Source organism: Pseudophryne corroboree, chromosome 11 (genome assembly GCF_028390025.1).
Source record: "Pseudophryne corroboree isolate aPseCor3 chromosome 11, aPseCor3.hap2, whole genome shotgun sequence".
Lineage (NCBI taxonomy): Eukaryota > Metazoa > Chordata > Amphibia > Anura > Myobatrachidae > Pseudophryne > Pseudophryne corroboree.
This window is the reverse complement of record NC_086454.1, coordinates 41,256,427-41,400,605: the sequence shown is the minus strand read 5'-3', so window position 1 is coordinate 41,400,605 and position 144,179 is coordinate 41,256,427. Positions and strand designations below refer to the sequence as shown.

The 144,179-nt window shown below is 49.2% G+C and overlaps 2 protein-coding genes and 1 long non-coding RNA gene across 6 annotated transcripts in view; all 3 read left to right on the top strand.

Annotated features, from left to right (window-relative positions):
• Positions 1 to 41,710: 41,710 nt before the first annotated feature.
• Positions 41,711 to 81,846, top strand: LOC134968573 (transmembrane protein 9B-like). 2 transcript variants are annotated; one of them, XM_063944063.1, is made up of 5 exons: positions 41,711 to 41,886; positions 53,825 to 53,916; positions 63,771 to 63,879; positions 71,177 to 71,311; positions 80,165 to 81,846. In XM_063944063.1, exons 1-5 carry the CDS (start codon positions 41,797 to 41,799, stop codon positions 80,318 to 80,320), a joined length of 582 nt encoding a protein of 193 aa, XP_063800133.1. In that variant the 5' UTR covers positions 41,711 to 41,796; the 3' UTR covers positions 80,321 to 81,846. The 2 variants fall into 2 exon arrangements, with proteins under 2 accessions (XP_063800133.1, XP_063800132.1); XM_063944062.1 differs by having other exon boundaries at positions 80,162 to 81,846.
• Positions 81,847 to 87,847: 6,001 nt separating this feature from the next.
• Positions 87,848 to 107,789, top strand: LOC134969888 (uncharacterized). The gene is made up of 2 exons (XR_010189548.1): positions 87,848 to 87,937; positions 107,305 to 107,789. It is a non-coding gene; the product is annotated as an uncharacterized LOC134969888 (long non-coding RNA).
• A 28,747-nt stretch (positions 107,790 to 136,536) lies between these two features.
• Positions 136,537 to 144,179, top strand: part of C11H11orf16 (chromosome 11 C11orf16 homolog) — a 39,329-nt gene continuing 31,686 nt past the window's right edge. For 2 of the 3 annotated variants that reach the window (XM_063944055.1, XM_063944057.1), the window contains exon 1: positions 136,537 to 136,629. The gene's annotated coding sequence lies outside the window, so the exon portion shown is untranslated. Of the gene's footprint in view, positions 136,669 to 144,179 lie in introns of all 3 variants that reach the window. The other variant, XM_063944056.1, reaches the window with a different exon arrangement.

The following is a 144,179-nucleotide window of genomic DNA, read 5'->3' as shown; positions in this document are numbered from 1 at the left end:
ATTTTGCACCTCTGTACAATTAGTCTTGTGTCGTCATTGTCACGTCGGCTTCATTTACTATAAAGGATCTGCAATAAGGCGCAGGGCGTCAGACGCCTGGAACAGGGAGCACTCATCCTTCCACGGTGACAGTAACTCCAGATTGGGGCTGGGAAGCTGAGCTGCTGAATGGATGAGGCTCCTACGGCTAAGAGGAACGTGCGTGATGTATTGTACTGGAAGATAATGCTTCTGATCTGGTTATAGCCGCTCTGTGACAGACGTAGTTACCGGTGTCCTTAGTGCAGCGGCAGCAAAAGAAAAATGAGGCCTAATTCATTTACTAGAGAACAAACGTTAATGACACTTGTTCTAAAGAACTGAACAACAAACACACAAGACGGACCGTTTCCCGGGGTAATCGGGGCAGGAAACAGGAAGGAGACAGCTTTCGTAATAAGGGGCTGATTCCACTGTTCACGTAAATGAGTGATTCTTTATAACTGCACTTGCATATAAATCGCTATAAAGTCCGATGTCACATGCGTCCCTCGGTGTCTGCATACACAGAAACAGGACCGATGGCGCCGCACTGACTGGAATGTCCTGGACGTTCCTGCGCAGTGACTGGTAGGTGACTATGCAGACACACAAAGATATTCCATCCGATGGGTGTGTTACAGGAGCGCTGCGGACGAGTTGCATGAGTGGCTGCAAACTCAGACGCTTAATCGTGTACATTGGAGGCCATACTCTGACGGAGATTCTGCACCTAGTGGGGGGGGCAAGTTCCGATGTTGGCTCCGATGGTTGTGAGTGCATACGCACAAAGTGGGCGCCCCATCCCTTGAGAATTGCAATACACGGTAGTACACCATGGAAAGGGATTTTTACTAACATTTGCATTAAGTTGTCAAAATAGACTAAAGTGTTTGCAGTACAGGCGACTCAGAATCAGGCCAGAAGAAGGGCTTTCATGAAACATGAAATTGATATGGTACAGTAGATCTGTGTTTCCTCTTATGTGGTTGATGACCTTTCAACCCTCTATGGTCTAAGAAGGGCCTTTGCCAATGAGCTAAAAATGCTTACACCTGTACTGACTGGCACCAAAACACTATCACATGCCTGCCAACCTTGTTTATATATGGAGGAGGGGTCGCGGGATTATACCCCAGAAAGATACCCAGATGCGAGTCTCCCTGCCTGACCATGAGTGAGTATGGTACGCACCCTTACCTGTGGGAATTCATAACCTGTAAAAGATACCTTTATATGTGGAGTCTCACACAATATACTGTGAGTTGGGTACCGCATTGAAGATATATGCATATGCTGAGGGATATTTGATTGATAGCTCCTATCATTCTGCTGCAAAGAACGTATTACACTATTTTGTTGTGTTTTCCTTTTTTTATTCTTTTATATATGTTGTGATCGCCTATGAGACTACCTGGACGTGAGAACAGCAATTGGAGGGGAACCTTATGAATTACATGATCTCCATGTGGACATTAAGTATTTTATTTTACATATGACTGTGGAACAACACTGAGCGCTATTGCGCCTGGGAATTTTGTGGGTTTTCTGTATTTGTTATTGAGAGTGAAGTAGCTCTCTTTTTTCCTAGTGTGTTTGCGCCTTGGGTGTCTAATCAATTTTTCCTCTGGTTAATGCCTGCCAACTGCCCTGATTGGTGGATCTTAAAAGGGGTGTGGATTATGGGGAGGAGGACGACGATGGACTGGATAGATCAGAAGTGGAACTTTGCCTGCATAATTCGTGCTGCCCATATCGGGCCACTTCTACAAAATTTTACAGGGCCACGTTTAGTTTCCAATCCGCCCCTGGTCTCAGACACAACTGCAGCTAAAGACACAAGTAAGGCAGCACTTGGGTACAACTGATTGTACGCAAGTGTTGCCACAGGCTAGGACCACACATTGCAAAGTGACAGAACAAGCCAACCTAAGTTGGAAAGGGCGCTGTGGGTGTGATTCCAATTTAAAAGTGCAGCGGCTGCCTGGATAGGTCAGTTACACCTATATAGAAAAACCAAACTGAAATACAACAACAATAAGGCTGCGCTTAAAGAGATGAATTGTCTGAATGTCAAAAAATAAAAATGTATTAGATTTAAAATCTGTCCATTGGACAATTAAAAATAAGTATACACTGTGATCAATCGCCTCTAATCACCATTTAAATAACACATGAGCTTGTTCAGAATAAACCATAGGACCCTATGTACTTAGAACCAATTGAATCCTGGGGCTATAGCATAGTCCCTGGGCTGGAGGAATATGTCCCAACGCTGGAGGATTAGCAGTTCCAATAATGAATCATGATTAAGGAAAGTCCTCACCAGTTGTGCGTTTTTAGTGAACAAAAGTCCAGTCCTGTTATGCACACCAGTGCCTGCAGGAATGTACTGGTGTCTGAACTGTTATGCACACCAGTCCCTGCAGGCATGTACTGGTGTTTGAACTGTTATGCACACCAGTGCCTGCAGGAATGTACTGGTGTCTGAACGGATAGGGATGCAAAACAAATGAATTCACAGACAGACTGGGGAATATGACATTACGTACACAGAAGGTGATAGGGTAACAAAATACACACAAAGTGAACAGAGAAGCCCAGAGGCTAAGAAACTGGGTGTCTCCCTGGTATTAGTAATGCTCAGATGGAAAAAGCAAGATGTTGTGTTTTAATACGTAGAGAACCCGAAATGCTGTTGCTAAGGGCAACAGCAAAACCCTAAAGGGTTACCAACGGGTGTGGCAGTAAACTCCTTGGTCAGAGATGGAATGATAGACACAAGGAGAGTCTCCACAATCCTAATCCTCACTTGCAGTGCACTGGTTCAGCTTACTGCCACTAAACTGACACCTGAACACCTTGCACAGTGAGACAGGATTTAGGCAGGCAAATCTGAGAATACAGCCGCAAACTTGCTAAGTTCACAGAGTAGCAAAAGAACCCCAGCAAGTTAAACGACTGACTCCAGTCTTACTGCTAGGTCTGGATTGGCAGAGTGTAGTACCAAATCCCCAGGCCTATTTGCAGTAAGCAACAACAAATACAAAGCTACACAGTACTGGCTAACTTTCAGGAACTGACTAACCAACAAAGATTCAGCAGCATCTGCTTAACCTGAGAAGAGGACTTATATAGCAGGTGCTGTCCACGCCCCACTCAGACCTCACAGACTGTGAGCACAAAAACCAGCACCGGATCCCCTGCCGTGCACAGAGCCTGTAACCACTGCACAGCAAAAGACCCGAACCGGAGTATCAGCTGCGCTCAGGTTACTCTGCTAGCAATTGTCTCCCGGTTGCCTTGACGACGTGGCAGCACAGGGCAGGAGACCCTAACAAGTCCTTAGTTGCGGATGTGGTTCAAGTTCAGCAGTTTGTAGGGTCCACGGTGGTCCAAGATGGGGTGATAAGTTGTAATGAGATGATGAAGAGGACCACACATTGTAGCAAAGCAGGACCCGCTTGGCCGGAAGAGGGCTTTTGTGTTCACTACGGATCCTGTTTCTGTGGGGATGCCGCAGAACAGCATCCGGTCAAGTGACACACGGGATTTCATAGAACACAGTGTGGCACAGCCGCACTGTGTGAACACATACATTGAAATGTATGTGTTCACATTCAAATTCTGCCGTCCTGCCATCCGACCCAACTGCAACATGCTGCTGGTTAGATCCAGCGGCGGCAGGACTGCTGCATATGTGTGGGCGCCTGCATGTGCAGTCTCCTTCCGGCCAAGCGGGGTCCCGATGAATGACCCGCTTGGCCACTATGCGTAGGCCCTAGCCTTACGTGTGTCTTTTACACAATGAGGAGAGGATCCCAACACTCCCTCAGCAGACCCAACCCCCTCATCAGACCACTATCCCCATTAGAGACGTTTCCATAAAGTTTCCGTGCTGGTCTTTCATCCCCATCCGCCCCTGGCAGTGCTAGTAGCAATGGTTGTAAGGGACCTGGCGGTAGGCTTGGTTATCGCCCAAATATGGCTAGCAACCATCGATGGCTTTCTTATGAGGATTTTACCATCAATGGCATTGGTCCGATGGTGCAGAGTTCCATATGTTTATGTCTTTGCACCCAGGCAGCCTCAGTCTTACTTTATCTGCGCAACCATCGATGGTTTTCCGTTTGATCATTGATAATTGTCCCTTCAATAGACAACTGTACTTGGAAGTTTTGTCTCAGATAATGTGGATGTCAGTGGAGTAATCACCAGTGGGCGACGCCAGCTAAGCTTCCTGGTTGTATAGGAAGAACGATTAGTAGCAGGACGATGGAAGTTACATTATCACTTTATAGGTCACAGATGAGATCCCATCTTGAGTACTATGTACAGTTCTGGAGTTGCTGGGCCTGATTCTGAGTCACAAGTAACACAAATGCAGTTCTGGCCGCCCGCTGCAAATGATATGCTATGTGATTTTACGCATCTATCGCCCCATCAGCTGTTAAACCTACCCCATGCAAAGGTACCGGAGATGACACTGATTTTGGCGTCCACTTTGCATACAAACGACTTAGAATATTGAGTACTTCTGACACACCCACAGAACGGTTCTGTTACATGTGAACACCCCGTTACCTCACTGTTGACACCTTGTAACGCCCATTCTGCAGCCGGTGAAAGCAGCAAACAATGTATGCGCACTTTGCTAGAAATTGGGTGAGTCTTAAAGGAGGACAGGAAAAAAAAAACAAAGAGGGCGACTAAAATGGTGCAGATGCTGCATAACACAACTTATCAGGAAAGATGAGAAGGTGGGTGTGGAGGATGCAGGGGACGGGAGGGTTAGGGTTAGTCTGTGGCATTGGAGGGTAGGGTTAGGCAGCAGGAGGGAAGGTTTAAGCACTTGGGAAAGGTTAGTGATACCACTGTAAGTGCCCCAGGATTGACTGGAAGTCAACAGGATGTCATCGTCGGATCCAGAAAACACAACTGAAGCTGCTGGACACTCTGTACCAGGTAAGTCACTACTAGACCACCAGGGAAGCTTTGATGACATTCTAATCATGTAGACAGGGCTGGCTCTATCATTAGGCAGCTTTAGGCGGCTGCCTAGGTGAGCCGTCCTCTGGATGGCGCCACTGAGTTCATCTAGCAAAAAAATGATGTCTCTGTATGCGGCCTCCTCCTTTTACACTGCGCTGGCCGCTGCTGTGGGTCTAATCAGGTGCAGCTGCCGCTATCAGGCTGTACCACATAGTGTATCTCAGCGTTTCCTCCGTGCTGACACCTGTAATCAAGTCATGTGAAGGCACATAGGAGGCGGAGGAACAGTGGTCCCATAGGGGCGCCCCCACAACTGCTCCTCATAACCCTGATGCACCTACTCCAGGCTCTCCAGCAGCAAGCAACAACTGACTACATGTCTGCACCCGCAGCATCGCTGTAATGCTGCTGCCGTCTGTAAGAGGAACCACGCCACAAACAACTAAGTAACGCATGAGGATTTCTGAGAGACCACAGACAGTACAGATCTTACACCTGATGGGTGGTTTGCACTTGTAAACAGCATAATAGGGAAAACACAGGCACTGGGGCACAATGCAGTACATATGGAGGCGGTGCGTCAGTAATGAATTTACAGATGAGGTGATGGAACACAATAAAGAGCAAAGAAATATATGTATGTGCGTGTATATATACAGTGTATATATATATATATATATATATATATATATATATATGGTGTGGGGGGATGAGGTATTAGCAAGCGACCAAGGTGTCTAATCAATAATGAAAAAACCAGGTACTAAAAAATAGTATAATTTAATTTTAAAAATACAAAGCACTAAAAAGGGGTAACATATAAAATAGTACACAGGTTCTCAAACTCGGTCCTCAGGACCCCACACAGTGCTTGTTTTGCAGGTCTCCTCACAGAATCGCAAGTGAAATAATTAGCTCCACCTGTGGACCTTTTAAAATGTGTCTGTGAGTAATTAATACACCTGTGCATTTGCTGGGTTACCTGCAAAACATGCACTGTGTGGGGTCCTGAGGACCGAGTTTGAGAACCTCTGAAATAGTAATATTAAAGTGCAGTCTAGTCAATAAAAATCAGATGAAAAAAAGCTAGGCTAAAAACGTCAAAGGCACACATGTCAAAATTAATAAAATAGTACATAGAAATACAAGAAAAAATCGGGTATATATTGCACAGGATAAAACATAGAAAAAGGGGAGGAGAGGTAGCTTATCTTAAGAGGTTGAGGTAAAATCAGAATAGCACCCAACGCGTTTCGTCCCTCATGGACTTCATCAAGGGGTAGTGTAAGGCTAGAGACAGAACATATTTATACCTCATAACTGGGGGAAGTGCTGTTGACATCACTTCCTGTTTAGTTAATTAGTGCAGTGTTAGAATATATTCAAAGTGCATGTATTTACAGGTAAATGTAAACAAGGTACAATAGAGAACACTACTAATGTTTTCCTAAATCAAAACGAGACATACTGTTGGTAAAAAACATAGAAAACGGGTACGTCCGTCCACTTCCGGTCCGGACTATGTGGCTCAAGACATCCGCTCCACGTCCGCCCCACTTCCGCCCCGCTTCCGGCGGCTTTAAATCAGTTCTGCGCATGCGCCGGTTACGCACAATGCGGTGAGGATGTCCATATGCTGTCATCTTTATAGAGCGGCGGCCATCTTTTTGGTCCGGACCGGAAGTGGACGGACGCCCTAACATTTCTAAGGGAGTGTCCACCAGGTTATGTTCTGTTAATTACTACGGAACGTATTTTTTCCCTTACTGTTGTTTATACCTTAAATACTACATCTGTGGCGCTGCTAGCTTCTCTAGTACATATATATATATATATATATATATATAATGTACTTTCTAACTTTAAAAGTCCTTGAGTGTTGTCCCTTTTCTCTGTATATGTAGAATGATGCAATTGACCCCAGCCTACCTAGTGGCCGCCTGCATCTCCCCTCCGAGAGGTGCGGGTGGTGGGGTTTGCAGGTTAGGGGGCGCTAGGCTGAAGCTTTGCCTAGGGTGCAGAGAGACCTTGCGCCGGCCCTGCATGTAGACATTTCATCTGTGTAGACATGATATGTCGACAAAATAATACCAACTGGTTGGGACACATATATTGCTAATACAGCCCCACCATTGCTCCCAGTACAATGAACAGTCTTTCCAAAGAATTATAAGATGAAACTCATATAAAAGTTACACATGAACTGGAATTTCATAACTGTCTCCCCAGAAAGACCAATGTCCGCTACAAAAAATCATAATGAACATTAGAAATAATAGTTATTATGTAAAATGTGGGGAGGAGTGATTATATAAATCCTCCATACATCACTATACTCTGTCTCTTCTGTCAGATCTCCTGAGCTTTCACCATCAGCAGTTTCTGCATAGTTCAATGACCCCAAAACGCAACTAAGTTCAGCAGGCAGTGTTGTTGTCCCAGTGCGCCAGTGGTAATCAGACCAGGCCATAGCAGTGGTGCTGGTCACTTCTTTTAGGGGGTACAAACATCCAATTCAATAGAATATTGGTGAAGGCCCTGCAAAGGCCATTTAGCACCTTGGTGTGGCCAGCGGGGCTGATCAAGCATAAATGGGGGTTAAAATTTAGCAGAAGCGGGAGGACGGCACCATCCAGTCAGGTTTAGTCATATACAGGAATAAGCAAGTACCCAAATCCAGCTTATCCAGTTACTATACAATAAAAGCAGGACACCTCCATAGAAACATAGATTATGACGGCAGATAAGAACCACTTGGCCCATCTAGTCTGCCCCTTTTTTTATCCTTTATGTAATCTCAACTCGTTTTGAATCTTAGATATTTGTAAGGCGATCCGTATGTCTATCCCAAGCATGTTTAAATTGCTCTATTGTCTTAGGGGGTAATTCAGACCTGATTGCTAGGGTGCGTTTTTTGCATCCCTGCAATCAGGTAGTCGCCACCTACAGGGGGAGGGTAGAGAGAGAGAGGAGTGTGTGTGTGTGTGTGTGTGTGTGTGTGTGTGTGTGTGTGTGTGTGTGTGTGTGTGTGTGTGTGTGTGTGTGTGTGTGTGTGTGTGTGTGTGTGTAGGGTTGCGATCGCTTGTGCTGGAGAGATGCACAAACAGCAGTTTGTGCAGTCTCTACACAGGCCAGGACTTACTCAGCCGCTGCGATGATCGGGGCTGGAGCTGACGTCAGAAATCCTCCCACAAAACGCCGGGTCCCTCCTGCATTTTTCCGGACACTCCCTAGAAACGGTCAGTTGCCACCCACAAACGCCCTCTTCCTGTCAATCTCCTTGCGATCACTGGTGTGTGCGGATTTTTCGCACCATCCCGTTGCTGACCGGCAATCCCCATTGCTGCAGTCCGTCGCGCCTGCGCATTGCGGTGCATACGCATGCGCAGTGCAGACCTGATTGCAGCCTGTGAGAAAACGCACAGCAGCGATCGGGTCTGAATCGGCCCCACGGCCTCTACCCAGTAGCGTAACTGGAGAGAGTGCAAGGCATGCAATTGCTATGGGGCTTGGGCCGAGCAGGGGGCCCGTCTGCCTAGCAAGCAACCGCACTGCACCATTTTGTTTTTTTCTTCTTCATTTTTTATATAACATTGCGCCGTTAACATTGCGGAGGGGGAAATGTCACCGGGACTGTACAGTCAATCACTGTATGCCCGGAGCCGACCTGGAGACCGGAAGGAACTCCGCAGCAGCGCGGATCCTGGTAAGGGGAACCGTTTGGCAGGTCGACTCTACTTAGGTTGACAGTCACTAGATCGACCGCTATTGGTCAATATTGACAAGGTTGACACCTTAAAATGGTCAACACATGACACGGTCGGCATGGCTTTTTTTTTTTTTAAATAGATTTTTAACTTTTGCATACTTTACCATCCACGTGGACTACGATTGGGAATAGTAACCTGTGCCAAGCACAGCGGTAGCGGAGCGAGGCACCTTGACCGCAGTATGGCGAGCGAAGTGAGCCATGCAAGGGGACGTGGTGCACTAATTGGGGTTCCTGGTCATGTAACGGAAAAAATGACACCAAAAACAGTTAAAAAAATCCATGTCAACCTTTTCATGTGTCGACCTGTCCTGCGTCAACCATTTTCATGTGTCGACTATTTGTCCATGTCAACCATGTCAATGTTGACCAATAGTGGTCTACCTAATGACTGTCAACTTTAAAATGGTCGACCATTCATACCGGAACCCCTGGTGAGGTGTGTGAACAGTGTGGCACACAGTCCCGATGATGGTGACCCCCCCCCCCCCCCCTTCCCCCCAGTCCTCTACAGCAGCGGGCACCAGGTGCATGTACGGTCTGATGATACACAGTCCAACTCCCGGGCACACACCTCTCTGCAGCGGCAGGCGGATGTCCTGGTGAATCCCCCCTCCGGGCAGCCCTGGAGGACCACCAGTTGGATAGACCTGCACTAATGTATATTGTGGGCTTCAGAGCAGATTTCCATTCTGTGTGTAAGCCACTGAGACATAGGATAATTACCCTGTATGTGTAAGATTACATAAGAATTTCACCTCCTTATTTATCGTCTGTGTCTGTCAGGAATCAGTGTGAGATGCCGGCGCTTGGGATCCCGGAGGTTGTAATGCCGAATGGGGTGAGTAGGGGGTGTTCTCCCCTAACCCTAGCCCTCCCTTTCCGGAGCCTAACCCTATAGTGCCTGACCCCAACTACCCTGCGGTGTGGCCTAAACCTGACCCCCCTCCCCGCTGCCTAACCCTCTCCGTGGGTGCCTAACCCTAACTCTTCATGCCGCAGCCTAACCCTAACCTCCCCTTCCTCCTCCCCCTCCCCCCCGCCTAACCCTAACCTCCCCCTCCCCCCGCCTATCCCTAACCTCCCCTTCCTCCTACCCCTCCCCCCGCCTAACCCTAACCTCCCCCTCCCCCACGCCTAACCCTAACCTCCCCTTCCTCCTACCCCTCCCCCCGCCTAACCCTAACCTCCCCCTCCCCCCGCCTAACCCTAAACTCTCCGGGGAATCGGCTAAACTAAACTCCCCCCCCCCCCCCCCCCCCTCGCCAAGCCTAAACCTGATGCTGGAGCTATACTTACATAGGTCGGGATGCCAACTGTCAGGATTCTGACGTTGGTTTCCTGACCAATTCGGTGTTCTGACACCGGTACTATGGTGGGTGGCGGGGTTCTGGCATCGTTATTCTGTCGAGCAGGATCCCAACTGTCGGTAAATTAACCGCATCCCATCTAGCATACCCCAGTGAGAGTGAGCTATGGCGCGGTGATTGCAGTGTCTGGGGCTAAAGTGCAATCCTGTCCTCAGGCTGCACGATATGAACGATCTCGTTCATTAATGGAGTCACCAGCGATGAACGATGCGCGGCCCCCGCGCTCGTTCATCGCTGGTGACATGTCGGCTGTGCATGCAGGCCAATATGGACGAGATCGTCCATATTTGCCTGCAAGTCTACGGAGCCGGGTGACGGGGGGAGTGAAGAAACTTCACTCCTCCCGTCACTGCCCCCCCGCCGCCGGGTCGCCCGTCGGCCGTATTGGCTGTCGGGCACCTCGGCGGCACATCGTCTAATGTGTAGGGCCCATTAGGCTCTCTACTTGCACCCTCCAACCCATGGTGTCATACCCTGTACCCTGGTGTCATACCCTGTACTAGGGATGGCCATCGTCCACCGATGATTCAAAATCATCGATGGTTTATGGCCGATGTAGAATACTTTTGCCATCGATGGGGGAGAACCAAATGGTTTCCCTCCATCGATGGAAAGGTATAACCAAATACTTTTTTTTTTTTATGTGGTGCCTGCCTGGACACGGAGAATAGCTCCACCCCCCGACACCCGCTAAGCCCCGCCATTGGTTTTTCATTGGTCCGTGGACCAGCCAGCACCTTTCAGTGGTGGCCATCGAGTGGTGCAAACCATCGATGGTTCACCATAAAGGGTTTGTGTACCATTGATGGCTATCGTCGATGGTATCACCGATGACAACCATCGATGGACACCCCACCAATGTCCATCCCTACCCTGTTCCCTGCTGCCACTCTCTCCTGTATCCTGCTTCCCTACTGCCACCTTGCCCTGTACCCTGCTCCCCCTGCTGCCACTCTGCCCTGCTGCCGCTCTACCCTACACCCTGCTCCCACTGCTGCTGCTTTCCCCTGTCTGCTGTATTATTATTTCCTCTCATATTTTCTGAAGTGTAGTGTTCTCAAGAGAGAGAGAGAGAGAGAGAGAGAGAGAGAGAGAGAGAGAGAGAGGAAAAGAGAGATGGGAGGAATAGGAAGAGAGAGAGAGGAAAAGAGAGATGGGAGGAATAGGAAGAGAGAGAGAGGGAAAGAAAGATGTGAGGAATGGGGAGAGAGAGAGGTGGGAGCAGGGCCGCCATCAAGGAGGTACTGGGGCACAGCTTTCCCAGACCCAGCCTCTCTGACAGAGAAAGAAGGGCCCGGGGCGCTCATGCCTCCATCTGACCGCCGCCGTCTATCCCTGTCCTTCACGGTCCATCCGCACTCCTCCACCCTCTATTGAAAACATCCCTCCTAAAATGGCAGCCGCTTCAGAGGAGACCATTATTAAAGATACTAGAGGAGCGTCTTCTAGTATCTTTAATAACTGTCTCCACTGAGTTGGCAGCCATTTTGGGAGAGACGTTTTCAATAGAACCATGCAGGTGCGAACAGAGGCTAGACCCACAGTAGCGGCCGGGTGGGGAAATCCCCTGACGAGCAGAACCCCTGACAATGAGCAGGTACTGGCAGCATTAATGTGGGGGCATAATATGGTGTGAGGGGCAAAATATGGTGACAGGGACATAACTGTGGGGGCATAATATGGTGTAAGGGCAGTGGCGTAACTACTGCCCCCGCAGTCCTCGCGGTGGCTTGGGGGCGAGGGGCTGCGGGGGGCGCGACTGATTTACAGCAGACTGACATGCGGACGAGCGTCCGCATGTCAGTCTGCTTTCTCCTTCCCTCCGCCACTTGTTGGAGGGACACGGAGGGCACAGCGTGGTGCGTCTCCTGTGTCCCTCCTGCATCATCTCCCGGCGGCCGCGGGTCTAATAGGGGGAAGTGCCGTCCGTGAGCTCTAATTGGCTCACGAACCGGCACTTCCCCCTATTAGACCCCGCGGGCCGCCGGAGATGATGCAGGAGGGACACAGGAGACGCTGTGCCCTCCGTGTCCCTCCAACAAGCGGCAGCAGCGGCGGCGGGCATTATCTGGCACTGTGGGGGAATATCTGGCACTGGGGGGGGGGGATCTGGCACTGGGGGCATATATGGCACTGGGGGGGGGATATCTGGCACTGGGGGAATATCTGGCACTGGGGGGGGGGATATCTGGCACTGGGTGGCATATATGGCACTGGGGGGGGATTATCTGGCACTGGGGTATATCTAGCACTGGGGGGGAATATCTGGCACAGGGGGGGGGATATCTGGCACTGGGGGCATATATAGCACTGGGGGGGAATATCTGGCACTGGGGGAATATCTGGCACTGGGGGGGGATATCTGGCACTGGGGGCATATATGGCACTGGGGGGGGGAATATCTGGCACTGGGGAAATATCTGGCACTGGGGGGGGGGGAATATCTGGCACTGGGGCATATATGGCAGGTGGGGGGATATCTGGCACTGGGGGGGAATATCTGGCACTGGGGGGGGGGATATCTGGCACTGGGGGGGAATATCTGGCACTGGGGGAATATCTGGCACTGGGGGGGGGATATCTGGCACTGGGGGCATATATGGCACTGGGGGGAATATCTGGCACTGGGGAAATATCTGGCACTGGGGGCATATATGGCACTGGGGGGGATATCTGGCACTGGGGGCATATCTGGCACTGGGGGGGAATATATGGCACTGGGGGCATATATGGCACGGGGGGGGAATATCTGGCACTGGGGGGGAATATCTGGCACTGGGGGGCATATGTGGCACTGGGGGGAATATCCGGCACTGGGGGCATATGTGGCACTGGGGGGGAATATATGGCACTGGGGGCATATCTGGCACTGGGGGCATATGTGGCACTGGGGGGGGAATATCTGGCACTGGGGACATATGTGGCACTGGGAGCACAGCCCTAGCAACAAGGACTACCTCCTAGCAACGAGCATGACACCCAGTGCATGAAACACCTGACAACGAGCATGACACCCAGTGCATGAAACACCTGGCAACGAGCATGACACCCAGTGCATGAAACCCCTGGCAACGAGCATGACACCCTGAGCATGAAAACCCCTGGCACCGTGCATGGAACCAAGAGCATGAAACCCCTGGCAACGAGCATGACACCCAGTGCATGAAACCCCTGACAACGAGCAGGTAATTGAAAAGTAATTAGAAGCCTTACTGTAGGACTTAATGTGTAATGGGCATTACGGTGTGTGGCATAATGTATCACGGACATTGCGGTGTGTGTCATAATGTGTCACAGGCATTACGGTGTATGGTATACTATATCGCGGGCATTGTGATATGTGGTATAATGTCTCAGGGTCATTGCAGTGTGGCATAATACATAACGGGCATTGCGGTGTGTGGCATAGGGTATAACGGGCAGGGCATTGCGGTATGTGTCACAGGCATTACGGTGTATGGTATACTATATCACGGGCATTGTGGTATAATGTCTCAAGGTCATTGCAGTGTGTGGCATAATGTGTCACAGGCATTGTATGTGCTATAATGTATCGGGCATTGCAGTGTGTGGCATAATGTATCACGGACATTGCGGTGTGTGTCATAATGTGTCACAGGCATTGTATGTGCTATAATGTATCAGGGGCATTGCAGTGTGTAGCATAATGTATAACGGGCATTGCGATTCCTGTCATAATGTGTCACAGGCATTACAGTGTGTGGCATAATATGTCTGGGGGCATTACGGTGTGTGCATATTGTGTCATGTGCATTATTGTGTGTGGCATAATGTCTAAGGGCCATTGCAGTATGTGGAATAATGTATACTGGGCATTACTATAAGGAGGAAAAATGACAAATAATGTAAGGGGCATGAATCAGGATTATTTTTCTTTCCTGTGGTGGCTAACGTCTGGGCGTGCAGGTTGCAAAACTGGGGTATAAGGTAGTCTTTTCCTGCAATGCCACGCCCCTTTATGAGAAACCACGCCCATTCCAACGAAACCACGCCCCTTTTTGCGGCGGCGCGCGCCTACGGTGCGCGCATATTTATCCCTTTCTTACTCCCAATTATGGGGCATGGGGGGGGGGGGGGGGGGGGGCGCTGAAGAATTTTTTTGGCTTGGGGGAGAAAAATTTCTAGTTACGCCACTGTGTAAGGGGGCATTACACTGGGGACTTAATATGGTGCAAGGGCATAATATGGTCAGGGGCCGGTTCTGGGGCTCTGTGCGCCCCTGGCGGCAATAGGGGGCGTGGTTTCATACAGGGGGCGTGGTCATTTACGCCCTCTGTACTGACTGAAAGTGAATCTCTAGCTTCTTAAAATTGCGAACGATGTATTCGCAATATTGCGAATACAAACTACTTAGCAATTTCAGAGTAGCTTCATACTTACTCAGCATCTGCGATCAGTTCAGTGCTTGTCATTCCTGGGTTTTGACGTCACAAACACACCCAGCGTTCGCCCAGACACTCCCCCGTTTCTCCGGCCACTCCTGCGTTTTTTCCGGGAAACGGTAGCGTTTTTTCCCACACGCCCATAAAACGGCCTGTTTCCGCCGCCAGAAACACCCATTTCCTGTCAATCACACTACGATCGCCGGAGCGATGAAAAAGCCGTGAGTAAAAATACTAACTTCATAGCAAAATTACTTGGCGCAGTCGCAGTGCGGACATTGCGCATGCGCACTAAGCGGAAAATCGCTGCGATGCGATGAAATTTACCGAGGCGAACGACTCGGAATGAGGGCCGATGTGCCGCACCGCACAGTAAAGGACCTCTCCACGAAGGGAAACTAGACGCGTACGCGTCTAGTTTCCCTTCACAGCGGCCAGCGGCAGTGGGTGGCGGGGGGCACAACAGCAGCGGATCTTGCCCTGGTTGCGGCGCACTCCGGATGGCGGCCCTGCGCCCTTCCGGGACGGCAGCGCCCCGGGCAAAGGTCCTGCTTGCCCGTGGCAAGATCCGCTACTGAATATGGTGTTGTTCCATATGTGCATAGTAATTTATTATTATTTAATCTTCATTTATTTATTTACTGTGTATTTTATTTTTTAAGGGGGGGGGGGTCTGCCTATTTTGTCAGTTGTGGGCCCCACAATTTCTGATGGCAGACCTGGATGGGAGGAATAGAACTAGAGAAAATAGGAGGAATAGAAAGAGAGAGGAGAGAGGAATATGAAGAGAGAGAGAAGAGAGAGAAAGAGAGAGCGAGAGAGAGAGAGAGAGAAAGATAGATTAGAGGAATGAGAAGATAAATAAATTAGAGGCATAGGAAGAGAGAGTGAGAGTGATAGGAGGAATAGGAAGAGAGCTAAAGATGGGAGGAATAGGAAGAGAGAGAGAGAGAGAGAGAGAGAGAGAGAGAGAGAGAGAGAGAGAGAGAGAGAGAGAGAGAGAGAGGGAGATGGGAGGAATAGGAAGAGAGAGAGAGAGAGGGAGGAATAGGAAAAGAGAGAGAGAGATTAGAGGAATGAGAAGATAAATAAATTAGAGGCATATGAAGAAGAGAGTGAGAATGATAGGAGGAATAGGAAGAGAGCTGAAGATGGGAGGAATAGGAAGAGAGAGAGAGAGAGAGAGAGAGAGAGATGGGAGGAATAGGAAGAGAGAGAGGAGAGAGATGGGAGGAATAGGAAGAGAGAGAGAGAGAGAGAGAGAGAGAGAGAGAGAGAGAGATGGGAGGAATAGGAAGAGAGAGAGAGAATAGGTGGAATAGGAAGAGAGAGAGAGAGAGAGAGAGAGAGAGAGAGAGAGAGAGAGAGAGAGAGAGAGAGAGATGGGAGGAATAGGAAGAGAGAGAGAGAGAGAGAGAGAGAGAGAGAGATGGGAGGAATAGGAAGAGAGAGAGAGAGATGGAGGAATAGGAAGAGAGAGAGAGAGAGAGATGGGAGGAATAGGAAGAGAGAGAGAGAGAGAGAGAGAGAGAGAGAGAGAGAGAGAGAGAGATGGGAGGAATAGGAAGAGAGAGATAGGTGGAATAGGAAGAGAGAGAGAGAGAGATGGGAGGAATAGGAAGAGAGAGAGAGAGAGATGGGAGGAATAGGAAGAGAGAGAGAGAGAGAGAGATGGGAGGAATAGGAAGAGAGAGAGAGAGAGAGATGGGAGGAATAGGAAGAGAGACGAGAGAGAGAGAGAGAGATGGGAGGAATAGGAAAGAGAGAGAGATAGGTGGAATAGGAAGAGAGAGAGAGAGAGAGACGAGAGAGAGAGATGGGTGGAATAGGACGAGAGAGATTAGTTGAAGAGAGTGAGAGATGGGAGGAAATGGAGGAGAGTGAGGGAGATCAGAGGAATAGAAAGAGAAAGAAGTGGGAGGAATAGAGAGAGATGGGTGGAGAAAGTGTGAGAGATGGGAAGAGAGAGAGAGAGAGAGAGAGATAATTACAGGTGTACACACACACACACACACACACACACACACACACACACACACACACATACAGTACTGTTATCAGTAGTGATGAGCGGGTTCGGTTCCTCGGAATCCCCGAACCCGCCCCGAACTTCACCCTTTTTTTGCACGGGTCCGAGCAGACTCGGATCCTCACGCCTTGCTCGGTTAACCCCGAGCGCGCGCCCGAACGTCATCATCCCCGCTGTCGGATTCTCGCGAGGCTCGGATTCTATCGCGAGACTCGGATTCTATATAAGGAGCCGCGCGTCGCCGCCATTTTCACACGTGCATTGAGATTGATAGGGAGAGGACGTGGCTGGCGTCCTCTCCGTTTAGAAATAGATAGAGTGAGAGTGAGACACTTCATTTACTGAAGCTTAGGAGGAGTAGTACTCAGAGAGTGCAGAATTTTGCTGATAGTAGTAGTAGTTATACTAGTGACTGACCAGTGACCACCAGTGCAGTTTTATCCGTTCTCTGCCTGAAAAAAAAACGATACACAGTGACACAGTCACATACCATATCTGTGCTCAGCCTCAGTGTGCTGCATCATCTCTATGTATAATATCTGACTGTGCTGAGTGCTCACTGCAGTGCTCACACAGCTAATTGTGGGGGAGACTGGGGAGCAGTTATAGCAGGAGTACATATTTTAACAGTGCACACTTTTGCTTGCCAGAGTGCCACTGCCAGTGTGACTGACCAGTGACCACTGACCACCAGTATATTGTGATTGTCTGCCTGAAAAAGTTAAACACTCGTCGTGTGGTGTTTTTAAACTTTTTATTCTATAAACGCATTCTGCTGACAGTGTCCAGCAGGTCCGTCATTATATAATATATACCTGTCCGGCTGCAGTAGTGATATATATTTTTTTTTTTATAATCATTATCATCCAGTCTATATTAGCAGCAGACGCAGTACGGTAGTCCACGGCTGTAGCTACCTCTGTGTCGGCAGTCGCTCGTCCATCCATAATTGTATACCACCTACCCGTGGTGTTTTTTTTTTCTATCTTCTTGATACTAGTAGCTTACTCTTAGGAGTCTGCAGTGCTGAGCTGACAGTGTCCAGCAGGTCCGTCATTATATAATATATACCTGTCCTGCAGTAGTGATATATATATATTTTTTATATCATTATCATCCAGTCTATATTAGCAGCAGACGCAGTACGGTAGTCCACGGCTGTAGCTACCTCTGTGTCGGCAGTCGCTCGTCCATCCATAATTGTATACCACCTACCCGTGGTGTTTTTTTTTTTTCTTCTCTATCTTCTTGATACTAGTAGCTTACTTTAGGAGTCTGCAGTGCTGAGCTGACAGTGTCCAGCAGGTCCCGTCATTATATAATATATACTGTCCGGCTGCAGTAGTGATATATATATATTTTTTATATCATTATCATCCAGTCTATATAGCAGCAGACGCAGTACGGTAGTCCACGGCTGTAGCTACCTCTGTGTCGGCAGTTGCTCGTCCATCCATAATTGTATACCACCTACCCGTGGTGTTTTTTTATTTTTCTATCTTCTTGATACTAGTAGCTTACTTTAGGAGTCTGCGGTGCTGAGCTGACAGTGTCCAGCAGGTCCGTCATTATATAATATATACCTGTCCTGCAGTAGTGATATATATATATTTTTTATATAATTATCATCCAGTCCTATATTAGCAGCAGACGCAGTACGGTAGTCCACGGCTGTAGCTACCCTCTGTGTCGGCAGTCGCTCGTCCATCCATAATTGTATACCACCTACCCGGTGGTGTTTTTTTTTTTCTATCTTCTTGATACTAGTAGCTTACTTTAGGAGTCTGCAGTGCTGAGCTGACAGTGTCCAGCATGTCCGTCATTATATAATATATACCTGTCCTGCAGTAAGTGATATATATATATATTTTTTATATCATTATCATCCAGTCTATATTAGCAGCAGACGCAGTACGGTAGTCCACGGCTGTAGCTACCTCTGTGTCGGCAGTCGCTCGTCATCCATAAGTATACTAGTATCCATCCATCTCCATTGTTTACCTGAGGTGCCTTTTAGTTGTGCCTATTAAAAATATGGAGAACAAAAAATGTTGAGGTTCCAAAAATAGGGAAAGATCAAGATCGACTTCCACCTCGTGCTGAAGCTGCTGCCACTAGTCATGGCCGAGGCGATGAAATGCCATCAACGTCGTCTGCCAAGGCCGATGCCCAATGTCATAGTACAGAGCATGTAAAATCCAAAACACCAAATATCAGTAAAAAAAAGGACTCAAAAATCTAAAATAAAATTGTCGTCGGAGAAGCGTAAACTTGCCAATATGCCATTTACCACACGGAGTGGCAAGGAACGGCTGAGGCCCTGGCCTATGTTCATGGCTAGTGGTTCACCTTCACATTTCATAGAAAAATGAAAAGACTCAAGCTGGCAAAAGCACAGCAAAGAACTGTGCGTTCTTCGAAATCCCAAATCCACAAGGAGAGTCCAATTGTGTCGGTTGCGATGCCTGACCTTCCCAACACTGGACGTGAAGAGCATGCGCCTTCCACCATTTGCACACCCCCCTGCAAGTGCTGGAAGGAGCACCCGCAGTCCAGTTCCTGATAGTCAGATTGAAGATGTCAGTGTTGAAGTACACCAGGATAAGGAGGATATGGGTGTTGCTGGCGCTGGGGGAGGAAATTGACCCAGGAGGATTCTGATGGTGAGGTGGTTTGTTTAAGTCAGACACCACCGGGGGAGACACCTGTTGTCCCGTGGGAGGAATATGGCCATTGACATGCCTGGTGAAAATACAAAAAAAAACATCAGCTCTTCGGGTGTGGAAGTATTTTCAACAGAAAATGCGGACAACAGGTGTCAAGCCGTGTGTTGCCTTTGTCAAGCTTGTCAAGCCGTGTGTTGCCTTTGTCAAGCTGTAATAAGTAGGGGTAAGGACGTTAACCACCTCGGAACATCCTCCCTTATACGTCACCTGCAGCGCATTCATCATAAGTCAGTGACAAGTTCAAAAACTTTGGGCGACAGCGGAAGCAGTCCACTGACCAGTAAATCCCTTCCTCTTGTAACCAAGCTCACGCAAACCACCCCACCAACTCCCTCAGTGTCAATTTCCTCCTTCCCCAGGAATGCCAATAGTCCTGCAGGCCATGACACTGGCAATTCTGACGAGTCCTCTCCTGCCTGGGATTCCTCCGATGCATCCTTGCGTGTAACGCCTACTGCTGCTGGCGCTGCTGTTGTTGCTGCTGGGAGTCCATGGTCATCCCAGAGGGGAAGTCGTAAGACCACTTTTACTACTTCCACCAAGCAATTGACTGTCCAACAGTCCTTTGCGAGGAAGATGAAATATCACAGCAGTCATCCTGCTGCAAAGCGGATAACTGAGGCCTTGGCATCCTGGGCGGTGAGAAACGTGGTTCCGGTATCCATCATTACTGCAGAGCCAACTAGAGACTTGTTGGAGGTACTGTGTCCCCGGTACCAAATACCATCTAGGTTCCATTTCTCTAGGCAGGCGATACCGAAAATGTACACAGACCTCAGAAAAAGACTCACCAGTGTCCTAAAAAATGCAGTTGTACCCAATGTCCACTTAACCACGGACATGTGGACAAGTGGAGCAGGGCAGGCTCAGGACTATATGACTGTGACAGCCCACTGGGTAGATGTATGGACTCCCGCCGCAAGAACAGCAGCGGCGGCACCAGTAGCAGCATCTCTCAAACGCCAACTCTTTCCTAGGCAGGCTACGCTTTGTATCACCGCTTTCCAGAATACGCACACAGCTGAAAACCTCTTACGGCAACTGAGGAAGATCATCGCGGAATGGCTTACCCCAATTGGACTCTCCTGTGGATTTGTGGCATCGGACAACGCCAGCAATATTGTGTGTGCATTAAATCTGGGCAAATTCCAGCACGTCCCATGTTTTGCACATACCTTGAATTTGGTGGTGCAGAATTATTTAAAAAACAACAGGGGCGTGCAAGAGATGCTGTCGGTGGCCAGAAGAATTGCGGGACACTTTCGGCGTACAGGCACCACGTACAGAAGACTGGAGCACCACCAAAAACGCCTGAACCTGCCCTGCCATCATCTGAAGCAAGAAGTGGTAACAAGGTGGAATTCAACCCTCTATATGCTTCAGAGGTTGGAGGAGCAGCAAAAGGCCATTCAAGCCTATACAACTGAGCACGATATAGGAGGTGGAATGCACCTGTCTCAAGCGCAGTGGAGAATGATTTCAACGTTGTGCAAGGTTCTGCTGCCCTTTGAACTTGCCACACGTGAAGTCAGTTCAGACACTGCCAGCCTGAGTCAGGTCATTCCTCTCATCAGGCTTTTGCAAAAGAAGCTGGAGACATTGAAGGAGGAGCTAAGACAGAGCGATTCCGCTAGGCATGTGGGACTTGTGGATGGAGCCCTTAATTCGCTTAACAAGGATTCACGGGTGGTCAATCTGTTGAAATCAGAGCACTACATTTTGGCCACCGTGCTCGATCCTAGATTTAAAACCTACCTTGGATCTCTCTTTCCGGCAGACACAAGTCTGCTGGGGTTCAAAGAACTGCTGGTGAGAAAATTGTCAAGTCAAGCGGAACGCGACATGTCAACATCTCCTCCTTCACATTCTCCCGCAACTGGGGGTGCGAGGAAAAGGCTCAGAATTCCGAGCCCACCCGCTGGCGGTGATGCAGGGCAGTCTGGAGCGACTGCTGATGCTGACATCTGGTCCGGACTGAAGGACCTGACAACGATTACGGACATGTCGTCTACTGTCACTGCATATGATTCTCTCCCCATTGAAAGGATGGTGGAGGATTATATGAGTGACCGCATCCAAGTAGGCACGTCAGACAGTCCGTACTTATACTGGCAGGAAAAATGAGGCAATTTGGAGGCCCTTGCACAAACTGGCTTTATTCTACCTAAGTTGCCCTCCCACAAGTGTGTACTCCGAAAGAGTGTTTAGTGCCGCCGCTCACCTTGTCAGCAATCGGCGTACGAGGTTACATCCAGAAAATGTGGAGAAGATGATGTTCATTAAAATGAATTATAATCAATTCCTCCGTGGAGACATTCACCAGCAGCAATTGCCTCCACAAAGTACACAGGGAGCTGAGATGGTGGATTCCAGTGGGGACGAATTGATAATCTGTGAGGAGGGGGATGTACACGGTGATATATCGGAGGATGATGGTGAGGTGGACATCTTGCCTCTGTAGAGCCAGTTTGTGCAAGGAGAGATTAATTGCTTCTTTTTTGGTGGGGGTCCAAACCAACCCGTCATTTCAGTCACAGTCGTGTGGCAGACCCTGTCACTGAAATGATGGGTTGGTTAAAGTGTGCATGTCCTGTTTATACAACATAAGGGTGGGTGGAAAGGCCCAAGGACAATTCCATCTGGCACCTCTTTTTTCTTTCATTTTTCTTTGCGTCATGTGCTGTTTGGGGAGTGTTTTTTGGAAGGGCCATCCTGCGTGACACTGCAGTGCCACTCCTAGATGGGCCAGGTGTTTGTGTCGGCCACTTGGGTCGCTTATCTTAGTCACACAGCTACCTCATTGCGCCTCTTTTTTTCTTTGCGTCATGTGCTGTTTGGGGAGTGTTTTTTGGAAGGGCCATCCTGCGTGACACTGCAGTGCCACTCCTAGATGGGCCAGGTGTTTGTGTCGGCCACTTGGGTCGCTTATCTTAGTCACACAGCTACCTCATTGCGCCTCTTTTTTTCTTTGCGTCATGTGCTGTTTGGGGAGTAGTTTTTTGAAGGGCCAGCCTGCGTGACACTGCAGTGCCACTCCTAGATGGGCCAGGTGTTTGTGTCGGCCACTAGGGTCGCTTAGCTTACTCACACAGCTACCTCATTGCGCCTCTTTTTTTCTTTGCATCATGTGCTGTTTGGGGAGTAGTTTTTTGAAGGGCCAGCCTGCGTGACACTGCAGTGCCATTCCTAGATGGGCCAGGTGTTTGTGTCGGCCACTTGGGTCGCTTATCTTAGTCACACAGCTACCTCATTGCGCCTTTTTTTTTTCTTTGCGTCATGTGCTGTTTGGGGAGTATTTTTTGGAAGGGACATCCTGCCTGACACTGCAGTGCCACTCCTAGATGGGCCAGGTGTTTGTGTCGGCCACTTGGGTCGCTTATCTTAGTCACACAGCTACCTCATTGCGCCTCTTTTTTTCTTTGCGTCATGTGCTGTTTGGGGAGTAGTTTTTTGAAGGGCCAGCCTGCATGACACTGCAGTGCCACTCCTAGATGGGCCAGGTGTTTGTGTCGGCCTCTTGGGTCGCTTATCTTAGTCACACAGCTACCTCATTGCGCCTTTTTTTTTTCTTTGCGTCATGTGCTGTTTGGGGAGTAGTTTTTTGAAGGGCCAGCCTGCGTGACACTGCAGTGCCACTCCTAGATGGGCCAGGTGTTTGTGTCGGCCACTAGGGTCGCTTAGCTTACTCACACAGCTACCTCATTGCGCCTCTTTTTTTCTTTGCGTCATGTGCTGTTTGGGGAGTATTTTTTGGAAGGGACATCCTGCCTGACACTGCAGTGCCACTCCTAGATGGGCCAGGTGTTTGTGTCGGCCACTTGGGTCGCTGAGCTTAGTCATCCAGCGACCTCGGTGCAAATTTTAGGACTAAAAATAATATTGTGAGGTGTGAGGTGTTCAGAATAGACTGGAAATGAGTGGAATTTATGGTTATTGAGGTTAATAATACTATGGGATCAAAATGACCCCCAAATTCAATGATTTAAGCTGTTTTTTAGGTTTTTTTGGAAAAAAACACCCGAATCCAAAACACACCCGAATCCGACAAAAAAAATTTCCGGTGCTCATCACTAGTTATCAGTCATACATATATGGTGGGCAATAGACGGAAGTTTTGTGAGTAGTGTATTGTCCTCTCCTTCCACAATGTGCATGCGCCACAGCTAGGGTTGCCACCTCATGCATCATCGATTCCTGGAGATCAAAGGAGCGGCGCCGGGGGCCAGAGATGGAAGTCAGCAGCAGTCGGGAATCAGGAGCGGGGATGGTGAGTATTAATTAATTTATTTATTATTGTAAGTGGCACAAACTAGGGGGCACAAACGGGGGCACAACTCTACAGGGGGCACAAACGGGGGCACAACTCTACAGGGAGCACAAACGGGGGCACAACTCTACAGGGGGTATACCTGACCACGCCCCTTTATGAAGTCACGCCCTATTTTCGCCCGGGGCGCCAAAAGTGCTAGAACCGGCCCTGGTGCCATGGTCCCGGGACAAATCGGAGGTGGGGCTCTGGAGGAAGTAACAGTGAAGGGAGGACCCAGTCACAGCAGAAGGAAGAGGGCTAGGCACTCGGGGAGATAAATGGACCGCTGAATCCATCCATCCCACAGGTAGGCAGCAGCATACAGTAACTGCGGGCCGAGCACATTTTTTGATATACGGAGGATGAAATTGTCTTGGTAACTTGACCACTAGCCACTGTCCGGTGACCTGTACTCCCCCCCTGGCATAGGCTGAGACTGGGGCTGGGGGAGGGGCAGTGTGGCAACCTGCATTCACTGTGGGTTTTTTTCTTGCCAACAGCAGCACAGCAGTGGATCGTGTGGGCCTATTTTGATGGGGGGCCTGGAACTGCAGCTCCATCCGCCCCATTGTTAATCTGGCCCTGCACACAGGGGCTGATTGGGAAGTTTCTGGAAGCAGCCCTTAGGGGGGCAGAGTCTGTTGAGGGGCGGGGTCTGGTGGCAGGGCAGGATGCTTTCTTTTCAGAAGTTAGAGCTTTGTCAAAACAGCACCAGCAATCATGAAACAATGACTGCCATCAGTGGTGGGCCCAGGTGCAAAAATATGCATCCCCAACATCGCCTATAATCCAAATAGGAACAGCACACCACAAAACATGGGGCATGGTTTTCTTGAAAAGGGGCGTGTCCGCACAATAGTACTCCCAATTCAAATTACGCAACACAGTAGTGCAGCTTTATTCACATTACATCGCACAGTAGTGCTCCTTATACATGTTACGCAACACAGTAGTGCTTATTATATTATACACTTACGCCATGCTGTATTACTTCTTATACACCTTACGCCATGCCGTATTACTTCTTATACACCTTACGCCATGCCGTATTACTCCTTATACACCTTACACCATGCCGTATTACTCCTTATATGCCTTACGCCATGCCGTATTACTCCTTATATGCCTTACGCCATGCCGTATTACTCCTTATACACCTTACACCATGCCGTATTACTCCTTATATGCCTTACGCCATGCCGTATTACTCCTTATATGCCTTACGCCATGCCGTATTACTCCTTATACACCTTACACCATGCCGTATTACTCCTTATATGCCTTACACCATGCCGTATTACTCCTTATACACCTTATGCCATGCCATATTACTCCTTATACACCTTACGCCACGCCGTATTACTCCTTATACGCCTTACGCCATGCCGTATTACTCCTTACACATGTTATGTCACACAGTGATGTTCCTTATACATGCTACTCCACGCAGTTTTGCTCCTTAAACATGTTACACCACGCAGTAGCGCTCCATATACAGGTTACGCCACACTGAATTGTTCCTTATAGATGTTACGCCACGCTGTATTGTACCTTATACATGTTACGCCACGAAGTAGTGCTCCATATACACGTTACGCCACACAGTATTGCTCCTTATACATGTTACGCCACACAGTATTGCTCCTTATACGTGTTATGCCACACAGTAGTGCTCCTTATACGTGTTATGCCACACAGTAGTGCTCCTTATACGTGTTACACCACACAGTAGTGCTCCTTATACGTGTTATGCCACACAGTAGTGCTCCTTATACGTGTTATGTCACAAAGTTGTGCTCCATATACACGTTACGCCATACAGTATTGCTCCTTATACATGTTACGCCACACAGTATTGCTACTAACACACAGTACAGCAGACACCACAGTTTCTACAAAAAATGTACCACCTTCAGTGTCGCACAATACAAGTATGCGTCAGAAATAGTAATCAAACACTGCGGTTCTAATTTCATACGTTTAGTGGCTGATTTTTTAGCCTTTTTGCTTATCAGTTGTTTCCTGGATGCCAACATTGGTGGTAATTCCAAATTTATAGCAGCAGGATTTTTGATAGCAATTGGGCAAAACCATGTGCACTGCAGGGGAGGCAGATACAACATGTGCAGAGAGAGTTAGATTTGGGTGGGGTGTGTTCAATCTGCAATCTAAATTGCAGTGTAAAAATAAAGCAGCCATTATTTACCCTGCACAGAAACAAAATAACCCACCCAAATCTAACTCTCTCTGCACATGTTATATCTGCCCCCCCTGCAGTGCACATGGTTTTGCCCAACTGCTAAAAAATGTCCTGCTGCGATCATCTTGGAATTACCCCCATTGCTCGATTCTTTGCCTCCAATAATGCATTTAGATCATAACCCCGATTTAAAAAATGAATGACCAATCAGTCAATGTTGATATTAGCCTGGCTGCCACTGCTACAAATGCGTCTAGCCTGTATGAACTGTGACTATGGTAGACCATACTTTAGAGCTTTAGGATGAAAACTGCCTGCCTGCAAAAGTGTGTTCCTATCAGTTGACTTACTGTAGGGCAGTACGGATGGTGTAATGGTTAGCATTACTGCCTCACAGCACTGAGGTCATGGGTTTGATTCCCTAACTGTGTGGAGTTTGTATATTCTCCCTGTACTTGCGTGGGTTTCCTCCGGGTACTCCGGTTTCCTCCCACAATCCAAAAATATACTGATAGGTCAATTGTCTCCCAACAAAATTAACCCTAGTCTGTGTGTACATGTGATAGGGAATATAGAGTGTAAGCTCCACTGGGGCAGGGACTGATATGAATGGGCAAATATTCTCTCTGTAAAGCGCTGCGGAATATGTGTGCGCTATATAAATAACTGGTAATAAATAATAAATAAATAATAAGTAGAGATGAGCGGGTTCGGTTCGCCGAGAACCGAACTCCACGTGTCAAACACGGTTCCAAGCTGTCAAACACGGGTCCGAGCCAGGCTCGGTTATTCCCGCCTGACTCGGAAAACCCGAACGAGGCAAAACATCATCATCCCACTGTCGGATTCTCGCGGGATTCAGATTCTATATAAAGAGCCGCATGTCGCCGCCATTTTCACTCGGGCATTGCAGAGAGTACAGAGAGGACATGGCTACGTTCTCTCAGTATCAGTGCTCATTGTCTTGTGCTGCATCGTGCTGCTCAGTAATACTAGTACAGTGTCTCTCTTGTGCTGCATCTTGCTGCTGTAGGGTGCTGTGGTTGTAGTGTCCTGTGACTGTGCATTGGTCACCATCATTCCAGTCACAGTGGTATCTGGGGGGTGACAATTCCACAGTGATATTGTGCTGCTCACTAATACTAATACTAGTACAGTGTCTTGTGCTGCATCGTGCTGCTCAGTGTCAGTTCTCAGTAGTATCATCAGTGCTCAGTATCACTGCTAAGTAGTATATCATCAGTGCTCAGTATCACTAGTCAGTGCTCAGTGTCTTGTACTCCATCGTGCTGCTCAGTGTCAGTTCTCAGTAGTATCATCAGTGCTCAGTATCACTAGTCAGTGCTCAGTGTCTTGTGCTGCATCGTGCTGCTCAGTGTCAGTTCTCAGTAGTATCATCAGTGCTCAGTATCACTGCTCAGTAGTATCATCAATGCTCAGTATCACTGCTCAGTAGTATCATACCTCCCAACTGTCCCGATTTTCGCGGGACAGTCCCGTTTTTTGGGGACTGTCCCGCTGTCCCACCCGCGGGCCGCAGTGTCCCGCGGTGGGGAGGACAGTTGGGAGGCTCTGTCTGTCGCTGCCCTGCTTAGCAGAGCAGCGGTGAATAGACGCTGTGCGCATGCGCACAGCGTCTATTCTGTGCAGACAGGGGGAGAGGGGGCATGCCAGCGGCTCACAGAGCGCTGGGCATGCCCCCTCAATGACGAAAATGGAGGCGTGGCTCGCGATCGCGGGTCCTCCCGCGAAGCCACGCCCCCTTTTCATATGTCACGCCCCCTTTACGGGAGCCGTCTTTAGAAAGAAGCAAAGTTGGGAGGTATGGTAGTATCATCAGTGCTCAGTATCACTGGTCAGTGCTCAGTGTCTTGTGCTGCATCGTGCTGTTCAGTGTCAGTTCTCAGTAGTATCATCAGTGCTCAGTATCACTGCTCAGTAGTATCATCAGTGCTCAGTATCACTGCTCAGTGCTCAGTGTCTTGTACTGCATCGTACTGCTCAGTATCACTGCTCAGTAGTATCATCAGTGCTCAGTATCACTGGTCAGTAGTATCATCAGTGCTCAGTATCACTAGTCAGTAGTATCATCAGTGCTCAGTATCACTGCTCAGTAGTATCATCAGTGCTCAGTATCACTGGTCAGTGATCAGTGTCTTGTGCTGCATCATGCTGCTCAGTGTCAGTTCTCAGTATCACTGCTCAGTAGTATCATCAGTGCTCAGTATCACTGCTCAGTGGTATCATCAGTGCTCAGTATCACTGCTCAGTAATATCATCAGTGCTCAGTATCACTGGTCAGTGCTCAGTATCTTGTGCTGCATCGTGCTGCTCAGTGTCAGTTCTCAGTATCACTGCTCAGTAGTATCATCAGTGCTCAGTATCACTGCTCAGTAGTATAATCAGTGCTCAGTATCACTGGTCAGTGCTCAGTGTCTTGTGCTGCATCGTGCTGCTCAGTGTCAGTTCTCAGTATCACTGCTCAGTAGTATCATCAGTGCTCAGTATCACTGCTCAGTAGTATCATCAGTGCTCAGTATCACTGCTCAGTGGTATCATCAGTGCTCAGTATCACTGCTCAGTAGTATCATCACTGCTCAGTATCACTGCTCAGTAGTATCATCACTGCTCAGTATCACTGGTCAGTGCTCGGTGTCTTGTGCTGCATCGTGCTGCTCAGTGTCAGTTCTCAGTAGTATCAGTGCTCAGTATCACTGCTCAGTAGTATCAACAGTGCTCAGTATCACTGGTCAGTGCTCAGTGTCTTGTGCTGCATTGTGCTGCTCAGTGTTAGTTCTCAGTATCACTGCTCAGTAGTATCATCATCAGTGCTCAGTATCACTGCTCAGTAGTATCATCAGTGCTTAGTATCACTGGTCAGTGCTCAGTGTCTTGTGCTGCATCTTGCTGATGTAGGGTGGGGTGGTCTTCAGTATGCCGAATGTCGGGATCCCGGCACACAGTATACCGGCGCCGGAATCCCGACACCCGGCATACCGACAGCTATTCTCCCTCGTGGGGGTCCACGACCCCCCTGGGGGGAGAATAAAATAGTGTGGCGAGCGCAGCGAGCCCGCAAGGGGCTCCTTTGCGCTCGCCACGCTGTCAGTATGCCGGCGGTCGGGCTCCCGGCGCCGGTAAGCTGGTCACCGGGAGCCCGAGCGCCGGCATACAATACTACACCAGTAGGGTGCTGTGGTAGTGTCCTGTCACTGTGCATAGGTCATCATCATTCCAGTCACAGTGGAATCTGGTATCTATCTAGTGGTATCAAATTCCAGACATTACTGCCGTCTAATTCCAGATATATTACTGTCATATAATTCCACACATTAAAAAATGGAGAACAAAAATTTGGAGGGTAAAATAGGGAAAGATCAAGATCCACTTCCACCTAGTGCTGAAGCTGCTGCCACTAGTCATGGCAGAGACGATGAAATGCCATCAACATCGTCTGCCAAGGCCGATGCCCAATGTCATAGTAGAGAGCATGTAAAATCCAAAAAGCAAAAGTTCAGTAAAATGACCCAAAAAGATAAATTAAAATCATCTGAGGAGAAGCGTAAACTTGCCAATATGCCATTTTTATGACACGGAGTGGCAAGGAACGGCTGAGGCCCTGGCCTATGTTCATGGCTAGTGGTTCAGCTTCACATGAGGATGGAAGCACTCATCCTCTCGCTAGAAAAATGAAAAGAGTTAAGCTGGCAAAAGCACAGCAAAGAACTGTGCGTTCTACAGTGGCAAATGCAGGATTTGCATGAGGGGGTTTCCAGAACTGGGTGGAGCCAAGCACGGGGGTGGGGACTGAGGTGACCCAGTATATGCTGGGTCCATAAAACTAGTGTATACATATATATACACACACATACATATACACATATACATATACATATACACATAGCATATTAAACATGCATACATATATATATATATATATATATATATATATATATATACATTGTCAAAGTCAAAAATATTACATAGAGAGACCATATAAACTGCACACATATAAGTCGCTATACTTGCAAATATGCGCAGCGAGCACAGCAATATATGGAAACACACGCATTTGCTCGGACATGGCACAGAGATGGATTCGGCACTTGTTTCATACAGTACATGGTTATAATAATGAACAGCACCAGACATCAAGGAGATTTAGAATTGGCTAATGAATTAATGTCATGGATGTGTATCATTCGAACCGAACCAGATAAACACATCATGTTTGGTATTGAAGCAAGCAGAATGAGGTGTGGGTTAGTTTGAGGCCTGTTGTGTTGTTGTGGGACATTGCAGCGGATAGATATGATTATATGTATAAAAGCTAAGATCATATTGTTAGAACAATGGATGCTCAAGACAACCTTTTACTAAGTTTTCAGGGCTGAACCTGATTAGCATATACAAAGAGAATGGTGACTCAATACAAAGGAGAAAGAAAGACCCCTCCCCCAGGTACTGGTCAAACAGGAAGGTAGTGGTCAGGTGTGGCCTCAGAGAACAGATGTAATGTAGCTACACTCACAGACACACACACAGCTACCTGGCACCAAGCAGCATGGCAGCTAAATCCCCAGGACATCTTCCAAACTAAAGGCTAAGTATTGAACTTCACATGGCTAGATAAGGAAACAGACAGATTGCTTTCTGGTTTAAATAGGATATTGTAACTTGGTTGTGTGATTGTTGGGTGTTTGTGGATACTCTGTGAAGTCCGTGATGAATTGGAACAGTATACAATCTGTAGCATAGTATTTGTGGTATTTGTTTGCCTATGGAGATTTAAAATAGATTGTGCTGGTTAGTTATAAAATATATCCTGTTAATCATAAATACCACCATGCAGTTACGTTTGTGTTAATTACATTGTGATCTGGTCTTGTGATGAATATGCTCTGGTTATTGAGATACTGAAGTTGTTTGGGATGTGAAATTATGAGATGGTTCTAGGAAGTTGGATTACATTGTGAAAGGTGATTTAGATGGTTTGGAATTGTAAAATCAGAACATATGCATTGTTTTGAGGCTTGGACATTTTGGAATAAAGTGCCATGTGTTTGGACCTGCAAATCTAAAATGGCTGCTGCTGGATGTCTTCCCCTCCCCCTTTCAGCCATGTGGTGTGGTCTTTGGAATCAAGTGGAGGTTTCTCAAAATGGAGTCTAGCTTCCATCCCATGCTGTATTCAGCATTGACTAACTGCGCAGCGATTGTCTCTCACATGTGTAGTTTTATCTGCAACCATGTTGTCTCTTATTTAATGTTATCATTGTCTTACTGTGAGCCAATTTCTCTCATCTCTCTCCGTCTCTCTCTCTCTCTCTCTCTCTCTCTCTCTCTCTCTCCTCTTTTCTCTTATATCTCTCATAGTATTATAGTATTGTATTGTATTGCATTTAGGTCAGTGTAGTATTGTCTTTTTGTATTTATTGTTTAGTTCTGTGGTTAGGAAGTCTTTGTTATATTGTAGTGTATCATTTGTACGGTTATCCCCTTTTACAAGTATATTAGATATAATACAGTTAATAGGCTTTGGACCCTAAACCAGTATCTGTGTATTTCCTATAGTGTTAAGTGTTCACTTGAGCGTCGGTGACGCTCAAGCAGCTTTGTAATTAGTCAGGTTACACAAGGTTGCACTTACACCCTGTATTCACATTAAGGTATTCTGTGTATTTCATTGTTAAAAGGTTTAGACATAAAGGTATAGCGTTGTGAGCGTCTGCGCTGCTGGTGATCTCCTCGTGGTCTCGAGCGTCTGCTACGCCATAGCGAATCATTACGTTAGTCAACAGCCAATAGCGTGCCTGCCTGTGATCTCTGGGCCGTGAGCGAACGTGACGCTTGAGCGTCTCGCCTACGGCTGAGCGATCGTTACGCAACTAGTGTACCCTTACGGTACTTCTTAAGTAAACAGCGTACAGTGTTCTTAGACCTCATAAAGGGTTGTTTATACGACAAAAGTATTTAGTATTGTCAACATACAGTACACGTATATATGCATGTATATATATCATGTGTGTGTGTTTATATGTATGTATATACATGTGTGTATATATATGTATGCACATGGATATATATGTACTATGATTAAAATGAACTTTTATTAAGCACTTACAAGTTCCACCAGGAAGACAGCAGGCTGCAGATGACGCTAGACAGCCATTAATAATACATATGCAGCTAAAAAAAATAAAATTAAAATAAAAATTATTATTATTTTTTTGGTGGAGGGGGGTTTCTGGGTGCTCGGAACCCCCCCCCCCCCCCCCCTTCCCCGGGTGCGCCACTGTTCTAAATCACAAATCCCCAAGGAGAGTCCAATTTGTGTCGTTGCGATGCCTGACCTTCCCAACACTGGATGGGAAGAGGTGGCTCCTTCCACTATTTGCACGCCCCCTGCAAGTGCTGGAAGGAGCACCCACAGTCCAGTTCCTGATATTCACATTGAAGATGTCACTGTTGAAGTGCACCTAGATGAGGATATGGGTGTTGCTGGCGCTGAGGAGGAAGTTGACAAGGAGGATTCTTATGGTGAAGTTGTTTGTTTAAATCAGGCACCCGGGGAGACTGTTGTTGTCCGTGGGATGAATATGGCCATTGGCATGCCTGGTCAAAATACAAAAAAAATCACCTCTTCGGTGTGGAATTATTTCAACAGAAATAAGGACAACAGGTGTCAAGCCATGTGTTGCCTTTGTCAAGCCGTAATAAGTAGGGGCAAGGACGTTAACCACCTAGGAACAGCCTCCCTTATACGTCACCTGGACCGCATTCATCAGAAGTCAGTGACAAGTTCAAAAACTTTGGGTAACAGCGGAAGCAGTCCACTGACAACTAAATCCCTTCTTCCTCCTGTACACAAGCTCCTGCAAACCACCCCACCAACTCCCTCAATGTCAATTTCCTCCTTCCCCAGGAATGCCAATAGTCCTGCAGGCCATGTCACTGGCAATTCTGACGAGTCCTCTCCTGCCTGGGATTCCTCCGATGCATCCTTGAGTGTAACGCCTACTGCTGCTGGCGCTGCTGTTGTTGCTGCTGGGAGTCGATCGTCATCCCAGAGGGGAAGTCGGAAGACCACTTGTACTACTTCCAGTAAGCAATTGACTATCCAACAGTCCTTTGCGAGGAAGATGAAATATCACAGCAGTCATCCTGTTGCAAAGCAGATAACTGAGGCCTTGACAGCTATGTTGGTGTTAGACGTGCGTCCGGTATCCACCGTTAGTTCACAGGGACTTAGAGAATTTCTTGAGGTAGTGTGTCCTCAGTACCAAATCCCATCTAGGTTCCACTTCAGTAGGCAGGCGATACAGAGAAGAATGTACACAGACGTCAGAAAAAGGGTCCGCAGTGTCCTAAAAAATGCAGTTGTACCCACTGTCCACTTAACCACGGACATGTGGACAAGTGGAGCAGGGCAGACTAAGGACTATATGACTGTGACAGCCCACTGGGTAGATGTATTGCCTCCCGCAGCAACAACAGCGGCTGCACCAGTAGCAGCATCTCGCAAACGCCAACTCGTTCCTAGGCAGGCTATGCTTTGTATCACCGCTTTCCGTAAGAGGCACACCGCTGACAACCTGTTACGGAAACTGAGGGACATCATCGCTCATTGGCTTACCCCACTTAGACTCTCCTGGGGATTTGTGATATCAGACAACGCTACCAATATTGTGCGTGCATTACATGTGGGTAAATTCCAGCACGTCCCGTGTTTTGCACATACAATTAATTTGGTGGTGCAGAATTTTTTGAAAAATGACTGGGGCGTGCAGGAGATGCTGTCGGTAGCCCGAAAAATTGCGGGCCACTTTCGGCATTCAGCCACCGCGTGCCGAAGACTGGAGCACCAGCAAACACGCCTGAACCTACCCTGCCATCACCTCAAGCAAGAGGTGGTAACGAGGTGGAATTCAACCCTCTATATGCTTCAGAGGATGGAGGAGCAGCAAAAGGCCATGTGGGACTTGTGGATGGAGCCCTTCATTCGCTTAACCAGGATTCACGGGTGGTCAATCTGTTGAAATCAGTGCACTACATTTTGGCCACCGTGCTCGATCCTAGGTTTAAAGCCAGACACAAGTCTGCAGATGTTCAAAGACCTGCTGGTGAGACAATTGTCAAGTCAAGCGGAACGTGACCCGTCAACAGCTCCTCCTTAATTTTCTACCGCAACTGGAGCTGCCAGGAAAAGGATAACATTTCCAAACCCACCCGCTGGCGGTGATGCAGGGCAGTCAGGAGCAAGTGCTGACATCTGGTCCGGACTGAAAGACCTGCCAAAGATTACTGACATGTCGTCTACTGTCACTGCATATGATTCTGTCGTCATTAAACGAATGGTGGAGGATTATATGGGTGACAGCATCACTGTAGGCATGTCAGACAGTCCGTATGTATACTGGCAAGAAAAAGAGGCAATTTGGAGGCCCTTGCACAAACTGGCTTTATTTTACCTAAGTTGCCCCCCCTCCAGTGTGTACTCCGAAAGAGTGTTAAGTGCAGCCGGTGACCTTGTCAGCGATCGGCATAGGAGGTTACTTCCACTAAATGTGGAGAAGATGATGTTCATCAAAATGAATTATAAAGTCCTCCGTGGAGACATTTACCAGCAATTGCCTCCAGAAAGTACACAGGGACCTGTGATGGTGGATTCCAGTGGGGACGAATTAATAATCTGTGATGAGGAGGAGGAGGAGGACCTACACCATACTTGCCTACTCTCCCGGAATGGCCGGGAGGCTCCCGAAAATCGGGTGACCCTCCCGGCCCCCCGGAAGAGCAAGCAAGTCTCCCGGAATCAGGGGTCCCCCCCCCCCCGCCCGTCCGCCCACTTAGTGTGTAAAGTGGGCGGTCTGGGCAGTTGATGACGCGATTCTTGCAGAATCGCGTCATCATAGCCACGCCCCCTGCAGTGTAATGCCGGTGATCGCGGCATTACAGAGCGGGGGCGTGGCTTAAAGCTGGCGGCATCGTGACCCTGCCCCGCTCCGCCCTTGCTCCGCCTCCGGACCTCCTCCTCCCCACGTCAAAGCCCTCCCTTGCCCCCTTGCTGAGCCGACCTGGCTGCTCTCTCCCGCAGAGAGCAGCCAGAATGTCGGCAACTCTGCCCTACACCCTGAAAGGGGTGAGGAATCTGAGGGTGAGGATGAGGATGACATCCTGCCTCTGTAGAGCCAGTTTGTGCAAGGAGAGATGAATTGCTTCTTTTTTGGTGGGGTGATTAATTTCTTCTTTTTTTGTGAGGGCCGAAACAAACCAATAATTTCAGCCACAGTCGTGTGGCAGATCCTGTCGTTGAAATGATTGGTTTGTTAAAGTGTGCATGTCCTGTTTATACAACATAAGGGTGGGTGGGAGGGCCCAAGGACAATTCCATCTTGCATCTATTTTTTTTATCTATTATTTGCCTCATGTGCTGTTTGGGGACTATTTTTTCAAGTGCCATCCTGTCTGACACTGCAGTGCCACTCCTAGATGGGCCAGGTGTTTATGCCGCCCACTTGGGTCGCTTAGCTAAGTCATCCAGCGACCTCGGTGCAAATTTTTGAACTAAAAATAATATTGTGAGGTGTTCAGAATAGACTGGAAATGAGTGGAAGTATTGTTACTGAGGTTAATAATACTATAGGATCAAAATTACCCCCAAATTCTATGATTTTAGCTGTTTTTGAGTTTTTTTAAAAATCACCCGAATCCAAAACCCGAAAGGGTGGTTTTGCCAAAATGCGTCCGAATCCAAAACACGACCGCGGACCCGAATCCAAAACACCTGATGGCAATCATACATTACCAGGAAAGTCCAGGAACAGAGCATTTTCTCCCTCATGGAGAGGGTCAGGTAGGCAAGTATGGTGTAGATAGATAGATATTTATATAAACATTTTTGGGGGGTCCCAGAGATATCACTGTACCGGGCCCCAAGATAATTTCTGTTTCTGTTGCGCCCCTGTTGCTGGACCTGGGTACAACAGGGGGCGCAGAGCAAAAAATAAGAATTTACTTACCGATAATTCTATTTCTCGGAGTCCGTAGTGGATGCTGGGGTTCCTGAAAGGACCATGGGGAATAGCGGCTCCGCAGGAGACAGGGCACAAAAAGTAAAGCTTTCCGATCAGGTGGTGTGCACTGGCTCCTCCCCCTATGACCCTCCTCCAAGCCTCAGTTAGGTACTGTGCCCGGACGAGCGTACACAATAAGGGAGGAATTTTGAATCCCGGGTAAGACTCATACCAGCCACACCAATCACACCGTACAACTTGTGATCTAAACCCAGTTAACAGTATGATAACAGAGGAGCCTCTGAAAGATGGCTCCCTACAACAATAACCCGAATTAGTTAACAATAACTATGTACAATTATTGCAGATAATCCGCACTTGGGATGGGCGCCCAGCATCCACTACGGACTCCGAGAAATAGAATTATCGGTAAGTAAATTCTTATTTTCTCTATCGTCCTAGTGGATGCTGGGGTTCCTGAAAGGACCATGGGGATTATACCAAAGCTCCCAAACGGGCGGGAGAGTGCGGATGACTCTGCAGCACCGAATGAGAGAACTCCAGGTCCTCCTTAGCCAGAGTATCAAATTTGTAAAATTTTACAAACGTGTTCTCCCCTGACCACGTAGCTGCTCGGCAAAGTTGTAATGCCGAGACCCCTCGGGCAGCCGCCCAAGATGAGCCCACCTTCCTTGTGGAGTGGGCCCTTACAGATTTAGGCTGTGGCAGGCCTGCCACAGAATGTGCAAGTTGGATTGTGCTACAGATCCAACGAGCAATCGTCTGCTTAGACGCAGGAGCACCCATCTTGTTGGGTGCATACAATATAAACAACGAGTCAGATTTTCTGACTCCAGCTGTCCTTGCAATATATATTTTCAATGCTCTGACAACGTCCAGTAACTTGGAGTCCTCCAAGTCACTTGTAGCCGCAGGCACTACAATAGGCTGGTTCAGATGAAATGCTGACACCACCTTAGGGAGAAAATGCGGACGAGTCCGCAGTTCCGCCCTGTCTGAATGGAAAATCAGATATGGGCTTTTGTAAGATAAAGCTGCCAGTTCTGACACTCTCCTGGCCGAAGCCAGGGCTAGTAGCATGGTCACTTTCCATGTGAGATATTTCAAATCCACATTTTTTAGTGGTTCAAACCAATGAGATTTTAGAAAGTCCAAAACCACATTGAGATCCCACGGTGCCACTGGAGGCACCACAGGAGGCTGTATATGCAGCACTCCCTTAACAAAAGTCTGGACTTCAGGGACTGAAGCCAATTCTTTCTGGAAGAAAATCGACAGGGCCGAAATTTGAACCTTAATAGATCCCAATTTGAGACCCATAGACAATCCTGATTGCAGGAAATGTAGGAATCGACCCAGTTGAAATTCCTCCGTCGGAGCACTCCGATCCTCGCACCACGCAACATATTTTCGCCAAATGCGGTGATAATGTTGCACGGTTACTTCCTTCCTTGCTTTAATCAAAGTAGGAATGACTTCTTCCGGCATGCCTTTTTCCTTTAGGATCCGGCGTTCAACCGCCATGCCGTCAAACGTAGCCGCGGTAAGTCTTGAAACAGACAGGGACCCTGCTGAAGCAAGTCCCTCCTTAGAGGTAGAGGCCACGGATCTTCCGTGATCATCTCTTGAAGTTCCGGGTACCAAGTCCTTCTTGGCCAATCCGGAACCACTAGTATCGTTCTTACGCCTCTTTGCCGTATAATTCTCAATACTTTTGGTATGAGAGGCAGAGGAGGAAACACATACACCGACTGGTACACCCAAGGCGTTACCAGCGCGTCCACAGCTATTGCCTGCGGATTTCTTGACCTGGCGCAATACCTGTCCAGTTTTTTGTTGAGGCGAGACGCCATCATGTCCACCATTGGTCTTTCCCAACGGGTTACCAGCATGTGGAAGACTTCTGGATGAAGTCCCCACTCTCCCGGGTGAAGGTCGTGTCTGCTGAGGAAGTCTGCTTCCCAGTTGTCCACTCCCGGGATGAACACTGCTGACAGTGCTATTACATGATTCTCTGCCCAGCGAAGAATCCTTGCAGCTTCTGCCATTGCACTCCTGCTTCTTGTGCCGCCCTGTCTGTTCACATGGGCGACTGCCGTGATGTTGTCCGACTGGATCAACACCGGTTTTCCCTGAAGCAGAGGTTCTGCCTGGCTTAGAGCATTGTAGATTGCTCTTAGTTCCAGAATGTTTATGTGAAGAGACGTTTCCAGGCTCGTCCACACTCCCTGGAAGTTTCTTCCTTGTGTGACTGCTCCCCAGCCTCTCAGGCTGGCGTCCGTGGTCACCAGGATCCAATCCTGTATGCCGAATCTGCGGCCCTCCAATAGATGAGCACTCTGCAACCACCACAGAAGAGATACCCTTGTCCTTGGAGACAGGGTTATCCGCTGGTGCATCTGAAGATGCGACCCTGACCATTTGTCCAACAGATCCCTCTGGAAAATTCTTGCGTGGAATCTGCCGAATGGAATTGCTTCGTAAGAAGCCACCATTTTTCCCAGGACTCTTGTGCATTGATGTACAGACACCTTTCCTGGTTTTAGGAGGTTCCTGACAAGCTCGGATAACTCCTTGGCTTTTTCCTCCGGGAGAAAAACCTTTTTCTGAACCGTGTCCAGAATCATCCCTAGGAACAGCAGACGAGTTGTCGGCATTAACTGGGATTTTGGAATATTCAGAATCCACCCGTGCTGTTTTAGCACTTCTTGAGACAGTGCTAATCCCATCTCTAGCTGTTCTCTGGACCTTGCCCTTATCAGGAGATCGTCCAAGTATGGGATAATTAATACGCCTTTTCTTCGAAGAAGAATCATCATCTCGGCCATTACCTTTGTAAAGACCCGAGGTGCCGTGGACAATCCGAACGGCAGCGTCTGAAACTGATAGTGACAGTTTTGTACGACGAACCTGAGGTACCCCTGGTGTGAGGGGTAAATTGGAACGTGGAGGTACGCATCCTTGATGTCCAAGGATACCATAAAGTCCCCTTCTTCCAGGTTCGCTATCACTGCTCTGAGTGACTCCATCTTGAACTTGAACTTCTTTATGTACAGGTTCAAGGACTTCAGATTTAGAATAGGTCTTACCGAGCCATCCGGCTTCGGTACCACAAATAGAGTGGAATAATACCCCTTTCCTTGTTGTAGAAGAGGTACCTTGACTATCACCTGCTGAGAGTACAGCTTGTGAATGGCTTCCAAGACCGTCTCCCTTTCGGAGGGGGACGTTGGTAAAGCAGACTTCAGGAAACGGCGAGGTGGATCTGTCTCTAGTTCCAACCTGTATCCCTGAGATATTATCTGCAGGATCCAGGGATCTACCTGCGAGTGAGCCCACTGCGCGCTGAAATTCTTGAGACGACCGCCCACCGCCCCCGAGTCCGCTTGAGAAGCCCCAGCGTCATGCTGAGGCTTTTGTAGAAGCGGGGGAGGGCTTCTGTTCCTGGGAAGGAGCTGCCTGTTGCTGTCTCTTCCCCCTTCCTCTGCCTCGTGGCAGATATGAATATCCCTTTGCTCTCTTGTTTTTAAAGGAACGAAAGGGCTGCGGTTGAAAAGTCGGTGTCTTTTTCTGTTGGGGAGTAACTTGAGGTAAAAAGGTGGATTTCCCGGCTGTAGCCGTGGCCACCAAATCTGATAGACCGACTCCAAATAACTCCTCCCCTTTATACGGCAAAACTTCCATATGCCGTTTTGAGTCCGCATCGCCTGACCACTGTCGCGTCCATAAACTTCTTCTGGCCGAAATGGACATAGCACTTACCCGTGATGCCAGTGTGCAGATATCCCTCTGTGCATCACGCATATAAAGAAATGCATCCTTTATTTGCTCTAAAGACAGTAAAACATTGTCCCTATCCAGGGTATCAATATTTTCAATCAGGGACTCTGACCAAGCTACTCCAGCACTGCACATCCAGGCTGTCGCTATAGCTGGTCGTAGTATAACACCTGTATGTGTGTATATACTTTTTTGGATATTTTCCATCCTCCTATCTGCTGGATCTTTAAGTGCGGCCGTCTCAGGAGAGGGTAACGCCACTTGTTTAGATAAGCGTGTGAGCGCCTTGTCCACCCTAGGAGGTGTTTCCCAGCGCGCCCTAACCTCTGGCGGGAAAGGGTATAAAGCCAATAACTTCTTTGAAATTAGCATCTTTTTATCGGGGGCAACCCACGCTTCATCACACACCTCATTTAGTTCTTCTGACTCAGGAAAAACTATAGGTAGTTTTTTCACACCCCACATAATACCCTGTTTAGTGGTACCTGTAGTATCAGCTAAATGTAACGCCTCCTTCATTGCCAAAATCATATAACGTGTGGCCCTACTGGAAAATACCGTTGATTCGTCACCGTCGCCACTGGAATCAGTGCCTGTGTCTGGGTCTGTGTCGACCGACTGAGGCAAAGGGCGTTTTACAGCCCCTGACGGTGTTTGAGGCGCCTGGACAGGCACTAATTGATTGTCCGGCCGTCTCATGTCGTCAAACGACTGCTTTAGCGTGTTGACACTATCCCGTAATTCCATAAATAAAGGCATCCATTCTGGTGTCGACCCCCTAGGAGGTGACATCCCCATATTTGGCAATTGCTCCGCCTCCACACCAATATCGTCCTCATACATGTCGACACACACGTACCGACACACAGCAGACACACAGGGAATGCTCTTAACGAAGACAGGACCCCGCTAGCCCTTTGGGGAGACAGAGGGAGAGTTTGCCAGCACACACCAAAGCGCTATATATGACAGGGATAGCCTTATAATAAGTGCTCCCTGTATAGCTGCTTTTATAATATAATTTTTGCCACTATTTTGCCCCCCCTCTCTTGTTTTACCCTGTTTCTGTAGTGCAGTGCAGGGGAGAGACCTGGGAGCCGTCCTGACCAGCGGAGCTGTGTAAGGAAAATAGCGCTGTGTGCTGAGGAGATAGGCCCCGCCCCTTTTTCGGCGGGCTCGTCTCCCGCTCTTTAGTGGATTCTGGCAGGGGTTAAATATCTCCATATAGCCCCCGGAGGCTATATGTGAGGTATTTTTTAGCCAAATAGGTTTTCATTTGCCTCCCAGGGCGCTCCCCTCCCAGCGCCCTGCACCCTCAGTGACTGCCGTGTGAAGTGTGCTGAGAGGAAAATGGCGCACAGCTGCAGTGCTGTGCGCTACCTTTAGAAGACTGAGGAGTCTTCTGCCGCCGATTCTGGACCTCTTCTTGTTTCAGCATCTGCAAGGGGGCCGGCGGCGAGGCTCCGGTGACCATCCAGGCTGTACCTGTGATCGTCCCTCTGGAGCTGATGTCCAGTAGCCAAGAAGCCAATCCATCCTGCACGCAGGTGAGTTCACTTCTTCTCCCCTAAGTCCCTCGTTGCAGTGATCCTGTTGCCAGCAGGACTCACTGTAAAATAAAAAACCTAAGCTAAACTTTTCTAAGCAGCTCTTTAGGAGAGCCACCTAGATTGCACCCTTCTCGGCCGGGCACAAAAATCTAACTGAGGCTTGGAGGAGGGTCATAGGGGGAGGAGCCAGTGCACACCACCTGATCGGAAAGCTTTACTTTTTGTGCCCTGTCTCCTGCGGAGCCGCTATTCCCCATGGTCCTTTCAGGAACCCCAGCATCCACTAGGACGATAGAGAAATAGGGACTACGGCAGGGACAGAGCCACTCATGCAGGAGCTTCTGGGCCCAGGACAGCGATCTGGGCAGAGGTGTGTTTATGTGCAGAGTAATATTAGGCATTTATCACATGCCTCTGCAGAGTATGTATTAGCATGATTGCAGAGTCGCAGCCTGGCCAGCAGGGGGCGTGTATGGTAATTCAGTCCCTGTGGTGGAACTTATGTACGTTTGGTCAGGTTGCGAGGGAAGGAGATGCGGGTTGCACATGTTCCCGGAAGTGGGGCAGTGTTAGTTGTAGAATCAGCTGACAGCACAGCAGGGTCGGTGTTATCATGATGGCCGCTCTCCGGGGTTTGGGGGTCCCGGGATATGCGGCGGTGATTTACCTGCTGCTCGCATCAGTGCTGGCCTTGGATGAACAGGTGAGCTCCCTCCCTGTATATATTATAGTGTCAATACTGTTCCTACTTACCATATATACAGTGATGAGTACAGGGCCCCCTCCCTATTTATACTGTGGTCAGTACTGCGCCCCTCCCCATAAATAGTTAGTGACAGCACTGAGCCCCCTCTTACCTTATGCACTGTGATCAGTACTGAGCCCCTCCCTATATATACAGTGACCAGCACTGAGCCCCCTCCCTATATATACAGTGACCAGCACTGTGCCCCCTCCTCATATATACAGTGACCAGCACTGTGCCCCCTCCCCATATATACAGTGACAGCACTGAGCCCCCTCCCCATATATACAGTGACAGCACTGAGCCCCCTCCCCATATATACAGTGACCAGCACTGAGCCCCCTCCCCATATATACAGTGACCAGCACTGAGCCCCCTCCCCATATATAGAGTTACAGCACAGTGACCAGCACTGAGTCCCCTCCCCATATATACAGTGACCAGCACTGAGTCCCCTCCCCATATATACAGTGACCAGCACTGAGTCCCCTCCCCATATATACAGTGACCAGCACTGAGTCCCCTCCCCATATATACAGTGACCAGCACTGAGTCCCCTCCCCATATATACAGTGACCAGCACTGAGCCCCCTCCTCATATATACAGTGACCAGCACTGAGTCCCCTCCCCATATATACAGTGACCAGCACTGAGTCCCCTCTCCATATATACAGTGACCAGCACTGAGTCCCCTCTCCATATATACAGTGACCAGCACTGAGCCCCCTCCCCATATATACAGTGACCAGCACTGAGCCCCCTCCTCATATATACAGTGACCAGCACTGAGCCCCCTCCCTATATATAGTTAGTGACAGCACTGAGCCCCCTCCCCATATATACAGTGACCGGCACTGAGCCCCCTCCCCATATATACAGTGACCGGCACTGAGCCCCCTCCCCATATATACAGTGATCAGTACTAAGCCTCTTCCCCATATATACTGTGATCAGTGGTGGGCCCCCTCCTCATATATACAGTGACCAGCACTGAGCCCCCTCCCCATATATACTGTGATCAGCACTGAGCCCCCTCCCCATATATACAGTGACCGGCACTGAGCCCCCTCCCCATATATACAGTGACTGGCACTGAGCCCCCTCCCCATATATACAGTGATCAGTACTGAGCCCCCTCCCCATATATACAGTGACCAGCACTGAGCCCCCTCCTCATATATACAGTGACCAGCACTGAGCCCCCTCCCATATATACTGTGATCAGCACTGAGCCCCCTCCCCATATATACAGTGACAGCACTGAGCCCCCTCCCCATATATAGTGACAGCACTGAGCCCCCTCCCCATATATACAGTGACAGCACTGAGCCCCCTCCCCATACATAAAGTGATCAGTACTGGGCCCCCTCCTCATATATACAGTGACCAGCACTGAGCCCCCTCCCCATATATACAGTGACCAGCACTGAGCCCCCTCCCCATATATACAGTGACCAGCACTGAGCCCCCTCCCCATATATACAGTGACCAGCACTGAGCCCCCTCTCTATATATACAGTGACAGCACTGAGCCCCCTCCCCATATATACAGTGACCAGCACTGAGCCCCCTGCCCATATATACAGTGACCGGCACTGAGCCCCCTCCCCATATATACAGTGATCAGTACTAAGCCCCCTCCCCATATATACAGTGATCAGCACTGTGCCCCCTCCCCATATATACAGTGATCAGTACTAAGCCCCCTCCCCATATATACAGTGACAGCACAGTGACCAGCACTGAGCCCCCTCCCCATATATACAGTGACCAGCACTGAGCCCCCTCCCCATATATACAGTGACCAGCACTGAGCCCCCTCCCCATATATACAGTGACCAGCACTGTGCCCCCTCCCCATATATACAGTGACCAGCACTGTGCCCCCTCCCCATATTTACAGTGACCAGCACTGAGCTCCCCCCATATATACAGTGATCAGTTCTGAGCCCCCTCCCCACATATACAGTGACCAGCGCTGAGTTCCCACCCTATATATACAGTGGTGGCACTGAGCCCCCTCCCCATATATACAGTGACCAGCACTGAGCCCCTTCCCCATATATACAGTGACCGGTACTGAGCCCCCTTACCATATATATAATGATGAACACTGGGCCCCCTCCCAATACTTACAGTGACAGCATAGTGACCAGCACTGAGCCCCCTCCCCATATATACAGTGACCGGCACTGAGCCCCCTCCCCATATATACAGTGACCAGCACTGAGCCCCCTCCCCATATATACAGTGACCAGCACTGAGCCCCCTCCCCATATATACAGTGACTGGCACTGAGCCCCCTCCCCATATATACAGTGACCAGCACTGAGCCCCCTCCCAATATATACAGTGACTAGCACTGAGCCCCTTCCCCATATATACAGTGACCGGCACTGAGCCCCCTCCCCATATATACAGTGACCAGCACTGAGCCCCCTCCCCATATATACAGTGACCAGCACTGTGCCCCCTCCCCATATATACAGTGACCAGCACTGAGCCTCCTCCCCATATATACAGTGATCAGTACTGAGCCCCCTCCCCATATATACAGTGATCAGTACTGAGCCCCCTCCCCATATATACAGTGATCAGTACTGAGCCCCCTCCCCATATATACAGTGACCAGCGCAGAGCCCCCTCCCCATATATACAGTGGCGGCACTGTTCTCACTTACTATATATACAATGATGAGCACTGAGCCCCCTCCCCATATATACAGTGACAGCATAGTGACCAGCACTGAGCACCTCCCCATATATACAGTGACCAGCACTAAGCCCCCTCCCCATATATACAGTGACCAGCACTGAGCCCCCTCCCCATATATACAGTGACCAGCACTGAGCCCCCTCCCCATATATACAGTGACCAGCACTGAGCCCCCTCCCCATATATACAGTGACCAGCACTGTGCCCCCTCCCCATATATACAGTGACCAGCACTGAGCCTCCTCCCCATATATACAGTGACCAGCACTGAGCCCCCTCCCCATATATACAGTGACCAGCACTGAGCCCCCTCCCCATATACACCGTGACCAGCACTGAGCCCCCTCCCCATATATACAGTGACCAGCACTGAGCCCCCTCCCCATATATACAGTGACCAGCACTGAGCCCCCTCCCCATATATACAGTGACCAGCACTGAGCCCCCTCCCCATATATACAGTGACCAGCACTGAGCCCCCTCCCCATATATACAGTGACCAGCACTGAGCCCCCTCCCCATATATACAGTGACCAGCACTGAGCCCCCTCCCCATATATACAGTGACCAGCACTGAGCCCCCTCCCCATATATACAGTGACCAGCACTGAGCCCCCTCCCCATATATACAGTGACCAGCACTGAGCCCCCTCCCCATATATACAGTGACCAGCACTGAGCCCCCTCCCCATATATACTGTGACCAGCACTGAGCCCCCTCCCCATATATACAGTGACCAGCACTGAGCCCCCTCCCCATATATACAGTGACCAGCACTGAGCCCCCTCCCCATATATACAGTGACCAGCACTGAGCCCCCTCCCCATATACACAGTGACCAGCACTGAGCCCCCTCCCCATATACACAGTGACCAGCACTGAGCCCCCTCCCCATATATACAGTGACCAGCACTGAGCCCCCTCCCCATATATACAGTGACCAGCACTGAGCCCCCTCCCCATATATACAGTGACCAGCACTGAGCCCCCTCCCCATATATACAGTGACCAGCACTGAGCCCCCTCCCCATATATACAGTGACCAGCACTGAGCCCCCTCCCCATATATACAGTGACCAGCACTGAGCCCCCTCCCCATATATACAGTGACCAGCACTGAGTCCCCTCCCCATATATACAGTGACCAGCACTGAGCCCCCTCCCCATATATACAGTGACCAGCACTGAGCCCCCTCCCCATATATACAGTGACCAGCACTGAGCCCCCACCCCATATACACAGTGACCAGCACTGAGCCCCCTCCCCATATATACAGTGACCAGCACTGAGCCCCCTCCCCATATACACAGTGACCAGCACTGAGCCCCCTCCCCATATATACAGTGACCAGCACTGAGCCCCCTCCCCATATATACAGTGGCGGCACTGTTCTCACTTACCATATATACAATGATGAGCACTGAGCCCCCTCCTCATATAGACAGTGACAGCACTGCGCTCCCTCCCCATGTGTACAGTGATCAGTACTGAGCCCCACCCATATGCACAGTGATTAGCACGGAGTGTGTGTATTTATATATATATAATATACTAGGTGCTTCATCGCGCCCTACGGGCGCTCTTCACACCGTCGCAAGGGGCTACGCCCCCTTAACCCTTGCATGCCTTTCTGGGGTTTAATATTTGTATTATATAGAGTATTACCTGCATTCCTTTGTTAGTGGTTAAATATTGCACAATGAAAGGGCGTGCGATGGTGAAGGAGGCGCAGCCCCTTGCGACGGCGTGAACAGCACCTGCAGGGCACGATGTACAGAATGTAGCGGGTGCGGGGGGGACTGCGGATGGTGTCTGTAGATGCTGCGGGTGGAGGGGAGGCAGAAGTGGGGGTGGGGGTGGGGCCCGGATGGGGAAGGTTCGGGAGGTGCTGCGCGTGGGGGAGGGGCAGAGGAGTGGGGGATGCAGATGGGGGAGGGGTCCGGAGGCACTGCAGGTGGGGGAGGGGCAGGGGTGCCACGGGTGGGAGAGGGGCAGGTGTGGGGATGTTGTGGATGGGTGAAGGGTTCCGGAGGTGCTGTGGGATGGGAAGGGACGGGAGTGCCAGGGGTGGGGTAGGGGACCGCAGGCACCATGGGTAGGGTAGGGGCAGGTACGGGTGTTGCGGCGGATGGGAAAGGAGGTCCGGAGGTGCTGCAGGTGGTGGAGGGGCAGGTGCGTGGGGTGCCATTGGTCGGGGAGGGGTGGGTGAGGGGGGGACCGCTGATGGAGGAGGGTGTCTGCAGATGCTGCGGGTGGAGGGGGGCAGGTGTGGGGGGAGACATATAAGGGGGGTGAATGGTGGAAGGGGCCTGGAGGTGCTGTGGGTGGTGAAGGGGTGGAGGAGTGGGAGCCACGGGTGGTGTAGGGGGTCTGGAGGCACAGCATGTGGGGGAGGGGTGGAGTGCCGCATGTGGTGGAGGGGAAGGTGCGGAGGTGTGGTGCATTGGGGAGAGGTCTGGAGGCGCTGCGGGTACTGTACATGCCATAAAAGGTAGTTGGAGGGTATGCAGTAACAGGGCCAGGACAGGGGTGACAGGGTCAGTACAGGGTTGATGGGGCCAGGACAGGGGTGACAGGGTCAGAACAGGGGTGACGGTGCCAGGACAGGGGTGACGGTGCCAGGACAGGGGTGACGGTGCCAGGACAGGGGTGACGGGGCCAGGACAGGGGTGACGGGGCCAGGACAGGGGTGACGGGGCCAGGACAGAAATTATAGGGACAGGATAGGGGTGACAGGGCCAGGGTAGGGGCGGCAGGACCAGGACAGGGGTGACGGGGCCAGTATAGGGTTCACAGGGCAAACACAGGGGTGACAGGGCCAGGATAGGGGTAACAGGGCCAGCATAAGGGTGACAGGGCCAGGATAAGGGTGAAAGGGCCAGGATAAGGGTGGCAGGGCAAGGCCAGGGGTGACAGGGACATGACAGAACACAGGGCACGGGAGAGATTGGTATTAGGGACAAAACAGTGGTGACAGACAGATGTGTCTTACCGGAGTCACGGCTGCTGGCTGCTGCTGTTCCACTCCAACCTGTTGGGATCTGCTGCTGCTGGAGACTTGGCATGGCTGACTCTCTCAGGCTGGAGTCCTGCTTCCTCTGCCCGTCCGCATCCCTCCCCCCCCTCCTCAGTCACACACCGCAGACCTCGCGCAGCTGCCGGGCACTGTGGTAAGGTGAGACTGGAAATGACTGGTTAGCCCCCAGGAGATGCTGCGGCTGGAGGGAGGAGTGGGTCATAGCATGCACGTGGCGCGGACCTCACGGCTTCCGGGCACTGTGGTAAGGGGAGGCTGGGAGTGACTGGTTAGCTCCCAGGAGACGCTGCGGCTGGAGGGAGGAGTGGGTCAGAGCCTGCAAGCAGCTCGGATTTCTGCAGCGCTACCCGCCAGCTAAAGTGTGTGAATGAGCTGGGCGCACTCCACTGCGGGTGGTAGCGCTGCAGCTAGCGGTGGGGTTGCCGGGGCTGGAGATAACAGAGGCAGTATGGAACCTGCACAGCGGCAGGTGCCCCACTAAACTGCAGCTAAGAAGCGTGGAGTGTGCCAGAAAGTGACGCTCCTCCGCACCAGAGAGACCCTGCTGAGTATGCCGATGTGGGGGGTCAAGCACACAGTGAGCCGGTGCCCGTCTGTCTGTATGACATACCCCTCACACACCCCCATACCTCCCAAATGTCCCGATTTTCGCGGGACAGTCCCATTTTTTGGGGTCTGTCCCGCTGTCCCACCCCGCGGGTCGCAGTGTCCGGCGGTGGGGGGGCAGTTGGAAAGCTCCTGTACTCGCTGTTCTGCTTAGCAGAGCAGCGGTGAATAGTGGAGACAGAGGGAGAGGGGGCATCAGGGGGTACGGATTAATGGGGGGGTTCCAGCAGCAGAGCCGGATTAAGGTGGGGGGGGGGGGGCAGGGGATACGTACCGTTGGCCCCACAGTTTTAGGGTGCCCCCCGGCTGGAGTAGCTCTGTCCCAGCTCAGAAGCTCCCTCCCCCGTCCTGCCAGCAACAGCGGCAGCATTGTGCTACAGTCAGCACACGCTGCTGCATATAGGCAGGTCTGTGGTGTTGCAGGGAGGCAGCAGTCTCCCTGCTTTCTTCTGCCTGTGCGGGTGTGTAGGGGGGAGCGACCACCTCCTCTGGATTTAGCCCTAGCTGAAGGGCCAAAATCCCATTTAAAAAAGAAAAATAAAAATCGGAATTTGCATAAGGGGGCGTGGCCGCGCGGGCCGCGATTAGGCCACGCCCCCAACCCCCCAGCAGGCACATCAATGAGTTGGGGCTCCCCTGTATCAAGTGCCCTGGGCCCCCCGGACTCATAATCAGCCCCTGGGAGCATGCCAGCAGCTCACAGAGCGCTGGGCATGCTCCCTCACTGACGAAAACGGGGACCCTCCAGTGAAGCCACGCCCCCTTTTCGCCGAGTGTGTTTCCCTCCTTCTGCCTGAAGAAAGCTCCTGCAGAAAGCTGGGAGGTATGCACCCCTGCCTGTGACATGCCCAATGCCCATGCTATCTGCTTCTGCTCCTAGTCTCCTGTAGATTTGGCCAGATCTCTGTGACTCATTTGACTAACTCCGCCCAGTGTTGTGACTCCGCCCAGCGTTAGCAAATGAATCACAAGGTCACAGAATAGGGCTATTATATAGGAGATATCCTCCGTCGCGGGCCCCCTCCTCTCCGGCAACGCCAGAGTCTACTGCACATGCGCAGGTCTCCGGGAACATGGCACCCGCGTCTTGTCCCTGGGGACATCTCCAGTGCGCATGCGCAAATCACTCAGAGCAGCGGCCATTTTCCGAGTGATTTCTGTCCGTAGAGCAGGGCTGCCAGTGGCAAGTATAATATGTGTGTGTGGTGTGGGCCCCTGGACATCGTACACACTGCACCATTATAGAAACTCCTATGTGTGTGTGTAGGTAGGTAGGTAGACTGATGAGGAATTCCCATTTCTTTTTCATCCACTAGGGGTCACTGGAGTACTCTTGGGATATGGACGGGCTTCCGCAGGAAACAGCACTGAATATTTAAATTTAGTAACACTCCACCCCTCCATATCCCTGGTCACTACCCAGTGTTTTTTCTGTGCTGAACGAGGTAGCAGCTACTGAAGTTTCGGCTATTGAAGATATTTTATTTTTCTTTATTTTTTCTACAAGGCACATCCCTTTCCCCCTTCCAAAAGGCAGGGTCAGGGATAGTGCAGCTGCTGATAGCAGCACGTGCGTGTCGGGCCTCTCTGAAAGAGCTCCCTCACAAGCACACACATCCTGCTGAACTGGCTGGCCGGCGCTTGTTGAAGAAGCCCCGTCGGAGCCTCAGGACAGACTGCAGGTATGTGAGAACGGGGCGGACAGCTTTCGCTGCCGTCCCGAGGAGGGGAGACTGTGTAAAAAGGCGCTTGTGTTCGGTATAGCGGCGGCGGCAGCAGGTCTCCCGCCGAGTGAACAGCTGATAATCTGGCCGCCGGGTCTCCGCGGGTAATCTGGCCGCCGGGTCTCCGTTCCAGCACTTGAACACACGGCCGCCACTACATCTCCCTGCTTCAGGCTGCCGCTTCTGTCAATGATCCAGCGCCGCTTGTATCGCTGGGGGTCCTAAGCTATCAGCCCGATGCCCGGCCCGCACTGCACACTAAGCAGCTGCGAAGGGGGTAGAGGGGGGACAGCAGCAGATCTTTACAGCGTCTCATGCATTTATAGAATGTGTACTGTGAATGTTAAGCACATTTTATATATAGAAATATATAATGAGGCTTTTGCTGGCAGATAGACTGTAATAATTGAGACTGTAATAATATCAGTATGATTTTGTGATTATATGTTTAAGCACATTTTATATATAAAATATATAATGAGGCTTTTGCTGGCAAGGAGACTGTGTATAACATCAGTGATATGTTTAAGCACATTTTATATATATAATATATAATGAGGCTTTTGCTGGCAGGGAGACTGTTTATAATATCAGTATGGAACTGTGATTATATGTTTAAATAGCAGCCATTAACCATGCTTCCTGTGGCAGCCATTAACCATGCTTCCTGTGGCGGCCATTAATCATGCTTCCTGTGTCTCCCTCTGTGATTCCAGAAGGTTCCTGTCTTACATCTCTACACCACCGGAAGGCGCAGGGGTGTTAGTGGGAATTTGGGATCACATTTCGTAGTACTGGCCACGTGTACTGCACTTGGTCAGATTTATATACAGAGACACCTTATTGCTATTTTACTGAGTCGTGCAGGTGTCTGTGTTTTGTGTATTGTATTGTCTGTCGCCATAATGAGTAAGGCACCAGCGAAAACTAAAAAGATTAATTGCAAAATATGTGATGATAGCTCACCTCAGATCCCTGGGAGTGACAATAATTCCGTATTTAGACGATCTGCTCATCAAAGCTCCGTCTCAACAGATACTTACCCAACATGCGCTGCTAACATACAATGTACTGGTTCACCACGGTTGGATTGTAAATTTCAAGAAATCACATCTAATTCCGTCTCAACGCCTTCAGTTCCTAGGTATGATTCTCGATACGGTCAATCAAAGAATTTACCTACCACAACAGAAAGTACAAATGCTACGCCATCTAGTACAATTAGTACTCAAGCCACGCACAGTGTCGGTACACTTGTGCATTCGCCTGTTAGGCACAATGGTGGCAGCTTTCGAGGCGCTTCAGTTCGGAAGATTTCACTCTCGTCCATTTCAGCTGAACGTACTTGCCCAGTGGTCGGGCTCGTATCTGCAGATTCACCACAGGGTGAGGTTGTCACCAATAGCAAGAGTATCTCTGCTATGGTGGCTCAAGGAACACAATTTAACCGCAGGAAGACGGTTCGGAGTTTGCAATTGGATAATTCTAACTACGGACGCCAGTCTCAGAGGTTGGGGAGCGGTAATTCAAAATTGTCAGCTCCAGGGTCTCTGGGCGGATCACGAGAAATTGCTGTCTATAAATGTTCTAGAACTCCGCGCAATCTTCAATGCGCTACGACAAGCAGTGCACATGATTCGCTCTCAGCCTGTCCAAGTGCAGTCGGACAATGCGACGGCGGTCGCATACATCAACAAACAAGGAGGAACGAGAAGCCGCATGGCAATGCGGGAAGTAGCTCGAATCCTCAATTGGGCGGAATGCCACCAGGTGATATTGTCGGCTGTGTTCATTCCGGGAGTGGACAACTGGGAAGCGGATTATCTCAGTCGTCGGGATTTTCACCCAGGCGAATGGTCATTAAATCCAGAAGTGTTTCACATGTTGGTTCAGCGATGGGGTTATCCTCAGGTGGACCTGATGGCATCTCGACACAATCATCAAACGCTCCAGTATGTGTCCAGAACAAGAGATCCAAAGGCAGTCGCGGTGGATGCTCTCACTATCGCGTGGCCGTACAGTCTGGTGTATCTGTTTCCACCGTTTCCGTTGCTCCCTCTGGTGCTAAAACGGATCAAAAGAGAGTCGCTCACAGTCATACTAGTGGCGCCTCATTGGCCTCGGAGAGCTTGGTTCTCGGATCTTCGAGGATTACTCGCAGACGATCCGTGGCCGCTCCCAATACGTCCAGACCTGTTACAACAGGGTCCGTTTCTTTACCCCGATTTAGCGCGGCTGCGTTTGACGGGGTGGCTGTTGAGACCGCCCTCTTAAAAAGAGAGGGCATTCCAGATTCAGTTATACCAACCATGTTACGAGCTAGGAAGCCAGTTACGGCAGCTCATTATTACAGAATATGGCGTGCATATATAGGTTGGTGTGAGGTTCGGAAATTTCCGACATCAGCTTTCAAGGTATGCCGCCTGTTGTTGTTTCTACAAACAGGCTTAGATGGAGGATTGCGTTTATCTACACTAAAGGTGCAGGTTTCTGCTTTGTCAATTTATTTTCAAAGACGATTGGCTCTATTGCCGTCGATACACACTTTTCTCCAAGGTGTACTCAGGGTACAGCCTCCATTCATTCCACCTACAGCGCCATGGGATTTGAATCTGGTTTTGGAGTTCTTACAGTCTTCATATTTTGAACCCTTAAAACAAGTGGATATAAAGTTTCTCACTTGGAAAACAATTTTTCTCTTAGCCTTAGCTTCGGCGAGGCGTGTTTCGGATTTGGGTGCCTTGTCATGCAAGCCACCGTATTTGGTGTTTCATGATGACAGAGCGGAACTTCGGACGAATCCCGCCTTCTTACCAAAGGTAGTGTCATCTTTTCACATCAATCAACCAATAGTAGTTCCTGTGTTGACAGAACATTCTGGAACTCTGGATGTGGTTCGCGCATTACGCGTTTATGTATCCCGAACGTCTTCAGTTCGTAAGACGGATACGTTATTTGTTCTCTATGATGCTGCCAAAATGGGTTGGCCAGCATCTAAACAAACTTTATCCAGATGGATAAAACTGACCATACGCCAGGCTTACCTTCATGCTAGGTTACAACCGCCTACGTCAGTAACCGCTCATTCCACACGTTCTGTGGGTACTTCATGGGCAGCTGGTCGTGGGGCTTCTGCGACGCAGCTTTGCCGAGCGGCTACATGGTCTTCAGTGCACACGTTTGTGCGCTTTTACAAGTTTGATACTTTTGCGGCATCAGCATCTAGCTTTGGCCGCCTAGTGTTACAAGTGCCAAACTGCTCTCCCGCCCACGGGGGAAGCTTTGGTACGTCCCAAGAGTACTCCAGTGACCCCTAGTGGATGAAAAAGAAAATAGGATTTTGGTACTTACCAGGTAAATCCTTTTCTTTGAATCCATAGGGGTCACTGGACGCCCACCCAGAGCAGTTTTACCTACTTGTGGTTAGTTCTGAGGATCTTATGGTAACACACTTTCACCGACTGGTTCAAGTTACAAGTGCTGGTTAGGGTGTCAACTGTTTAGTTGTCAGTAACGTTATGTGTTAACTTCGTTATTGTCAGTTATGTTATATGTAATACTCCATTATTAACCTCTCTTAATTCCTGTTCGGCTCAGTAAAAAACACTGGGTAGTGACCAGGGATATGGAGGGGTGGAGTGTTACTAAATTTAAATATTCAGTGCTGTTTCCTGCGGAAGCCCGTCCATATCCCAAGAGTACTCCAGTGACCCCTATGGATTCAAAGAAAAGGATTTACCTGGTAAGTACCAAAATCCTATTTTTACTAATGAGTAATCAGGTGTCATTTTATTTCAATGTGTTTTTCAGAATTCGGAGGACATTCGCTGTAAATGTATCTGCCCCCCCTATAAAGACAAGCCCGGGAACATATTTATCAGGAACGTGACACAGAAGGACTGGTAAGTGTCTCAGGTATAGGGACAGTAAGTGGAGCTGTGTAGTGTCACACATTACGCCTGTGGCAGAGTAATAGCTTTTCTCTTTCATCCACTAGGGGACACTGGAGTCTTATACAGTAGGGGCGTGAAGCTTGCAACCGGAGGTGTGGCACAATCTAAAAATTAGCATTGTCTGCACAGCCAGCTCCTCCCCCTTCACGCCCCTCCTCCCTCAGTTTGAAAAATTGTGCCTAGGAGGTACAAGCACTAGGGGAGCTCCTGCTCCATTACAGAAAATAACAAAACTCAGGCTGCGTCAACCTAATGAAAAGGGGGACAAAAGCCTTTAGATTAGAGTACCAATGATCCCAGATAACGGGATCTGCATCTCTCTACGGAAAATCCGGAGCACAGAGTCAGCAGTTCCACATGGGTGCAGTGAGTACTGGTTGTTCATATGGGCCTTAGATAGAGAAAATAGAGGAAGAGGCTAAAGTAATAGCAAGACTCCTTCCATAGATCCCCACAACATGAGGATTAATAATACAGGTTGAGTCTCCATTATACAAAATGCTTGGGACCAGAGGTATTTTGGATATGGGATTTTTCCGTATTTTGGAATAATTGCATACCATAATGAGATATCATGGCAATGGGACTCAAATCTAAGCACACAATTCATTTATGTTTCATATACACCTTATACACACAGCCTGAAGGTCATTTAATACAATATTTTTAATAACTTTGTGTATTAAACAAAGTTTGTGGACATTGAGCCGTCAAAAAACAAAGGTTTCACTATCTCAGTCTCACTGAAAAAAGTCTGTATTTCGGAATATTTGGATATGGGATACTCAACCTGTATTGTTAAATGGGAGAGCAATGGCCTAATGCTGGGGACTGGTAACAGCAAATGAGCTGAAAGTCATGTTCTAGTATCACCAGATGCTAATGGATCCTCAGTTCCGCTCTCCTCCTGTGACCCCAAGTAATAATATATACAGTGTACGTGCTGCGGCATCCAGGCTTTCTATAAAAAGCCCTGGCAGGCCAGTAGCGCAGCTCCCCCGCCGTAGACACAGCGCGGTCTCTCACACTCCCTGGCCGGCTCCACTCCCGCTGCATATCAGCTCGCCCGCCCCCCTTCCTTTACAGCGCTGAGGGAGACACAGGCGCGGCTGCCAGCGGCCGCCGCTTAAACACACAGCCGGGCGCTTAGGAAGCGCGTCGCCGCCTGCTCAAACGGTATCCCGTCCCCTCCTGCCGCCAGCGGAGAACTGGGGGTGACGGCAAGGGGGATATGTCTGGGACAAATTAGAAAGAGAGAGAAGACCTCTTGTTAGTAAATCGGGCTGAGGCAGCCGTAAAGGGGGCAGAGTGATCAAGGAACGCCTTTAGAGAATATATAGGTATGTGTGTGTGTGTGTGTGTGTATATATATATATATATATATATATATATATATTTATAAAAAATAAATATATATATATAATGTCATTGGCGGCCATTTTAAAACTGATTGGAGGCGCCAAAAGGGCTCCATAGGAGGTATTACGCCCCCTTTAGATATACAGGCTTCCAGGCCAGTAAGAGCAGAGGAAGGGCTTTTTATAATAGAGCAACTACTCCCTCTACTGGAGATTTGTATATTGGCACTCTGCTGCAATGGATTTTCAATGTATTCTAACAGACATGATATCTATTTTCAAGGGACTTCTAAACAAAAGATCCCGACGAAATAAAGGGAAATACTGGATCACAACCCCGACCTCAGAACTGAAATACAGTTGGGTGTGCGAGGGTTGCAAAGAGGCTGGTGTTGTTGTTGTTGTTATTATTATTATTAATTTATTTATTTTTTGTGTATTATATACAAAAAGATCCAGCTAGGTGGATCCAGTGTACCTTTAATCCCATCACCCGTTACGGTCTTTCTGTTCCCATTATAAAGGGGGAAAGCACCGTGGAGCGCTCTATGGGTTGCGGCTTCAGATGTCAAAAGCACTTACCAAGAACACTAGAACTTATTATGTATACACAAACTGTAATAAGATGAGCGCTAGTTTGGGCAACCTCCGGGTATGCGTTTCCTGTTTAGTTAAGGACGCTCAACTCGGGAGCAAGGCTCCGCCAAGATCATGGGAGCAAGCCCTGACAAATATTTCAAAGGAAATGTCAGAATCCCGCAAACAGCAGTCAGAAAGGGCTGAGGGATTCTCAAAGACCATGGAGGAATTTCTAATTTAAATTAATCCCTCCTGCGCAAGCATTAAGCAAGGTGAGCAAGGCGGTTAATAGAATCCTTCCCATCTTACACGATAGAGGAAGGGGGTCTTATTATAGATGAAAAGGCGAGATAATTAAGTCTGCCTTAGATCAGGAGTTTTATGGAGGTCCTAAGCTTCAAGAAGTAAGGAGTTAAGGAACCAGAGAGTTTTCCATTTATTCGTCAATGTCTATGCCTCAAACTCTCCAGACTGATAAACAATTTCATGCCGCCCATTGGGGAGAAGACAATGTCCCCTATGCCTAGCGTGACCACCTTAAAGGATATGTCATGTCGCGTAGGTAGACACTGCATTAAAATCAATTTTTGTAGCAGCACATTGTCGCATGGGCTGGGCGTAAGAATGTAGCCTGGAGGAAAATTCTCAGCGGAGCATATTCGAGAATCAGCGACTTATATGTGCCAGCCTTCAAAGGATGCTGGTAAAATAGCGTCCCGCATCTCGGTTTCGCCCATTTCGGCTAGAGGAATTTTATGGCTCAGAGAAGGGCGAGTGGACTCCGATCCCTAGAATAGAGACTATTACATTTGGGGGTTAGATGTTATTGGTCCTGAGTTAGACAAGTGGATTTCGCAGACAACTGCAGTGAAATCTACCTTTCTACCTACTTACTCAAGAGGTAGAGGTCGTTCACAGTCGACACAGAAAGCAGGACAAACCTGCTGACAAACCCGTGGCATGACGGTCTCCCTGCTCACCTTGGGTCCCCCTTGGTGGGCGCAGAGTTGGAAGGTTTTCGGGACGCCTGGGTCAAAACCTCACCAGACGTCTAGGTCAAGGATACAGTTTCAAAAACGTCCACACAGTCCGTTTCTTTACAGCTTGAGGTCCTAGGTGCCCGTTGCGAGCAGGAGCATTACAGACGGCAAATTCAAAGATTCCTGCATACAAGGGGTTATGTCACTAGTCCCGGATCCTTAAAGAGGAACGGGATTTTATTCAAATCTTTTGGTAGTGCAAAATACCTTCATATCCCGATTTGGACCCCCCGCCATGCTTACTTAAGGTTGCACGGGTGAAGGATCACTACCAATTCAGGGCCCTGAATCTTTACAAAGATCATAAGAATAATGGTGACAGGATTGAGACAGTTAGGGGTCACGATCATACCTTATCTAGACGATCTACTGATCAAGGCCTCATCTCAGGAACAGCTGATAAAAGATGCTCAAACATCTCATCAATTTTTCATTCAACATGGGTGGATTGTGAACTTCCAAACAATCCAACCTCATGCCAACTCAACGGATTAAATTCCTCGGTCTCATTTTGGACACGGTACAATTTAGAGTATTCCTACCAGAGAACAAGATCCAGGACCCACAGAGGTTAGTGGCTCAGGTACTAAGGACACAGACGGTTTCTCTACACCTCTGTAGGCAACTTCTAGGGAAGATAGTGGCGTCGTTTGAAGCTATCCAATACGGCAGACTTCATTCCCGACCATTCCAGATGAACCTCATTGCTAAGAGAGCAGGTTCGCACTGGCTTCTACATCGAAGAATCCGACTTCCACTACGCATACGAACCTCCTTGGTTTGGTGGTCGTTGCACAAGAATCTGGCAGCAGGCAAAGAGATTCGGCATTTGGGATTGGAGGATCCTGACAACGGACGCTAGTCTCAGAGGTTGGGGTGCCGTCCTAGAGGAACAAATTCCTCACGGTTTGCATATTCAGGATGGACTAAATCCAGTCAGCTTTTGCAGGTTTGGAACAAGGAGAGTTCATGGTATCCATGGACATAAAGGTTGGAGGTTACAGGAGAGCAGCCTACCCATAAACATTCTCGAACTGAGAGCAGTTTACAATGCGCTTTTCATAGCCGAAGACCTAGTCATGGGTCAACACTAAAAGATACAGCCGGACAATGTCACGACGACGGCTTACATAAACCGTCAAGGAGGAACAAGGATCAGGATGGCGTTAAGGGTAGCCACAAAGATCTTGTTGTGGGCAGAAAGGCGAAACATCATCCTCTCGGCAGTGTTCATTCCAGGTGTGGAGAACTGTGAAGCAGATTATCTCAGTCGCCAGGACATGCAGACGGGAGAGTGGAGCCTACATCCACAGATTTTCGACATGGTGGTGAGGAGATGGGGCCTACCTCAAGTGGACCTAATGGCGTCTCGGCACAACCATCAGCTACCCAGATATGTGTCCAGGACAAGAGATCCAGCAGCAGAAGGAGTGGACGCATTAACACTTCCTTGGTGTTACAGAAGGGTTTACATATTTCCACCTTTCCCACTCATACCGAGAGTTTTAAAAAGAGGTAAAACAAGAATGAGTGTGGGCGATTCTAATAGCACCAGATTGGCTCCGCAGGAGTTGGTACTCAGTCTTGCGGGAGTTCCTAGCGGAAGATCCTTGGCGGTTACCTCTGAGAGAGGACCTGCTATCTCAGGGACCGTTCCTATACTGAACAAGCTGCACTTAACGGCGTGGCTATTGAAACCCGGAAATGAAGAAACAGAGGGATACCGAGAACGGCTATTCGTACGATGATTGCTGTTAGGAAGCCAGTTACAGCCATGCACTACTACAGAATTTGGAAGAAGTACATGGACTGGTGTCAGGAATGTGGGTGGAATTCGACGCACTTCCACTTACCAAAATTCTACTTTTTCTTCAAGCTGGTCTAGATGGAGAACTAAGACTAGGTTCTTTTGAAGGTTCAAGTTTCAGCTCTCTCCATACTATTTCAACAGCGGTTAGCATCCTTACAGGAGGTTCAAACCTTTTTACAGGGGGTTCTGAGGATACAACCTCTTTTCCGTCCACCCACTACGCCGTGGGACTTAAATTTGGTGTTGGAAATTTTCAGATCACCAACTTTTGAGTCGTTGGAAAGAACAGACCTGAAATATCTCTCTTGGAAGGTCACGTTATTACTTGCCTGGGCTTCGGCCAGAAGAGTTTCTGAGTTTGTAGCCTTATCATGTTAGAGTTCGTTTTTAATTTTCCATGAGGATAGGGCAGAACTCCATACAAGAGCAGATTTCCTTCCTAAGGTCGTTTCAGGGTTTCACGTAAACCAGCTGATTGTAGTCCCATCTTTTCAGGGATTCGCAGATGGGGGCGTGTCTTTGGATGTTTTCCGAGCTTTACGAATATACGTACAAGTTACGTTGTCCTTCAGAAGGTCAGACCATTTGTTTGTTCTCTATAATGGTCCAAAGAATGTTTGGCCAGCATCTAAGCAGTCTTTGTCTAGATGGATTAGACTTGCCATTCGGCAAGCTTATATTTCCTGTGGTAACCAGGTTCCGGGTCCGACTGGTGCTCATACCACCAGATCAGAGGGTGCCTCATGGGCGGCTGCCAGAGGTGCTTCCACTACTCAACTTTGCAGAGCTGCGGCGTGGTCCTCAGCCCACACGTTTCGTGAAATTTTACAAGTTTGATACCTTTGCGTCCGGAGACTCTAAGTTTGGACGTTTAGTTTTGCAGGCCACCGACAGCCTGGGGGATAACTTTGGGACGTCCCCTACTGTATAAGACTCCAGTGTCCCCTAGTGGATGAAAGAGAAAAGAGGATTTTGGTACTTACTGATAAATCCATTTCTCTGAATCCTCTAGGGGACACTGGACGCCCGCCTCAGTGCTGTCAACCTGCTGTGTTCAAGGTTCTTGTTCAAACGGTTCGTGCAAACAGCGTTAGTTTTTCTGTTAAGAGTTTCTTGGCTGCTGTTTGATATGTTGTACGGTTCGGTTCCTCGCCATGTGCTATCGTATCATGTCCTGTTCTCTCAGTCAAGTTTTCCAAACTGAGGGATGAGGGATGTGAAGGGGGAGGAGCCGGCTGTGCAGACAATGCTAATTTTTAGATTGTGCCACAACTCCGGTTGCAAGCTTCACACCCCTACTGTATAAGACTCCAGTGTCCCCTAGAGGATTCAGAGAAATGGATTTATCGGTAAGTACCAAAATCCTCTTTTATTTGTTTTGTTTTTTAATTCTTCAAGTTGACACCGAATACATAAACGGTCAGATATAATGGTTTTATATAAAATACGGTCGCACACACATAAACATGTCTTACAAGCAAGAAACTTCAGATAACTGTAGACGAGTCCATACAGGTCTCAGCTACTAAAGCATTTATTGGGGGAGCTTGCTTTTTTGGCGGTCCATGTCATGCTGGACAGGTTACCCCAGCAATAACAGGCTCTGTGTGCATCCATCTAAATGGGATTTGTCTCCTTGAGGCAGAACGTGGGGCCTAATTCAGACCTGATCGCTGCGCTGCGAAAAACGCTGGTGAGCTATCGGGTCACCACTGTGCATACGTAAGCACCGCAATGTGCAGGCGCGTCGCACAGGTACAAAGCGGATCGTTGCTGTGCGATGGGTTTTATGAAGAATCCATTCGCACAACCAATCGCAAGGTGATTGACAGAAAGAGGTTGTCTGTGGGTGTCAACTGACCGTTTTCAGGGAGTGGTTGGAAAAACGCAGGCGTGTCCAGGCGTTTGCAGGGCGGGTGTCTGACGACAATTCCATGACCAAAAAGACTGAAGTGATCGCAGCCGCTGAGTAAGTTCTGGGAAACTCAGAAACTGATCAAAGTTTTTTTTGTACCGCTTGGCTGCACATGCGATCGCACACTTGCAAAGCAAAAATACACTCCTCAGGTGGCGGCGACCATCTGTTCGCAGTAGTGCAAAAAACCCTAGCGAGCGATCAGGTCTTAATTAGGCCCATGGTCCTTTTGGGATATTTACTCCATAACAACCACATACACAGCCAGAAGAATGGGTGGTCTGAAGCAGGTTAGTGAAGTCAAAGAAGAGCCGTCCGGTTCCCCATACAGACCTACCACTACCGGGTGTTTATATGCAGAGGTTGTTACACATGGGCTCCCACCAATCAGTAAATCCAAAGGCCACAATTCCTGGATCTGTCTGTGGGTGATAAACTGCACCCACTTATTCTATTTATCCAGGACGCCATACTATTCCCACTGTCTTGGCATCCACCTACACCTCCAAGCTCATACTCCTTGGGGCCTAATTCAGAGTTGATCGCAGCAGTAAATTTGTTAGCAGTTGGGCAAAACCATGTGCACTGCGGGGGGGGGGGGGGGTCAGATGTAACATGCAGAGAGTTAGATTTGGGTGTGGTGTGTTTAAACTGAAATCTAAATTGCAGTGTAAGTATAAAGCAGACAGTATTTACCGTGCACAGAAACAAAATATAACCCACCGAATCTAACTCTCTCTGCACATGTTATATCTGCCCCTCCTGCAGTGGACATGGTTTTGCCCAACTGCTAACAAATTTGCTGCTGCGATCAACTCTGGATTACCCCCTTGATGAACAGGTTTTCTAGCATCACCTATTGCTGCACATCAGTATCTCCTTCCCAGAAGGGCTTACACTGCATAAACACTGACGCCCATCTTCATCCGCCAGGTTACACCAGCTCAGGAACCAATCCTGGCATGTGTGGCACAAGTCACCAATGATAGTGGAGGTGCTTACTGGTGGTGGTTAAATTACCATAGGCAATGAAAAAAATCCACATTGTTGTCTTCTTCCGTGATCCCAATCACCATTGACAAGGAGTTTGCATCATCGCATTCCACATATATATAGAGATGTGTCCTCGTACACTGGACGTCTTTTTGCCACATGTCACAAGATGACCCTCTCTATATAATTTGACCTCTCACTGTCAGAAAAGGTCTCATCTTTCTCGAACCTTTTTATTTCTCGGCGTTGCCCACCCTGGTATGTCCTCACTATCAGTGGCACAGCATATTATTACAAGAAAGTTACACTAATAATCTGGCAAATGAAATGTTTTGAGACAGACAGTTGACGTCTTTCTTTTTGATTAGTTTAAATAACATGTGAGAGTAGGGATAGCAGCGGCAGAGCACTGATTTTAATATGAAAATACGCTGAGAAGCTAGCGAAAACCTGTAATGTACAATGTTGCAAGATGGTGTTTGCCACTCCCACCTATCCGTATGTTGTATATTAAAAAGGACATGTACAGTTTATCAAACCAAGCACTTCACCATAAGGGAAGTGCTGGGTTTGTTTGGACCCACACTAAAGAAAACATTTTGGTAGCTGGCATTACTGTGTGTGTGGTAAACACTCTGGAGTGAGGACAGCTAACGCACACCATAGCTAGTTTGCACATCGGGCACCAATTTGCTCTTTTTCTTCCAAGTATTGAAATGAACTGTGTCTAATTCTGCATTCTGAGATTCTGCATTTGCATTAGAGTAATCTTGTACTAGTACAATTGTCAAGTTGAGACGTTGTAGGGGTGTCGAATGCTGACCCTATATCATAATCTTCCACATTACTGTGTTGCGATAAAATGTTGTCATTGACGACAGCGACCAATAAAGGGAACAGTTCCGTGATTCCTATCTCCATGCTGGTTTATTCCCGTCAGCATGCGTTCCAAGTGCGTGTCACTAAGAGGCAGATTGATCAAAGTTTGGTGACAGAAACAGTGCTAACCAATCAACTTCTGTTATTTTACAGGACGTATTTTAAAAATGAGAGTTTGGCGCTGAATGGTTGGCACGTTCTCTCTCCAAGCTTTGATAAATCTGCTTCAAAGTCAACTAAACGTTTCTCCGCCCTACGGCATGGCAGTTTCATCTGATGGCGCCACCGTGACAGATGTGCGAGCAATATATCAGCTCAGTATATGTTTAGATCTTGGTTTTATAACGCCCACATATCTATTATATAGATATATTTGTGTTGGATACTTACATCGGCCTAAGCTAGCACACAGGGTTCCACGCTGGGATGGACAGGCGGCTTCAGAGGTGTCTGATCAAGAATCATTCCTCCGCTCTCAGTCATGAGGCATCCTGGGAAGAGTCATAGCGGGCGAGCCATTTTGCCACGGCCAATAAGACACCGGTACAGCGGGTAGGCTAGCCAGTGACCTGACATTGTGTGCTAGCACTACTTTGAGGATAATGCTACAGACGCTGTTGCCACTGAAGACGATATAGGTACCCTGTGGGCTGTCACGGTCCTGTAGTCTTTTTTTTGTGTCACAGCTGTCACCTGACCACATATCTATTGTGAATAGCTGGTACAGAGGCGTGTTCTAGGGAATGACTTGAATGCTGTTATGGAGAAATGGAATTGAGATCGAATTTGGCAGCGTGGGCACAGGGCGGCTGATCTGCAAAGCAAAAAAACCCCAGATAGCTTTGCACCTGGGCCATGCAAGCGGTGCATTTATGTATTTTGCATCTAGAGTAAATACTGGCTGCTTTTGCATGTAGCCCACACATGCTGCGGCAGCTTTATTATTACACTGCAGTTTTGGTTTGGATTTTGGACCCACCCCTCCCACATCTAATCTCCCCATGCCACTATTACTACAATGCAGGAACTGACATTGAACTAGATTAGACTGGTGATCCCCAGAGCTTACAGTCTAAAGCAGATGTAGGAGAAGGCACACAGCACAACCTATTATATACAGTGTACCAGCCTTAATACTGCCACATGCAACACACCGCTAGTGTGATCACGCCTGTATATACGTTATGTACGATGATATATGGTAACACGTGACTGCTCTCCCCATCCAGCGACTGCCTCCATGTGGTCAACCCCATGCCAGTGCCGGGGGCGGATGTGGAAGCTTACTGCCTGCGCTGCGAGTGCAAGTACGAAGAGAGGAGCTCGGTCACCATCAAGGTTGGTTATTCCCCGTGTCCGCACGGTCTCATTCTGTGTGAGCGTAAGGAACTGTTCATGCCGGGTAATGCAATATAAGTAGGAAGAGTTAGAACCTGCACAGCAATGGCGGCCCACACACCCACAGGAAGATCACGTTTACGGCTCGTGTCATTCTGCACCATAGGGACGGTTGTTTATTCTTCATTGACCTTGGATACGACATGTAACTGCTCTATGGAGACAATTGTATCTGACAAGTAGCTCTCATCCGTGTCATCTTCGAGGGTAATGAAAATAAACCAGTTAGACTAAACGATATCAAAACTATTTTGAAAACACCGACAGAAACCAGATAAATAAAACAATGTATTTATTAAAGTCTTGCATGGGGAATGTACAAGCCAGTAAATCGAAAGGTCTGTAACCCTTTAGTTATTTTTCCTGTGTTTTTCTACTGTAAATGATAAGGGATAAATGTATAATGTTCTTTTTACCAAACTATAGCTAGTTTCTATGATGGGGGTAGTAATTTGGCTTTTAGCGCTCGCCATATAGTGCAGTTCCATTGTTTACCTTCACTTCACTGTAATCCCATAATGAGCTTTCCTGTCTGTCTGAGTGAGCCATGATGGTTATTTTAGGGATGGCCATCGACAATCGATGATTTAGAATCATCAAAGGTTTATGGCCGATGACAAACACTTTCACCATCGATGGTTGAGAACCAAATGGTTTTCCGCTATAGATGGTGAGTAAGGGGCTGATGGCAATGTATTGTTGTTTTTTAAATGTTCCCACAACGCACAGTCACTGCGGCCGCCGCTGCCCTGCTGCGTGCTGATACAGTCTTCTTCAGTGAAAGGCCCGGCAACAGAGCCAGCGGCAGCCGCAGAAGACATTGGCTGCTCAGCTGTTGCCTGTCAGTCACTCAACAGCCCCGCCCACTGTAACTGTCTTCATACACAGAGAAGGCGGCTACTTGCGCCTTTCCCTGCCTATGTGGGCGTGTGTGATCCGCCTTTCAGGGCGGAGTCCATGACTGTCTCCTCCCTGCCTCAGCAGCTTAGTCAGTAATTAGAGTTTGCGCTGCACAGCTAAGCCAGAACCAGCCGCCGGGGGAACATGTGCAGAGGAAACCTTTGCTGGCTGACTTTCTCCAACAAAAGCCTCTACTGCGCATATGCAGTTATTGGATAACGGGAACTATTGATGGTATAAGATAGCATAGTTTATAACCATTGATGGTTCCAGCTAAAACACCCATCGATGGCAACCTTTGATGGATGTGGTATCGAAGGCCATCCCTAGGTTATTTCACTATAATACAATAGCTTTGAGTGTGGCTATTATCAAGCAGTGTGCGTGATGTCATGGGGGGCTGGGGGTGCAGCTGGGTTAGGTAAAGAAAGAAGGTTTAGCAGAAGGCAGGTTAAGAGATGTCAGAAATAACCCCCCCCCCCCGAGGTGGGCCAGAGCCTGCAGAGTGATCACATAGGACTGAGTCTATTATACCTACCATTTCTCTGTCATCCATCTGGGGGACGCTGCGCCGTTACTTGTGGGTTAGAGGTGTGTGGTAGTGGAGTTTGGCACAGAATCTATTAAAAGCTGCCCCCCCCCCCCTCTAATCCCTCCCATCTCCTTCCTGCTCAGCCATCACTCAGTTTTTATTTTGTGCCTGTGGAGTACAGACACAGTCTTTATTTCTCCTTAGATTTTTTTTTTTTTTTCTCTAAGAGTTTTTTTCTCAAGTGTACCTAGTCCCTGTTTACAGGAGACAGGTACTACTGGGGTGGGTTTAGCATCCCACTCTGAGCTACTGCTGGAAGAAAAAGGCCACCACACTTGGGTCACTGGGGCCTTTATCCACTTCAAGCCGGCAGAATAAGGTACAGGACAGCCACAATCTGTCACTGACCGTATTGGGCTGTCCCCTCTGTTAATTTCCTTCTTATTTTATTAACAGCAGCCACCCGCCGCATCGGAGCTTCCGCCCCACAGTGAGAGAGACTGATTTGGAGGGGACTAGCGGAGGGTCCAGGAGAGTATTTTACACTCCCTGGACCCAGTACAGAGCTACCGCGACAACCGCTGTGTGTAGCGGTGCGCGGGAGCCCGAACTTCCGGTTTCGGACTGGCCGCGGCGGTTACTTCAGCAGTGCAGGGACGGCTTCCCGCCTTGCTCTGCCGCGCGCACACACTGTTCGGCAGCTTCCTCTGACTCCGGGGCGCCATCTTATCCGGCTGCAGACTGGGGGACGCTGTGCAAGCGCATACAAAACACTAGTTTCCAGAGACAGTTTTCTCTTACAGTCACATCTAAACTGCAAGTATATGGTGGGCTAGCCCTAGTGGGAGATAGCAGTTAGTCTTCTTGGGGACACTAGAGATAACTGCTAGGTCACTTGTCTAGGGATTCATAGTACATGTTTACTGCTTTTATATATATATATTAAAAAAATTAGAATAGAGATGGCCAGTAAACCGGACAAGGCTACAAAGGGCAAGACGGCCTCAGTAGTTTATTTTTCCTGTTCACAGTGTGGCTCAAAGCTGGCTAAGGGTAGTGCTGACGCGGGTACCCTCTGTACTTCGTGCTCTGGTGCATCAGTGGCAGATCAGCAGGGAAGTTCCACGGATCAGTCTATGCCCCCATGGGTTAAGAACATGGTGGATGCCATTTCAGATTTGCGTCAGTCTAGGTCGGAGGCTGAATCTGCTCAGACTCAGGTGGAGCCTCTGTGGGCCCAAAATATGAACAGGTGTCTTACTGATTTAACCCATTCTTTAAATAAGTTTGTTAATTCTGCCAGCAGTTCCGCTGCTACTAAACGACCGCAGCCGTTACCCACTATAGCTTTTCCGGTAGAGGAGTCAGATTCTCTGACATCTCCATTGGAGGAAGGGGAGGTAGATCCTGAATGGGAAGAAGTTTCGACTTGGGAAGATGAGGAGCTTTCTACTAGTTCAGGTGTTAGATTACTAATAGAAGCCATTCGTCAGACTCTTAATATTCAGGATGCGGCAGTGGCAGAGACTTCCTCTCCCTTCTTTAAACGACAGAAGAGACAGGTTATTGCCTTCCCTTCTTACTCTCACTTTGCGGATATCTTAAAAGAACCCTGGCTTAAACCGGATTCTCGTTTCCAGGCTCCTAAGAAATTAAAATTTCTATACCCTTTTACGGAGGAAGATACATAATTTTGGGAGACAGCCCCAAAGGTAGACGCTCCTATTTCACATTTGGCAAAAGCTACGGTTATTCCTTCGGTACAGTCCGTGACATTAAAAGACCCTACCGATAGGAAAATAGAAGTATTACTAAAATCTATGTTTTCTTTATCAGGGGTCTCTCTCCGTCCAGTTCTGGCGGGTGCCTGGGTCCTTAAGGCCGTGGATGAATGGCTAGCACAGGTCATATCTGGAATGCAGTCGGACGATCCGTCGGAAGCCATTCAGTTAGCAGAACAGATTTCGGAAGCACTTACTTATGTAGGTGAGGCCTTGTTAGATTCTGTTGCGCTACAGTCCCGGGTTTCTGCCTTGACAGTATCAGCAAGACGGTCTCTTTGGCTTAGGGTTTGGAATGCTGATTCGGACTCAAAGCAGACCTTGACGGCAGTTCCTTTTGAAGGGGAGTTTCTTTTTGGATCGGAGTTAAAGAAGATTATTTCGGATACTACTGGAGGAGAGAGTCCCTTTCTTCCATCTGCTCCTCACAAACCGAAACCTACAAGGTTTCGGTCCTTTCGTACGCAGGGCAGCGGTAGTTTCCAGACCTTTCGTGCCTTCTCCAGATTTCCACGAAGAGGGGCATTCAGAGGTAGAGGATCTCAGGCTACTCGCAGACCGGCCAGTAAGCCTGCCGACAAGCCTGAGGCATGACGCTTCAGGTCTTCCGGAGGGATCGATGAAGGTTGGGGCTCGGATACTTCAGTTCAGGGAAGTGTGGCTCCTGTCGAAACCGGATCGGTGGGTAATGGGGGTCATATCCAGAGGATATATGTTGGATCTCGAAGAGACAGCCCCATTCCGGCTATTCGTCACACCTCTCCCAGACGATCCCTCCAGACGTCAAGCTCTTCTTCAGGCAACAGCAACCCTCTTACAAAACGGAGTAATCGTTCCGGTGCCCTCTCCTCAGAGGGGTCGGGGATTTTACTCGGGTCTTTTTCTCGTGGACAAACCGGATGGTTCGTTCCGACCCATTCTGAATCTAAAAGCCCTCAACCCGTATCTCTCAACCCAAAAATTCAAGATGGAATCCATTCGTTCAATTATCGCCGCCATGGAGCCAGGGGAATATTTGGCTTCAATAGACATAAAAGACGCCTACTTACATGTCCCGATTTGGATAGGTAATCAGCCTCTTCTGAGATTTGCAGTCGGGCCATGGCATTTTCAATTTCAGGCTCTTCCCTTTGGTCTTTCTACGGCTCCTCGAGTTTACACAAAGGTAATGGGTCATGTCGTCGCGGTTCTCCGTTGTCAAGGGGTCAACATCACTCCATACTTGGACGATCTGTTGGTCAAGGCCCCGTCAGCGGAAATTCTCACTCAGAACCTGCGTCTAACGACAGAAACTCTGCAGTCGTTCGGGTGGATAATCAACTTTCCAAAGTCGTCGTTACTTCCTTCCCAGAAAATGTTTTTTCTGGGACTTTTATGCGATACCAACAGCCAGAAGGTGTTTCTTCCTACGGACAAGATTCAGGATCTACAGGCCAGAATCCGGACCCTGTTACACTTACCGGTAGTGTCGGTCCTCAGATGCATGCAGGTGTTGGGCAAAATGGTATCCTCCTTCGAGGCAGTTCCATACGCCAGATTTCATGCCCGACCTCTTCAGGCTCAGATTCTCGGCTGTTGGGCTCGGCCGGATCCACGTCTCGAATTGCAGTTGATCCGCTTGTCGGAAAGGACTCGTCAGTCGCTTCACTGGTGGCTTCAGAGTCACAATTTGAGAAAAGGAGCACCGTTCACGGTTTGGTCTTGGTTGATGATCATCACGGATGCAAGCCTCAGCGGTTGGGGAGCAGTGTTCTAGACTTATCACTTCCAGGGGCGCTGGACCAGTCAGGAGTCAAAATTACAGATCAACATTCTGGAATTGAGGGCAATCCGGTACGCACTCCTTCAGATTCAGACCATGGTACAGGGTCATCCGGTTCGTGTGCAGTCCGACAACGCCACGGCAGTGGCTTACATCAACAAACAAAGAGGAACTCGCAGCTGGTCCGCAATGAGAGAGGTCGCTAAGATTCTCACGTGGGCGGAACGTTGGGTTCCCGTAATATCCGCAATTCACATTCCAGGAGTCGAGAACTGGGAAGCGGATTTTTTGAGTCGTCACACGATCCATCCGGGAGAATGGGAACTTCACCAGGAAGTGTTTCTCTCTCTCTAGTGGACCGCTGGGGACTGCCAGACGTAGACCTAATGGCGTCTCGACTCAACAAGAAACTTCCTCACTACGGTTCGCGGACTCAGGATCCTCAAGCATTTCTAATCGATGCACTAACAGCTCCATGGCAGTTTCAACTGGGGTACGTGTTTCCGCCAATTCCAATGCTTCCACGTCTACTTCAACGCATTCGGCGAGAAGGTCTCGCCATAATTCTGGTGGCTCCAGATTGGCCGCGCCGACAGTGGTACACTCTTCTGCGCAGCATGGTCGTCGGAGACCACTTTCGCCTTCCCCTACGTCCAGATCTTCTTCTTCAAGGGCCTTGTCGCCACCCAGATTTAAGTCGGCTGGCTTTGACGGCTTGGTTCTTGAATCCAAGATTTTAAAAGCAAAAGGTCTTTCGCGTTCTGTTGTACAGACGATGATTCGGGCTAGGAAGCCGGTGACTTCCGGCATTTATCATAGGGTATGGCGTATTTACATTGCTTGGTGCGAAAAGCGGGGCTTGACTCCGCATTTGTTTAGACTTCCTCGCCTGCTCTCTTTCCTTCAGGAGGGCCTCGATAAGGGCCTGAGGCTTTCTTCACTGAAGGGTCAGGTTTCAGCTTTGTCGGTTCTTTTTCAAAAGAAACTAGCGATCATTCCTGAGGTTCAAACATTCCTTCAGGGAGTACTTCGGATTCAACCACCTTTTGTTCCTCCGGTTCCTCCATGGGATTTAAACTTGGTCCTTACGGCCCTTCAAAAATCTCCATTTGAGCCTTTGGAATCTGTGGAACTGCGTAATCTGACACAAAAAGTTGTTTTTCTTTTGGCTATTGCTTCCGCTAGGCGAGTGTCTGAGTTGGCGGCTCTTTCTTGCGGACCACCCTTGTTAGTGTTTCATGAGAACCAGGTGGTTCTGCGGACTAAACCTTCTTTCCTGCCAAAGGTTGTTTCGGCATTTCATTTAAATCAGGACATTGTTCTTCCAGCTTTTACTCCGTCGTCTTCTCCGGGGGAGAATTCCCATTTGGCCCTCTTGGATGTTGTTCGGGCCTTACGTATTTATTTGTCTCGCACGGAGTCTTTCCGTCGTACGGATACCTTGTTGGTATTGATTGATGCTCCCAAACGAGGTTGGCCGGCCTCCAAGAACACTGTGGCCCGTTGGGTAACTTCGGCAATCAGACAGGCTTACGTGTCTTCAAATGTTTCGGTTCCTGACTCAATTAGGGCTCATTCGACTAGAGCAGTTGGAGCTTCTTGGGCTGTTCGCGGTGGTGCATCTATTGAGCAACTGTGCAGGGCGGCGACCTGGTCGTCAGTTCATACTTTCACAAAGTTTTACTGTTTTCATACTTTTGGTTTGGAGACTGCCTCTGTTGGGCGTCGTATTTTACAGACTGCTATGCCGTCAACGTCTCCCTCCTCTCATTAGCTTGCTTTGGGAAATCCCACAAGTAACGGCGCAGCGTCCCCCAGATGGATGACAGAGAAATAGGGATTTTTGTTTACTTACCGTAAAATCTCTTTCTCTGAGTCCATCTGGGGGACGCTGCGATCCCTCCCGTAGTATTGTCTGGTTATTTGGTTGTTTTTTTGGGTCTATCTCCTTTGGCTTGGCTAAACGTTAACTGAGTGATGGCTGAGCAGGAAGTAGATGGGAGGGGTTAGAGGGGGGAGGAGGCAGCTTTTAATAGATTCTGTGCCAAACTCCACTACCACACACCTCTAACCCACAAGTAATGGCGCAGCGTCCCCCAGATGGACTCAGAGAGAGAAATTTTACGGTAAGTAAACAAAAATCCCTATTTTATAGAATGTACTAGATCAGCTAGAAGCTAGAATTTCCCACCAATGACTCTCAGAAGATGTGTTGTGTGGAATAGATATTTTCCTATATCAAACCATTCTCCCTCCCTTTAGGTGACCATCATCATCTACCTCTCCATCCTGGGCCTTCTCCTCCTGTATATGGTGTACTTGACGCTGGTGGAGCCCATGCTCAAGAGGCGTCTCTTCGGCCACTCGCAGCTCATACAGAATGACGATGATGTTGGGGTGAGTACATGGGCAGGGGGCGCCACTCTAATATGTTTCACGTCTTCCAACAGGGAATCAAACCTCGAAAATATCTGAAACTTCAGTAGTAATCTTTGTACAATATTGGAGGCCTTTATCAGAAATACGATGTGGTAGAAAGTAAACTTTGTGAAACATTTTTACCAAATAAACTTGTAGCATCGCCAGGATTCTCGTCTTATTATCTTACTGCAGTTGTCCACTTTTGGGTAACCATCACCCTGTAGGAATTTTATGGGGAAGAAACCTCTCTTCCCTTTTCCTAGTCTACAATAAGATGTAGGGAAAGTGGGTTATCCAATAGTGTACTTCTCTTACGTGTAATACTCAGTGGGGTCAATCCAATTAAACGCAAGTTCAGTCACAGCGCGAGTAAGTGCGTCTGTATGCACGCTATCGGTACAGCTGGATTTGCGGATTTTTGTTCACAGCCAAATTCAAAAATCTGCAATTCCAGAGTGAGATCAGACTGCGAGGGGGGCAAATACGCCCCCTTCGTGGATAAGTTGTGTTGACGCAATTTTCTAAAACTGACTTTTTCCTATATATCCGTTTGCAGATGACTACTGTATATAGGGGGAAGGCGACCTCGGTTCCTGTATAATAACTTGGCACTGTAGTTCCTGGTCTAGCTGTTTTTGTTAATGACCCATTAAGGTGAATAAAAACAAGTGAAGTTGCCCCTTCCTCCCCAGAACAATAGTCCCTGTTTACAAAGCAGTGTAGACGTGTGTTTCATGTGATGATAATGAGGCCACGCTTAGTACATACCATGTCTCAGCTCTCACATTAATTCATGTTGATTATTATAATAACCGGTAACCTGATCCCACCTGCCGGAGACTCGCCGTTCCCCGTCAGCTGCTGAGTGTTGTATAAACAATTACTGGGATGAGCGCGTCGCTTGTTGTAAAGAGGTTTTATTCTTTAGCTGCAATAGAATTGTAATAAGTGGATGAGGCAGAATGGCAGACGGGAGGATCAGGCTTTTCTGTGACTCGTTTCTTAGCAGGCAGAAATATTGTGCTGCTCTCTCTTAGACTGGGCAACCTGTAGGTGTCCAGCTGATGGGAGAAGTACAATCAGTCCCTGATGCATGCTGGCACTTGTAGTTCCACAGCGGCTGAAGATCAACAGGGTGCCATCGGCTGACTTAAATAACAAATATAGGAGTTTAGTTACAGCTTACGTTGTATCAATGAATTAATTAATTTAGATTGTAATCTCACCGTGTTAATGCTTCTCATTGCATTATTATGTTTCACCCTCAAATATTGTAGCGTGCTGCGTATTCTATATGCTGTCATATGCAAATAAACCTATATGCGCTGGGGGTTCCGAGACACACCGCTATCTGCCCAGAAGGGGGCAACGTTCCGGAAATGTGACCATGCGGCCTGTATTGGGCTATCACTAGTGCTGGCAGCTGAGAAGCCGTCAAGAATAATGTAGAAATATTCTCCCACACTTAGTTTACCCCAGTGGTTCCCAAACTTACTCCTCAAGACACCCCAACAGTGCAGATTTTAAGGATATCCATGCTTAAGGTGATTTAATTAGTACCTCAGTCAATCTGATTATGCCATCTGTGCACAAGACTGGATATCCTGAAAACCTGGACTGTCTTGAGGACTGGGTTTGGGAACCCCTGTTGTGCACAGAAAGTGATACAAGATAGAGAAGCGCCACCATGCAACTCATATCCTCTTTTCTCTATCGTCCTAGTGGATGCTGGGGTTCCTGAAAGGACCATGGGGAATAGCGGCTCCGCAGGAGACAGGGCACAAAAGTAAAGCTTTCCGATCAGGTGGTGTGCACTGGCTCCTCCCCCTATGACCCTCCTCCAAGCCAGTTAGATTTTTGTGCCCGGCCGAGAAGGGTGCAATCTAGGTGGCTCTCCTAAAGAGCTGCTTAGAAAAGTTTAGCTTAGGTTTTTTATTTTACAGTGAGTCCTGCTGGCAACAGGATCACTGCAACGAGGGACTTAGGGGAGAAGAAGTGAACTCACCTGCGTGCAGGATGGATTGGCTTCTTGGCTACTGGACATCAGCTCCAGAGGGACGATCACAGGTACAGCCTGGATGGTCACCGGAGCCTTGCCGCCGGCCCCCTTGCAGATGCTGAAATAAGAAGAGGTCCAGAATCGGCGGCAGAAGACTCCTCAGTCTTCTAAAGGTAGCGCACAGCACTGCAGCTGTGCGCCATTTTCCTCTCAGCACACTTCACACGGCAGTCACTGAGGGTGCAGGGCGCTGGGAGGGGGGCGCCCTGGGAGGCAAATGAAAACCTATTTTGGCTAAAAATACCTCACATATAGCCTCCGGAGGCTATATGGAGATATTTAACCCCTGCCAGAATCCGTTAAGAGCGGGAGACGAGGCCGCCGAAAAAGGGGCGGGGCCTATCTCCTCAGCACACAGCGCCATTTTCCCTCACAGAAAGGCTGGAGGGAAGGCTCCCAGGCTCTCCCCTGCACTGCACTACAGAAACAGGGTTAAAACAGAGAGGGGGGGCACTAATTTGGCGTTAGAAATATATAAAAAAGATGCTATAAGGGAAAACACTTATATAAGGTTGTCCCTATATAATTATAGCGTTTTTGGTGTGTGCTGGCAAACTCTCCCTCTGTCTCTCCAAAGGGCTAGTGGGTCCTGTCCTCTATCAGAGCATTCCCTGTGTGTGTGCTGTGTGTCGGTACGTGTGTGTCGACATGTAGGAGGACGATGTTGGTGAGGAGGCGGAGCAATTGCCTGTAATGGTGATGTCACTCTCTAGGGAGTCGACACCGGAATGGATGGCTTATTTAGGGAATTACGTGATAATGTCAACACGCTGCAAGGTCGGTTGACGACATGAGACGGCCGACAAACAATTAGTACCGGTCCAGACGTCTCAAAAACACCGTCAGGGGTTTTTAAAACGCCCGTTTACTTTAGTCGGTCGACACAGACACAGACACAGACAGGGACACTGAATCCAGTGTCGACGGTGAATAAACAAACGTATTCCTTATTAGGGCCACACGTTAAAGGCAATGAAGGAGGTGTTACATATTTCTGATACTACAAGTACCACAAAAGAGGGTATTATGTGGGATGTGAAAAAACTACCATAGTTTTTCCTGAATCAGATAAATTAAATAAAGTGTGTGATGATGCGTGGGTTCCCCCCGATAGAAAATTATGGGCGGTATACCCTTTCCCGCCAGAAGTTAGGGCGCGTTGGGAAACACCCCTTAGGGTGGATAAGGCGCTCACACGCTTATCAAAACAAGTGGCGGTACCGTCTATAGATAGGGCCGTCCTCAAGGACCAGCTGACAGGAGGCTGGAAAATATCATAAAAAGTATATACACACATACTGGTGTTATACTGCGACCAGCGATCGCCTCAGCCTGGATGTGCAGAGCTGGGGTGGCTTGGTCGGATTCCCTGACTAAAAATATTGATACCCTTGACAGGGACAGTATTTTATTGACTATAGAGCATTTAAAGGATGCATTTCTATATATGCGAGATGCACAGAGGGATATTTGCACTCTGGCATCAAGAGTAAATGCGATGTCCATAACTGCCAGAAGATGTTATGGACACGACAGGGGTCAGGTGATGCAGATTCCAAACGGCACAAAGGTGTATTGCCGTATAAAGGAAGAGGAGTTATTTGGGGTCGGTCCATCGGACCTGGTGGCCACGGCAACTGCTGGAAAATCCACCGTTTTTACCCTAAGTCACATCTCTGCAGAAAAAGACACCGTCTTTTCAGCCTCAGTCCTTTCGTCCCTATAAGATCATATCTGCCCAGGGATAGAGGAAAGGGAAGAAGACTGCAGCAGGCAGCCCATTCCCAGGAACAGAAGCGTTCCACCGCTTCTGACAAGTTCTCAGCATGGCGCTGAGACCGTACAGGACCCCTGGATCCTACAAGTAGTATCCCAGGGGTACAGATTGGAATGTCGAGACGTTTCCCCTTCGCAGGCTCCTGAAGTCTGCTTTACCAAGGTCTCCCTCCGACAAGGAGGCAGTATGGGAAAAAATTCACAAGCTGTATTCCCAGCAGGTGATAATTAAATTACCCCTCCTACTACAAGAAAAGAGGTATTATTCCACACTATATTGTGGTACTGAAGCCAGAAGGCTAAGTGAGACTTATTCTAAATCTAAAAATTTTTTTGAACACTTACAAAGGTTCAAATCAAGATGGAGTCACTCAGAGCAGTGATAACGAACAGGTAGAAGGGGACTATATAGTGTCCCGGGACATCAGGGATGCTTACCTCTATGTCCCAAATTTGCCCTTCTCACTAAGGGTACCTCAGGTTCGTGGTGCAGAACTGTCACTATCAGTTTCAGACGCTGCCGTTTGGATTGTCCACGGCACCCCGGGTCTTTACTAAGGTAATGGCCGAAATGATGATTCTTCTTCGAAGAAAAGGCGTCTTAATTATCCCTTACTTGGACGATCTCCTGATAAGGGCATAGTCCAGGGAACAGTTGGAGGTAGGAGTAGCACTATCTCGGATACTGCTACAACAGCACGGGTGGATTCTAAATATTCCAAAATCGCAGCTGATCCCGACGACATGTCTGCTGTGCCTAGGGATGATTCTGGACACAGTCCAGAAAAAGGTGTTTCTCCCGAAAGAGAAAGCCAGGGAGTTATCCGAGCTAGTCAGGAACCTCCTAAAAACAGTGCATCATTGCACAAGGGTCCTGGTAGAAAATGGTGGCTTCCTACGAAGCAATTCCATTCGGCAGATTTCACGCAAGAACTTTTCAGTGGGATCTGCTGGACAAATGGTCCGGATCGCATCTTCAGATGCATCAGCGGATAACCCTATATCCAAGGACAAGGGTGTCTCTCCTGTGGTGGTTATAGAGTGCTCATCTTCTAGAGGGCCGCAGATTCGGCATTCAGGATTGGATGCTGGTGACCACGGAGCCCAGCCCGAGAGGCTGGGGAGCAGTCACACAAGGAAAAAATTTCCAGGGAGTGTGATCAAGTCTGGAGACTTTTCTCCACATAAATATACTGGAGCTAAGGGTAAATTTATAATGCTCTAAGCTTAGCAAGACCTCTGCTTCAAGGTCAGCCGGTATTGATCCAGTGGGAAAAACATCACGGCAGTCGCCCACGTAAACAGACAGGGCGACACAAGAAGCAGGAGGGCAATGGCAAAAACTGCAAGGACTTTTCGCTGGGCGGAAAATCATGTGATAGCACTGTCAGCAGTGTTTCATCCCGGGAATGGAAACTGGGAAGCAGACTTCCTCAGCAGGCACGACCTCCACCCGGGAGAGTGGAAACTTCATCGGGAAGTTTTTTCCACATGATTGTAAACCGTTGGGAAATACCAAAGGTGGACATGATGGCGTCCCGTCTGAACAAAAAACGGGACAGGTATTGCGCCAGGTCAAGAGACCCTCAGGCAATAGCTGTGGACGTTCTGGTAACACCGTGGGTGTACCAGTCGGTGTATGTGTTCCCTCCTCTGCTTCTCATACCTAAGGTGCTGAGAATTATAAGACGTAGAGGAGTAAGAACTATACTCATGGCTCCGGATTGGCCAAGAAGGACTTGGTACCCGGAACTTCAAGAGATGTTTACAGAGGTCTTATGGCCTCTGCCGCTAAGAAGGGACTTGCTTCAGCAAGTACCATGTCTGTTCCAAGACTTACCGCAGCTGCGTTTGTTGGCATGGCGGTGGAACGCCGGATCCTAAGGGAAAAAGGCATTCCGGAAGAGGTCATTCCTACCCTGGTCAAAGCCAGAAAGGAGGTGACCGCACAACATTATCACCACATGTGGCGAAAATATGTTGCGTGGTGTGAGGCCAGGAAGGCCCCACAAAGAAATTTCAACTCGGTCGATTCCTGCATTTCCTGCAAACAGGAGTGTCTATGGGCCTCAAATTGGGGTCCATTAAGGTTCAAATTTCGGCCCTGTCAATTTTCTTCCAGAAAGAATTGGCTTCAGTTCCTGAAGTCCAGAACTTTGTCAAGGGAGTATTGCATATACAACCCTCTTTTGTGCCTCCAGTGGCACTGTGGGATCTCAACGTAGTTCTGGGATTCTTCAAATCACATTGGTTTAAAACCAGTCAAATCTGTGGATTTGAAGCATCTCACATGAAAAGTGACCATGTTCTTGGCCCTGGCCTGGACCAGGCGAGTGTCAAATTGGTGGTTTTTTTCTCAAAAAAGCCCATATTTGTTTGTCCATTCGGACAGGGCAGAGCTGCGGACTCGTCCCCAGTTCTCTCCCTAAGGTGGTGTCAGTGTTTCACCTGAACCAGCTTATTGTGGTGCCTTGCACCTACTAGGGACTTGGAGGACTCCAAGTTGCTAGATGTTGTCAGGGCCCTGAAAATATAGGTTCCAGGACGGCTGGAGTCAGGAAAACTGACTTGCTGTTATCCTGTATGCACCCAACAAACTGGGTGCTCTTGCTTTTAAGCAGACTATTGCTAGTTGGATGTGTAATACAATTCAGCTTGCACATTCTGTGGCAGGCCTGCCACAGCCAAAATATGTAAATGCCCATTCCACAAGGAAGGTGGGCTCATCTTGGGCGGCTGCCCGAGGGGTCTCGGCTTTACAACTTTGCCGAGCGGTTATTTAGTCAGGGGCAAACACGTTTGTAAAATCCTACAAATTTGATACCCTGGCTAAGGAGGACCTGGAGTTCTCTCATTCGGTGCTGCAGAGTCATCCGCACTCTCCCGCCCGTTTGGGAGCTTTGGTATAATCCCCATGGTCCTTTCAGGAACCCCAGCATCCACTAGGACGATAGAGAAAATAAGAATTTACTTACCGATAATTCTATTTCTCGGAGTCCGTAGTGGATGCTGGGCGCCCATCCCAAGTGCGGATTATCTGCAATACTTGTACATAGTTACAAAAATCGGGTTATTATTGTTGTGAGCCATCTTTTCAGAGGCTCCGCTGTTATCATACTGTTAACTGGGTTTAGATCACAAGTTGTACGGTGTGATTGGTGTGGCTGGTATGAGTCTTACCCGGGATTCAAAATTCCTCCCTTATTATGTACGCTCGTCCGGGCACAGTACCTAACTGGCTTGGAGGAGGGTCATAGGGGGAGGAGCCAGTGCACACCACCTGATCGGAAAGCTTTACTTTTGTGCCCTGTCTCCTGCGGAGCCGCTATTCCCCATGGTCCTTTCAGGAACCCCAGCATCCACTACGGACTCCGAGAAATAGAATTATCGGTAAGTAAATTCTTATTTTTAGTAAAGCAATGGATAGATACCATGCTAGTCAGATTATGTATGAACACCTTTATATCATTCAGTTGGTTATTATTATCCTATTATCCGCAGCGCCCAATTACAGAGTACATAAACTAATAAGCAAAACAATACAACAGTGACTTACAATGCAAGACAGTATAGAACAAGTACGGGGTACATAAACATATCAGTATCAGCAGACGACAGTAACATAAGTATTGGGGTGGCAGAAAGCCGCGGGATTTGGTGCTGTTGACGGATGTATGGAGAAGTAAGAGAAGCAAAAGCACATGAAGGAAGAGAGCCCTGGCCGTGTGAGCTTACATTCTAAAGGGCATGGGCAGACAGACAGGGGTGACACAGATGGGGTACATAGAGAGCGTGGAGCGAGGGTAGGATGAGAGACGGCTGGGTTTGATTAAGAAGTGGGTCTTGAGAGCCCGTTTGAAGTTTTTTAGCGAGGTGGAGAGTCTGAGAGGGAGAGGTAAAGAATTCCAGAGAAAGGGAGCAGCACGTGAAAAATCTTGGAGGTAGGAGTGGGAGGAAGTAATCAGTAGGCAGGATAGTCAGCGTGCATTAGCAGAGAGAAGAGGACGGGTGGGAGAGTAAAGGGAGATAAGGTCAGAGATGTAGATGGGAGAGGAGTGGGTGAGGGCTTTTGTAAGTGAGTGTGAGAAGCTTGAATTGGCTTCTGAAAGGGAAGGGAAGCCAGTGAAGGTCTTGTAAGAGAGGTGAGGTGGACGTAGTGCGTTTGGTGAGGAAGATGCGCCGGGCAGGAGAATGAGGATAGATTGGAGTGGAGAGAGGCGGTAGTCAGGGAGGTCAGATAGGATGAGATTACAAAAGTCCAGTCTGCAGGTGACCAGTGAGTGGATGAGGGTCTTAGTAGCGTCCTGGGTGAGAGGATCTGATACTGGAAATGTTTTTGAGATGAAAACGGCAGGACTGTGAGAGGTGCTGAGTGTGGATGGTTGTATAGTAATAGTTTTACTTGCGATGTAGTATAAATACTAATAAATTGCAGATCTGGGCTCTGTGCTCGACTCAGTGCCCTGAAACAGCTGTATGAATGGAGGATGTGATTGGTGTAATGCAGAACTCTTTCCCTGTTTCCACAAACTACCGTTACCTTCCAAGTGTGCGGGGCGGGGCCCTGGCCTCTCCCAATGTGTTTTACATTAATCTCTCTCTACTGTAATTATTACTGGAATCTTCATCTACTCCATGTTACCGTCCATCTGTTCTGTCTATCTGTAAACCACCACTAAACCTCAAACACAAGTACAATAACATTACAATACGTAAACTTTCCAGACATTGACAGGATCTGAGTAACACCACAGAGCGACAGGTGTAGTGTATTGGAAGCTTCTTCATATACAGCAACTTGTATTTTGGATTTGGTACTGGCAACCCACAATGCTGATGTTTAAACAGTCTAGGGCAAAACTAGCAGACCAATAAAAGCTGACATCCGATTGGCCGCACCTGGATATTGATTTTCATTTCCGAGGCAGTACAGCTGAAAGTGAGTGAAACGTTGTCAGCGTTTGATGCTAATTGTAAATGTTTTTCACCAGCAGGATCAGCAGCCTTTCGCCAACGCCCATGAAGTGCTGGCACGTTCCAGGAGCCGCGCCAATGTATTAAACAAAGTGGAGTACGCCCAGCAGCGCTGGAAGCTACAGGTGCAAGAACAGCGCAAGTCCGTCTTTGACCGCCACGTTGTACTGAGCTAAGCGGAGAGGCGGCAGCTGGTAGAGGAAGGCTCAGTACTTAAGATGCTGACATCTCTCCAAGGAACCCGTGTTAAACGCTGATTCACGGGTGATGAGGAGCTGGATGCTCCTAAGAAAATGATTAATATATTATTTTCTCCCCACTGCGGATGTTATCCTGTGTATATAGTTCCTGTGTTGATTTTTTTTTTGTATCGCAGTCTTATTTCACGTGATTCCTATATCTTAATTAATTAACAAAGTTTAATTGAAGGACCTCAATATCTTTTTGCTGATCTGTCTGCTGGCTGTGATTGGACTGTCCGGCTGTTGCCTGCGGATTCCCTGCATGACTGATCCTTTCTTGTTACTTAAAGGCGTTGCGCTGGTCACTGAGATAGTGTTATAGGACTGGACACCGGGCTCGGGTCTGCTTCTGTAATAAAAGCCACTGTCCCCGGAGTACAACAAAGTCTGTAACGGTGTCATTGCTAGCGCTGCATCCCATAATAGGGATTATGGAATGTTGTAACCCACGGCAACGGGCAACACTGGGATTTAAATGCTGTCCCTAGTACTAGAGGCCAAAATAGTGATGGCCCTGTCACCAGTTTTAACTCTATAAAGCAGTGTAAGTGGTTACAGTATTGCTGATGGACGCGTGTATCCGTGCATAAATATAATATATTTTTTATGTTCCCCCATCTGTAAATTATAAGGTTGTCTCTGAGATCTTATAACAGACAAGCCCCAGGCTGAGGTGTAATATACAGATCAGTGGCCGCGGTCTTTTTTCCAGTCGGCGGTTGTATAATGTAATGTATTTCTGTTATGAAGCACTGAGTATCCTGGTATTAATAACTGGAGTTTATAAATATATTAATGTAGTTTGTATATTATATAAAACATCTCTGCCAGGCACTCTATTCTCTGGCTGTCAAATCCTGAGAGGACGAAAGGATTGATGTCTTGTATATAATCCATAGAGAAAGTCTGGCCACGCGTCCGCTCCACACAAATCACGCCCAACCTGCCCAGGCCACACCCACTTCATAAGGTCACACCCATCTCCCCGCTTCTGAGATCAGATCTGCTGGTTGGGGAGGGATCCTATGTGTAGAGCCCTCTGTAATGGAGGGAGCTACGGGAGGACCTGTATAAATCACAATTCTGATTATGTAGACCAGTGATTGGGGAACCTTTGGCACTCCAGCTGTTGTTGAACTACACATCCCAACATGCCTTGCTACAGTTTTGCTATTTGACCATGATAAAAATGCAGCAGGGCATGCTGGGATGTGTAGTTCAATAACAGCTGCTGAAGTGCCAAAGGTTCCCTATCACTGATGTAGACAGACACCAGCACCTACTGTATGTGGATGAGTCTGGTTGCTGTAGAGAGTGTGCTGTGATAGCAGAGGATGTCCGTCTCACTGCGTATAGCACCTGCCATTTCCCCGCTCTCCTTCCACAGATGCTGTTTGTAGATGACGTTTTAGCTGTTGAGAATTTTGTATATAAGACTGAATAAAAACTGATGAACTGTGTTACGTCTCTGGGCTCTTCTGTAGTACGGATGTGTCTTGCGTTGTGTGGACACTAGGCTACGGCCTGTTACAGCGTGATCGCAACACCCGCTTGTGTGGCACATCATGTCTCGAATTATGCTAATTGGTGCTTTCCTGGGCATACGCTATACATGTTCCATGGTTATGAAATGATTCAGTTGTGTTGGAGAAGTATTTGAAGTTTTATTGAAGCCTAATCGTGAATGAGTAGATGGCTATGTGTGACGTATACCTGGTGCAACCTGGGAATATATACTGTACAACTACTGCTGACCAGAGATCTGTTTCCATAGCTGCGGCTTTTCATTGACAGAAATTGCAGATTTTTTATTTTTTAACGCATGCAAATTGCACCTTCAGTCTGTGACCATTCCTGTGTCGGCACCTAGCTGTCCACATCCTTGGTCCGTATTATTGCCCACTTTGTGCATTTTTCCTGCAGTGAGCGAGCAGACAGGAAGCTTGATCTGCATAGAATAAATCCTTCCTCCCCGTCATCAGGTTCCCTTTTATCTTGATTTGTAAATGCTTACCTAAATACTTCTGAAGGGGGTTTGCATTATTTAATGTACAGTTCTGTACTCCAGCGGTAAGTTTTGTTTTCGGCACAGGAATGCGCTCTAGGTGATGAATTATATATTTCTGCCTAGTTTCCGGCAAAACTTTCTGGGAGATCTCTCTAACCCCAAAATACATCTATACCAGTACGGGGTGTTGCCATCCTGATTCATTGTAGGGATTATGATGGCCACAACAGAGAGTATTGCAGCTGCTGAATTGACGTGTCTGCTCACACTTTCTGTATGGCAGTAAGTGGGGTGGGGGGATGTCCTCTAGTCACAGAGAGTTGGATTGCTGCAGGGAGGTGAGCTGATGTGGTGGGGCGCTCCGATCTGCAGACCATATACAGCTCCTTTTACCCCCTTTATTATTTTAAAATAACCGTATTGATAGCAATACAGCTGCAGGACAGTCTCTTTGTCCGTCTTGTTTTTATATTTGTTTAGTACTATTTGCTGATCACACTTATGGAATTAGGAGACACAATCCCCGCGTTTCTTTGTGTGTACACAACTTAGCGCATTGTCCCAGCCTGTATAAATTGCTCAGCTGAATACATGAAGTATCATTTACCGCCAGGTCCAGGTAAGAAGATCAGTTACAGCAGTGATATTCTATCACTTACCAAGCCCTGTGCTCCCCACCGCTCTCTCTTCTTCCTGCCTGGTCTTGTCCATTCATGGTTCGATCTCCCCGCAGCCTTAGATTCTCTTTCCTTCCAGCTGTACTCTGGTATATACCAATCTCGCCACTGCTGAGAAAGTGGTTGCCCTGTCTTCTTTATTGCTACATGTGTCAGGACAGGTACCTCCAAATATTCCCTTTTGTTGCTTAGTTGGTCATGTCCAACCTAGTCAAGCGCCAAAGTGGTTTAACATTTTCTATACCTACATATGTCTAACGGTTGTCAGAATAGTTTTTCGGATATTTAATTTGTACAACAGGTTTTTCTCTTTCCCAGCAGACTGTATACTGCTGTTTACTTTCATCCTCCTCCAATCTTCTCCTGTCCTTCATTTTGTACATTCTCAGGCCTCTCCCTTTATTTTCATCCTCGACTGTGCGGTTCTCACTTTATTTTCATCCACCATTCTTCTCTTTCCCTTTCTACTTTTCCCCCTCTCCCTTGATCCTACAGTTTTCCCTCTCTCCCTTTATTTTTATACTGCGCTCTTCCCTCTTTTCCTTTGCGATCATCCTATGCTTTTCCCACTCTGCCTATACTTTCATCGGGTTGGGTACGGGATCCTGACAGTCAAGTTGCGGGAAGCCAGAATGCTGACAGCGGCATCCCGATGGCAAGAATCCCATCAAAATTGGTAAATAGGTTAACCCTACCCCTTACTCTCCCCCTAACCCTACCTACCTGCAGCCTAACCCCCCACCTAGTGCCTAACCCTAAACCGTCCCCCATCCTAACCCTCCTCACATACTTACGTGTGGGATGCTGACTGTCAGGATTTTGACCATTGCAACTCGACCAACGAGATGACAACGCTCTTCTCTTTCCCCCTTTACGTTCATTCTACACTCTTACCTGTCTCCCTTTAATTTCATCCTACACTCTTCCCTCTCTCCCTTTACGTTCACCCTATGCTTTCCTCTACCCCTATATGTTCATCCTACACTCTCCCCCTTTACAAACATCCTACACTTTAACCTCTCTCCCTTTACCCTCATCTACACCTTATACTTGCATCCTACACTCTTCCCTCTCTCTCTCTACGTTCACCCTATGCTTCTCTCTCCCACTATATACATCCAACACTCTTCCCTCTCCCCCTTTATGCTCATCCTACACTTTTACCTCTCTCCCTTTACCCTCACCTACACCTTATACTTGCATCCTACGCTCTTCCCTGTCCCCCTATACTTTTATCCTACACTCATTTCTCCCTTTATTTTTAGCTACCATTCTTCTCTTTCCCTTTCTACTTTTTCCCCTCTCCCTTAATCCTATTATCTTCTCTCCCTCCCTTTACTTTCATCCTATGCTCTTCCCTCTCTCCCTTTACCCTTCTCCTATGCTTTTCCCTCTCCCCTTATAGGTTCATCCTAAGCTCTTCCCTCCCTACCTTTTCTTTCATCCTACGCTCATCCCTCTCCTCCTTTACTTTCATCCTATGCTCTTCCCTCTCTCCCTTGACCCTTCTCCTATGCTTTCCCTCTCCCCTTATAGGTTCATCCTAAACTCTTCCCTCTCCCCCTTTATGCTCATCCTACATTTTCCCTTTACCCTCTTCCTACCCCCTATGCTTTCATCCTTTCCCCCTTTACTTTCATCCTACGCTCTTCCTTCTCCCCCTTTACTTTCATCCTTCTCCCTTCCCTCTCTCCCTTTACCCTCCTCCTATGCTTTTCCCTCTCCCCCTATATGTTCATCCTACGCTCTTCTGTCTCTCTATTTACCCTCATTCTACGTTCCACCCTGTCTACTTTTACAGTCATCCTACACTCTTCCCTCTCTCCCTTTACGTTTATCCTACGCTCTTCCCTCTCTCCCTTTAACCCGTCTCCTATGCTGTTCCCATTCTTCTTTTACACTTCTCCAACGCTCTTTTCTCTCTCCTCCTATATTCACATCCTACATTCTTCCCTCTCTCCCTTTATCCTCCTCCTACGCTCTTCCCTCTCTCCCTTTATCCTCCTACGCTCTTCCCTCTCTCCCTTTAACCTCTCCTCCTACGCTCTTCCCTCTCTCCCTTTATCCTCCTCCTCTCTCCCTTTAACCTCTCCTCCTACGCTCTTCCCTCTCTCCCTTTATCCTCCTCCTACGCTCATCCCTCTCTCCCTTTAACCTCTCCTCCTACGCTCTTCCCTCTCTCCCTGTAACCTCCTCCTATGCTCTTCCCTTTCTCCCTTTTACCCTCCTCCTACGCTTTTCCCTCTCTCCCTTAACCCTCCTCCTATGCTCTTCCCTCTCCCCCTATATGTTCATCCTACGCTCTTCTGATTCTCTATTTACCCTCATTCTACGTTCCACCCTGTCTCCTTTTACACTCATCCTACACTCTTGCCTCTCCCCCTAAACGCTCATCCTACACTCTTCCCTCTCTCCCTTTACGTTTATCCTACGCTCTTCCCTCTCTTCCTTTAACCCGTCTCCTATGCTGTTCCCATTCTTCTTTTACACTCCTGCAACGCTCTTTTCTTTCTCCTCCTATATTCACATCCTACATTCTTCCCTCTCTCCCTTTATCCTCCTTCTACGCTCTTCCCTCTCTCCCTTTATACTCCTACGCTCTTTCCTCTCTCCCTTTAACCTCTCCTCCTACGCTCTTCCCTCTCTCCCTTTAACCTCTCCTCCTACGCTCTTCCCTCTCTCCCTTTAACCTCTCCTCCTACGCTCTTCCCTCTCTCCCTTTAACCTCCTCCTACGCTCTTCCCTTTTACCCTCCTCCTACGCTTTACCCTCTCCCTTTTACCCTCCTCCTATGCTCTTCCCTTTTATCCTCCTCCTACGCTTTTCCCTCTCTCCCTTTTACCCTCTTCTTATGCTCTTCCCTCTCTCCCTTTATGCTCATCCTACACTTTTACCTCTCTCCCTTTACCCTCACCTACACCTTATACTTGCATCCTACGCTCTTCCCTGACCCCCTATACTTTTATCCTACACTCATTTCTCTTCTCCCTTTATTTTTAACTACCATTCTTCTCTTTCCCTTTCTACTTTTTCCCCTCTCCCTTAATCCTACTATCTTCCCTCCCTCCCTTTACTTTCATCCTATGCTCTTCCCTCTCTCCCTTTACCCTTCTCCTATGCTTTTACCTCTCCCCTTATAGGTTCATCCTAAGCTCTTCCCTCTCTACCTTTACTTTCATCCTACGTTCATCCCTCTCCCCCTTTACTTTCATCCTATGCTCTTCCCTCTCTCCCTTGACCCTCCCCCTATGCTTTTCCCTCTCCCCTTATATGTTCATCCTAAACTCTTCCCTCTCCCCCTTTATGCTCATCCTACATTTTCCCTTTACCCTCTTCCTACCCCTTATACTTTCATCCTTTCCCCCTTTACTTTCATCCTACGCTTTTCCTTCTCCCCCTACTTTCATCCTACGCTCTTTCTCCCCCTTTACTTTCATCCTACTCCTTTCCCTCTCTCCCTTTACCCTCCTCCTATGCTCTTCCCTCTCCCCACATATGTTCATCCTAGGCTCTTCTGTCTATTTACCCTCATTCTACGTTCCACCCTTTCTCCTTTTATACTCATCCTACACTCTTCCCTCTCCCCCTAAATGCTCATCCTACATTCTTCCCTCTCTCCCTTTACAATTATCCTACGCTCTTCCGTCTCTCCTTTAACCCATCTCCTATGCTGTTCCCATTCTTCTTTTACACTCCTCCAACGCTCTTTTCTTTCTCCTCCTATATTCGCATCCTACATTCTTCCCTCTCTCCCTTTATCCTCCTCCTACACTCTTCCCTCTCTCCCTTTAACCTCTCCTCCTACGCTTTTCCCTCTCTCCCTTTAACCTCTCCTCCTACGCTCTTCCCTCTCTCCCTTTAATCTCTCCTCCTACGCTCTTCCCTCTCCTCCTTTAACCTCTCTTCCCGCTCTCCCTTTAACCTCTACTCCTACGCTCTTCCCTCTCTCTGTAACCTCCTCCTACGCTCTTCCTTTTCTCCCTGTAACCTCCTCCTACGCTTTTCCCTCTCTTTCCTTTTACCCTCCTCCTATGCTCTTCCCTCTCTCCCTTTTACCCTCCTCCTACGCTCTTCCCTCTCTCCCTTTTACCCTCCTCCTACGCTCTTCCCTCTCTCCCTTTTACCCTCCTCCTACGCTCTTCCCTCTCTCCCTTTTACCCTCCTCCTACGCTCTTCCCTCTCTCCCTGTTACCTCCTTCTACGCTCTTCCCTCTCTGTTTATGCTCATCCTATGGAACCACAAGACATACGCTACGCATTTAGTTTGTTTTGTGCTGAAAATTTTATTAAATGCTTATGTGGTTAAAGTGTAAGTCAACTGCAATTATTGTCTATTCAATTATTGCCACATAATACAATGATTTTGTTGGTGCAATAGATTTTTCCCCGTAGTTGTCTCAGCACTGATAATGTTGTTACATGACATTTATGTGCAGATTGGACATGAGCAATGGACAGTACCTTGTACAATCACCTGGAGAAGATGCCACCTGCCAGTGATCCACTGAATAGGGCCCAGCTGTCACTGCCAGCATTCTGTGTGGATCAGTCAATGATGTTTCATCTCCCCTCGGAGATATCTACATTCCCCCGCTGTCAGGACATGACCCTTGTCTCATATGTGGACCCTCCTGGGTTAGACTATTACTACAGCAACATCTACAGCCTTCCATCTTCGGCTAACTGCCAGAAATATGGGAACTGTGAAGGTTATTACGAACCGTCATACATCCGTAAGAGGAATGAAAGAGAGAGACAGCGAGTGAAGTGCGTGAATGAAGGCTACGCCAAGCTCCGGAGGCACCTTCCGCAGGAATATATTGAGAGACGGCTCAGCAAGGTGCAAACCCTCCGAGCTGCAATCAGGTATATCTGTCATCTGCAGGAAGCCCTCCAGTGGGAGGAGTCCAAGGGTTCTAGAGTCACCGTACAACAACATGGCCGAGTGACAAAGCCTGACAACTGCCAGAGATATCACTTCGTGACCTCCTGAAAAGGCCATCGCAGGGTAAAGTCAAGCTGATCTAGTTTCTGCATACAGCGATCATTCTAGAATTATACAGATGACTCTATCAACTTCCCCCAAAAAATTATATATATATATATATATATATATATATATATATATATATATATATATATATATAGCCATCAGGTTACAGATGCTTTACGGATGAAATGCGACTCTTATCTTATGCATGCTGTGTGTAATACATATGCTCTTTTGTCTAACCCTGTAACCTTATGTTTCTCTGACGTCCTAGTGGATGCTGGGAACTCCGAAAGGACCATGGGGAATAGCGGCTCCGCAGGAGACTGGGCACAACTAAAGAAAGCTTTTAGGTCACCTGGTGTGCACTGGCTCCTCCCACTATGACCCTCCTCCAAGCCTCAGTTAGATTTTGTGCCCGGCCGAGGTTGGATGCACACTAGGGGCTCTCCTGAGCTTCTAAAAAGAAAGTATATAATTAGGTTTTTTATTTTACAGTGAGACCTGCTGGCAACATGCTCACTGCAGCGAGGGACTAAGGGGAGAAGAAGCGAACCTACCTGCTTGCAGCTAGCTTGGGCTTCTTAGGCTACTGGACACCATTAGCTCCAGAGGGATCGACCGCATGGAACTGGCCTTGGTGTTCGGTCCCGGAGCCGCGCCGCCGTCCCCCTTACAGAGCCAGAAGCAAGAAGAGGTCCGGAAAATCGGCGGCAGAAGACATCAGTCTTCACCAAGGTAGCGCACAGCACTGCAGCTGTGCGCCATTGCTCCTCATACACACTTCACACTCCGGTCACTGAGGGTGCAGGGCGCTAGGGGGGGCGCCCTGAGCAGCAATAAAAACACCTTGGCTGGCAAAAATACCACAATATATAGCCCCAGAGGCTATATATGTGATAATTACCCCTGCCAGAATCCATAAAAAAGCGGGAGAAAAGTCCGCGAAAAAGGGGCGGAGCTATCTCCTTCAGCACACTGGCGCCATTTCTCCCTCACAGCTCCGCTGGAAGGAAGCTCCCTGGCTCTCCCCTGCAGTCTACACTACAGAAAAGGGTAAAATAGAGAGGGGGGGCACTAAATTTAGGCGCAGTATATATAACAGCAGCTATAGGGGACATAATTCAGTTAGTCCCTGCATTATATAGCGCTCTGGTGTGTGCTGGCATACTCTCACTCTGTCTCCCCAAAGGGCTTTTGTGGGTCCTGTCCTCTGTTAGAGCATTCCCTGTGTGTGTGCGGTGTGTCGGTACGGCTGTGTCGACATGTTTGATGAGGATAATGATGTGGAGGCGGAGCAGATGCCTATAGAAGGGATGTCACCCCCTGCGGGGCAGACACCTGAGTGGATGGACTTATGGAAGGAATTGCGTGCACGTGTCGACTCCTTACACAAAAAATTTGACGACATGCCAAATGCGGGACAGCCGGCTTCTCAGCTCGTGCCTGTCCAGGCGTCTCAAAGGCCATCGGGGGCTCTAAAACGCCCGCTACCTCAGATGGCAGACGCGGATGTCGACACGGATACTGACACCAGTGTCGTCGACGATGAGTCTAGTCTAATGTCCACTAAGGCCATTCGTTGCATGATTGAAGCAATGAAAGAGGTGTTACAAATTTCTGATATAAACCCAGGTACCACTAAAAAGGGTATTATGTTTGGGGAGAAAAAACTACCCGTAGTTTTTCCCCCATCAGAAGAATTAAATGAAGTGTGTGAAGAAGCGTGGGCTTTCCCTGATAAAAGATTGGTAATCTCTAAGAAGTTACTAATGGCGTTCCCTTTCCCGCCAGAGGATAGGTCACATTGGAAAACACCCCCTAGGGTGGATAAAGCGCTCACACGTTTGTCTAAAAAGGTGGCACTACCGTCTCCGGATACGGCCGCCCTCAAGGAACCTGCTGATAGAAAGCAGGAGGCGATCCTGAAGTCTGTATATACACACTCAGGCATTATACTTAGACCAGCTATTGCGTCAGCATGGATGTGCAGTGCTGCCGCTGCGTGGTCAGATTCCCTGTCAGAAAATATTGATACCCTAGACAGGGACACTATTCTGCTAACCATAGAGCATATAAAAGACTCAGTCTTATACATGAGAGATGCACAGAGGGAGATCTGCCGGCTGGCATCTAAAATAAGTGCATTGTCCATTTCTGCTAGGAGAGGCTTATGGACTCGCCAGTGGACAGGGGATGCAGATTCAAAAAGGCACATGGAAGTTTTGCCTTATAAGGGTGAGGAGTTATTTGGGGATGGTCTCTCGGACCTAGTTTCCACAGCAACTGCTGGGAAGTCAGCATTTTTACCCCATGTTCCCTCACAGCCTAAAAAGGCGCCGTTTTATCAGGTACAGTCCTTTCGGACTCAGAAAAACAGGCGTGGAAAAGGCGGGTCCTTTCTGTCCAGAGGCAGAGGTAGGGGAAAAAGGCTGCAACAAACAGCAGGTTCCCAGGAGCAAAAGTCTCCCCCGCTTCTTCCAAGTCCGCCGCATGACGGTGGGGCTCCACAGGCGGAGCCAGGTACGGTGGGGGGCCGCCTCAAAAATTTCAGCGATCAGTGGGCTCGCTCACAGGTGGATCCCTGGATCCTGCAAATAGTATCTCAAGGGTACAAACTGGAATTCGAGGCGTCTCCACCCCACCGGTTCCTAAAATCTGCCTTGCCGATTACTCCTTCAGACAGGGAGGCTGTGCTAGCGGCAATTCACAAGCTATATTCCCAGCAGGTGATAATCAAGGTGCCCCTACTTCAACAAGGACGGGGTTACTATTCCACACTGTTTGTGGTACCGAAACCGGACGGTTCGGTGAGACCCATTTTAAATTTGAAATCCTTGAACACATACATAAAAAAATTCAAGTTCAAGATGGAATCGCTCAGGGCGGTTATTGCAAGCCTGGACGAGGGGGATTACATGGTATCCCTGGACATCAAGGATGCTTACCTGCATGTCCCCATTTACTATCCTCACCAGGAGTACCTCAGATTTGTGGTACAGGATTGCCATTACCAATTCCAGACGCTGCCGTTTGGACTCTCCAAGGCACCGAGGGTGTTTACCAAGGTAATGGCGGAAATGATGATACTCCTTCGAAGAAGGGGAGTTTTAATTATCCCGTACTTGGACGATCTCCTAATAAAGGCGAGGTCCAAGGAGCAGTTGTTGGTGGGAGTAGCACTATCTCAGGAGGTGCTACACCAGCACGGTTGGATTCTGAATATTCCAAAATCTCAGCTGGTTCCGACGACACGTCTACTGTTCCTGGGTATGATTCTGGATACAGTCCAGAAAAAAGTGTTTCTCCCGGAGGAGAAAGCCAAGGAGCTGTCATCTCTAGTCAGAGACCTCCTGAAACCAAAACAGGTATCGGTGCATCACTGCAAGCGGGTCCTGGGAAAGATGGTGGCTTCTTACGAAGCAATTCCTTTCGGCAGGTTCCATGCCAGAATTTTTCAGTGGGACCTGTTGGACCAATGGTCCGGATCGCATCTTCAGATGCATCGCCTAATAACCCTGTCTCCAAGAACCAGGGTGTCTCTGCTGTGGTGGCTGCAGAGTGCTCATCTTCTAGAGGGCCGCAGATTCGGCATACAGGACTGGGTCCTGGTGACCACGGATGCCAGCCTTCGAGGCTGGGGGGCAGTCACACAGGGAAGAAACTTCCAAGGACTATGGTCGAGTCAGGAGACTTCCCTACACATAAATATTCTGGAACTAAGGGCCATTTACAATGCCCTAAGTCAGGCAAAATCCCTGCTTCTACACCAGCCGGTACTGATCCAGTCAGACAACGTCACGGCAGTCGCCCATGTAAATCGACAGGGCGGCACAAGAAGCAGGATGGCAATGGCAGAAGCCACAAGGATTCTCCGATGGGCGGAAAATCACGTACTAGCACTGTCAGCAGTGTTTATTCCGGGAGTGGACAACTGGGAAGCAGACTTTCTCAGCAGGCACGACCTCCACCCGGGAGAGTGGGGACTTCATCCAGAAGTCTTCACGCTGATTGTAAATCGATGGGAACGGCCACAGGTGGACATGATGGCGTCCCGCCTAAAAAAAAAAAAAAAAAACTAGAGAGATATTGCGCCAGGTCAAGGGACCCTCAGGCAATAGCTGTGGACGCTCTAGTGACACCGTGGGTGTACCAGTCAGTTTATGTGTTCCCTCCTCTGCCTCTCATACCAAGGGTACTGAGAATAATAAGAAAACGAGGAGTAAGAACAATACTCGTGGTTCCGGATTGGCCAAGACGAGCGTGGTACCCGGAACTTCAAGAGATGATCTCAGAGGACCCATGGCCTCTGCCGCTCAGACAGGACCTGCTGCAGCAGGGGCCCTGTCTGTTCCAAGACTTACCGCGGCTGTGTTTGACGGCATGGCGGTTGAACGCCGGATCCTGAAGGAAAAGGCCATTCCGGAGGAAGTCATTCCTACGCTGATTAAAGCCAGGAATGATGTAACTGCAAAGCATTATCACCGCATATGGCGGAAATATGTTGCTTGGTGTGAGGCCAAAAAGGCCCCAACAGAGGAATTTCAACTAGGTCGATTTCTGCATTTCCTACAAGCAGGAGTGACTATGGGCCTGAAATTAGGCTCCATTAAGGTACAGATCTCGGCTCTGTCGATTTTCTTCCAGAAAGAACTAGCTTCACTACCTGAAGTTCAGACGTTTGTGAAAGGAGTGCTGCATATTCAGCCCCCGTTTGTGCCTCCAGTGGCACCTTGGGATCTCAACGTGGTGTTGAGTTTCTTAAAATCACATTGGTTTGAGCCACTTAAAACCGTGGATCTAAAATATCTCACGTGGAAAGTGGTCATGTTATTGGCCTTGGCTTCAGCCAGGCGTGTGTCAGAATTGGCAGCTTTGTCATGTAAAAGCCCTTATCTGATTTTCCATATGGATAGGGCGGAATTGAGGACTCGTCCCCAGTTTCTCCCTAAGGTGGTATCAGCTTTTCACTTGAACCAACCTATTGTGGTGCCTGCGGCTACTAGGGACTTGGAGGATTCCAAGTTACTGGACGTAGTCAGGGCCTTGAAAATTTATGTTTCCAGGACGGCTAGAGTCAGGAAAACTGACTCGCTATTTATCCTGTATGCACCCAACAAACTGGGTGCTCCTGCTTCTAAGCAGACTATTGCTCGCTGGATTTGTAGCACAATTCAGCTGGCGCATTCTGCGGCTGGACTGCCGCATCCTAAATCAGTAAAAGCCCATTCCACAAGGAAGGTGGGCTCATCTTGGGCGGCTGCCCGAGGGGTCTCGGCTTTACAACTTTGCCGAGCTGCTACTTGGTCAGGGGCAAACACGTTTGCAAAATTCTACAAATTTGATACCCTGGCTGAGGAGGACCTTGAGTTCTCTCATTCGGTGCTGCAGAGTCATCCGCACTCTCCCGCCCGTTTGGGAGCTTTGGTATAATCCCCATGGTCCTTTCGGAGTTCCCAGCATCCACTAGGACGTCAGAGAAAATAAGATTTTACTCACCGGTAAATCTATTTCTCGTAGTCCGTAGTGGATGCTGGGCGCCCATCCCAAGTGCGGATTGTCTGCAATACTTGTACATAGTTATTGTTAACTAAAGGGTTATTGTTGAGCCATCTGTTGAGAGGCTCAGTTGTTTTCATACTGTTAAACTGGGTATAGTATCACGAGTTATACGGTGTGATTGGTGTGGCTGGTAGGAGTCTTACCCGGGATTCAAAATCCTTCCTTATTATGTCAGCTCGTCCGGGCACAGTGTCCTAACTGAGGCTTGGAGGAGGGTCATAGTGGGAGGAGCCAGTGCACACCAGGTGACCTAAAAGCTTTCTTTAGTTGTGCCCAGTCTCCTGCGGAGCCGCTATTCCCCATGGTCCTTTCGGAGTTCCCAGCATCCACTACGGACTACGAGAAATAGATTTACCGGTGAGTAAAATCTTATTTTTTCTCTTACATCCTAGAGGATGCTGGGGACTCCGTAAGGACCATGGGGTATAGACGGGCTCCGCAGGAGACATGGGCACTTTAAGACTTTAAATGGGCGTGAACTGGCTCCTCCCTCTATGCCCCTCCTCCAGACTCCAGATAGATCCTGTGCCCAGAGGAGACTGGTCACACGCTAGGGGAGCTCTACTGAGTTTCTCTAGCAAATAGACTTTGTTAGGTTTTTTATTTTCAGGGAGCACTGCTGGCAACAGGCTCTCTGCTTCGTGGGACTGAGGGGAGAGAAGCAGACCCACTTTCCTAGACTGATGGGCTCTGCTTCTTAGGCTACTGGACACCATTAGCTCCAGGGGGTCTGAACACTGGTGTCGTCTAGCTGTTCGTTCCGCGCCGCCGTCCTCCTCACAGAGCCGGAAGATAGAAGCCTTCAGAGGCGGCAGAAGACGTCAGATCTTCGTGAGGTACCGCGCAGCGGTCGCGCTGCGCGCCATTGCTCCCACACACATACAAGGCACTACAAGGGTGCAGGGCGCAGGGGGGGGCGCATGGGCAGCAAAATTTACCTCAGATACTAGACTGGCATAGTATATACACTGCATAGGCAGGGTATACAAACCCCCGCCAATATAAATAATAGCGGGACCGAAGCCCGCCATCAAGGGGGCGGGGCTTCTTCCCTCAGCTCTAACCAGCGCCATTTTCTCCACAGCTTGCTGCAGAGACGCTGCTCCCGGACCCTGCCCCGCTATACACAAGTAACAGGGTGCAAAACGAGGGGGGGCACAATAATTTGGTGCTGATTTGATATATATGTATATATAAAAGCGCTTACAGGTCTGAGGTATTGTTAATATTTCAGACTGTGGCGGCGCTGGGTGTGAGCTGGCAAATTCCCTCTCTGTCTCTCCAAAGGACTTCATTGTGGGTCTGTCCCCTATAATTCAGTGTGTTTGGGGGTGTGTCGACATGTCTGAGGCGGAAGGCTCGTCGAGGGAGGAAGCGGAGCAGAATGTGGTAATGACTCCGTTGGCACCGCCGACTGCTGATTGGGTAGACATGTGGAATGTTTTGAATGCAAGTGTGGCTTTATTACATAAAAGGTTGGACAAATCTGAGTCTCAGAACCAAGCATGGAGTCAATCCATGGATATTACTTTGTCACAGAACCCATTAGGGTCCCAGAAACGTCCCTTTACCCAGATAGCAGACACTGATACCGACACGGATTCTGACTCCAGTGTTGACTATGATGATGCGTGGTTACACCCAAGGGTGGCCAAGAGTATTCAGTACATGATTATAGCAATAAAAGATGTATTACATGTCACAGAGGACCCCTCTGTCCCTGACACAAGAATCTGTATGTTTAAGGAGAAGAAACGTGAGGTAACGTTTTCCCCATCTCATGAACTGAACGCTCTATTTGAAAAGGCTTGGGAAACTGAAGACAAGAGGCTGCAGATTCCCAAGAGAATTATTATGGCATATCCTTTCCCCTCACAGGACAGGTTACGGTGGGAATCATCACCCACGGTGGATAAAGCCTTGACGCGGTTATCCAAAAAAGTGGCCCTACCGTCCCCGGACACGGTGACCCTAAAGGATCCTGCGGACCGCAAGCAGGAAACCACTTTAAAATCAATTTATGCGACTACGGGAGCCCTGCTCAGACCGGCGGTTGCGTCAGCATGGGTGAGTAGCGCAATTGCAGGTTGGGCAGATAACTTGTCATCTGACATGGACACCCTCGACAGGGATACTGTTCTGTTAACTTTGGGTCACATCAAGGACGCAGCGTTATACCTAAGGGAGGCTGCGAGAGATATTGGCCTCTTGGGATCAAGGGCCAATGTCATGGCAATTTCAGCTAGGCGGTCGCTGTGGACCCGTCAATGGTCTGGTGATGCTGACTCCAAGAGACTTATGGAGGCTTTGCCTTACAAGGGTGAAGTTTTGTTTGGGGATGGCCTCGCGGATCTGGTTTCCACAGCTACCGCGGGTAAGTCTTCTTTTTTGCCTTTTGTTCCCCCACAGCAAAAGAAAACGCCTCAATACCAGATGCAGTCCTTTCGGTCTCATAAATTCAGAAAGGGGCGTGGATCATCTTTCCTCGCCAGAGGTAGAGGAAGAGGGAAAAGAACACCAGCTGCGGCTAGTTCCCAGGAGCAAAGTCCTCTCCGGCTTCTGCCAAATCCACTGCATGACGCTAGGGCTCCCCTGCGGGAGTCCGCACCGGTAGGGGCACGTCTTCAGCCAGGTCTGGGTTCAGTCGGACCTGGATCCTTGGGTGCTAGGAATTGTGACCCAAGGGTACAAACTGGAGTTCGAAGACGTGCCTCCACACCGATTTTTCAAATCGGCCTTACAGCTTTTCTCCCAGAGAGAACAATAGTTTCAGCGGCAATACAAAAGCTGTGTCAACAGCAAGTGATTATCAGGGTTCCCCTGTTACAACAGGGAAAGGGTTTTTATTCAACTCTATTCGTGGTTCCGAAGCCAGAAGGCTCGGTCAGACCGATTCTGAACCTAAAATCCCTAAACCTGTATTTGAAGAGATTCAAATTCAAGATGGAATCTCTCCGAGCAATGATTTCCAGTCTGGACGGGGGTGATTTTAGGGTGTCACTAGACATAAAGGATGCATACTTTCATGTCCCCATATACCCTCTTCATCAGGCATTCCTGAGATTCACTGTGCAGGATTGTCATTACCAATTTCAGATGTTGCCGTTTGTGCTTTCCACGACCCCGAGGATTTTCACCAAGGTAATGGCAGAAATGATGGTGCTCCTGCGGAAGCAGGTTGTCACAATTATCCCGTACTTGGACGATCTGATAAAAGCGAGATCAAGAGAACAATTACTGAAAAGCGTGGAACTCTCTCTGAGGGTGCTACAACAACACGCCTGGCTTCTAAATTTGCCAAAGTCGCAGTTGGTTCCGACAACTCAGCTGTCGTTTTTGGGCATGATTCTGGATACGGAAAGACAGAGGGTTTTTCTTCCAGTGGAAAAAGCTCAGGAAATCCAGAACATGGTCAAGGATCTGCTGAAACCAAGAAGAGTGTCGATTCATCAATGCACTCGAGTGTTGGGAAAGATGGTGGCGGCCTACGAGGCCATTCCGTTTGGCAGGTTCCATGCAAGAACTTTTCAGTGGGACCTACTGAACAAGTGGTCAGGGACCCATCTCCAAATGCATCGGATGATAAGCCTGTCCCCCAGGGCCAGGATCTCTCTCCTGTGGTGGCTCCAGAGTGCTCACCTTCTAGAGGGTCACAGATTCGGAATTCAGGATTGGGTTCTCGTGACCACGGACGCGAGCCTCCGAGGATGGAGACCGGTCACACAGGGAAAAATCTTTCAGGGAATATGGTCAAGCCAGAAGGCTTGTCTGCACATAAATGTGCTGGAATTAAGGGCCGTATACAACGGCCTGAGACAGGCGGAGCATCTTCTTCACAACCTACCCGTTCTGATCCAGTCAGACAACATCACAGCCGCGGTGCATGTAAACCGACAGGGCGGAACAAGGAGCAGAGCAGCAATGGCGGAAGCCACCAGGATTCTTCGCTGGGCGGAAAATCATGTGAGCGTTCTGTCAGCAGTATTCATTCCAGGAGTGGACAACTGGGAAGCAGACTTCCTCAGCAGGCACGATCTCCATCCAGGAGAGTGGGGACTTCATCAAGAGGTCTTTGCATAAGTGACAAGTTGCTGGGGACTCCCTCAAATAGACATGATGGCATCACGCCTCAACAAGAAGCTTCGGACATATTGTTCCAGGTCGAGGGACCCTCAGGCGATAGCAGTGGACGCGCTAGTAACACCATGGGTGTATCAGGCGGTCTATGTGTTCCCTCCGCTTCCACTCATCTCAAAAATATTGAGAATCATAAGAAGAACAAAGGTTCAGACGATACTCATTGTTCCAGATTGGCCTCGAAGGCCCTGGTATCCAGATCTTCAGGAAATGCTCACGGAAGATCCTTGGCCTCTTCCTCTCAGAGAGGACCTGTTACAACAGGGGCCGTGTGTGTTCCAGGACTTACCGCGATTACGTTTGACGGCATGGCGGTTGAACACCAGATCCTAGCTAGGAAAGGTATTCCAGGGGAAGTCATCCATACTCTACTTAAAGCTAGGAAGGAGGTAACGGCGAAGCACTATCACCGTATCTGGAGGAAGTATATGTCTTGGTGTGAATCCAAGAATGCTCCTACGGAGGATTTCCAGCTGGGTCGTTTTCTCAATTTTCTACAGACAGGAGTGGATATGGGCCTAAAGTTAGGCTCCATTAAGGTGCAGATTTCGGCCTTATCAATATTCTTTCAGAAGGAATTGGCCTCTCTTCCAGAAGTGCAGACTTTTGTGAAGTGAGTACTGCACATCCAACCTCCTTTTGTGCCCCCAGTGGCACCGTGGGACCTTAACGTGGTGTTACGGTTCCTTAAATCACATTGGTTTGAACCTCTTCAAACTGTTGATTTGAAAATTCTCACTTGGAAAGTGGTCATGTTATTGGCCTTGGCATCTGCAAGGCGAGTGTCCGAATTGGCGGCCTTGTCTCACAAGAGCCCCTATCTGATTTTCCATGAATATAGAGCGGAATTGAGAACTCGTCCTCAATTTCTACCCAAGGTGGTTTCGTCGTTTCACATGAACCAACCTATTGTGGTGCCTGTGGCTATGGAGGTCTTGGAGGATTCCAAGTCCCTTGATGTGGTCAGGGCTTTAAAGATCTATATAGCCAGAACGGCTCGTATTAGGAAAACAGAGGCACTGTTTATCCTATATGTGGCCAACAAGATTGGTGCGCCTGCTTCCAAGCAGACTATTGCACGCTGGATCTGTAACACGATTCAGCAGGCTCATTCTACGGCTGGATTGCCGTTACCAAAATCGGTAAAGGCCCATTCCACTAGGAAGGTGGGTTCTTCTTGGGCGGCTGCCCGAGGGGTCTCGGCGTTACAGCTTTGCCGTGCAGCTACTTGGTCGGGTTCAAACACTTTTGCAAAATTCTATAAGTTTGATACCCTGGCTGATGAGGACCTCATTTTTGCTCAATCGGTGCTGCAGAGTCATCCGCACTCTCCCGCCCGGTCTGGAGCTTTGGTATAAACCCCATGGTCCTTATGGAGTCCCCAGCATCCTCTAGGACGTAAGAGAAAATAAGATTTTAAACCTACCGGTAAATCTTTTTCTCCTAGTCCGTAGAGGATGCTGGGCGCCCGTCCCCGTGCGGACAGAAATCTGCAATAACTGTACATAGTTATTGATATGGTTACACAAGGGTTGTGTTACAGTTGAGATCAGGCTGTTGCTGATTTTTGTTGTTCATACTGTTAACTGGTTTACTTATATACCATGTTGTACGGTGTGTTTGTGGTGTGAGCTGGTATGTGTCTCACCCTTAATTAACAAAATCCTTTTCCTCGTAATGTCCGTCTCCTCTGGGCACAGTTCCTATAACTGGAGTCTGGAGGAGGGGCATAGAGGGAGGAGCCGGTTCACGCCCATTTAAAGTCTTAAAGTGCCCATGTCTCCTGCGGAGCCCGTCTATACCCCATGGTCCTTACGGAGTCCCCAGCATTCTCTACAGACTAGGAGAAAAAGATTTACCGGTAGGTTTAAAATCTTATTCCCCCCCCCATGAAATTTGCCTAATGAAAGCATAGCATGTGTTTTAAGTAAGTCATCCATACACACTACACCATAGGTTCTTAAACTCGGTCCTCAGGACCCCACACAGTGCATGTTTTGCAGGTCTCCTCACAGAATCGCAAGTGAAATAATTAGCTCTACCTGTGGACCTTTTAAAATGTGTCAGTGAGTAATTAATACACCTGTGCACCTACTGGGTTACCTGCAAAACATGCACTGTGTGGGGTCCTGAGGACCGAGTTTGAGAACCTATGCACTACACCAAAGGTTCTCAAACGCGGTCCTCAAGGCACCCCAACGGTCCAGGTTTTAATTATATCCATGCTTGGCTACAGGTGACTTAATTAGTATCTCAGTCAATCTGGTTTAACCATCTGCGCTGAGCCATGGATATAACAAGAAAAAAAGGCTGCGCTGAATGTCAGAAAGTATAATAAGAAGAGAGCCAACGTATAAATAGTAAAATAAGCAGATTTAATAAATAAAAACTGTAAGATAAGATAACATTAAAAACAATGAAGAATGAATGAATAATGCTCAGTCACTTGTCTTAAAGTGTCAACACAATTCAAGAGCTTATAACGTGCTGCAGCTGTAGTGTGAAAAGCTGAATCCATATTCTGTAGCTGGAAATAGATGCTGCTGATTAAGCACAATAATGAACAGAGGGTGCAATGATTAGGCTCCAATGGTAGATGGACTGTATGTGGCCAGTGAACATTCAGTAATTGATACCTCTCCGATGGGCTGGTCCGTTTACCGGGCGTCCCCGGTCGGGTGTCCTGCGTTGCCCACAAATGCTGTGCAGCGGAGAGGAGATGGAATGCTGTATGCTGTCGGCTGGCTTAGGCGGCGTGAATAACAGCGGCCGCTGGAAACGAAGATGCAGTCAGGAGCGTAAACGTCTAGAAATACTGAGCACTGCACCAGACGTGAGACACCTGAGCAAGGTGTGTAGAGAGGTGTGTCCTAACGCGTTTCGTCACGCTCCACGTGACGTTTTCAAATCACGTTAGGACACGCCTCTCTACACACCTCGCTCAGGTGTCTCACGTCTGGTGCAGTGCTCAGTATTTCTAGACGTTTACGCTCCTGACTGCATCTTCGTTTCCAGCGGCCGCTGTTATTCACGCCGCCTAAGCCAGCCGACAGCATACAGCATTCCATCTCCTCTCCGCTGCACAGCATTTGTGGGCAACGCAGGACACCCGACCGGGGACGCCCGGTAAACGGACCAGCCCATCGGAGAGGTATCAATTACTGAATGTTCACTGGCCACATACAGTCCATCTACCATTGGAGCCTAATCATTGCACCCTCTGTTCATTATTGTGCTTAATCAGCAGCATCTATTTCCAGCTACAGAATATGGATTCAGCTTTTCACACTACAGCTGCAGCACGTTATAAGCTCTTGAATTGTGTTGACACTTTAAGACAAGTGACTGAGCATTATTCATTCATTCTTCATTGTTTTTAATGTTATAATATCTTACAGTTTTTATTTATTAAATCTGTTTATTTTACTATTTATACGTTGGCTCTCTTCTCATTGTACTTTCTGACATTCAGCGCAGCCTTTTTTTCTTGTTATTTCTCTGCTGTACAATATCACACATAGTTGTTTGGCTAGCGCAGGATTTCAGAAATGTGCTTTTAATACACACTCAAATTATGGCCCTCATTCCGAGTTGTTCGCTCGTTCTTTTTCATCGCATCGCAGTGAAAATCCGCTTAGTACGCATGCGCAAAGTTCGCACTGCGACTGCGCCAAGTAACTTTACTATGAAGAAAGTATTTTTACTCACGGCTTTTTCTTCGCTCCGGCGATCGTAATGTGATTGACAGGAAATGGGTGTTACTGGGCGGAAACACGGCGTTTCAGGGGCGTGTGGCTGAAAACGCTACCGTTTCCGGAAAAAACGCAGGAGTGGCCGGAGAAACGGTGGGAGTGCCTGGGCGAACGCTGGGTGTGTTTGTGACGTCAACCAGGAACGACAAGCACTGAAATGATCGCACAGGCAGAGTAAGTCTGGAGCTACTCAGAAACTGCTAAGTAGTTAGTAATCGCAATATTGCGAATACATCGGTCGCAATTTTAAGAAGCTAAGATTCACTCCCAGTAGGCGGCGGCTTAGCGTGTGTAACTCTGCTAAATTCGCCTTGCGACCGATCAACTCGGAATGAGGGCCTATGTGATTATCCTCTGTTGAGGCGCTTTTTCAACAGTTAATGTCCTTTTGTTCTGAGCCATGGATATGCCTAAAACCTGGACCGTTGGGTGCCTTGAGGAACATGTCTGGGATTGGGAACCTCTGCATTACAAGATAGTTGGTTAAATAAGGTGTCCTGCAGTTATCCCTGTAATGAACGCAAGGGGGTATATTTACTAAGGTTCCGATTTTGACCGAGATGGTGTTTTTTCTTCAAAGTGTCATCTCGGGAATTAACTAAACTCAAATCACGGCAGTGATGAGGGCATTCGTATTTTTTTGGAAGTCCAAGAAAAAAAATACGAATGAATACACCATCGATCAAATACGCCTGTAATTTGGTAGAACTCGGTCATTTACTAAAAAGTGTAATTCACAAACACTGCCGACAATAGCCAAACACTGCTGTGAAAAAATACCAATCGTGAAAAAGTGCTAAAATAAAACAGACCTGCTTTTTTTTGCCGTGTTCTGATAGGCATGCACGGATCCATGAGATCCGTGCATGTTTATCAGTGGGAAGGGGTGGGAAAGTGTTAGATTTGCCCCCAAAAAATGCGTAGGGTCCCCCCTCCTAAGCAAAACCAGCCGGGCTCATTGAGCCGGTCCTGGTTGAAAAAATATGGGGGAAAAATTGACAGGGGTTCCCCCATATTTAATCAACCAGCACCGGGCTCTGCGCCTGGTCCTGGTTCCAAAAATACGGGGGACAAAATGCGTAGGGGTCCCCCGTATTTCTGAAACCAGCACCGGGCTCCACTAGCCAGATACATAATGCCACGGCCGGGGGACACTTTTATATTGGTCCCTGCGGCCCTGGCATTACATACCCAACTAGTCACCCCTGGCCAGGGTACCTTGGAGGAGTGGGGGCCCCTTCAATCAAGGGGTCCCCCCCCCTCCAGCCACCCAAGGGCCAGGGGTGAAGCCCGAGGCTGTCACCCCCATCCAAGGGCGGCGGATGGGGGGCTGATAGCCTTTTTGACAAAATTTGAATATTGTTTTTAGTAGCAGTACTACAAGTCCCAGCAAGCCTCCCCCGCCAGCTGGTACTTGGAGAACCACAAGTACCAGCATGCGGTTGAAAACCGGGCCCGCTGGTACCTGTAGTACTACTACTAAAAAAAATACCCCAATAAAAACGGAAGACACACACCTTGAAAGTAAAAGTTTAATTCATACATCCACACCTCCAAACATACATACTTACCTATGTTCACACGAGGGTCGGTCCTCTTCTCCATGTAGAATCCATGGTGTACCTGTTGGAAAAATTATACTCACATAATCCAGTGTAGATCGGTCCTCTTCTGTTCTATTTGTAATCCATGTACTTTGCAAAATGAAAAAACGGACACCCGACCACGCACTGAAAGGGGCCCCATGTTTTCACATGGGACCCCTTTCCCCGACTGCCAGGAACCCCCCCTGACTTCTGTCTAAGAGGGTTCCTTCAGCCAATCAGGGAGCGCCATGTCGTGGCACCCTCCTGATTGGCTGTGTGCTCCTGTAGTGTATGTCAGGCAGCACACGACAGTGATACAATGTAGCGCCTATGCGCTCCATTATAACCAATGGTGGGAACTTTGTGGTCAGCGGTGAGGTTACTTTCGGTCAACCGCTGACCACAAAGTTCCCACCATTGGTTACAATGGAGCGCATAGGCGCTACATTGTATCACTGCTGTGTGCTGCTTGATATACACTACAGGAGCACACAGCCAATCGGGAGGGTGCCACGACGTGGCGCTCCCTGATTGGCTGAAGGAACCCTCTTAGACAGAAGTCAGGGGGGGTTCCTGGCAGTCGGGGAAAGGGGTCCCATGTGAAAACATGGGGCCCCTTTCAGTGCGTGGTCGGGTGTCCGTTTTTTTTATTTTGCAAAGTACGTGGATTACAAATAGAACAGAAGAGGACCGATCTACACTGGATTATGTGAGTATAATTTTTCCAACAGGTACACCATGGATTCTACATGGAGAAGAGGACCGACCCTCGTGTGAACATAGGTAAGTATGTATGTTTGGAGGTGTGGATGTATGAATTAAACTTTTACTTTCAAAGGTGTGTGTCTTCTGTTTTTATTGGGGTATTTTTTTAGTAGTAGTACTACAGGTACCAGCGGGCCCGGTTTTCAACCGCATGCTGGTACTTGTGGTTCTCCAAGTATCAGCTTGCGGGGAGGCTTGCTGGGACTTGTAGTACTGCTACTAAAAACAATATTCAAATTTTGTCAAAAAGGCTATCAACCCCCCATCCGCCGCCCTTGGATGGGGGGGGGGACAGCCTCGGGCTTCACCCCTGGCCCTTGGGTGGCTGGATGGGGGGGGGGGCCTTGATTGAAGGGGCCCCCGCTCCTCCAGGGTACCCCAGCCAGGGGTGACTAGTTGGGTATGTAATGCCAGGGCCGCAGGGACCAAAATAAAAGTGTCCCCCGGCTGTGGCATTATGTATCTGGCTAGTGGAGCCCGGTGCTGGTTTCAGAAATACGGAGGACCCCTACGCTTTTTGTCCCCCGTATTTTTGGAACTAGGACCAGGCGCAGAGCCTGGTGCTGGTTGATTAAATATGGGGGAATCCCGGTCAATTTTTCCCCAAAATTTTTTCAACCAGGACCGGCTCAATGAGCTCGGGGCTGGTTTTGCTTAGGAGGGGGGACCCCACGCTTTAAAAAAAAAAAAATTTAACAATGTTTTATTTTTTACGAAAGGTGCACAATGAAGGCCAGCACGGATCTCACAGATCCGGCCGAGATTCATTGTGTTAAAGTCGGCAGTGTTTTACAATTCACTCCCGTAAAACACTGCCAAAAAATACGAATGACATCGACATCGGTAAATACGAAAATGCAGACTACGACAGCTTAGTAAATTAGTCGTAATAAATTCAAAAAGTTGCAATTTTACACTTTCGATGTCATTCGTGATTGAACTTTAACCTCATTCGTAAAAATACGAATTTTAGTAAATATACCCCAAGGTGTGTAGATTCTGCCACAAGCATTGGGATGTTTAGTACATGCCTGAATGTAGCTACCACTAATGCTATGAATTCTTGGAGCATTTGAAATAAGTTTTGTAACTACAGAGATCTAGGAGTCTGTGCAATCTCTCAAAAGGTTGGCAAGTATGCTGTATAGGCATGCCATATGTCGACATTTAAACCATGTCGGCATAGTGAAATTAAACATTCTGGTGTCAACATAATTACTGCCTATACAGTCATTACTGACTGCATACCACTATGGCCAATTTTGCCTTTTCTCCTCTTAAGGAAGCGTGATACATATCCCTCTTAGTACACATTGAGCCTTATTCAGGTTTGTTAGCAGTTGGGCAAAACCATGTGCACGACAGGTGGGGCAGATGTAATATGTGCAGAGAGAGTTAGATTTGGGTGGGGTGTGATCAAACTGAAATCTAAATTGCAGTGTAGAAATAAAGCAGCCAGCAGGGGCGGATCCAGAAGAAAATGATAGGGGGGGCACCATGGAAGGGGCAAGTACATTTGCGTGCGGCTTCGGTGCATGTGAGGTGGCGCTTCTTATACAATGCCCACAGTTGTAGCGCTCATTATGCAGTGTCCACTGTACTGGTAGTGCCCCTTATATAGACCCCATAGTAGTGGTGCCCCTTATGCAATGCCCGTATTGCCCCCAGTAGTAATGTTGCCTGTAGTAATGCCCCCAGTCATTTAGCGCCCTAGTAGTTATGCCTCCAGTGGTAATGCCCCTGCAGTTATGACCCCAGTAGTTTACCCCCGCCCCCTTTAGTTTAGCCTCCCAGTGGTAATGCCCCCAGTAGTTTGCCTGCTTGTAGTTTAGCCACCAGTAGTAATGCCCCCTGTAGTTTGCCCCATTGTAGTTTAGCCCCTGTAGTTATGCCCCCTTTGTAGTTTAGCCCCCAGTAGTTTGGCCCCTGTAGTTATCCCCCAGAAGTTTGGCCCCTGTAGTTATGCCCCCAGTAGTTTGCCCCCCCTGTAGCTTAGCCCCCAAGTAGTAATGCCCCTGTAGTTAAGCCGCCAGTAGTAATGCCCTCCTGTAGTATGCCCCCAGAAGTTAGCCCCTTTGTAGTTGGCCCCCAGTATTAATGTCCCCCAGTAGTTTGCCCCCAGTAGATGCCCCCCAGTAATAATGTCCTCCAGTAGTTTGCCCCCAGTAGTAATACCCCCTAGGAGTTTGCCCCCAATATATGACCCCCCAGTAGATGGCCCCCAGTAGATGCCCCCCAGTAATAATTCCCCCAGTAGATGGCCCCCAGTAAAAATGTCCCCCAGTAGTAATGCCCCCAATAGATGACCCCCCAGTAGTAATGCCCCCAGTAGATGCCCCACAGTAATAATGCCCCCAGTAGTTTGCCCCCAGTAGTAATGCCCTTTGTTGATGCCCCCCCAGTAGTAATGTCCCCCCATAGTTTGCCCCCAGTAGATGCCCCTGCTGCACTAAGGAAGAAAAAACCATCATACTTACCGAGCCCCGTTCCCGCTTCCAGACCGCTGCAGTCCTCCTCTCTTGGCGTACGCTCCTCAGCACTGTGAGAGAGACGTCATGACTGACGTCTCTCCCATAGCACACGCCGCACAGTGACAGCGCCGGAAGCAGGAGCTCAGTACTGAGCTCCTGCCTCCATCTGCCGCTGTGCAGGGAGATGGGCGCCCGCTGGTAACACAATCTCAGCGGGCGCCCGTCATCTCCCTGTGCGGCGCCGGGAGGGGACGGAGGCCACAAATGACAGGGGGGGCACGGGCCCGAGTGCCCCTTTCCCCCCCTGGATCCGCCACTGGCAGCCAGTATTTACCATGCACAGAAACAATGTAACCCACCCAAATCTAAATCTCTCTGCACATGTTACATCTGCCCCACCTGCAGTGCACATGGTTTTGCCCGATTGCTAACTTTTTTTGTTTGCTAACAAACCTGAATAATGGGTCTAACTCAGTAAGGATTGCAAATTCTTCTAATTAGCAGAATTTGCAATCCTTTGGATCGCATGCTGAAGGCCGTCCAGCATGCTGACCGGCACCTCCCCCAGTTTCACAAGCAGAAATTGCGAACGCATCACAATGTCTGCTTGTTAGCAGAAACTAAGGATGTCTCCTGCCGGATAATTCCGGTTGGATTGCACACTGCTATCCAACCTGAATAAGGCCCAATACCCATTATCCGTAGATTGCGAGAAGACCGTGGCCTGTCTGTGGGGTCACACATTAAATAATGTATAGGAGCCATAACAAATGAGTAGCAGATGATGACTAATTTTCCTCGAGCTTATATAAAACCCACTCAGTCCTACTGTCAGAAAATAAGGTGACATGTGACACGTGTGTGATATGTAACACGCGATGACTGTCACACAACACTCACCCTGGAGGAGACAGTATTGTGTCACCACATCTGCTTTACACAGTAACACATTCATGTTCTTTGTCCCCAGTATCATGTTTCCAGCAATCTGTACAAGACAACAATACAGCAACCTTGGCGCTGGAACGCTATTGACGACGTCCTCCATTATCAGAATACCACGTAAAGAGACACCGCACTTCACTCAGATTGATGTGTTTCATCATCAAGATTGCTCACATAACTGAGAGGACAAGAACGGTTCTTTACATTGGATTTGTCAGCAATGAAGTTTGCATTATGATACAACATAATGTGCATCTTGTGAGATATAATACATCAGAGGAGACACACCCTAAGGAACATGTATCAGTGTCTAAGTAATAATGGCATAAAACGGGAGTACTCCCATGTCTAACATGCTTTGCTCACAATCCACTACTTGGTAAAGGTGCAGGGGTATTATAACATGTTCAAAATACTTTACCACCTGTGGTGGCCGGTCCATAAAGGTCTACAGCAAATGATGTATCCGATAAGTGTAATAAAAATGACAGTGCACATATTGGTAAATAAGTATTTGGAATTTTTATGTACACATCAGTCTACAATTTATCAAATAACTATACAACTTACATGTCTGAATGTTATCATATAAAGGAGTGTGACACCCCTGTCTTCCAGTATTAGTGGGACAAGCGCCTCAAATCTCTTCTCTGTGCTGCTGGGGACCCTGCTTCTCCATTCCCCTCCTCACATCATGTCACTGCCCCTGTCACATGCAGCCCAGTCCTCATTGACACATCACTCATCTCCTGATATACTCTGTGCTGCTGGGGGACCCTGCTCCTCCCACTATATAACTCAGTCTGTGGCTTCCTGCTGCCCCCATTCTCCTCCTCACATCATGTCACTGCCCCTGTCACATGCAGCCCTGTCCTCACTGACACATCACTCATCTCCTGATATACTCTGTGCTGCTGGGGGACCCTGCTCCTCCCACTATATAACTCTCAGTCTGTGGCTTCCTGGTGCCTCCATTCTCCTCCTCACATCATGTCACTGCCCCTGTCACATGCAGCCCTGTCCTCACTGACACATCACTCATCTCCTGATATACTCTGTGCTGCTGGGGACACTGCTCCTCCCACTATATAACTCTCAGTCTGTGGCTTCCTGCTGCCTCTATTCCCCTCCTCACATCATGTTACTGCCCCTGTCACATGCAGCCCTGTCCTCACTAACCCATCACTTACCTCCTGATATACTCTGTGCTGCTGGGGTCCCTGCTCCTCCCACTATATAACTCTCAGTCAGTGGCTTCCTGCTGGCTCCATTCCCCTCCTCACATCATGTCACTGCCCCTGTCACATGCAGCCCTGTCCTCACTAACACATCACTCATCTCCTGATATACTCTGTGCTGCTGGGGACACTGCTCCTCCCACTATATAACTCTCAGTCTGTGGCTTCCTGCTGGCTCCATTCCCCTCCTCACATCATGTCACTGCCCCTGTCACATGCAGCCCTGTCCTCACTGACACATCACTCATCTCCTGATATACTCTGTGCTGCTGGGGACCATGCTCCTCTCACTACATAACTCTCAGTCTGTGACTTCCTGCTGCCTCCATTTCCCTCCTCACATCATGTCACTGCCCCTGTCACATGCAGCCCTGTCCTCACTGACACATCACTCACCTCCTGATATACTCTGTGCTGCTGGGTACTCTGCTCCTTCCACTATATAACTCTCAGTCAGTGGCTTCCTGCTGCCTCCATTCCGCTCCTCACATCATGTCACTGCCCCTGTCACATGCAGCCCTGTCCTCACTAACACATCACTCATCTCCTGATATACTCTGTGCTGCTGGGGACCCTGCTCCTACCACTTACTCTCAGTCTGTGACTTCCTGCTGCCTCCATTCCCCTCCTCTCATCATGTCACTGCCCCTGTCACATGCAGCCCTGTCCTCACTGACACATCAATCTCCTGATATACTCTGTGCTGCTGGGGACCCTGCTCCTCCCACTATATAACTCTCAGTCTGTGGCCTCCTGCTGCCTCTATTCCCCTCCTCACATCATGTCACTGCCCCTGTCACATGCAGCCCTGTCCTCACTGACACATCACTCATCTCCTGATATACTCTGTGCTGCTGGTGACCCTGCTCCTCCCACTATATAACTCTCAGTCTGTGGCTTCCTGCTGCCTCCATTCCCCTCCTCACATCATGTCACTGCCCCTGTCACATGCAGCCCTGTCCTCACTAACACATCACTCATCTCCTGATATACTCTGTGCTGCTGGGGACCCTGCTCCTACCACTTACTCTCAGTCTGTGACTTCCTGCTGCCTCCATTCCCCTCCTCTCATCATGTCACTGCCCCTGTCACATGCAGCCCTGTCCTCACTGACACATCAATCTCCTGATATACTCTGTGCTGCTGGGGACCCTGCTCCTCCCACTATATAACTCTCAGTCTGTGGCCTCCTGCTGCCTCTATTCCCCTCCTCACATCATGTCACTGCCCCTGTCACATGCAGCCCTGTCCTCACTGACACATCACTCATCTCCTGATATACTCTGTGCTGCTGGTGACCCTGCTCCTCCCACTATATAACTCTCAGTCTGTGGCTTCCTGCTGCCTCCATTCCCCTCCTCACATCATGTCACTGCCCCTGTCACATGCAGCCCTGTCCTCACTGACATATCACTCATCTCCTGATATACTCTGTGCTGCTGGGGACACTGCTCCTCCCATTATATAACTCTCAGTCTGTGACTTCCTGCTGCCTCCATTCCCCTCCTCACATCATGTCACTGCCCCTGTCACATGCAGCCCTGTCCTCACTGACACATCACTCATCTACTGGTATACTCTGTGCTGCTGGGGACACTGCTCCTCCCACTATATAACTCTCAGTCTGTGACTTCCTGCTGCCTCCATTCCCCTCCTCACATCATGTCACTGCCCCTGTCACATGCAGCCCTGTCCTCACTGACACATCACTCATCTCCTGATATACTCTGTGCTGCTGGGGACCCTGCTCCTTCCACTATATAACTCTCAGTCTGTGGCGTCCTGCTGCCTCCATTCCCCTCCTCACATCATGTCACTGCCCCTGTCGCATGCAGCCCTGTCCTCACTGACACATCACTCATCTCCTGATATACTCTGTGCTGCTGGGGACCCTGCTCCTCCCACTATATAACTCTCAGTCAGTGGCTTCCTGCTGGCTCCATTCCCCTCCTCACATCATGTCACTGCCCCTGTCACATGCAGCCCTGTCCTCACTGACACATCACTCATCTCCTGATATACTCTGTGCTGCTGGGGACCCTGCTCCTTCCACTATATAACTCTCAGTCTGTGGCGTCCTGCTGCCTCCATTCCCCTCCTCACATCATGTCACTGCCCCTGTCACATGCAGCCCTGTCCTCACTGACACATCACTCATCTCCTGATATACTCTGTGCTGCTGGGGACCCTGCTCCTCCCACTATACAACTCTCAGTCTGTGGCTTCCTGCTGCCTCCATTCCCCTCCTCACATCATGTCACTGCCCCTGTCACATGCAGCCCTGTCCTCACTGACACATCACTCATCTCCTGATATACTCTGTGCTGCTGGGGGAGCCTGCTCCTTCCACTATATAACTCTCAGTCAGTGGCTTCCTGCTGGCTCCATTCCCCTCCTCACATCATGTCACTGCCCCTGTCACATGCAGCCCTGTCCTCACTAACACATCACTCATCTCCTGATATACTCTGTGCTGCTGGGGACACTGCTCCTCCCACTATATAACTCTCAGTCTGTGGCTTCCTGCTGGCTCCATTCCCCTCCTCACATCATGTCACTGCCCCTGTCACATGCAGCCCTGTCCTCACTGACACATCACTCATCTCCTGATATACTCTGTGCTGCTGGGGACCATGCTCCTCTCACTACATAACTCTCAGTCTGTGACTTCCTGCTGCCTCCATTCCCCTCCTCACATCATGTCACTGCCCCTGTCACATGCAGCCCTGTCCTCACTGACACATCACTCACCTCCTGATATACTCTGTGTTGCTGGGTACTCTGCTCCTTCCACTATATAACTCTCAGTCAGTGGCTTCCTGCTGCCTCCATTCCGCTCCTCACATCATGTCACTGCCCCTGTCACATGCAGCCCTGTCCTCACTAACACATCACTCATCTCCTGATATACTCTGTGCTGCTGGGGACCCTGCTCCTACCACTATATAACTCTCAGTCTGTGACTTCCTGCTGCCTCCATTCCCCTCCTCTCATCATGTCACTGCCCCTGTCACATGCAGCCCTGTCCTCACTGACACATCAATCTCCTGATATACTCTGTGCTGCTGGGGACCCTGCTCCTCCCACTATATAACTCTCAGTCTGTGGCCTCCTGCTGCCTCCATTCCCCTCCTCACATCATGTCACTGCCCCTGTCACATGCAGCCCTGTCCTCACTGACACATCACTCATCTCCTGATATACTCTGTGCTGCTGGTGACCCTGCTCCTCCCACTATATAACTCTCAGTCAGTGGCTTCCTGCTGGCTCCATTCCCCTCCTCACATCATGTCACTGCCCCTGTCACATGCAGCCCTGTCCTCACTAACACATAAATCATCTCCTGATATACTCTGTGCTGCTGGGGACACTGCTCCTCGCACTATATAACTCTCAGTCTGTGGCTTCCTGCTGCCTCCATTCCCCTCCTCACATCATGTCACTGCCCCTGTCACATGCAGCCCTGTCCTCACTGACACATCACTCATCTCCTGATATACTCTGTGCTGCTGGGTACTCTGCTCCTTCCACTATATAACTCTCAGTCAGTGGCTTCCTGCTGCCTCCATTCCGCTCCTCACATCATGTCACTGCCCCTGTCACATGCAGCCCTGTCCTCACTAACACATCACTCATCTCCTGATATACTCTGTGCTGCTGGGGACCCTGCTCCTACCACTATATAACTCTCAGTCTGTGACTTCCTGCTGCCTCCATTCCCCTCCTCTCATCATGTCACTGCCCCTGTCACATGCAGCCCTGTCCTCACTGACACATCAATCTCCTGATATACTCTGTGCTGCTGGGGACCCTGCTCCTCCCACTATATAACTCTCAGTCTGTGGCCTCCTGCTGCCTCCATTCCCCTCCTCACATCATGTCACTGCCCCTGTCACATGCAGCCCTATCCTCACTGACACATCACTCATCTCCTGATATACTCTGTGCTGCTGGTGACCCTGCTCCTCCCACTATATAACTCTCAGTCTGTGGCTTCCTGCTGCCTCCATTCCCCTCCTCACATCATGTCACTGCCCCTGTCACATGCAGCCCTGTCCTCACTGACATATCACTCATCTCCTGATATACTCTGTGCTGCTGGGGACCCTGCTCCTCCCATTATATAACTCTCAGTCTGTGGCGTCCTGCTGCCTCCATTCCCCTCCTCACATCATGTCACTGCCGCTGTCACATGCAGCCCTGTCCTCACTGACACATCACTCATCTCCTGATATACTCTGTGCTGCTGGGGGAGCCTGCTCCTTCCACTATATAACTCTCAGTCTGTGGCTTCCTGCTGCCTGCATTCTCCTCCTCACATCATGTCACTGCCCCTGTCACATGCAGCCCTGTCCTCACTGACACATCACTCATCTCCTGATATACTCTGTGCTGCTGGGGACCCTGCTCCTTCCACTATATAACTCTCAGTCTGTGGCTTCCTGCTGCCTCCATTCCTTTCCTCACATCATGTCACTGCCCCTGTCACATGCAGCCCTGTCCTCACTAACACATCACTCATCTCCTGATATACTCTGTGCTGCTGGGGACTCTGTTCCTTCCACTATATAATTTGCTTAAGATATCAATATTTATCTCACAGGGTAGAGGTAAAGTAATATTCTGCAGATTTTGAGAGGTCACTAATATAATAATCTGCAGACTATGGGGTCTATCAGTAATCACACATTCATTGCAATCTGGGGGTGATATTAGTGCCCAGAATCACACTGCAGTAAGAGATTACACAGGCGCAGGGACAGGTGCTCCGAATGACGCTTGTCCCTGAGATGTGCTCTGTGGTTTCACCGGAGCTCCTGTGCAGTCCTGCTGACAACGCATGGCGGCCATTGCTGGGGAGGATGACGGGGGAATTATACAATGTGCAGCCCATAGGCTACAGCAGGCTAACACCATTTTTCAGATGGGCGTCAGCTGCGAGGGGCCCATCTCTGGAATGCATTGCATCCCAGATACTGATACATCTGGCAGCAGGGGCTAGAGCTGCAGGCAGGGTTGGCCCACAGGGGTACAGGGGAAACCACCGGTGGGCCCTACTGCATGGAGCCCCACTCCCTCCTCTAGGGATCAGGTTCCAGACTGTGCTGTTACTAATCTAGTACATAATCATTCATGCACTGCAGTATTTACTGAATATATATCTATCTAGGGGACCAACACTTGAAAAATGGTTAGGCAAACCAATGTGGTGGCTGGGCATACCCCCTCTAGAGACTGGCCACACCCCTAAACATGAGCCCCTACCACTGCATTCCCCGGGTGGGCCCTACATGCCCCAGTCCGACACTGGCTGCAGGCAGGAATGGGGGGATCACAGCAGGTATCGGAAATATCTGCTGCAGTGCCTCTGAGATAAATTCGGGGGATACCAAATATTTATAGTGCACCGGACATTTTTCGGGTTTTGTGTTTTGGTTTTGGATTCGGTTCCGCGGCCGTGTTTTGGACTCGGACGCGTTTTGCCAAAACCTCCCTGAAAATTTTTTGTCGGATTCGGGTGTGTTTTGGATTCGGGTGTTTTTTTTACAAAAAACCCTCAAAAACAGCTTAAATCATAGAATTTGGGGGTCATTTTGATCCCATAGTATTATTAACCTCAATAACCATAATTTACACTCATTTTCAGTCTATTCTGAACACCTCACACCTCACAATATTATTTTTAGTCCTAAAATTTGCACCGAGGTCGCTGGATGGCTAAGCTAAGCGACCCAAGTGGCCGACACAAACACCTGGCCCATCTAGGAGTGGCACTGCAGTGTCAGTCAGGATGGCACTTCAAAAAAATTGTCCCCAAACAGCACATGATGCAAAGAAAAAAAGAGGCGCAATGAGGTAGCTGTGTGACTAAGCTAAGCGACCCAAGTGGCCGACACAAACACCTGGCCCATCTAGGAGTGGCACTGCAGTGTCAGGCAGGATGGCACTTCAAAAAAATTGTCCCCAAACAGCACATGATGAAAAAAAAAAAGAGGCGCACCAAGGTCGCTGTGCTAAGCGACACAAGTGGCCGACACAAACACCTGGCCCATCTAGGAGTGGCACTGCAGTGTCAGTCAGGATGGCACTTCAAAAAAATTGTCCCCAAACAGCACATGATGCAAAGAAAAAAAGAGGCGCACCAAGGTCGCTGTGTGACTAAGCTAAGCGACACAAGTGGCCGACACAAACACCTGGCCCATCTAGGAGTGGCACTGCAGTGTCAGACAGGATGGCACTTCAAAAAAATTGTCCCCAAACAGCACATGATGCAAAGAAAAAAAGAGGCGCACCAAGGTCGCTGTGTGACTAAGCTAAGCGACACAAGTGGCCGACACAAACACCTGGCCCATCTAGGAGTGGCACTGCAGTGTCAGACAGGATGGCACTTCAAAAAAATTGTCCCCAAACAGCACATGATGCAAAGAAAAAAAGAGGCGCACTAAGGTCGCTGTGTGACTAAGCTAAGCGACACAAGTGGCCGACACAAACACCTGGCCCATCTAGGAGTGGCACTGCAGTGTCAGACAGGATGGCACTTCAAAAAAATTGTCCCCAAACAGCACATGATGCAAAGAAAAAAAGAGGCGCACCAAGATCGCTGTGTGACTAAGCTAAGCGACACAAGTGGCCGACACAAACACCTGGCCCATCTAGGAGTGGCACTGCAGTGTCAGACAGGATGGCACTTCAAAAAAATTGTCCCCAAACAGCACATGATGCAAAGAAAAAAAGAGGCGCACCAAGGTCGCTGTGTGACTAAGCTAAGCGACACAAGTGGCCGACACAAACACCTGGCCCATCTAAGAGTGGCACTGCAGTGTCAGACAGGATGGCACTTCAAAAAAATTGTCCCCAAACAGCACATGATGCAAAGAAAAAAAGAGGTGCACCAAGGTCGCTGTGTGACTAAGCTAAGCGACACAAGTGGCCGACACAAACACCTGGCCCATCTAGGAGTGGCACTGCAGTGTCAGACAGGATGGCACTTCAAAAAAATTGTCCCCAAACAGCACATGATGCAAAGAAAAAAAGAGGCGCACCAAGGTCGCTGTGTGAATGAGCTAAGCGACACAAGTGGCCGACACAAACATCTGGCCCATCTAGGAGTGGCACTGCAGTGTCAGACAGGATGGCACTTAAAAAAATAGTCCCCAAACAGCACATGATGCAAAGAACAATGAAAGAAAAAAGAGGTGCAAGATGGAATTGTCCTTGGGCCCTCCCACCCACCCTTATGTTGTATAAACAGGACATGCACACTTTAACGAACCCATCATTTCAGCGACAGGGTCTGCCACACGACTGTGACTGAAATGACTGGTTGGTTTGGGCCTCCACCAAAAAAGAAGCAATCAATCTCTCCTTGCACAAACTGGCTCTACAGAGGCAAGATGTCCACCTCATCTTCATCCTCCGATTCCTCACCCCTTTCACTGTGTACATCCCCCTCCTCACAGATTATTAATTCGTCCCCACTGGAATCCACCATCTCAGATCCCTGTGTACTTTCTGGAGGCAATTGCTGGTGAATGTCTCCACGGAGGAATTGATTATAATTCATTTTGATGAACATCATCTTCTCCACATTTTCTGGAAGTAACCTCGTACGCCAATTGCTGACAAGGTGAGCGGCTGCACTAAACACTCTTTCGGAGTACACACTGGAGGGAGGGCAACTTAGGTAGAATAAAGCCAGTTTGTGCAAGGGCCTCCAAATTGCCTCTTTTTCCTGCCAGTATACGTACGGACTGTCTGACGTGCCTACTTGGATGCGGTCACTCATATAATCCTCCACCATTCTTTCAATGGTGAGAGAATCATATGCAGTGACAGTAGACGACATGTCAGTAATCGTTGGCAGGTCCTTCAGTCCGGACCAGATGTCAGCACTCGCTCCAGACTGCTCTGCATCACCGCCAGCGGGTGGGCTCGGAATTCTTAGCCTTTTCCTCGCACCCCCAGTTGCGGGAGAATGTGAAGGAGGAGTTGTTGACGTGTCACGTTCCGCTTGACTTGACAATTTTCTCACCAGCAGGTCTTTGAACCTCTGCAGACTTGTGTCTGCTGGAAAGAGAGATACAACGTAGGTTTTAAATCTAGGATCGAGCACGGTGGCCAAAATGTAGTGCTCTGATTTCAACAGATTGACCACCCGTGAATCCTGGTTAAGCGAATTAAGGGCTCCATCCACAAGTCCCACATGCCTAGCAGAATCGCTCTGTTTTAGCTCCTCCTTCAATCTCTCCAGCTTCTTCTGCTAAAGCCTGATGAGGGGAATGACCTGACTCAGGCTGGCAGTGTCTGAACTGACTTCACGTGTGGCAAGTTCAAAGGGTTGCAGAACCTTGCACAATGTTGAAGTCATTCTCCACTGCGCTTGAGTCAGGTGCATTCCCCCTCCTTTGCCTATATCGTGGGCAGATGTATAGGCTTGAATGGCCTCTTGCTGCTCCTCCATCCTCTGAAGCATATAGAGGGTTGAATTCCACCTCGTTACCACCTCTTGCTTCAGATGATGGCAGGGCAGGTTCAGGACTGTTTGCTGGTGCTCCAGTCTTCGGCACGCGGTGGCTGAATGCCGAAAGTGGCCCGCAATTCTTCGGGCCACCGACAGCATCTCTTGCACGCCCCTGTCGTTTTTTAAATAATTCTGCACCACCAAATTCAATGTATGTGCAAAACATGGGACATGCTGGAATTTGCCCACATGTAATGCACGCACAATATTGGTGGCGTTGTCCGATGTCACAAATCCCCAGGAGAGTCCAATTGGGGTAAGCCATTCTGCGATGATGTTCCTCAGTTTCCGTAAGAGGTTGTCAGCTGTGTGCCTCTTATGGAAAGCGGTGATACAAAGCGTAGCCTGCCTAGGAACGAGTTGGCGTTTGCGAGATGCTGCTACTGCTGCCGCCGCTGCTGTTCTTGCTGCGAGAGGCAATACATCTACCCAGTGGGCTGTCACAGTCATATAGTCCTGAGTCTGCCCTGCTCCACTTGTCCACATGTCCGTGGTTAAGTGGACATTGGGTACAACTGCATTTTTTAGGACACTGGTGACTCTTTTTCTGACGTCTGTGTACATTTTCGGTATCGCCTGCCTAGAGAAATGGAACCTAGATGGTATTTGGTACCGGGGACACAGTACCTCAATCAAGTCTCTAGTTGCCTGTGAATTAACGGTGGATACCGACACACGTTTCTCACCACCCAGGCTGACAAGACCTGAGTTATCCGCTTTGCAGCAGGATGAGTGATGTGATATTTCATCTTCCTCGCAAAGGACTGTTGGACAGTCAATTGCTTACTGGAAGTAGTACAAGTGGGCTTCCGACTTCCCCTCTGGGATGACGATCGACTCCCAGCAGCCTCAACAGCAGCGCCAGCAGCAGTAGGCGTTACACTCAAGGATGCATCAGAGGAATCCCAGGCAGGAGAGGACACGTCAGACTTGCCAGTGACATGGCCTGCAGGACTATTGGCTTTCCTGTGTAAGGTGGAAATTGACACTGAGGGAGTTGGTGGTGTGGTTTGCAGGAGCTTGGTTACAGGAGGAAGGGATTTAGTGGTCAGTGGACTGCTTCCGCTGTCATCCAAAGTTTTTGAACTTGTCACTGACTTCTGATGAATGCGGTCCAGGTGACGTATAAGGGAGGATGTTCCTAGGTGGTTAACGTCCTTACCCCTACTTATTACAGCTTGACAAAGGCAACACACGGCTTGACACCTGTTGTCCGCATTTGTGTTGAAATAATTCCACACCGAAGAGGTGATTTTTTTTGTATTTTGACCAGGCATGTCAATGGCCATATTCGTCCCACGGACAACAGGTGTATCCCCGGGTGCCTGACTTAAACAAACCACCTCACCATCAGAATCCTCCTTGTCAATTTCCTCCCCAGCGCCAGCAACACCCATATCCTCATCCTGGTGTACTTCAACAGTGACATCTTCAATTTGACTATCAGGAACTGGACTGCGGGTGCTCCTTCCAGCACTTGCAGGGGGTGTGCAAATGGTGGAAGGCGCAAGCTCTTCCCGTCCAGTGTTGGGAAGGTCAGGCATCGCAACCGACACAATTGGACTCTCCTTGGGGATTTGTGATTTAGAAGAACGCACAGTTCTTTGCTGTGCTTTTGCCAGCTTAAGTCTTTTCATTTTTCTATGAGAGGATGAGTGCTTCCATCCTCATGTGAATCTGAACCACTAGCCATGAAAATAGGCCAGGGCCTCAGCCGTTCCTTGCCACTCCGTGTCGTAAATGGCATATTGGCAAGTTTACGCTTCTCATCAGACGCTTTCAATTTTGATTTTTGGGTAATTTTACTGAACTTTTTTTTTATGGATTTTACATGCTCTCTACTATGACATTGGGCATCGGCCTTGGCAGACGACGTTGATGGCATTTCATCGTCTCGGCCATGACTAGTGGCAGCAGCTTCAGCACGAGGTGGAAGTGGATCTTGATCTTTCCCTATTTTAACCTCCACATTTTTGTTCTCCATTTTTTAATGTGTGGAATTATATGCCAGTATCAATAGCAATGGCCTACTACTATATATACTGCGCACAACTGAAATGCACCACAGGTATGGATGGATAGTATACTTGACAACACAGAGGTAGGTAGAGCAGTGGCCTTCCGTACCGTACTGCTATATATACTGGTGGTCACTGTCAGCAAAACTCTGCACTGTACTCCTCCTATATAATACTGCTGGTCCCCAGTCCCCACAATAAAGCAGTGTGAGCACAGATATATGCAACACACTGAGCACAGATATGGAGTGTTTTTCAGGCAGACAACGTATACTGGTGGTCACTGGTCAGCAAAACTCTGCACTGTACTCCTCCTATATAATATACTGGTGGTCCCCAGTCCCCACAATAAAGCAGTGTGAGCACAGATATGGAGTGTTTTACAGGCAGACAATGTATACTGGTGGTCACTGGTCAGCAAAACTCTGCACTGTACTCCTCCTATATAATATACTGGTGGTCCCCAGTCCCCACAATAAAGCAGTGTGAGCACAGATATATGCAGCACACTGAGCACAGATATGGAGTGTTTTTCAGGCAGACAACGTATACTGGTGGTCACTGGTCAGCAAAACTCTGCACTGTACTCCTCCTATATAATATACTGGTGGTTCCCAGTCCCCACAATAAAGCACTGTGAGCACAGATATATGAAGCACACTGAGCACAGATATGGAGTGTTTTTCAGGCAGACAACGTATACTGGTGGTCACTGTCAGCAAAACTCTGCACTGTACTCCTCCTATATAATATACTGGTGGTCCCCAGTCCCCACAATAAAGCAGTGTGAGCACAAAATATATGCAGCACACTGAGCACAGATATGGAGTGTTTTTCAGGCAGACAACGTATACTGGTGGTCACTGTCAGCAAAACTCTGCACTGTACTCCTCCTATATAATACAGCTGCTCCCCAGTCCCCACAATTAAGCAGTGTGAGCACAGATATATGCAGCACACTGAGCACAGATATGGAGTGTTTTTCAGGCAGACAACGTATACTGGTGGTCACTGGTCAGCAAAACTCTGCACTGTACTCCTCCTATATAATATACTGGTGGTTCCCAGTCCCCACAATTAAGCAGTGTGAGCACAGATATATGCAGCACACTGAGCACAGATATGGAGTGTTTTTCAGGCAGACAACGTATACTGGTGGTCGGGATCTGGTCTGAAGATCGACAGTATCTAGGTCGACAATGTTTAGGTCGACCACTATAGGTCGACAGTCACTAGGTCGACATGGATGGAAGGTTGACAGGGTTTCTAGGTCGACATGTGCTAGGTCGACAGGTCTAAAGGTCGACATGAGTTTTTTACATTTTTTTCTTTTTTTTCATACTTAACGATCCACGTGGACTACGATTGGAACGGTAATCTGTGCCGAGCGAAGCGAAGGCACCATGCCCGAAGCATGGCGAGCGAAACGAGCCATGCGAGGGGATGCGGTGCACTAATTTGGGATCCCGGTCACTCTACGAAGAAAACGACACCCAAAAGAAAATAAATCCTCATGTCGACCTTTAGACCTGTCGACCTAGCACATGTCGACCTAGAAACCCTGTCGACCTTCCATCCCTGTCGACCTAGTGACTGTCGACCTACAGTGGTCGACCTAAACATTGTCGACCTAGATACTGTCGATTTGATGAACCACACCCCTGGTGGTCACTGGTCAGAAAAACTCTGCACTGTACTCCTCCTATATAATACAGCTGCTCCCCAGTCCCCACAATTAAGCAGTGTGAGCACAGATATATGCACTTTATGCAGCACACTGAGCACAGATATGGAGTGTTTTTCAGGCAGACAACGTATAATACTGGTGGTCACTGGTCAGCAAAACTCTGCACTGTACTCCTCCCAGTGGTGCAAGTAGAAAAAATGTCTTACGGGTACTGTGCGCGCGTGGGTGTGGCCAAATGCCACATGGGGCGTGGCCAATGAAAATGGGGGCGTGATACACATATGGGGGAGGGGCAGATACACGTATGACCCCAATAGTGCCAGATACACGTTGCCCCACAGTGCCAGATATACATTGCCCCACAGTGCCAGATACACATTGACTAACAGTGCCAGATACACATTGCCCCACAGTGCCAGATACAGAAATGCCCCCAGAGTGCCAGATATACATTGCCTCGCAGTGTCAGATACACGTTGCCCCACAGTGCCAGATATACATTGCCTCACAGTGCCAGATACACAAATGCTCCCACTGTGTCAGATATACATTGCCCCCCGTGTCAGATACAGAAATGCCCCTACAGTGCCAGATATGCCCCCAGTGCCAGATATCCCCCAGTGCCAAGTATACATGCCCCCCCAGTGCCAGATATCCCCCAGTGCCAGGTATACATGCCCCCCTGTGCCAGATATCCCCCAGTGCCAGGTATACATGCCCCCCTGTGCCAGGTATATATGCCCCCCAGTGCCAGATATCCCCCAGTGCCAGGTATATATGCCCCCCAGTGCCAGATATCCCCCAGTGCCAGATAGAAATGCCCCCCCAGTGCCAGATATCCCCCAGTGCCAGATAGAAATGCCCCCCCAGTGCCAGATATCCCCCAGTGCCAGGTATAACATGCCCCCCCCCCCTTCCCTGCTCACCGCTGCCGCTGGCCGCTGCCGCTGGCCGCTGCCGTCCTGTGTGAGGGAAGGAGAGCGCAGCCTGTGCCTCTCCTTCCCCTCAGTCTCCGGCGGGTGTCTCACAGTTTAATTCAGCGCCGATCCGTGAGCCAATCAGAGCTCGCACCGCGAGCTCTGATTGGCTCACGGATCGGCGCTGAATTAAACTATGACACCCGCCGGAGACTGAGGGGAAGGAGAGGCACAGGCTGCGCTCTCCTTCCCTCACATCAGCGGCGGTGCGAGGAGCGGCGGCCCGTCGGTGTGGGTACGGCGTACCCACGGCTAAATTCTTACGGGTACGCCGTACCCACCCGTACCCGCCCACTTGCACCACTGACTCCTCCTATATAATACAGCTGCTCCCCAGTCACTACAATTAAGCAGTGTGAGCACAGATATATGCAGCACACTGAGCACAGATATGAGTGTTTTTCAGGCAGACAACGTATACTGGTGGTCAGGGCCGGCTCCAGGCATGTTCCAATAGAGCGGCCGAACAGGGCGCCGCACTTTATGGGCGCCGCGAGCTCTGGCCGCCATATTGGAGCCTGGAGCCGTCCCTGCAGCACTGCACTGTCTGTCTCCCCCGCCCCCGCTAACCGGCCCGTGAGCCAACCAGAGCTCGCGGCCCGGCAGCTGAGGCTGATTGGCTGCCGGACCGCGAGCTTTGATTGGCTTGCGGGCCGGCGCCTAGTTGAAGTGGCCGCCGGAGATTGAGGGCTAGGAGAGGCGCACGCTGCGCTCTCCTCCCGCCCTCAGCTACAAAGCAGCACGGGCAGCGCAGCAGCCTCAACCCACAGGAGCAGACTCATGGTGAGCAGCTTGGGGGGGTATCTGGTGGCACTGGGGACATGTCTGGCACTGGGGGCATGGAACATGTGTATCTTGCATTGGGGGCATGGGACATGTGTATCTAGCACTGGGGGGCATGGGACATGTGTATCTGGCACTGGGGGCATGTATCTGGCATTGGGGGCATATCTGGCACTGTTTGGGGCATATATGTATCTGGCACTGTGTGGGGCATATATGTATCTGGCACTGTGTGGGGCATTTATGTATCTGTCACTGTGGGGGCATTTATGTATCTGACACTGGGGGCATTTATGTATCTGGCACTGGGGGCATTTATGTATCTGGCAATGTGTGGGCATTTATGTATCTGGCACTGTGGGGGCATTTATGTATCTGGCACTGTGGGGGCATATCTGGCACTGTGGGGCATTTACGTATCTGGCACTGTGGGGGCATATCTGCACTGTGGGGGCATTTATGTATCTGGCACTGTGGAGGCATATCTGCACTGTGGGGACATTTATGTATCTGACACTGGGGGCATTTATGTATCTGGCACTGGGGGCATTTATGTATCTGGCACTGTGGGGGCATTTATGTATCTGGCAATGTGTGGGCATTTATGTATCTGGCAATGTGTGGGCATTTATGTATCTGGCAATGTGTGGGCATTTATGTATCTGGCACTGTGGGGGCATTTATGTATCTGACACTGTGTGGGCATTTATGTATCTGGCACTGTGGGGGCATATCTGCACTGTGGGGGCATTTATGTATCTGGCACTGTGGAGGCATATCTGCACTGTGGGGGCATTTATGTATCTGGCACTGTGGAGGCATATCTGCACTGTGGGGGCATTTATGTATCTGGCACTGGGGGCATTTATGTATCTGGCACTGTGGGGGCATTTATGTATCTGGCAATGTGTGGGCATTTATGTATCTGGCACTGTGGGGGCATTTATGTATCTGACACTGTGTGGGCATTTATGTATCTGGCACTGTGGGGGCATATCTGCACTGTGGGGGCATTTATGTATCTGGCACTGTGGAGGCATATCTGCACTGTGGGGGCATTTATGTATCTGGCACTGTGGAGGCATATCTGCACTGTGGGGGCATTTATGTATCTGGCACTGGGGGCATTTATGTATCTGGCAATGTGTGGGCATTTATGTATCTGGCACTGTGGGGGCATTTATGTATCTGACACTGTGGGGGCATATCTGGCACTGTGGGGGCATTTATGTATCTGGCACTGTGTGGGCATATCTGCACTATGGGGGCATTTATGTATCTGGAACTGTGGGGACATATCTTGCACTGTTTGGCCATTTATGTAGCTGGCACTGCTGGGGGGCATGTCACGTATAGCTGGCACTGCTGGGGGGCATGTCACGTGTAGTTGGCACTGCTGGGGGGCATGTCACGTGTAGCTGGCACTGCTGGGGGCATGTCACATGTAGCTGGCACTGCTGGGGGGCATGTCACGTGTAGCTGGCACTGCTGGGGGGCATGTCACGTGTAGCTGGCACTGCTGGGGAGAATATCATGTAGTGTTCCCGCTAGGCGTCAAGGCTAGGCAATGTGTCTCAGTGCTCTAACTGGCGCAAAGTGTCTAACGTGCTGTGCCTGGCGCAAAGTGTATAGGAGGTTCTACCTGGTGCAATGTGTATTAGCTGCACTACTGTGTGGTGTAATGCGAATTGCCACTATTTTGTGGCCACGCACCTTCCCCACGAAGTAACGCCCCTAAATTTTAGCTGCGCGCCTTTGGCGCGCATTGTCCATGCTTTAGCATATAGATATGGGAACAACAAGCATTATAGTATGTACATAATTTAGCCCTCCTAACTTAAAAATGTGCCCTCCCTGTGATCAGCACCCTGCCCTAAAAAGTGAACACTATCATGTGTAGCTGGCACTGCTGGGGGGCATATTGTGTGTAGCTGGCACTGCTGGGGGGCATGTCATGTGTAGCTGGCACTGCTGGGGGGCATGTCATGTGTAGCTGGCACTGCTGCGGGGCATGTCATGTGTAGCTGGCACTGCTGCGGGGCATGTCATGTGTAGCTGGCACTGCTGGGGGCATGTCATGTGTAGCTGGCATGGCTGCGGGGCATGTCATGTGTAGCTGGCAGTGCTGGGGGGCATATCATATCTATCTGGCACTGCACATTATGTGTATCTGGCACTATACTGGAGACATTATGTGTAAGGAACACTACTGTGGCTGTTATGTGTAAGGCTGCTAATTGTGTGTGCGTAGAGGGGGTGTGAAAATATATTTATAGTTTGATGATATAAAGTTACGAGGCCACGCCCACTTTCCCATGGGGGCCACGCCCACTTTCCCATGGGGGGGGGGGGGGGGGCGCTTTTACATTTTCTCGCTCAGGGTGCTAATAGGCCTGGAGCCGGCCCTGCTGGTGGTCACTGGTCAGCAAAACTCTGCACTGTACTCCTCCTATATAATACAGCTGCTCCCCAGTCCCCACAATTAAGCAATAAGCAGCACAAATATTATTAATAAATGGAGAGGATGCCAGCCACGTCCTCTCCCTAACATTTCCAATGCACGAGTGAAAATGGCGGCGACGCGCGGCTGCTTATATAGAATCCGAATCTCGCGAGAATCCGACAGCGGGATGATGACGTTCGAGCGCGCTCGGGTTAACCGAGCCATACGGGAGAATCCGAGTATGCCTCGGACCCGTGTAAAATGGGTGAAGTTCGGGGGGGTTCGGTTTCCGAGGAACCGAACCCGCTCATCACTAATAGTTACCCCATGAACAGAGATGTTTTCAGGGAATAAGCCGCAAATATTTAATGATAAATGGGTCCCTATGTGTCTGTCAAGAGAAGATGGAACAGAGCAATGCTCTGCAGATCTCTAGTGAGGTCAGTAATGTAATAATCTGCAGAATATCTCCTATATATTTGCCTTAATCTGTGACTCTGTGCTCGTAACGCTGGGCGGAGTCACAGAGCTGGGCGGAGTCAACTGCATCTGCTGCAGGGAGCTACTCCATACCCAGCGCCAGCAGCAGTCAGGTGCAAGACCCTACCTTACAGTATAGGAGGTGAGGATGGCCACTAGCTGCCGGCTGCTGTGCCTGTCCTCCCCCCCCCCCCCCCAATCACCTGTGACAGCGGGCTGTGTGCTGTGCAGCGCGGGTCCCGAAAAAGGGGCGGGGCTACGTCGTCACGAGGGGGCGGAGCTACACGGAATAGAGGGGCGGAGCTACACTGGACCAGATAGCTGAACAGTGGTGGAATCAGCATTGCAGTGACGGCCAGCCAGACTTGGTAAGTGGAGGGTGAGAGAGAAATGTGTGTGCGTGTGTGTGTGTGTGTGTGTATATAGGGGGTAATTCCAAGTTGATCGCAGCAGGATTTTTGATAGCAATTGGGCAAAACCATGTGCACTGCAGGGGAGACAGATTTAACATGTGCAGAGAGAGTTAGATTCGGGTGGGATGTGCTCAATCTGCAATCTAATTTGCAGTGTAAAAATAAAGCAGCCAGTATTTACCCTGCACAGAAATAAGATAACCCACCCAAATCTAACTCTCTCTGCACATGTTATATCTGCCTCCCCTGCAGTGCACATGGGTTTGCCCAATTGCTATCAAAAATCCTGCTGCGATCAACTTGGAATTACCCCCCATAGTGTGTGTGTATATAGTGGGGGGGGTGTATATATATGGTGGGGTGTGTGTGTTTGTATATATGTGTGAATTGTGTGTGTGTGAGGTATGTCTGTGTGTGCGCACTTTATGGACGCCACTGCTGGGGGGGCCATTACATGCAAGGACGCTACTAATATAGGGGGGGCATTACGTATAAGGACGCTACTACTATAGGGGGGGCATTACGTATAAGGACGCTACTACTATAGGGGGGGCATTACGTATAAGGACGCTACTACTATAGGGGGGCATTACGTATAAGGACGCTACTACTATAGGGGGGGCATTACGTATAAGGACGCTACTACTATAGGGGGGGCATTACGTATAAGGACGCTACTACTATAGGGGGGCATTACTTATAAGGAGGCTACTAATACTGGGGGGCATTACATATAAGGACGCTACTATTGGGGGGGCATTATGTATAAGGACTCTATTACTTCTGGGGGGCATTATGTATAAGGACGGTGCTACTACTACTGGGAGGGCATTACATGTAAGGATGCTACTACTACTGGGGGGGCATTATGTATAAGGACGCTACTACTGGGAGGGCATTACATGTAAGGATGCTACTACTACTGGGGTGGCATTACGTATAAGGACGCTACTACTACTGTTGGGGGGCATTACATATAACTGCTACTACTACTGGGGGGCATTACGTATAAGGACGCTACTACTACGGGTGGGGCATTACGTATAAGGATGCTACTATTACTGTTGTGGGGCATTACATGTAACTGCTACTACTACTGGGGGGGCATTATGTATAAGGACACTACTACTATTGGGGGGGCATTACGTATAAGGATGCTACTACTACTGGGGGGGCATTATGTATAAGGACGCTACTACTACTGGGGGGGCATTATGTATAAGGATGCTACTACTACTGGGGGGGCATTATGTATAAGGATGCTACTACTACTGGGGGGGCATTATGTATAAGGATGCTACTACTACTGGGGGGGGCATTATGTATAAGGATGCTACTACTACTGGGGGGGCATTATGTATAAGGATGCTACTACTACTGGGGGGGCATTATGTATTAGGACGCTACTACTACTGGGGGGGGCATTATGTATAAGGATGCTACTACTACTGGGGGGGCATTATGTATAAGGATGCTACTACTACTGGGGGGGGCATTATGTATAAGGACGCTACTATTACTGTTGGGGAGCATTACATATAACTGCTACTACTACTGGGGGGGCATTATGTATAAGGACGCTACTACTACGGGTGGGGCATTACGTATATGGACGCTACTACTACGGGTGGGGCATTACGTATAAGGACGCTACTACTACGGGTGGGGCATTACGTATAAGATGAATACGATTGTGCTACATTGTGGCGTAATTTTAAATGGGGGTACTATTGTGTGGCCATGCCCCTTAGTTGTGAGACCACACCGCTTTTCCCGATGCACAACAAAGGAATAAGGGAGGGCGCAAAATTCATAGTTTGCAGGGGGGCGCCGAACACCCTAGCACCGGCCCTGGCCACCAGTAGCAAAAGTACACCACGGCCACTGACACTATCTGCAGGGAGGGGAACAGCGCTGATATGGAGGGTACTTGCAGGCAGCGAGTCGCCGCCCGCAGCTCCTCTCCCACCTACACACCATACCTGCCGCCTGACACCCACACCCCAGGGAGAGGGCGCTAGCTCAGGCACCGCTAGATCAGCATCTGCAGCATACACACAAGGGCTGCCATGCTCAGCGGCAAGCGGTGCGGAGCATGTGCAGCGGGACAGCGCCAGGACGGGACACGCACTAATCAACATTGCTGCTGGGCCGGAGCTCCCTCCGTCTGCAGCCTAAGGACGCGCGCCGCACCTCTCCAGGAAAACACCATGCCTGCCCGCCCACAGGGCTCCGGACGCTTACCTATGCTCCGCGATCACAGCAGCTGACGCTGCCATGCAGGATGGAGGAATGACGCCCGTCAGACGGGGCGGACAGTGTGCGGCGGAACGGGGCCAGGAAGGAATGCTGACCACGACCCATTGCTGCTGGGTCTGAGCTCCCTCCCTCTGCAGTCACCATCTCACAGCAGCAGCCTGGAGGTTAGTGGCCACCACGACCCGCACATCCTTACCTCACACATACCTCACACATACCTCACATATACCTCACATATACCTCACATATACCTCACACATGAGAGCAAAGGTACACACACTGTGACATCACACCTGTAGCCCACCCCTATATCTGCTAAGTACTCCCCGTCACTATGCCCTGTCACCCTCATCCTGCTCTCTAACTGCCTGTCTGTGTACTGGCCTTCACCCCTCTTACACCATCACCAACCCTCACTAACTACCACAGAGACTATGTGCACTGATATCTGCCCCTCCACCACCTGCAGCGCCCCTGGACCCCTCCCCATCCCCCGCAAACCCCCGCACCTGCCCCTCCACCACCCGTGGCACCCCCACCCACTGCGCCTTCGGACCCCCTACCCCACCCGCAGTGTCTTCCAAACCCCTCCCCCATCTGCAGCAGCCCCTCCCCCACTCCCCAATCCGCTGCACCCCCAGACCCATCCCCTGCACCCCCACCCCTCCAGCAACAGCAACACTTTCGGTCCCACTACCCCACCCGCAGCACTCACCCCACCACCAACCACTCCACCTGCGGACCCCCTACACCACCTGCTCCTCCACCACCTACAGCCCCTCCCGATCCACCGCACCCTCACCCCCCTCCCTCCCTCCCCCACCCGCAACGCCTCCAGGCCCCCTACCTCACCCGCAACACCTGCACCCTTCTCCACCAGCAGCGCCTCCGGAACCCCTCCCCCATCCGCAACAGCCCCTCCCCCGCCTCTCCCCCACCCACAGCACCTCACCTCTCCAACACTCCCGGACCACCTCCACCATCCGCTGCACCCCCCGCACCCACCCGCGCACACACCCCTCCACCACCTGCAGCACCTCCAGACCCCCTCCCCCATCCACCGCAAATCCACACACCTGTCCCTCCACCACCCGTGGCACCCCCACCCACAGCACCTACGGACCCCACACCTCAACACACACGGACCCTCCCTCCTCCGGACCCCTAACCCCATTCACAGCACCCCCCCCTCTCCCACCCGCAACGCCTCCACACCTCCTACCCACCCGCCACACACCCTTTCCCACCCGCAATACCTCTGGAACCCCTCCCCCATCCAGCCCAGCATCTGCCCCTCCCCCACCTGCCCCTCCCCCACACACAACGCCCCCCCGGCCCCCTCCCCCGGTACCCACCCGCGGCGCCTCCAGACCCCCTATGCCACCCGCCCCTCCACCACCTACATCACCTCCGGACCCCCTCCCCCATCCGCCACACCCCGCATCTGGCTCTCCCCCGCCCGCTGCACCTTTGGATCCCCTACCCCACCCACGCAGCAGGCCCTTCCCAATCCACATCGCCTACACCATTCGCAACAGCACCGCACCCGCCACTCCCCCACCCACGTTACCCCCGCATCCACCCCTCCCCCACCCACCGCGCCCCCTGGACTCCATCCACTGCACACCCGCACCCACCCCTTCCCCATCTGCAGCGCCTTCGGAACCCCTCCTCCATCCGAAACAGCCCTGCAGCTGCCATCCCCCACCTGCGACACCCCTGCTCCTACCCCACCCACAGCGCCTTCATACCCCCTCCCCCATCCGCGATCCCCACTCCCCAAACCCCTTACTGTTGCAAGGGACTACGCCCCCTTCATCATCGGACGCCCTTTCATTGTGCAATATTCAAACACTAACAAAACTAGGAATGCAGGTAATACTCCATATATTGAACCCCAGAAAGGCGTGCAGGGGTTAAGGGGGCGTAGCCCCTTCCGACGGTGTGAAGAGCGCCCGTAGGGCGCGATGAAGCACCTAGTATCATTATAATAAGATTTTACTTACCGATAAATCTATTTCTCGTAGTCCGTAGTGGATGCTGGGGACTCCGTCAGGACCATGGGGATTAGCGGCTCCGCAGGAGACAGGGCACAAAAATAAAGCTTTAGGATCAGGTGGTGTGCACTGGCTCCTCCCCCTATGACCCTCCTCCAAGTCTCAGTTAGGATACTGTGCCCGGACGAGCGTACACAATAAGGAAGGATATTGAATCCCGGGTAAGACTCATACCAGCCACACCAATCACACCATACAACTTGTGATCTGAACCCAGTTAACAGTATGACAACGTAGGAGCCTCTGAACAGACGGCTCACAACAAGAACAACCCGATTTTTTTGTAACAATAACTATGTACAAGTATTGCAGACAATCCGCACTTGGGATGGGCGCCCAGCATCCACTACGGACTACGAGAAATAGATTTATCGGTAAGTAAAATCTTATTTTCTCTAACGTCCTAGTGGATGCTGGGGACTCCGTCAGGACCATGGGGATTATACCAAAGCTCCCAAACGGGCGGGAGAGTGCGGATGACTCTGCAGCACCGAATGAGAGAACTCCAGGTCCTCTTTAGCCAGGGTATCAAATTTGTAGAATTTTACAAACGTGTTCTCCCCCGACCACGTAGCTGCTCGGCAGAGTTGTAATGCCGAGACCCCTCGGGCAGCCGCCCAGGATGAGCCCACCTTCCTTGTGGAATGGGCCTTGACAGATTTAGGCTGTGGCAGGCCTGCCACAGAATGTGCAAGTTGAATTGTGCTACAAATCCAATGAGCAATCGTCTGCTTAGAAGCAGGAGCACCCAGCTTGTTGGGTGCATACAGTATAAACAGCGAGTCAGATTTTCTGACTCCAGCCGTCCTTGAAATATATATTTTCAATGCCCTGACAACGTCCAGCAACTTGGAATCCTCCAAATCGCTAGTAGCCGCAGGCACTACAATAGGCTGGTTCAGGTGAAACGCTGACACCACCTTAGGCAGAAAATGAGGACGCGTCCGCAGTTCTGCCCTGTCTGAATGGAAAATCAGATATGGGCTTTTATACGATAAAGCCGCCAATTCTGACACTCTCCTGGCTGAAGCCAGGGCCAGTAGCATGGTTACCTTCCATGTAAGATATTTCAAATCCGCCGATTTGAGTGGCTCAAACCAATGGGATTTGAGAAAATCCAAAACTACATTAAGGTCCCACGGAGCCACTGGGGGCACAACCGGGGGCTGTATATGTAGTACTCCTTTTACAAAAGTCTGGACTTCAGGAACTGAAGCCAATTCTTTTTGGAAGAAAATCGACAGGGCCGAAATTTGAACCTTAATGGACCCCAACTTGAGGCCCATAGACAATCCTGTTTGCAGGAAATGTAGGAATCGACCCAATTGAAATTCCTCCGTGGGGGCCTTCCTGGCCTCACACCACGCAACATATTTTCTCCAAATGCGGTGATAATGTTGTGCAGTCACCTCCTTCCTGGCTTTTACCAGTGTAGGAATGACCTCTTCCGGAATGCCTTTTTCCCTTAGAATTTGGCGTTCAACCGCCATGCCGTCAAACGCAGCCGCGGTAAGTCTTGGAATAGACACGGTCCCTGCTGAAGCAGGTCCCGTCTTAGAGGTAGAGGCCACGGATCTTCCGTGAGCATCTCCTGAAGTTCCGGGTACCAAGTTCTTCTTGGCCAATCCGGAGCCACGAGTATCGTTCTTACTCCCCTTTGCCGTATGATTCTCAGTACTTTTGGTATGAGAGGCAGAGGAGGAAACACATACACTGACTGGAACACCCACGGCGTTACCAGAGCGTCCACAGCTATTGCCTGAGGGTCTCTTGACCTGGCGCAATACCTGTCCAGTTTTTTGTTGAGGCGAGACGCCATCATGTCCACCTTTGGTTTTTCCCAACGGTTCACAATCATGTGGAAGACTTCTGGATGAAGTCCCCACTCTCCCGGGTGTAGATCGTGTCTGCTGAGGAAGTCTGCTTCCCAGTTGTCCACTCCCGGAATGAACACTGCTGACAGTGCTATCACATGATCTTCCGCCCAGCGAAGAATCCTTGCAGCTTCTGCCATTGCTCTCCTGCTTCTTGTGCCGCCCTGTCTGTTTACGTGGGCGACTGCCGTGATGTTGTCCGACTGGATCAACACCGGCTGACCCTGAAGCAGGGGTTTTGCCAGGCTAGAGCATTGTAAATCGCTCTTAGCTCCAGTATATTTATGTGAAGAGATATCTCCAGGTTTGACCATACTCCCTGGAAGTTTCTTCCCTGTGTGACCGCTCCCCAGCCTCTCAGACTGGCATCCGTGGTCACCAGGACCCAGTCCTGTATGCCGAATCTGCGGCCCTCTAACAGATGAGCACTCTGCAACCACCACAGAAGAGACACCCTTGTCCGTGGCGATAAGGTTATCCGCTGATGCATCTGCAGATGCGATCCGGACCATTTGTCCAGCAGATCCCACTGAAAAGTTTGTGCGTGGAATCTGCCGAATGGAATCGCTTCGTAAGAAGCCACCATCTTTCCCAGGACTCTTGTGCATTGATGCACAGACACTTTTCCTGGTTTTAGGAGGTTCCTGACAAGTTCGGATAACTCCTTGGCTTTCTCCTCCGGAAGAAACACCTTTTTCTGAACCGTGTCCAGAATCATTCCCAGGAACAGCAGACGTGTTGTCGGGGTCAACTGAGATTTTGGAAAATTCAGAATCCACCCGTGTTGTTGCAGCACTACTTGGGTTAGTGCTACTCCGTCCTCCAGCTGTTCTCTGGACCTTGCCCTTATCAGGAGATCGTCCAAGTAAGGGATAATTAATACGCCTCTTCTTCGCAGAAGAATCATCATTTCGGCCATTACCTTGGTAAAGACCCGAGGTGCCGTGGACAATCCAAACGGCAGCGTCTGAAACTGATAATGACAGTTTTGCACCACGAACCTGAGGTACCCTTGATGTAAAGGGCAAATTGGGACATGCAGATAAGCATCTTTTATGTCCAGGGACACCATAAAGTCCCCTTCTTCCAGATTCGCTATCACTGCTCTGAGTGACTCCATCTTGAACTTGAATTTTTGTATGTACAGGTTCAAAGATTTCAGATTTAGAATAGGTCTTACCGAGCCGTCCGGCTTCGGTACCACAAATAGTGTGGAGTAATACCCCTTTTCCTGTTGTAGGAGGGGTACCTTGACTATCACCTGCTGAGAAAACAGCTTGTGAATGGCTTCCAATACCGTCGCCCTGTCTGAGGGAGACGTTGGCAAAGCAGACTTTAGGAACCGGCGAGGGGGAGACTTCTCGAAATCTAACCTGTAACCCTGAGATACTACCTGCAGGATCCAGGGGTCCACCTGTGAGCAAGCCCACTGCGCGCTGAAATTCTTGAGTCGACCCCCCACCGCTCCTGAGTCCGCTTGTAAAGCCCCAGCGTCATGCTGAGGGCTTTGTAGAACCCGGGGCGGGCTTCTGTTCCTGGGAAGGAGCTGCTTGCTGCCCTCTCTTACCCTTTCCTCTGCCTCGGGGCAGATATGACTGTCCTTTTGCCCGCTTGTTCTTATAGGACCGAAAGGACTGCGGCTGAAAAAACGGTGTCTTTTTCTGTTGGGAGGGGGTCTGAGGTAAAAAGGTGGATTTTCCGGCAGTTGCCGTGGCCACCAGATCCGATAGACCGACGCCAAATAATTCCTCCCCTTTATACGGCAATACTTCCATATGCCGTTTGGAATCCGCATCACCTGACCACTGTCGCGTCCATAAACTTCTTCTGGCAGATATGGACATCGCACTTACTCTCGATGCCAGAGTGCAAATATCCCTCTGAGCATCTCGCATATAAAGAAAAGCATCCTTTAATTGCTCTAAAGTCAATAAAATACTGTCCCTATCCAGGGTATCAATATTTTCAGTCAGGGAATCCGACCAGACCACCCCAGCACTGCACATCCAGGCTGAGGCGATGGCTGGTCGCAGTATAACACCAGTATGTGTGTATATACTTTTTAAGGTAGTTTCCAGCCTCCTATCAGCTGGATCCTTGAGGGCGGCCGTATCAGGAGACGGTAACGCCACTTGTTTTGATAAGCGTGTGAGCGCCTTATCCACCCTAGGGGGTGTTTTCCAGCGCGCCCTAACCTCTGGCGGGAAAGGGTATAATGCCAATAACTTTTTTGAAATTAGCACTTTTCTATCTGGGTTAACCCACGCTTCATCACATACATCATTTAATTCCTCTGATTCAGGAAAAACTACAGGTAGTTTTTTCACACCCCACATAATACCCCTTTTTGTGGTACTTGCAGTATCAGAGATATGTAAAGTCTCCTTCATTGCCGTGATCATATAACGTGTGGCCCTACTGGAAAATACGTTTGTTTCTTCACCGTCGACACTAGATTCAGTGTCCGTGTCTGGGTCTGTGTCGACCGACTGAGGAAAAGGGCGTTTTACAGCCCCTGACGGTGTCTGAGACGCCTGGGCAGGTACTAACTGGTTTGCCGGCCGTCTCATGTCGTCAACTGATTTTTGTAATGTGCTGACATTATCACGTAATTCCATAAACAAAGCCATCCATTCCGGTGTCGACTCCCTGGGGGGTGACATCACCATTACCGGCAATTGCTCTGCCTCCACACCAACATCGTCCTCATACATGTCGACACACGCGTACCGACACACAGCAGACACACAGGGAATGCTCTATTGAAGACAGGACCCCACTAGCCCTTTGGGGAGACAGAGGGAGAGTTTGCCAGCACACACCCAAGCGCTATAATATATATGGGAACAACCCTATATAAGTGTTGTATCCTTATAGCAGCTTAAATATAGTAATATCGCCAAAAAAGTGCCCCCCCTCTCTGTTTTACCCTGTTTCTGTAGTGCAGTGCAGGGGAGAGTCCTGGGAGCCTTCCTCACAGCGGAGCTGAGCAGGAAAATGGCGCTGTGTGCTGAGGAGAATAAGCCCCGCCCCCTATTTCGGCGGGCTCTTCTCCCGGAGTTTGTGAGATCTGGCAGGGGTTAAATACATCCATATAGCCTCAAGGGCTATATGTGATGTATTTTTAGCCATAAAAAAGGTATTATACATTGCTGCCCAGGGCGCCCCCCCCCAGCGCCCTGCACCCTCAGTGACCGCTGTGTGAAGTGTGCTGACAACAATGGCGCACAGCTGCAGTGCTGTGCGCTACCTCATGAAGACTGAAAAGTCTTCTGCCGCCTGTTTCTGGACCTCTTCAATCTTCGGCATCTGCAAGGGGGGTCGGCGGCGCGGCTCCGGGACCGGACTCCATGGCTGGGCCTGTGTTCGATCCCTCTGGAGCTAATGGTGTCCAGTAGCCTAAGAAGCCAATCCATCCTGCACGCAGGTGAGTTCACTTCTCTCCCCTAAGTCCCTCGATGCAGTGAGCCTGTTGCCAGCAGGACTCACTGAAAATAAAAAACCTAAAAACTTTTTCTAAGCAGCTCTTTAGGAGAGCCACCTAGATTGCACCCTGCTCGGACGGGCACAAAAACCTAACTGAGGCTTGGAGGAGGGTCATAGGGGGAGGAGCCAGTGCACACCACCTGATCCTAAAGCTTTATTTTTGTGCCCTGTCTCCTGCGGAGCCGCTAATCCCCATGGTCCTGACGGAGTTCCCCGCATCCACTAGGACGTTAGAGAAAATAGGGTAAAGATGGAACAGGGCAATGTTCTGCAGATCTATAGAGGGGTCTGGGACTCAAGGTCGACACCAATTGGTCGACACACCATAGGTCGACGCCTGAAATAGGTCGACATGGAAAAAGGTCGATGTGAGTTTTTAATGTTTTTTGTGTGCCATTTTCTCCGTAATGTGACCGGGAACCCCAATTAGTGCACCGTGCCCCTTGGCATGGCAAGCGAACTTTGGGCAAGGTACCTCGCTCGGCACAGGTTACCGTACCCAATTGTAGTCCACGTGGATCGTAAAGTATGAAAAAGTAAAAAAAAAATGGGAAAAACTCATGTCAACCTATTTCAGGTGTCGGCGTAAGGAGTGTCGACCAATTGGTGTCGATCTAAGTGGTGTCGACCATATTGGTGTCGACCCGGAGTCCGGATACTCTATAGAGAGTTCAGTAATGTAATAATCTTCAGAATATATCGCTATGCATCTGTCAGGAGTTAGGTGCAACAGAGTGACGTTCTGCAGATCTCCAGTGAGGTCAGTAATGTAATAATCTGCAGAGTATATCAGTATATATCTGCGGGTCTAGAACTGAGTTTTCCAATGAACACTGAAGCGATGACATCAGAGATAACTTTTTATATAAATAATATTACAGGAGGCTATTAGCATCACTTGTGTATTATAATACTCTGCACATTATCAGTACAGTACAGTTAGTAACAGTAGCACTTGGTTAGTAGCTGCCAGTGATACATACTGTATCTCCTCTCATTCCTTACTGCTCCTATAGCAACCGACACAGTAACCAGAAACATGAGACACGGTAACCAGGAAACTCTGCATGAGCCGACACTGAGACACAGAAAGCTCCCAGGACTGGGGACACCGGTAAGATCTGGGGCACAAGGCATATTAAGGAGCAATATTGTAAGTTCTATCACCTGTAATTCCTGTCCTGCTACACTTATACTGTGACTTGTTACCAGGTAAACCTTCTATGTCCCACATCATTTCCATACAGCAAACTCATCTCATTTCTGTTCCATACAATGACATTATGGTACATCACTCTAATACACACCCTTCTATGTCAGAATAATATCCTATAACACAATACAATTTCAATGAAAACTTATTTTTTGTATTATCTTTTAATGAATAATTCTATACTATATTGATGTAACTTTGAGAATTCCTGCATTACTTTCCAACAGACGTATTACAAATACAATGCTCACCCTTTTCCTCTTTTTCCTGGATTTTCCTTGCTTTCCTCTTTCTTCTTCTTACTTAACCCTTTATTTTTTTCCTGAACTTTCTGCTTCTCTAGTTTTTTATTTCTTTCTACTTCTGATGAAATTAAATAAGAGATGAGAATATATACGATTGTTTCTTACTACTTGGGTTTTTACGTGTTTAATCCAGTAGCATACCTATATTGTATTGTGTATTGGATGTTTATTTGCGGCCTCTGTGTAGGTCAAATTTATATTTCATGTTCTGTTGTTGCCCTCTCATCTTGTCAATAAAATTTGTTTAAAAAAAAAAAAAATACAGTGCTCATATAAATAAAAGTAATGGATCAATCAGTAAATTAGTGAATAAATCAAATGTTATATAGATTAAAAAAAGGTCGATTATTCAAATTACTTTTTTTTACAGCTGTATTTTATTATATTAGTTATTTAGTAATTAATGGATAGACAGCAGCAAAAATACACAAAACTTTTCTATATTTATATTGGAAGTTTCAATCATTATATAACGGTGTGTTTGTGTTTTGTGTAGTTATCTCTGTTTTTGGGTTGTGAAGGCAGGTTTGGAAAGTGCGTGCTGCTTTGTGACGTAAATATACTAAAGGACAATTTTAATCGATCCCAAATCGGTGTTGGGTTTCAGGGGCTGAAAGACACATTTGCTAACGTGATTTTTCTCTTACGTCCTAGAGGATGCTGGGGTCCATATTAGTACCATGGGTTATAGACGGGTCGACCAGGAGCCATTGGCACGTTAGGAGTTTAATAGTGTGGGCTGGCTCCTCCCTCTATGCCCCTCCTACCAGACTCAGTTTAGAAAAATGTGCCCGGAGGAGCCGGTCACAGCTAGGGGAGCTCTACAGGGCTTCTCTAGTAAAAAGTTTTTTTAGAGTTTGTTATTTTACAGGGAGGCTGCTGGCAACAGTCTCCCTGCATCGAGGGCTGAGGTGGGGAGCAGTGTCCGCCCTGCGGGGTCTTGAGCCACTGCCTCCACTGACTGGACATTGAGCTCCAGAGGGGACAGATCGCGCCCCGCCACAGGGGAACGCTCACCCCGGCAGCATGCCGCCACCCCCTCACTGTGCTGAAGTGTGGCGAGTTAGTCACTGTCCCCCCTTACAAGCGGGGGGTCAGTGTGAAACGGGCGGCTTAAGGGTGGGAGTGAGGTATTAACCGCGCTCCCGGACGGCTCAGCTGTACTACAGTGCGGCGCTGTGAGAGGTGCCCTGAGCCAGCACAGAACCCTGCACTGACCATTTCCAGCCTGTCGGGGTCCGCGGATCTCAGCCAGCGCAAATTTCCTCATGCCAGTATAATCTCCAAGAGCGGGAAGACAGTGCCATTGAAGGAGCGGAGCTTCTCCTCAAAGCGGACCCAGCAGCGTTCAGCGCCATTTTTCCTGCCTGCATTCACTACCAGTGGATGTCCAGGTCCTCCAGGGCAACGCCAGCTATCTGTACGGTACCAGGGGGTTGTAGAAGGGGGGGAGGCTGTATTTAGGCTGTGTCACCTATTAAGGGACACAGCGCGGGTCAGGGTCTCCCTATACCTCTAATAGCGCTGTGTGTGGGTTGGCTCCAATCTCTGTGTCTCTCTGCCATTCTTGGGGGGAAACTCTGTCTAGTAAATACCCTGTGTGTTTGTGGGGTGTTTGGTGTGTGTGACAACATGTCTAGGGACAATGTTTCATATGTTGCAGAGGATTTGTCTTCCCAGGAAAACTACATACCATGTAATCAGGATTGCACTGTTGTAGCGCAGATCCCGGCTAGAGAGCCAGAATGGTTTGTCTCTCTGAGGGGGACTATTTCTCAGATTTCTGATAGGGTTGTCAGGACTGAGCATGCTACTCAGGTCCTCCAGTCCTCTATGGTTGTATGGTCTGATACTGCTTCCTTGGGGTCCCCTGCGGTACATTCTCAGAAACGTGCACTTGCAATGCTTACGCAGGATGACACGGACACCGACTGACACTGCAGTCGGTGACGGGGATGTGTCAAGGGGGACGGCATCACTTGCTAAGGGGGTGCAGTTGATAATTGAGGTTGTTAGGGATGTTTTACACATTTCAGACACAGCTCCTGAGCAGGTGGAGGAGGCCTTCTTTACAAATAATAAGAAGACCCCCCTCACCTTCCTGGCATCCAAAGAATTAAACGCTATCTTTGAAAAAGCCTGGGAAACTCCGGAAAAGAAATTTCAGATCCCTAAGAGGGTCTTGGTTGCTTTTCCCTTCCCAGAGGAAGATAGAAAGAAATGGGAGTCCCGGCCGATAGTCGACGCCTCTGTCTCCAGGCTGTCCAAACAGGTGGTGCTGCCAGTCCCGGGATCTACCGCGTTGAAGGACCCGGCACATCGCAAGGTGGCTGCTACGCTAAAATCCATTTACACGGCTACTGGGGCTATATTACGGCCTACTATAGCCGGTGCTTGGATTGCAAAGGCTGTTGCCAGGTGGTCAATCACTTTGCAGGAGGAGTCGGCTCCACTGGATAGAGGTGACGTTGATTTATTTTTACGCCATATTCATGATTCTGCAGGGTTCCTGGTAGATTCCATGAAGGACCTGAGTTCCATGGCTGCGGGGATCTCCTCCATGTCTGTATCGGCTCGCAGGGGTCTCTGGCTGCGTCAATGGTCTGCGGACGCGGAATCCAGGAAAAGCGTGGAGGGCCTACCCTATACAGGTCAGGCTCTCTTTGGGGAGGTTCTGGATGCGTCGATTGTCACGGCTACCGCAGGTAAGTCTCCTTTTCTCCCCTCAGCTGCACTGGCTACGAAGAAGCCTTTTACACCAGCCATGTCACAGTCCTTTCGGCCTGCGAGGTCTAGAAGGAACAAGCCTTCGAATACCTTCTTCAGAGGTGATCGTGCCAAAGGAAAGAAACCTGCTCCCGCAGGTTCCCAAGCCCAGAAGCTCGCTTCTGAAACCCCTAAGTCCTCCGCATGACGGTGGACAGCTAGGCCTGGAGGAAGGTCAGGTGGGGGCGAGACTCCGGCAGTTCAACCACGTCTGGGTGTCAGCTGGCCTGGACTCCTGGGTCCTGGATATAGTGTCCAGGGGGTACAGACTGGAGTTTCAAGATCCCCCACCTCAGCGTTTCTTCAAGTCAGGCTTGCCGACTCTGCTGGCAAACAGAACAATTCTTCTGGAGGCCATCAGAAAATTGGTGGTGTCGGAGGCTATTGCTCCAGTTACACCTCAACAGTGAAACAAGGGTTATTATTCGAACCTTTTTGTGGTACCGAAACCTGATGGTTCGGTACGGCCTATTCTAAACTTAAAGTCTTTGAACCCTTATCTCAGGGAGTTCAAATTCAAGATGGAATCTCTGAGAGCTGTCATCTCAGAACTGACGGAGGGGGAGTTCCTGGTGTCGCTGGACATCAAGGACGCTTACCTCCACATTCCCCTTTGTTCGCCGCATCAGGCATACCTCAGGTTTGCACTGTTGGACGATCACTATCAGTTCCAGGTGCTGCCGTTTGGCCTCTCCACAGCATCAAGGATCTTCACCAAGGTGATGGCGGAGATGATGGTTCTCCGCAAACAGGGGGTGAACATAATTCCATATCTGGATGATCTCCTGATCAAGGCGTCGTCCAGGGAGAGGTTGTAGCGATCCATCGCGCTCACGACACAGCTGCTCAGGAAGCATGGTTGGATCCTGAACCTTCCAAAGTCTCATCTGGAGCCGACAAGGAGGCTGTCTTTCCTGGGAATGATCCTCGACACGGAAGTGCAGAGGGTATTTCTCCCAGTGGAGAAGGCATTAGTGATTTAATCAATGATCCGGGATGTCTTGAAGCCTACCCGGGTTTCGGTTCATCAATGCATCCGCCTTATGGGGAAGATGGTTGCCGCCTACGAGGCTCTGCAGTACGGCAGGTTTCATGCTCAACCTTTTCTGCTGGACCTATTGGACCAGTGGTCGGGCTCTCACCTACACATGCACAAGAGGATACTCCTGTCTCCAAAAGCTAGGATTTCACTCCTCTGGTGGCTACAACTTCCGCACCTTCTGGAAGGCCGAAGGTTCGGAATTCAGGACTGGATCCTTTTAACCACAGATGCAAGTCTAAGAGGTTGGGGAGCAGTCGCTCTGGGGAAAACCTTTCAAGGAAGGTGGTCGAATCAAGAATCCCTTCTTCCAATAAACATCCTGGAGCTAAGGGCCGTGTACAACGCCCTTCTGCAAGCAGCACCCCTTCTACAGGATCGGGCTGTTCAGGTGCAGTCGGACAACATGACCACTGTAGCCTACATAAACCGACAAGGCGGAACGAAGAGTAGGGCTGCAATGTCAGAGGTGTCAAGAATCCTCCTCTGGACGGAAAGGCACGCTGTAGCGGTGTCAGCAATCTTCATTCCAGGAGTAGACAACTGAGTAGAAGACTTCCTCAGCAGACAAGATCTCCATCCAGGGAAGTGGGGTCTACATCCGGAGGTGTTCGAGGAGGTAATCGGTTGGTGAGGTGTTCCTCACGTAGACATGATGGCCTCCCGCCTCAACAAGAAGCTGGGGAGGTACTGTTCCCGGTCAAGAGACCCTCAGGCAGTGGACGCACTGGTAACTCTGTGGGTGTTCCCGTCAGTGTATGTGTTCCCTCCACTTCCTCTGATTCCAAAGGTTCTTCAGCTGGTAAGAAGAACAAAGGTTCTGGCAATCCGCATTGCTCCGGACTGGCCAAGGAGGGCTTGGCATGCGGATCTACTGGATCTTCTGCTGGAAGATTGAAAGCCCTTACCTCTTCGGGAGGATCTGCTACTGTAGGGGTCCTTTGCCTATCAAGACTTACCACGGCTACGTTTGACGGCATGGCGGTTGAGCGCCAGATCTTAGCTCGGAAAGGTATCCCGAGTGAAGTCATCCCTACCCTGATTCAGGCTAGGAAGGGGGTAACGTCTAAACATTACCACCGTATTTGGAAAAAATATGTTTCTTGGTGTGAATCAAGAAGTTTTCCTGCAATGGAGTTTCAACTTGAACGTTTTCTCCTTTTCCTGCAGGCGGGAGTGGATGTGGGCCTGAGATTGGGATCCATCAAGGTCCAAATCTCTGCTTTGTCCATCTTTTTTCAAAAACAATTAGCTGTCCTCCCTGAGGTTCAGACCTTTTTGAAAGGGGTTCTGCACATCCAGCCTCCCTTTGTGGCGCCAACGGCACCCTGGAATCTAGATGTGGTGTTGCAGTTCCTACAATCAGCTTGGTTTGAGCCTCTACTGGATGCCGACATCAAGTTTCTCACGTGGAAGGCGGTCACTTTGTTGGCCTTGGCTTCTGCCCGATGCGTGTCGGAATTGGGGGCTTTATCTTGTAAAAGTCCTTATCTGATCTTCCATGAAGACAGGGCGGAACTTAGGATATGTCCACAGTTCCTGCCTAAGGTTCTATCGGCTTTCAATATCAACCAACCTATTGTGGTGCCAGTGGCTACTGACTCCTCAATTGCTTCAAAGGCCTTGGATGTTGTCAGGGCTTTGAAGATCTATGTGAAGAGGACAGCTCGTCATAGAAAAACTGACTCTCTCTTTGTCCTCTACGATCCCAAGAAAATTGGGTGTCCTGCTTCTACTCAGCCGATTTTGCGCTGGATCAGGTTCACTATCCAGCATGCGTATTCTACGGCGGGATTGCCGTGTCCGAAATCGGTTAAGGCCCACTCTACTCGTAAGGTGGGTTCTTCCTGGGCGGCTGCCCGGGATGTCTCGGCTTTACAGCTTTGCCGAGCTGCTACTTGGTCTGGTTCGAACACGTTTGCTAAGTTTTACCAGTTCGATACTTTGGCCTCTGATGACCTCAAGTTTGGTCAAGCAGTGTTGCAGGAGCCTCCGCGCTCTCCCTCCCGTTCTGGGAGCTTTGGTACATCCCCATGGTACTAATATGGACCCTGGCATCCTCTAGGACGTAAGAGAAAATAGGATTTTAATTACCTACCGGTAAATCCTTTCCTCGTAGTCCGTAGAGGATGCTGGGCGCCCGCCCATCGCTTCGTTTTCCTGCATTGGTTTTATAGTTCAGTACTGCCTGGTTCCTAGGTAAGTTCTGCGTTGTTTACTGTTTCAGTACTGTTTCAACTGTTGCTGAGTTTTCCGGCGTGTTAGCCGGATTTGTGTGATGTGTGAGCTGGTATGGATCTCGCCACTATCTGTGTATTTCCTTCTCTCGAAGTATGTCGTCTCCTCGGGCACAGTTTCTAGAGTCTGGTAGGAGGGGCATAGAGGGAGGAGCCAGCCCACAATATTAAACTCTTAAAGTGCCAATGGCTCCTGGTGGACCCGTCTATACCCCATGGTAGTAATATGCACCCCAGCATCCTCTACGGACTACGAGAAAAGGATTTACCGGTAGGTAATTAAAATCCTATTTTCTTATTATTAATTTTTAAATATTAATAAATGTGTGTTTTGGTCCTGGAAGTACAACATCGATATTGACCAATTTTTAATTGATTCAAAATAATGAAAACTGATCTTTAGTAAATTTCCCCCCAGGTGTATAAGGCACTGGCGTGTTTATAATCGGTGCAGTCCAGGGGGGCCACCACTGCACCCATTGTTTTTGACTACTTACCCCTCCGGAGTCCCGAGCCGACAGCAGCAGCACTGTAGAAATCAGCATTTTGCGCATGCCAGGTAGATAAATCACTGGAAAAATGGCCACCACGCCATTTTCACCGAGATCTGTGCATGTGCATTAGAGGCTGAACCCTTAGTGCGCAGACTTGACACCTCTACCGGCTAGAGAGTAGGGTGCCCGGATGGAGGAGACAGCACACAGACCTCCACCTCTTTTAAAGCTCCCCTGGTGAAACTGCTTCTGATTTGGAAGAAAAGCACAAAAAAAAAAAAAAAAGTAGCTTCACTGGTTCCTGCATCTTAGTTCAGGTGTCCATTCTGAAACACCTGAGGGTTGTTCAGAGGTCCAATGTGCGACCGATGTTACAATGTTGCGTTTTCGTAAGCAAGACACAGTTCTGAGACACGGATTGTAAGCATCTCAGTACTTAGAAGATAATTCCAAGTTGATCGCAGCAGGAAATTTTTTAGCAATTGGGCAAAACCATGTGCACTGCAGGGGGGGCAGATATAAAATGTGCAGAGAGAGTTAGATTTGGGTGGGGTGTGTTCAATCTGCAATCTAAATTGCAGTGTAAAAATAAAGCAGCCAGTATTTACCC

Excerpts from the sequence above, each read along its gene's own strand:
- LOC134968573 (XM_063944062.1), top strand. The coding sequence starts at position 41,797 with ATGATGGCCGCTCTCCGGGGTTTGGGGGTCCCGGGATATGCGGCGGTG. Across the intron at positions 53,917-63,770 it reads AACGTGACACAGAAGGACTG|CGACTGCCTCCATGTGGTCA; the intron begins GTAAGTGTCTCA and ends CTCCCCATCCAG. Across the intron at positions 63,880-71,176 it reads GGAGCTCGGTCACCATCAAG|GTGACCATCATCATCTACCT; the intron begins GTTGGTTATTCC and ends CCCTCCCTTTAG.